We start from the raw sequence: 138,720 nt of genomic DNA, 5'->3' as shown, positions 1-138,720 counted from the left end.
AAAATAATTATTTGCCAAAGGGAGTACTTGGGAATTTAGGCATAAGTTATCTTTTCAAAATTTAATTTGTCATAGTCTCATCTGAGGTTATGGAGGGGTGTTTCAAGTAGAATTTTTTTTCTAATTCTTGCCAAATGATTCCTTTTTGTAGCTCGATGAACTTCGGGATCAAGGGAAGGCTTCATCTGCCAAACAGAGATTGAAGTGTGCCAGTCTCCAGAAATTCGGAGAAAGAGCTTTCAAAGCATGGTAAATATTTTTGAACATAATTTGCATCTTTACAATGATATAAATGATAATACTTCAGTGTCAAAATTGTACACTTTTATGCATTTTTAAAAGTGCTGTTAAATGCATTTCTTTGGTTGTCTAAAAGGTAGAACTCTAGTAGAGGTAAAAATCAGAATATCAATGACAATTTGACATTGTATTTAATCTTTTTTTTAAATAGTCAAAGAATTTAGAAGACACTGTCCTTTTTGTCCTAAAAAACAGGACAGATATTTAAGTTCTATTTATTTATCAAAACTTGGACTCTTATTCTAATGGTTCATTATTTTTATAGAGCTGTAGGCATTGTTCTTTATTTAATTTTTAAAGTTATTTTTAATTTTTGTGGATACATAGTAGTTATACATATTTACAGGGTATATGAAATATTTTCATAAAAGTATATAACATATAATCCTTTAATTTAATTTTATCTCCCCCCAATGATCTAAAACTGTATGTTTGTCCTTTTATGTCCTGATAGTTAAATTCAGTCACCAACTAAATTGAAGTTACTTCTTATTTTTGCATAGCTCCACCTCTGATCTTCATCTCAGGTTTTTGCCTGGGCCTCTGTTTATGTACTACTTAGTTGGTTCTGGGAGCATAATTTAATATCTGAGAAATATACTAGAAAAATACTAGCTGTCCCCTCAGTCTCATTTCTTACCTGCTAGTCAACAGCAAATCAACATAACAGGAGACAAAATGAAAATAATAGACATTAGGCATGCTCTCTAGAAACTGTCAATTGAACTGTATTTGCCCATCATTCCTATGACCTACACCACCAAAATCAACCAAATTTATAAACAAAACAGCCCCAACATAAAAGTATACACATATAAACAGGCTATGATTGGTTCTGGGAAAGAAGTCTCCTTCATCAGATTTAGGCAACTGTGAAATGACTACAGAAAGAAGAAAATTAGACTTTTACATCTTGTCATAGAGTTTAAAGATGGTGCTGGATCTTTCTTTTTATACGTATGATCAATAAAAACTCCCTCATTCTGTAGAAGTTATAAGATTTCTATTCTAAAAGACCTTTAGAAGTTAGAAAGAATATGTTGCAATTGAGAAAAAAGACAACTGGTGTTGGTGTAGTACTCCTTAGATTATAAAATATTTTTGAATGTATCATATAATTTGATCCTCAAAACAATTTTTCACTTTAGCACATTGTTGTGATACTGCAGAGGCTGAAGCTGAGAGAGGCTAAGTAAACTGTTTAGAGACCTACTGCTAATCTGATAAAGCCAGATCTGGATGTCACATCTATACTCAAACCTGATGCCTCTCAGCCTGTTGCCCCATTCAGAGTTCCTTTCTGATTTCTGCTTTTATGATGTGCTAGATTTCTATCTGTTGCCACACTCATAAATGGATAATTCTGCCCTAAAGAAAAATGATGAACATTTGGTTGAGTACTAGAACTAATGAATTTTAAAAATTATTTCTGTACCTATGCAACAATCCTGCATGATCTGCACATGTACCCCAGAACCTAAAGTACAATTAAAAAATTATTTCTGTGTGTTAGTTTTGAATTTTCTTATCAGAAATAGTATTTGCCTAGTGCTTTCATAAAAAATAGTGCATGGTAATACTATTTTCATGGTTGATTTTCTTTTTAGGTCAGTAGCTCGCGTGAGCCAGAGATTTCCCAAAGCTGACTTTACAGAAGTTACCAAGGTAGTGACAGATCTTACCAAAGTCCATACAGAATGCTGCCATGGAGATCTGCTTGAATGTGCAGACGACAGGGTAAGGAGTCATCAATATGCTCTTTGTTAGCTTGCATGCTCCAGTTTGTAGAATGGATGAGTTTGCTATCATTGGTAATAGCTGACAGTAGGTTGAGATTGTCTTCCATGCTTCCCTCTGCCCTATATTCAACCTTTTCCTGCCTGTGGTGGTGGTACTTTTCTTTTTCAGCCTGGCTATAAATTACATGATAAGCTCGTTCACGAATTTGTAATCCCTTTCAGTGATGCTCTAACTGTAAATAAAGGCTTAAACTGAAGTAGAACAGTTACAAGGTTCTACTTGATAGAACATCTGCAAGGTAGATGTCTAAGAAGCTTTTTGGAGGGAGGGAGGTGAACTTGGAGGCCACTACCTGAAGAGATATTTGGAAACAATATATTTTTCTTCTCTATGTTCCCGCCCTTAATTAGCTCTCTTTGTTAGATATGCAAATACTTGGAATGATTACTCTTTTCTCCAAACTTAAAAGATTTTCTCCCTTTCTTCAAAGATTAAACTTAGGGACAAATACTAGAATCCTAATCTCTCATGACACTTTCTGGAAGATTTAAGGCAGCTCGTTTGTGTATGTAAGCAGGGCCTGTGACTATGACTATGATCTTGACTCATTTTTCAAAAATCTTCCATATTATTTAGTTATTTGGTTTCAAATGCCTGCACTTAATTTCAGGGGATTATTTGGAAAAAGAGCATTGAGTTTTAATAAAAAAACTTAAATGCTTTAACAATAGAAATATAAATTTAATAAATAACTGATCTGAGCACCTGCTACTGATTAGTCTATTTTAATCTAGTGGGAATGTTTTGTAGTCCTATCTATATCTCCAGGTTTAGGAGCAAACAGAGTATGTTCATAGAAGGCACATGTGTATGGTCTTAGAATACAATGAATATCTTCTGCCAATTTAAGGTCTGAGGAGGAAGTGCAGTAATGTTAATTTGTGTTGGACAATTTCCACCAACTTACTTATAGGCGGAGCTTGCCAAGTATATGTGTGAAAATCAAGATTCACTCTCCAGTAAACTGAAGGAATGCTGTGAGAAACCTCTGTTGGAAAAATCCCACTGCCTTGCCCATGTGGAAAACGATGAGATGCCTGCTGACTTGCATGCATTAACTGATGACTATGTTGAGAGTAAGGATGTTTGCAAAAACTATGCAGAGGCAAAAGATGTCTTCATGGGCATGTAAGTAGATAAGAAGTTATTCTTTCATGGCTTTGGTATGACCTCACAACCTGGGAGGATAGTCTAGGCTTTTCTCTGGAGTTGCTACAATTTCCCTGTTGCCCAGCATGTTTCTTCATCCTTCCCTTTCCCAGCTTTTAACAGTTTTTGAAATAATTTGTCAAATACATTGTCATAAAATAATATAGGCTCATGGCAAAATCTCAACATTCCTTACTCCTTAGAGACATTTCTGAAAATACCTAGAAATATTTTGTGTATATATAAATTACATATACTTCATTCAAAGTGTGTTTTTTGAACATCTATAATACATGCATGTGACTATGTATTACCTATCTAACTAATCTAATCTACTCTAGCTAATGTATACAATGGTAGCAAAGAATTGTAGAAAGAAGCATAGAATCTGATACCACGTGCTTTATATTTGGTTAAAAGACCAGAAGTTCAGTATAATGGCAATATGGTACACAACTAAATTACAAAATAAATGTTTGCATATTGTCAGAAAGCGTGGTGACAAACTTTGCATTTTTATTGTTGGATTATGATAATATCCTATGCACTAAATAATATTTCATAAAATTGTGTGCCCTGCAAGATTTCACTCATACAGAGAAGAAAGAAAACATTTTAAGACCATATCTCTACCCATCTATTTATCAGAGTCTCTTTGAGATATAGTTTAAATCAAAATGTTAATATAAGTAATAGGTATTATTCATCAAACACTTCATATGTGCCAAGCACTGTGTGTTTTGTGTAGATTATGTCATATAGTTCTCATGATCCACCTCCTGAGACAGACAATATTATTATCTCCATTCCACCAAGAAGGAGACTAAGGCTCTGATCATCTAAATAAGTTGCCTAAGGTGACACAGTAAAATAAGTGTCAGAGGTAGGAATTTAGCCTTGATAACTTTAACTCTGGACCCCAAGTCCTTAGCTACTAAGTTTTACTGCCTGGGGTGTAGTCAAATTAAGACTTTTGGCATATGAGTTACTTTTGAGGTTAGCTTTGTGATTTTTGGTGCTAATTCGTCCAGTAAAGTCTATTTTATTTTCATCTTAATTAGGTTTTTGTATGAATATTCAAGAAGGCATCCTGATTACTCTGCCATGCTGCTGCTGAGACTTGCCAAGGCATATGAAGCCACTTTAGAGAAGTGCTGTGCCACTGCAGATCCTCATGGATGCTATGCCAAAGTGGTATGTTTATTGTTTGAAAAAAATGTAATTCTTTGACTGATGATTCCAATAATGAGAAAGAAAAATAATGCAAGAATGTAAAATGATGTACAGTGCAATTTAGATCTTTCCTTGAGATTATTTCAATTCTTCAATTCAATACTAAGGCTACTTTTCTAAGAAAAAGTAGCCTTAGAATGTTTAACAAAATGTAGAATAGTCTAGAAAAGAAAGATCTGAACAGAGCAATCTCTAAATAATTTTGATAATTTTTCTTTTATTCACAATCCTGAGAACAAAATAATTTAAATTTAAATGTTAATTAGAAGATATTTAACTTAGTTGTAAAGTCAGTTAACCTGATTCCAATATTTTTGCATTTTAATTGTTGGATCATGATAACATCCTTTTATCAAGTACTAGAATTAATTTCTTAAGGGAAATCGTAGAATATATACCTTTAGAATATTTTCAAATCTTTTTGAAAAAGTTTAGTAAATTAAGTTAGGAGCAGAAATCTGTTCTGGAAGATTTTTAGGGTCCCCACTATCATATGTAATGGTTTCAAAACTATTCAGAATAAAAGAAAACTCATTCTTTCCTCTATAAAGAAGCTACTGTATGCCAGGCACCATGCACAACCAATGACCAAGGTAAAATCTCTCATTTTGGAGAGCCCAGAATGTAACTGGAAAGAGGAACTAATAATAGTAATATGTATAATCATAGCCATTATTTATTAAACTTTTATTATAAGGAGGCAGTGTTTAATTTCATTAGCTTAATTCATTTACAGAGCAGCTCTGTGAGATGAGTACCATCTTTGCCCCTATTTTGGAGATAAGGATTCTGAAGTGTAGAGATGGTCGGTAAAATTGCACAGCTGAAGAATGAGTCAGGTAACTTGGCTCAAATACTGGTCATTGAACTCCAGAGCCTGAATATTCTTAGCCAGTTACAGGATGCAAGCTCTCCAAATAAACAGTTTGAATGTAATGTGACAGATGTGGCATTGATATTTATCTATTCATGTGGATTTCAGAAGCTAGGAGAAAATATATGGTTCTGACCAGAGGGGTGAAAAACAACCTGCATCTGATCCTCAGGTGTGGTACTATCAACACAATTCTTTTATGTTTCAGTTTGATGAATTCCAGCCTCTTGTGGAAGATCCTCAGAACTTAGTCAAACATAACTGTGAACTTTTTGAGCAGTTTGGAGAGTACAAATTCCAGAATGAGTAAGTAATTTTTATTGACTAATTCTTGATCAATTTGTACTTATTTAAGACTTAATATATGAGCCACCTAGCATAGAACTTTTAAGAATGAAAATACACTATATATTTCTAATCACTCTTTGTCACAAACGAAAGGAGAGGAGAGGTAAAATAGTTGATGGGTTGGAGAGGCTTATATTTCAATGTAGTCTAAAAATTGTTCTTAAGACTGGAAGTATGTCACCTGGGAGGGCAAATAACAAATCTTGGTATATCAGAACTGAGGATGTTCCTTGAAGATTAAGGAATAGTTAATGGACAAATAGAACATGGCAATATTTTGTAGAGCAGGAAGTAGTAGGCCTTGAATAGCAGTTGCTCAAAAAGTAATATATAAGCTGAAAAAAATATAGTAAAATGAATTAGATATTTGAATATTAAGTTCAAGTTCTTTGGGAGATGTGCCTAGTCTTTGCTGGTTAAACCTTATGTTTCTGTGGAATTTCTCTCCACAGAAGAGATAGAGACAGAATGGCTTGCTGGACTAATGTCCCAATTCAATAGAGCCTTACCTATGAAGGTAAAAACAAGAAGAGACATATTATACTGTAGATATTTATTGTGTGGCTCATACACATAGTGCTCTTCTGATTATGGGTTTTAGGGATAACAGTGAACAAGACATAGTTGCTTCCCTCAAGTAGATTACAGTCATATGTTGACTTTTAATGGTGATTGACATTCTTAATACATTATTATTATGTATTAGATACCATGTCAGATTAATTATGTTTTATTACTTTTAATTTAATCCTTTAACTACCCCTATTGAGTCAGATATATTTCCTCCCATTTCCTACTTGTATCTTTCAAATTTAGCATCTGAAGCTCTCTCCAGGTTTTATTGAAAAAAGAAAGAAAGAAATGTATGAATGTCACTGAATTAGGTAACTCACTTTCCCAAGATTATACAAGTGGTACAGCTGGAAGTCAAAGCCAGGTTTAACTAGTTGTTCAGAAGCAAGTTTTCCCCCCTACACTAACCTATTACTCTCAGATGGAGATAATATGACAAATGGAGCATAGGAACATTTTAGTTGATTCTGACCAAGTGTTCTCTGTTTTATTTTCTATGTTAGACAGTTTCTTGCCTGGCTGAAAACACATTGACTTCTTTTTTTTTTTCAGGCTATTAGTTCGTTACACCAAGAAAGTACCCCAAGTGTCAACTCCAACTCTTGTAGAGGTCTCAAGAAACCTAGGAAAAGTGGGCACCAAATGTTGTAAACAGCCTGAAGCAAAAAGAATGCCCTGTGTAGAAGACTATGTGAGTCTTTAAAAAACATAATAAATTAAAAACACAAAATTTTACCTTTAGATATTGATAATGCTGACTTTTAGGAGCATAAGGGAGTAATGTGTGTGTTCATGTTTTTGTGCGTGTGTGTGTGTGTGTGTGTGTGTGTGTGTGTGCATGTATGTGTGCTATTGGCAGCCAGGGCCCCAGAGATGATAAATTGTTTTTTAAAAATTTATGCATTTTCAGGGTTCAATCCTAATGTTCTCTAAATTTTTACTTTCTTTGGGGGATCTATTCTTTAATGTATCATTATAGGACTATTTCTTCTTCACTGTAACACATGTCTCAGCACATATTGCCTGAAATTATTTTCATCAATTGTTTTCTCAAGCAAATTATTCTTGAAATGTAGACATTTAATTAAAAGGAAGAGACTTTTGAAAGTCCTTATTTGTAGTTTAAACACAAGTCACTGCCTCAAATCAATTTTGGATTCAACATTGCTAGTTGAAACATAATACTTATTTTGGTGCACTGGAAAGTCAGAAGTTCATGGAAAATTTTCAGCTTTAACTCTTTTGAATTTTTGCTCTCCTGCCTGTTCTTTAGCTGTCCGTGGTCCTGAACCAGTTGTGTGTGCTGCATGAGAAAACACCAGTAAGTGACAGAGTCACCAAATGCTGCACGGAATCCCTGGTGAACAGGCGACCATGCTTTTCTGCTCTGGAAGTCGATGAAACATATCTTCCCAAAGCGTTTAATGCTGAAACATTCACCTTCCATGCAGATATGTGCACACTTTCTGAGAAGGAGCAACAAGTCAAGAAACAAACGTGAGAAGTATTTCATTACTGCACGTGTTTGTAGTCTTGATGGCAAGAACTGTCAATTCAAATTATTAACTTTTCCTGAAGTAGTGATTACATTTCTTAGAGGAAAGTATTGCCATTATTATGCTGATAAAAGTACCCAGAATAAGATGAATAACTTTTTAAAGACAAAATCCTATGTTATAATATTCCTAAAATTATTCAGAGTAATATTGAGGAGTAAAGCCACCATAGAATAACATCTTAGGCCATGATCAGTAGAAAAAGGTGAACAATTAACTGATAAATTTGCACACATGGCAACTTATTTAGTAGGAACCATAGGATAATTTATTTCTAGATGTAAATAATTATTTTAAGTTTGCCCTATGGTGACCCCACACATGAGACAAACACCCAAGATGTGATTTTTATGAAAAAGACTTGAATAAAAAACATCTAGAAATGCAAGCCCTGAAGCTTAACTCATTATTGCTATCACAGGGGTTAGAATTGCATGAAATTTAGCAATAGAAAGTTGCTGTCATCTCTGGTGGGCTGTAATCACGGTCTAGGCTTAAGAGTAATATTGCAAAACCTGTCATGCCCACACAAATCTCTCTCTGGCACTGTTGTCTTTGCAGATGTCAATGAAAGAGAACCAGAAGCTCCAATGAGTTTGGATAGCCTTATTTTCTATAGCCTTTCCATTAATGACTTTGAATGGAGCAAAGTTTAAAGACCAAATATAAAGACTCTCATCTTTATAGATGAGAAAAATTTTAAATAAATTCCAAGATAATTAAATTTTAAGGATAAGTTTTAGCTCTTAAATAGCTATAAAACCCAATATAACATAATATGGCACGTCCAAAATCTGAATAATATATAATTGCAATGACATACTCCTTTTCAGAGCTGTACTGAAAAGATATTTGTTGATACTACATAACATGATGAGTGGTTTATACTGATTATTTCATCTGATCTCCATGAAGGTGGATTTTATTATCCTCATCATGCAGATGAGAATATTAAGACTTATAGAGTTATGCCTGAGTGCCAAAGTACTCAGAGTTGGGGGTTCCAAGATTTATAATCTTAAATGATGGGACTACCATCCTTACTATCTCCATTTTTCTATGTGTGAGTAATGTTTTTCCTGTTTTTCTTTTTCTTTTTCCATTCTAACTCAGTGCACTTGCTGAGCTCGTGAAACACAAGCCCAAGGCAACAAACGAGCAACTGAAAACTGTTATGGAGGATTTCGCAGCTTTCGTAGAGAAGTGCTGCAAGGCTGACGATAAGGAGGCTTGCTTTGCTGAGGAGGTACTACAGTTATCTTCATTTTAATATGTCCAGTCTTCATTTTTGCATGTTTGGTTAGGCTAGGGTTTAGGGATTTCTATATCAAAGGAAACTCTGTACATGTGGGACAGGGATCTTATTTTATAAACAATTGTCTTACAAGATGAATAAAATAGCTGTTTGTTTTATCTCCTGCTCTATTGTGCCATCCTGTTAAATGTTTATAATGCCTGTTCTGTTTCCAAATTTGTGATGTTTATGAATATTGGTAGGAATATTTTTAAGGCCTGATCATTAAATCAAAACATTAATTTATTTAAACATTTTCTTGAAAAGTGGTGGTTTGTGATTTAGTTGATTTTATAGGTTACTGGGAGAATTTACATTCAAATGTCTAATCACTTAATATTGTCCCTTGTGGCCTGACAATACTTTTTTTTATTCCTTTGGGGACAACTATGTCTGTGAGCTTTCTTCTAGAGATTATAGTAGTGAATTGGAATTAAAGGATATGATGCATATGAAATCATTTTGCAATCATCAATAGCTTCATAAATGCTAGTTTTGTATTCTAATAGTAATGCTAATATTTTCCTGATATCTGTATTTCTTTTTATTCAGGGTCCAAAACTTGTTGCTGCAAGTGAAACTGCCTTAGCCTAAAGACATGGTAACTAAGAGCATCTCAGGTAACTACATTTTGAATTTTTTTAAAAAAGTAACTATAATAATAATAATTATTAAAAGAGCAAAGATTGACCATTTCCAAGAGCCATATAGACCAGTACCAACCACTATTCTAAACTATTTATATACGTATATATTAGCTTTAAAAATTCTCAAAATAGTTGCTGAGTTGGGAACTATTATTATTTCTATTTTGTAGATGAGAAAATGAAGGTAAACATCAAAGTATAGGTTAAGTAATTTTCCAAAGGTTCACCCAGCTAGTGAATGGTGGAGACAAAATACAAAATTCAAACCAAAGTCTAAGTGTTACCCATTATCCTATCCTAACTTATATGTCCTATTCTAACTTATATCATTAGTATTAGAGAATAGTAATTCCTAGAGTATTCCCTGAAGAGCCATCCAAGTAAGTTATGGCTCAGCAGGGAATACTCTAGGAATTAGGCCAAACCATACGAAAGAGGCCTTTATAGGGCAAATACAGTTGAATATCAGTTATTTCATATGGTTCAACTTAATAGTTCAACTAATTCTTTCCATTGGACAATATGATGGATCTGCCTTCTGTGAACTTTATAGTGAACAATCTGCTATTAAATTTCCAATTTGTCAACAAGCTGAGCTTTAATAGGACTTATCTTTTTATGACAAAAGGGCCCACTTTAAAATGTAGATGTTCGAGCATAAGCATGTTTTACCTATTTTGTGTGAATTATTTTGGAAGAATTAAAAAATAGAACCACAACAGAACATGTTGTTAAAAATAAGTTATTCAACTACTTTAAAAAAATAGAGATGGGAGATATCTCTTTGTTGCCCAGGCTGGTCTCAAACTCCTGGGCTCAAGCAATCCTCCCACCTCAGCTCCACCCAAAAAGTACCGGCATTACAGGTGTGAACCACCATGCTGGCTTCAACTACTTTTTAAACATGAGTTATTTTCATATTTTCCAAACTGACTGTGATGTCTACTCTACTATTATGATTTAACTTCCTCTTTGCCCATATGACAATACCTACATATGCATTCAGGCAAGAAAGAAACTTTGCATCTCTACAAATTTGGTAGTGTGAAGATGTGATTTGTTTTGGTCCTAAGTGGAAAGATTTTCTTCATAAAGTTCTAACTTTGAGAAGATATGTTTTTGCTTGTAATAACTTAGGTAAGATATAGAGGTTGAATAAATAACTCTGAGGAGTGATGATGAAAAGCCTCTGACTTTGAAGCTTGAGTCTGATGGCACCAATGGTGTTCCCTTTCACCAATGGTGAAAAAGGAGCTTCACAACTTTTATTGGTGTGTCCTTTTGCCTAGCTCAACAAAAGGAGAATTCAGCAGCCATAAGACTACGACAGGCTTAAATTATTTTCACTGGCGGAAATTGCAGAAAGATGGCCTAAGTAATTTGGCATTTATTTTAATAGATTTGAAAAACACAGCCATTTTGCAAATAGGGCTGATATTTGTCCTTTTGTTTTTCAGCCTATCACGAGAATAAGAGAAAGAAAATAAAGATCAAAAGCTTATTCATCTGTTTTTCTTTTTTGTTGGTGTCAAGCCAACACCCTGTCTAAGAAACATAAATTTCTTTGATCATTTTGCCTCTTTTCTCTGTGCTTCAATTAATAAAAAATGAAAAGAATCTAAAAAAGTGGTCCAGCACTGTTATTTTTCAAAGGTGTGTTGCTATCCTGAAAATTCTGTAGGTTCTGTGGAAGTTCCAATGCTCTATCTTATTCCACTTCAGTAGAGGATTTCTAGTTTCTCGTGGGCTAATTAAATAAAACATTAATACTCTTCCAAGTTATGGATTACAAATATTAAAAATAATATTTTGATATAATAACTATGAATAAAAGAACAAAAACTATGGTATAGGTAAGGAATGTAAAACATGGCTTTTCTCTCAGAAAAAAACAGTTCTAAAATTCATATGGAATCAAAAACAAGAGCCTGCAGAGCCAAAGCAACACTAAGCAAAAACAACAAATCTGGAAGGATTGAATTACCTGATTTCAACCTATACAAGGGCATAGTCACCAAAACAGCATGGTACTGGTATAAAAATAAGCATATAGACCAGTAGGAACAGAATAGAGAACCCAGAAAGAAACCCATATACTTGTAGCCAACTGATCTTAGACAAAGCAAACAAAAACATTAAGTGGGGAAAAGACACCTTTTCAACAAATGGTGCTAGAATAATTGGCAACCATACGTAGGACAATGAGGCTAGATCCTTATCTCTCACCTTATACAAAAATCAACTCAAGATGGATTAGGAGCTTAAATTGAGATCTAAAACTATAATAATTCTAGACAGTAACATTGGAAAAACACTTCTATATATGAGCTTAGGCAAGGATTTCATGACCAAAAACACAAAAGCAACTGCAATAAAATCAAAGATAAATTGCTGGGACTTAATTAAACTAAAAAGTTTTGCATGGCAAGAGAAACAGTCAGCTGAGTAAACAGACAACCCACAGAGTGGGGAAAAAAATCTCACTATCTACACATCTGACAAAGGACTAATATCCAGACTACAATGAACTCAAACAAATCAACAAGAAAAAACAATTCCATCAAAAAGTGGGCTAAGGACATGAATAGACAATTCTCAAAAGACTTAAAAATGAACAACAAACATGAAGAAATGCTCAACATCACTAATGATCAGGGAAATGCAAATTAAAGCCACAGTATGATACACCTTACCTCTGCAAGAATGGCCATAATCAAAAAATTTAAAAATAGTAGATGTTGGCACAGATGCAGTGAACAGGGAACACTTCTACACTGCTGGTGGGCACGTAAACTGGTACAATGCTATGGAAAACAGTGTGAAGATTCCTGAAAGAACTGAAAAAGAAGTACCATTTGATTCAATAATCCCACTATGGGGTATCTACCCAGAGGATAATAAGTCATTATACAAAAAAGATACGTGCACATGCATGTTATAGCAGCACAATTCACAATTGCAAAAACATGGAACCAACCCAAATGCCCATCAGTCAATGAGTGAATGAAGAAGTTGTGGTATATATGTATATAAGACACACACACACACACACACACACACACACACAATGGAGTACCACTTAACTATAAAAAAGAACCAATTAATGATATTTGTAGTGATTTGGATGAGATTGGAGACTATGATTTTAAGTGAAGTAACTCAGGAATGGAAAACCAAACATTGTTTGTTCTCACTCATAAGTGGAAGCTAAATTATGAGGCTGCAAAGGCATAAGAATGACGCAATGCACTTTGGCGACCAAGGAGAAAAGGGTGGGAAGGGAGTAAGAGAGAAAAGACTACAAATATGGTGCAGTGTATACTGCTCGGGTGATGGATGCATCAAAATCTCACGAATCACCACTAAAGAACTTACTTGTGTAACTAAATGCCACCTGTTCCCCAATAACCTATGGAAAGAAAAAATTTTTTAAAATAATAAAATAGCTAATAATATTACAAAATACCCATATGATGCAATGTTATACCATCACTCAATAGCATTTTCAGGGCCATTTGTAATGTAGGTGTTAAATTTATTAAAGACTTATTATTTGCCAAAAAAATAAAACATGCTTTTCTTTTTGCTTTTTTAAATGGGGTCACCTGGAGATAAAACCCGCCCCTGAGGGACTAGGAATTTAATGCCCACTGAGCCAGGGGAGCAAACAACAGCAGCTCTGATCCAGAAGCCAGGGGTAGCAAAGCAAATGCAGCTCCAAAGATGAGGTGCCCCATCACTTGACAGGGTCTCCTTGGCTGTGAAGCCAGAGGGACCTCAGTTCAGATCCTACCTGAGTGACCTTGACTAATTTACTTGGCCCTTCCAAACCTCACCTTCTGCACCTGACATGGGGCTCCAGCCATTTCTTCATGTGTTAATTTGTTCAAAAAGTATTTACTTCGTGCCTACCCTGTGCCACCCACTGTGCACATAACAGTAATCAAACCATTGTTCCTATTGTGCCTGCTCAAAAGGACATTGCAGCTTAATGAAGACAAGTGAAAAGATCATTCTAAAACAGAATGAGAATTGCTACCCTAGTGATATACACTGAGCAGGATAGGAGTATAGACTAGTCTTGGGACCAAGAAAAATCTTTCCGTAAGAAGGAAAATCTAAGGTGAGACTTCCAAGATAAGTAGGAGTTCTCGAGAAAAGAGAGAAAAAGCAATCTGTGTGCAGAGCTGATGGTGAGAGAGAGCATGGCTTCATAGAAGAACAGGAATCGTTCAGCATAGCTGGAGCTAGAACATGTCTGGTGAAAAGGAGCTCACAGAGGTTGAGGCTGAAGAGGGAAGTGGAGGCCTGACTGTGGAGGCCTTGTATGCCAGGCTTGAGTTTGTTTGTTTTTGTTTAAAGAGAGAAAAAAAGAAAAAGAAAGAAAGAGTAAAAAAAAAAAAAAGAAAGAAAGAGAGAAAGAAAGAGGAAGAGAAAGAGGGAGAGTGACGAGAGTCTTGCTTTATTGCTCAGGCTAGAATGCTGCTAATAATTGTGCTTAACACTGGAGACAAGAAGGAATAAGGGAGGAAAATAACAAGCAGCCAACCAATATTTCATTTAAACCTGTGAAATGCTATGCAATTACTGAGGAGTGATTTACTTCCAATTATGTGGTCACTTTTAGAATAGATGTGATGTGGTACTGATAAGAATGTATGTTTTGTGTATTTGGGGTGGAGAGTTCTATAAATGTTTATTAAGTTTACTTGTTCTGGGTCTGAGTTCAAGTCCTGGATATCCTTGTTAATTTTCTGTCTCGTTGATCTGTCTATTATTGACAATGTGATGTTAAAGTCTCCCACTATCATTGTATGGGAGTCTAAGTCTCTTTATAAGTCATTAAGAACTTGTCTTATGTATCTGCGTGCTCCTGTATTGGGTCCATATATGTTTAGGATCGTTATCTCTTCTTGTTGCATTGATTCTTTTACCATTATGTAATGTCCTTCTTTGCCTCTTCTGATCTTTGTTGCTTTAAAGTCTATTTTATTAGAAACAAGAATTGCAACTCTTGCTTTTCATTTATTTATTTATTTTTGCTCTCCATTTCGTTGGTAAATCTTCCTCCACCCCTTTTTTTTGAGTCTTTGTGTATCCTTGCATATGAAATGGGTCTGGATGCAGCATACCAATGGGTTTTGGCTTTTTATCCAATTTGCCTATCTGTGTCTTTTGATTAGGGGATTTAGTCGATTTAAATTTAGGATTAATAATAATGTATGTGAGTTTAATACTGCCATTTGATGCTAGCTGGCTGTTTTGCCCATTAGTTGATGTAAATTCTTCATTGTGTTGATGCTCTTTACCTTTCAGTATAATTTTGGAAAGGCTGATACTGGTTGTTTCTTTCTATGTGTAGTGCTTCTTTCAGAAGCTGTTGTAAAGCAGGCCCGGTGGTGATGAAATCTCTAAGTACTTGCTTGTTCACAAAAGATTTTATTTTCCTTCACTTATAAAACTTAGTTTGGCTGGATATGAAATTCTGGGTTGAAAGTTCTTTTCTTTAAGGATGGTGAATATTATCCCCCATTCTCTTCTGACTTGTAGAGTTTCTGCTGAGAGATCTGCTGTGAGTCTGATAGGCTTCCCTTTGTGGGTAACCCGACCTTTCTCTCTGGCTGCCCTTAGCATTTTCTCCTTCATTTCAATCCTGGTAAATCTGACGATTATGTGCCTTTGGGTTGCTCTTCTTGAGGACTATCTTTGTGGTGTTCTCTGTATTACCTGGAGTTGAATATTGTCCTGCCTTGCTAGGTTGCGAAAGTTTTCCTGAATAATATGCTGAAGAATATTTTCCAGCTTGGATTCATTCTGTTTGTCACATTCAGGTACACCTATCAAACATAGATTAGGTCTTTTCACATAGTCCCATATTTCTTGGAGACTTTGCTCATTCCTTTTTATCCTTTTTTCTCTGATCTTGTCTTCTCATTTTATTTCATTGAGTTGGTCTTCGACCTCTGATATCCTTTCTTCTGCTTGATCATTTCGACCGTTAAAACTTGTGCATACTTCATGAAGTTCTAGTGTTGTGTTTTTAAGCTCCATTAATTCACTTATATTCCTCTCTAAATTGTCTATTCTCATTTGTTAGCATTTTGTCAAACCTTTTTTCAAAGTTCTTGGTTTCTTTGCATTGGGTTAGAACATGTTCTTTTAGCTCACAGAAGTTTCTTATTATCCACCTTCTGAAGCCTGATTCTGACAATTCATCACACTAATTCTCCATCAGGCCTTGTTCCCTTGCTGATGAGGAGCTACGATCCCCTGAAGGAGGAGAGTCATTCTGATTTTGGATGTTTTCAGCCTTTTTGCACTGATTTCTTCTCATCTTTGTGGATTTATCCACCTGTCGTCTTTGTAATTGCTGACTTTCAAATTGGGTCTCTGAGTGGACGTCCAGCTTACTGGTGGTGATGTTATTTCTGTTTCTTTGTTTTCCTTTGGTGGACGCCCCTCCCCCACAGTGCTGGACCTACCCAGGTTCTGCTGTGCTTGTTGTGAAACTCTCAACTGTCACTATTTCCAGTTGCTGTTTTTTTGTGTGGGTTGGACCAGCCGAGCCCAATCACCTGGTTCCCTGCCTTGGAGCCCCCTTTTTTTCTTTTCTAATTGAACAGTTGATTCCCTCCCAGGTGCCTCAGTCACCTGCCAAAAAGGCATGGGGATCTATGTAATCTCCTGTGTGGCAACCACTCCAGCTGAAACAGCAGAGCTGAGATTCATGGTGCTTTTCTGCCCTGGAATCTCCCAGTCTGGCTCCTGGCTTCAGTAGCCCTCTCAATCAGCTGAATGGGTGACTCTGCCTTCTCGGAGCTCCAAACGCCAACTAAAAGGGCACCCAGTCCTGCATACTCTGCACTGAGCACTGCCACACTGGGACACTGGCAAAACATCCGTGCCGGCCAAAAGAGTCGCGGTGGCAACCCGTGGGACTCCTCTGCTCAGAATCTTCTAGTCTGTAGGCAACAAAAATTCATCTGGAAGTCTGGCGTCCACTCACTCCCTGCACCTTCACTGGGAGCTGTAACCCTGAGCTGCTGCTAGAGGGCCATCTTGAATCTCTCTCCAAACATGGCTTTTCTTTACTATTCAGACACTATAAGAAATAATGAGGAACAAAGAAGATTGAGATGATAAGTGTGGATGATACAACTGGGGGAAAAGAGTGATCTTAGAAGTAATTTAAGACAGTTTATAGTAACAACACCCAAAGAGAGTAAGAAATTTGGAGAAACCTTATTAAGAGGGAGTTAGAAGATCTGGAGAAACAGTAAGGAGTGATGAAGGTCCACTGAAATAATGAACTGCAGGAGTTGTGGGGTGAATGTTTCTTATAAAACATTAAAATATTATTCTGGGCCACCCAGAGGTAACTCATATCATAACTTTGCCTATAAATTTACAAGTCTATCAGAACTTTGTTGATGAATTTACAAGCCTATTAGATCTTTGTCTATTAATTCACAAACTTAGTCATTTATAGCCTTATTAGTTTGTGTTTTTAGTTTTTATCAAATTGGTTTTATACTGTACATGCTATTCCACAACTTGTTCTTAATAAGAATGCTTAATAGTTTCATTTTAAGTGTGGTGCTTACAAAAGGTTCTAGTACCAAGTTACAAAAAATTTCCTTCTATTCCTGAAATGTTCTGTTCTGCACTCCCTACCATTCCACTTGCCTATCCTTAAGCAGCCCCCACTTTTGTCCATGTTGATTATATCAAACGTTTTTTTCACAATTGTTGCAATCATCAGAAAAGTCAGAGAGTGCTCAGACAAAGAGAAATGGAGATAGTGGGCCCTGGCTGGTCAAAGGCTTTAGAGATGGTCCTAGAAAATGTACAATAAGCACTGTCACCAAAATGGACCCACACAGGCCCGGCTCTGGGCACTCTGTATGAATGACAATGCCATCCTGGTCAGTCTCAGGCACCAAAGAGAAACTTAAAACTTTTGGAGAAAGATTCCTCCCCAAATATGGTAATCTCTGACCTACAGCTTCCCTGCTTCCCATAGAGTGGACCAGATTTCCAGAGGAACTCAGACAGTTAAGTCTACAGAGCCCAAACCCATTGCTCTAGTTTTAGAGCATGGCCTGGTGAACACATTACTCTGGCTAGCTGGCTTTTTTTTGTTTGTTTCCTGCACAGTGTGGAAGATTGGTACACTGGACTGTAACAGTGGTGCAGGCACATCGATCTGTGTGTGTGCACGTGTGTGTGTAAAATCATGTTTTCATATAATTTTGGGGGGCTCATGGTATAATATCAACATGATTTATCATGGGAATATTGAGATTGATCACTTGGTTAAGGTGTTTGTCAGGTTTCTCCACTGTAAAGTTATCACTCTTTCCTTTTCACACATTTTTTGGAAGCAAGTCATGAAATCCAGCCCACATTGAAAGAGAGGCAGAGGGATAAGCTCCTGAAAGGGGGAGTATCTATGTGTCTTATTTATAATATTTTTATAAGAAAGATTTGTTATTTAATTGTTCATTTATGTCAGTATGAACTCATGTATGTTTTATACTTTGGGTTATAATTCAATGCCACATTATTCAGTTGCTCAAATTCTTCCAGCTTTGGCCTTTGGGGCTCCTTTTTTGTTGACTCCCCTATCCCTTTGACTATATTTTGTTTTCTTTCTAGCATGGCAAGCTGATTCTGGCTCGACTTATAACTCCCTTTCCCGGCCCTAGAAATGACCATTTCTTAAGGAAGGCCTGGTTCTCTTTGTAAGAGAATGTTTTACAAAGATCTGAGTGCTGGGTATTCTCATTGCTAATGGGGCAGCACTCCTAGACCATTTCAGGGAACAGATCAAAGATAGGTAGGTATGAATACTAATATTACTATCTTCATTTAAATACACACACACACACATCTGTAATTACTTCTGTGTCTATGCAGCTGTCTTTATGGTTAAAGATTAGTTCATACTGATGTCTCTGACTTCGGAACCACAGGGCTTATTCCAGCCTTCTCCCTCACCTCTGTGACAGTAAGAAACTTCTCTTCCACTATCTAGCCTCCACCTACTCATTTGTTCCACCTCAGGATGCATACAAAGGAGTTTCAGAGTTATAGACCATTCCTCCATGAAATTAAACTTTACTAACTAGAGTGTAGTGTTTGTTTATAGTTCCTTTTGTCTTTAGCCATACACTTTCCAGTCAAAACATTAGTCTCCCAAAGCATGTAGATAAGCTCCATTTTTGCCCTATCATCTTTTGTGAAGTTATGACAGGTGACTTTGGGTGACTTATCCATACTGAACACAAGAAAAGTTTAGGGCTGTGGCCTTTGACTCACCCTTGATCTTGAGCTGTATGTGTGGGGCCCCCAGGAGCTCTTTCCACCCAAGTAGCCTTTGCCTACAATACATAAAGGTAGCAGCAGTGGTGATGGGTATTCTTTACCCAGTGCATTCTCTGCCACAGGCACCCAGGGTGGGACTCCATTTCTCTACAGACTCCACATCAATTGTCATGCAGTCTTTGAGGGTGGCCATGCCTACCTCTTTCAAGGGCTTTGAGGATCATGGCTGTGCAATACCAGTGGACCCTTCTAGCTAATGTCCTCGCCCACCTCCATCAATGTGGTTTCATTATACTTCCCTGAGTTGGTTTTAAAGTCCTGCCAAACATTTCTTGCAGGAATGTGAACACTTTGCTTTACCTCAGGCGCCTCACCTATTCTTCCTGTTGGTCCCTGTGCATGGAAGACAGGGGTGTAAGTAACATTAAAATAGGTCACATTGTAGAAATGTAGTGATCATGTCCTAAGAGTTTAGAAGAAAACATGGTCAAAAGATGTATTGTTTCATTTATGTTAAAGTGTGAGTAGTAAATTTAACAGGACCAGAGATTTGCATTTGTGCTTATCATCAGTGAAACACAAGAGTCACTGGAAGCCAGAATTAAGGGTGACATGATAGATGATGTAGCAATGTAAGTAATGATGTAACCAGCTTTAAATTAAATAAAAGGTAATAGACAACTGTAGAGGCAAGAAGATTTATTTGTTTCAGTATAAACAACCTCCAAAATGCCATTGTATCTTGAGTAATAACAGCATTGCTACTTTTTTCTTGAGATGGGAGATATGAAATTAGCCAGGAATGAGAGCATTTGACAATAAAGAAGATAGTACCAACAGAGGATGGTACCTGAACCTGAGAAGGAAAAGATGGTGCCTGGACCTTAAGAAGAATCTTCATGTGCACCAATTGGACAGTAAGCAAGTATGTCAGTCTGGCTTCTATACTCATTATTCTAAATCCTAATAGACTAAGCTAATATACTTTACATTAGTGCATGCTATTGCTGCATAAATCAGGGGGCACTATTAATGTAAAATAAAATGTGAAGGGTGCCTCCTGGAATTTAGCAACATGGGCTCAGTTACTTTTATTACTATTATTAACATTTTAGGAATTAGATTTATGAGGGGCAGCTGAGATTGTCACAAGACAATTTTATGACAGATGTGCTGGATATACACTTGTCTATCCATGTCTTTCCACTACATGTGGAAGCCCATCATTCCTACCCTTCCCTTTTGATCTAACAACTCTCTTTGCTCTCTTAATTACTTTATAAATAATTGACTACCCTTCCAATCTCTTTTTACTTTCTGCCTTCAATACCCCAATCAGTTTGAACTTCATACTGTTCATTAGCATGCCCTGCTTTTTATGCCTCCCTACATGGGTTCCTTCTACCTGGAATATCTTTCTGTCTATTTTTTATCTGTTTAATCCAGCTGAGAGGTTACTATCTTTGAGGAAACTTTTCTAAATGGAGTTGGTTATTTCTTTCCTGATGGTCCTTGACTCTTTGAACCTGAATTATTATAGTGCTCACATTATTTTCAAAAATTCATATTAATATCCACATTTATATTTTATTATAATTATTGTAGATCTTATATTCATTTTAAATATATATGATCTGAGTCCTAGGGCTTGAATTTGAACACACAAAGTTCTGACCCCCAAAAGCTGACTCATTTAATGGTATTGGTTCATTATCTCTCTCTCTCTCTCTTCAACTAGGTAGTATTCCTCATCTGCAGGGATCATGGATGAGAAGTCCATGTATCTCCCCTGATACTTAGAGTAGCCTGGTACATAGTGAGTATGCAATTAAAATGAGATGAATAAATTGATTTATACCATGGGCTTTACATATTTTAAACTACAAAATCACAGAATCCTGATTTACAATAATTTCCTGGACTTCTGAAATAACAAAGATATTAAATTGAATTTTATAAAAATTTGAGTCATGAAAATTTGTGCTTTAAGAAAATAACCATGATTCATTTTATTTTAAAAAGTGAATAATAAAAATTTCTCCAAATTAAGGTGCATCAAAAGCTGCACATCCAAAGCTGGCAAACCTAGTAATGTCTCATATGGTGGTGTCACTTTTGTATCACTTTAATTGGTCTAGAATTCTCTAAATCATCTCTCTTGTGTGAGTAACTGATGAATAAATGCATGTATACATGGATGGCACCAGAAAAAGAACTTTGGCATTTTGAGAATTATCTTTTGGGAAATGGAGAATCTTCTGACCAATGGAAGATGTTATGTTTATAAAATGTTATCTGTGATGGTTGATGTCCAGGGGGAGTAACAGTCATTTTGCCCATTTTACTTAATTCATGTGCATGCTGTGTAATTTCTTCAACACTAGAGTGTGAAGCAGTTACTTGGATCTGAAAAATACTGTGTATGAATGAACAAATTACTTTTCTGTATTTACTCTCTGTCTCCACTATGTCTCACTCAGTTCTTTTTGTTGCAAAAACCTTTTTTTTTTTTTTTTAAATTTTTATGGGATTTTAGGTTTTGGGGTACATGAGCAGAGCATGCAAGACAGTTGCGTAGGTACACACATGGCAGTGTGCTTTGCTTTTCTTCTCCCCTTCACCCACATTTGGCATTTCTCCCCAGGCTATCCCTCCCCACCTCCCCCTCCCACTGGCCCTCCCCTTTTCCCCCCAATAAACCCCAGTGTTTAGTACTCCCCTTTCTGTGTCCATGTGTTCTCATTTTTCATCACCCACCTATGAGTGAGAATATGCGGTGTTTCATTTTCTGTTCTTGTGTCAGTTTGCTGAGGATGATGTTCTCCAGATTCATCCATGTCCCTACAAACGACACGAACTCATCATTTCTGATTGCTGCATAATATTCCATGGTGTATATGTGCCACATTTTTCCAATCCAGTCTATTATCAATGGGCATTTGGGTTGATTCCAGGTCTTTGCTATTGTAAACAGTGCTGCAATGAACATTCGTGTACATGTGTCCTTATAGTAGAACGATTTATAGTCTTTTGGATATATACCCAGTAATGGGATTGCTGGGTCAAATGGAATTTCTATTTCTAAGGCCTTGAGGAATCGCCACACTGTCTTCCACAATGGTTGAATTAATTTACACTCCCACCAACAGTGTAGAAGTGTTCCTTTTTCTTCACATCCTCTCCAGCATCTGTTGTCTCCAGATTTTTTAATGATCGCCATTCTAACTGGCGTGAGATGGTATCTCAATGTGGTTTTGATTTGCATCTCTCTGACGACCAGTGACGATGAGCATTTTTTTTTCATATGATTGTTGGCCTCATATATGTCTTCTTTCGTAAAGTGTCTGTTCATATCCTTTGCCCACTTTTGAATGGGCTTGTTTGTTTTTTTTCTGTAAATCTGTTTGAGTTCTTTGTAAATTCTGGATATCAGCCCTTTGTCAGATGGGTAGACTGCGAAAATTATTTCCCATTCTGTTGGTTGCCGATCAACTCTAGTGACTGTTTCTTTTGCTGTGCAGAATCTATGGAGTTTGATTAGGTCCCATTTGTCTATTTTGGCTTTTGTTGCCAATGCTTTTGGTGTTTTGTTCATGAAGTCCTTGCCTACTCCTATGTCCTGCATAGTTTTGCCTAGATTTCCTTCTAGGGTTTTTATGGTGCCAGGTCTTATGTTTAAGTCTTTAGTCCATCTGGAGTTAATTTTAGTGTAAGGTGTCAGGAAGGGTCCAGTTTCTGCTTTCTGCACATGGCTAGCCAGTTTTCCCAACACCATTTGTTAAACATGGAATCCTTTCCCCATTGCTTGTTTTTGTCAGGTTTATCAAAGATTGTATAGTTGTATATATGTTGTGTTGCCTCCGGTGCCTCTGTTTTGTTCCATTGGTCTATATCTCTGTTTTGGTACCAGTACCATGCTGTTTTGATTACTGTAGCCTTGTAGTATAGTTTGAAATCCGGTAGTGTGATGCCCCCGCTGTGTTCTTTTTGCTTAGAATTGACTTGGCTATGCGGGCTCTCTTTTGGTTCCATATGAAGTTCATGGCTTTTTTTTCCAGTTCTGTGAAGAAAGTCAATGGTAGCTTGATGGGGATAGCGTTGATTCTATAAATTACTTTGGGCAGTATAGCCATTTTCACGATATTAATTCTTCCTAACCATGAACATGGAATGTTTCTCCATCTGTTTGTGTCCTCTCTGATTTCGTTGAGCAGTGGTTTGTAGTTCTCCTTGAAGAGGTCTCTTACGTTCCTTGTGAGTTGTATTCCAAGGTATTTTATTCTTTTTGTAGCAATTGCGAATGGCAGTTCGCTCTTGATTTGGCTTTCTTTAAGTCTGTTATTGGTGCAGACGAATGCTTGTGATTTTTGCACATTGATTTTATATCCTGAGACTTTGCTGAAGTTGCTTATCAGTTTCAGGAGTTTTTGGGCTGAGGCAATGGGGTCTTCTAGATATACTATCATGTCATCTGCAAATAGAGACAATTTGGCTTCCACCTTTCCTATTTGAATACCCTTTATTTCTTTTTCTTGCCTGATTGCTATGGCTAGAACTTCCAGTATTATATTGAATAGGAGTGGTGAGAGAGGGCATCCTTTTCTAGTACCAGATTTCAAAGGGAATGCTTCCAGTTTTTGCCCATTCAGTATGATATTGGCTGTTGGTCTGTTGTAAATAGCTTTTATTGCTTTGAGATACGTTCCATCGATACAGAGTTTATTGAGGGTTTTTAGCATAAAGGGCTGTTGAATTTTGTCAAATGCCTTCTCTGCGTCAATTGAGATAATCATGTGGTTTTTGTTTTTGGTTCTGTTTATGTGGTGAATTACGTTGATAGACTTGCATATGTTGAACCAGCCTTGCATCCCTGGGATGAATCCTACTTGATCATGATGAATAAGTTTTTTGATTTGCTGTTGCAATTGGCTTGCCAATATTTTATTGAAGAGTTTTGCATCTATGTTCATCATGGATATTGGCCTGAAGTTTTCTTTTCTCATTGGGTCTCTGCCAGGTTTTGGTATCAGGATGATGTTGGTCTCATAAAATGATTTGGAAAGGATTCCCTCTTTTTGGATTGTTTGAAATAGTTTTAGAAGGAATGGTACCAGCTCCTCCTTGTGTGTCTGGTAGAATTCGGCTGTGAACCCGTCTGGACCTGGGCTTTTTTTGTGTGGTAGGCTCTTAATTGCTGCCTCAACTTCAGACCTTGTTATTGGTCTATTCATAGTTTCAGCTTCCTCCTGGTTTAGGCTTGGGAGGACACAGGAGTCCAGGAATTTATCCATTTCTTCCAGGTTTACTAGTTTATGCGCATAGAGTTGTTTGTAATATTCTCTGATGATGGTTTGAATTTCTGTGGAATCTGTGGTGATTTCCCCTCTATCATTTTTTATTGCATCTATTTGGTTGTTCTCTCTTTTCTTTTTAATCAATCTGGCTAGTGGTCTGTCTATTTTGTTGATCTTTTCAAAAAACCAGCTCTTGGATTTATTGATTTTTTGAAGGGTTTTTCGTGTCTCAATCTCCTTCAGCTCAGCTCTGATCTTAGTTATTTCTTGTCTTCTGCTGGGTTTTGAGTTTTTTTGATCTTACTCCTCTAGCTCTTTCAATTTTGACGATAGGGTGTCAATTTTGGATCTCTCCATTCTTCTCATATGGGCACTTATTGCTATATACTTTCCTCTAGAGACTGCTTTAAATGTGTCCCAGAGATTCTGGCACGTTGTGTCTTCGTTCTCATTGGTTTCGAAGAACTTCTTTATTTCTGCCTTCATTTTATTGTTTACCCAGTCAACATTCAAGAGCCAGTTGTTCAGTTTCCATGAAGCTGTGCGGTTCTGGGTCAGTTTCTGAATTCTGAGTCTAACTTGATTGCACTATGGTCTGAGAGGCTGTTTGTTATGATTTCAGTTGTTTTGCATTTGTTGAGCAGTGCTTTACTTCCAATTATGTGGTCAATTTTTGAGTAGGTGTGATGTGGTGCTGAGAAGAATGTGTATTCTGTGGATTTGGGGTGGAGAGTTCTGTAAATGTCTATCAGGTTTGCTTGCTCCAGGTCTGAGTTCAAGCCCTGGATATCCTTGTTGATTTTCTGTCTGGTTGATCTGTCTAGTATTGACAGTGGAGTGTTAAAGTCTCCCACTATTATTGTGTGGGAGTGTAAGTCCTTTTGTAAGTCATTAAGAACTTGCCTTATGTATCTGGGTGCTGCTGCATTGGGTCCATGTATGTTTAGGATCGTTAGCTCTTCTTGTTGTATCGATCCTTTTACCATTATGTAATGGCCTTCTTTGTCTCTTTTGATCTTTGTTGCTTTAAAGTCTATTTTATCAGAGATGAGAATTGCAACTCCTGCTTTTTTTTGTTTTCCATTAGCTTGGTAAATCTTCCTCCATCCCTTTATTTTGAGCCTTTGTGTATCCTTGCATGTGAGATGGGTTTCCTGGATACAGCACACTGATGGGTTTTGGATTTTTATCCAGTTTGCCAGTCTGTGTCTTCTGATTGGTGCGTTTAGTCCATTTACATTTAGGGTTAATATTGTTATGTGTGAATTTGATACTGCCATTTTGATGCTAAGTGGCTGTTTTGTCTAGTTGTTGTAGATTCTTCATTATGTTGATGCTCTTTAGTATTCAGTGTGATTTTGGAATGGCTGGTACTGGTTGATCCTTTCTATGTGTAGTGCCTCTTTCAGGAGCTCTTGTAAAGCAGACCTGGTGGTGACAAAATCTCTGAGTACTTGCTTGTTCGCAAAGGATTTTATTTTTCCTTCACTTCTGAAGCTCAGTTTGGCTGGATATGAAATTCTGGGTTGAAAGTTCTTTTCTTTAAGAATGTTGAATATTGGCCCCCACTCTCTTCTGGCTTGTAGTGTTTCTGCCGAGAGATCTGCTGTGAGTCTGATGGGCTTCCCTTTGTGGGTGACCCGACCTTTCTCTCTGGCTGCCCTTAGTATTCTCTCCTTTATTTCAACCCTGTTGAATCTGACGATTATGTGCCTTGGGGTTGCTTTTCTTGCGGAATATCTTTGTGGTGTTCTCTGTATTTCCTGCAATTGAGTGTTGGCCTGTCTTGCTAGGTGGGGGAAATTTTCCTGGGTGATGTCCTGAAGAGTATTTTCCAGCTTGGATTCATTGTCTTCGTCCCCTTCTGGTACACCTATCAAACGTAGGTCTTTTCACATAGTCCCACATTTCTTGGAGACTTTGTTCATTCCTTTTTGCGCTTTTTTCTCTAATCTTGGTTTCTCGTTTTATTTCATTGATTTGGTCTTCGACTTCAGGTATTCTTTCTTCTGCTTGGTCAATTCGGCTATTGAAACTTGTGTTTGCTTCGCGAAGTTCTCGTATTGTGTTTTTCAGCTCCTTTAATTCATTCATATTCCTCTCTAAGGTATCCATTCTTGTTATCATTTCCTCGAATCTTTTTTCAAATCTTTTTTCAAGGTTCTTAGTTTCTTTGCATTGATTTAATACGTGATCTTTTAGCTCACAAAAGTTTCTCATTATCCATCTTCTGAAGTCTAATTCCGTCATTTCGTCACAGTCATTCTCCGTCCAGCTTTGTTCCCTTGCTGGTGAGGAGTTTTGGTCCTTTCTAGGAGGTGAGGTGTTCTGGTTTCGGGTGTTTTCCTCCTTTTTGCGCTGGTTTCTTCCCATCTTTGTGGATTTGTCCTCTGGTCGTCTGTGTAGTTGCTGACTTTTCGATTGGGTCTCTGAGTGGACACCCAGAATGTTCATGATAAAGTATTTCTGTTGCTTGGTTTTCCTTCTACCAGTCTAGCCCCTTCACTGTATGACTGCTGAGGTCCGCTCCAGACCCTGCTTTTCTGGGGTGCACCTGTAGCAGCTGTGGAACAGCGAGGGATGCTACCAGTTTCTTTTTCTGCTATCTTTGTCCCAGGATGATGCCTGCCTAATGTCAGTCTTTTGGATATAGAGGGGTCAGGGAGCTGCTTGAGGAGACAGTTTGTACTTTATAGGGGCTTAATTGCTGAGCTGTGAGCTCTGTTGTTCATTCAGGGCTGTTAGGCTGCTATGTTTGATTCTGCAGCAACAGAGCTCATTGAAAAACCCTTTTTTTTTCTCAAATGCTCTGTGTTGAGGGGTTTGGGCTTTATTTTTGGATGTCCATTGAGGTCCTGCCCAGCTAGGACGCAGACTAGCCACTGTTTGCCTGCCGAGGCTCCGCCCTGCTGTTGTGTGATTCGCCCTGTTCCTGCAGGCTCTGCTGTGGTCTCCGCCACGCCCTGCGGCAGAGTCTCTCTGTTGTAGCGGGTTGCCTCGGCAACGGCAGGCTGCGTCAGCAGTGGGCGTGTATCTCAGTAGGGACGGGTTGCCTCGGCAACGGCAGGCTGCGTCAGCAGTGGGCGTGTATCTCAGTAGGGACGGGTTGCCTCGGCAACGGCTGGCTGCGTCAGCAATGGGCGTGTATCTCAGTTGGGGCGGGTTGCCTCGGTAATGGTGGCCGCCCCTCCCCCTCAGAGCGTCTCGGGCCGTCTGCCCGGGGCTTGTTTGAAATCGCGGTTTTGTTCGTCCCACTGGGCCAACCCTAACGCTCTGTCCCTGCGATCCCCTGGCTGGCCCACTGTCCAAGTCTAGCTCAGTCTCAAGTCCAGCCCTCTCACGTCTCTGGTTGCCGGTTCAACGGGACACCCGGACAAGCGCGCCCTGTGGGGAGCGCTGGGTATGGCCGGCCGCCGCCACCCCGGCTGCCGGCTTCGCCAGGCGGAGTTTCTGCCTGGCGTCTTGCATCTCCTCTTCACTTGGGAATTTCCCCGTTTTGTGGACAACAAAGATCAGTCTGGAAATGCAGCCAGACTCACCTTTCCGTGGACACAACGAGATCTCCAATCCTTGGTTGTTCTCGCAGCGCCATCTTGAGTCCTCCCCTCGCAAAAATCTTTATTCATTTGGTCAATTGACATCTGCTCCCTGGAGACTGTTTCCTTAAAAACCCAGCTAAGAGTCTCAAGGGAAGAATTGAAATAAGGAGCTATTTGAAATAAGAATTGAAATAAGTGGTGTTGTAATATTAAATATAGGGAGTCCATTTTGTTTGTGTGGGGAGAGGCTCTCATCTACTCAAGGTGGAGTCATTTGGTTGGTGACTTGCAGAGCCATCCAGTTGAGTATTAGGAGTCACAGATATTTTCAAGTGATGGAAGAGGACACCTTCAAGGCAGATATATGCTCCAAAGCTTCCAGTGAGGCTGGCCTGTATCTTTGGGCTTGGCACTGGGACATTAGAGCAGAGGCTACAAAGGAGCAGAGTGCAGAGTTTAGCTCCAATGGTTGCCAAGAAGTATATGTGCTAAAATTAGGATACTTCTTCAGTGTAGGAAAGATGATGTCTTGGTTTTAAAAACTGTGATAGAAAAAATATAAGTGAAACACCATAAACAGCACCCAAATATTAGCTCTACTTATTCCTTCCACTGTCTGAATGATTGGCTCTTCTATACCAGAACAGTCTTGGATGATACAGCTGGCCCCCCTAACTTTGTGATGGGGCAGACAACAGATGCCTTTTTTGGTCAATACTGCCTCAGTGCAAAGATGATCAGGAGGCATTGAGAATGGCAGTGGAGATTTGTTCTGACCTAGCAAGTGACTTTTTTCATGACAGAAATTGTGAGGCCACAGAAAAATCCACTCACAAATTTCTTACATCCTGCAGAATACAAGACAGCACATATGTTCTTATTCTTTTTTAGGAACATCAAAAATAAGAGCATTTCTTTAAATAAAACAGAGCTTGTTTAGAAATAGATAATCTATCTTCTGGGAAGTGGCATGACTTGTGTAAGAATAATAAATAATCATTCAAGTTTTTTATTCTATATATTTTCTATGTATTTTGACAGCTCTCTCTCTCTCTCTTTTCCCATCCCTTCCACCGCTGCCGTGTGTGTGTGTGTGTGTGTGTTTGTGTGTGTGTTTGTGTATCTGTGTGCCTGTGTCTTAATCTTCTCAGGCTGCCAAAACAAAATACCATAGCTGGGGTGACTTAAACAACATAATTAATTTTCTCATAGTTCTGGAGGCTGGAAAGTTTATGATCAAGATTCTGGCAAAGTTTAGTTTCTGGTGAAGGCTCCATTCTAGGCTTACAGTTGGCCACCTTCTTGCTATGTCCTCATATGGTAGAGAGAGCAAGCAAGCTCTTTGACATTATAGGGTTAGCAATCTCATTATGAGGCTCCCGCTCTCCTGATCTCATCTAACCCTAATTACCTCCTAAAGACTCCGTCTCCAAGAATCATCACTTTGAGGGTTAGGGCTTCAACATACGAATTTGGTAGGGGGAAGTGAGAGATGCAAATATCTAGTCCATAACAGACAGTGAAATCTTTTGACCAAGTAAGGGATTTTTCCTGAAACTTCTACAACAGTGAACCATCACTCAAATGTGAACCTTGTGAAATGCTATAGTTTAAACGTATGTGTCACTCCAAAATTCACAAGTTGGAACATAATATCCAGTGTGATAGTAATAAGAGGTGGGGTCTTTTGGGATGTGATTAGTCCACACTCATGGTTGAATTAATTCTCTTATAAAAGAAGCTGAGGGGAGTGCTCTAGTGCCCTTTTGGCATTCCCTTCCTTCTGCCTTGTGAGGACACCTGGATAGAAACAGTCCTCATCAGACATAGAACCTGCTGGTGCCTTAATCTTGGACTTCCTAGTCTCTGGAACTGTGAGAAATAAATTTCTGTTGTTTTCAACTTACCCAGTTTCAAATGTTTTTTTATAGCAGCACAAATGAACTAATGGACTAAGACATTAAGAAAAGGGAGTATTCATATTCAGCAATGATGCTGATGATGGCAGATGGCCGTGGACCCCCTTTGTTATTTCTCATACCCTGTCATTGCTATAGAAGCTGGAAAGAGAAGGACTCCATATGAAAAAGTCATTATAAAAAAGATTCAGGAAGTGTTTTTTCTGTGCAAGTTATTATTCTAGGAGATGCTTTCAAAGTGTGTTTCTCTCAAGTAGTTGACAGTCTATTTGAGCATGTGGACCAGTTCTGCTGTTTTAAGGAGCTATGCCCAGCCTAGCATAGGCAGTCAACTCACAGAAAAGAAATACTGTTAATGGAACAAAGATTTTTGTAAGATTTATTTCCAGTTGGCTCTTGACTTACGTTGCTCTGTCTTGTCATGGCCCATATTGATGTGTTAGTTCACCTTGCTGACCTTGAGGCACTTCTATCCTTTTAAGTTTGGCAGGCAAAATTGGTTGCTTAATCTGACTGATTCCTTTCAGTTTGTTCCTGTGTAGGAGGGAGAAAAAAATATTTATTTTCCTCTACAAACCAGGGACAAGATCTGTTTGATAAAGAGAAATAGTCTTTTTTAAGCAAATAAATATTTCTTTATTTTTAAGTAAAATAGCTTTTTGGGGGTAGCAAATGGGAAAGGTGAAATCTCATACTCTAGAGCATGATTCAGATAGATAGGCTCAAATTAAACAAAGGGAGGGATAGTTTGTTCTGCCTAAAAACAGGAATAGGAAGGGAACATAGAAGCTGGGCTGGATAGGAAGACATTAAGAAAGGACAGAGATCACGAGGTCAAGAGATCGAGACCATCCTGGTCAGCATGGTGAAACCCCGTCTCTACTAAAAATACAAAAAATTAGCTGGGCACGGTGGTGCGTGCCTGTAATCCCAGCTACTCAGGAGGCTGAGGCAGGAGAATTGCCTGAACCCAGGAGGCGGAGGTTGCGGTGAGCCGAGATCGCGCCATTGCACTCCAGCCTGGGTAACGAGAGCGAAACTCCGTCTCAAAAAAAAAAAAAAAAAAAAAAAAGAAAGAAAGGACAGAGAGAGACAGCAAGAAGCAAGAAGTGGGGGTCGATCAGGGCTCAAGATGAAGAGTCACGTGGTGTTGATATGAGTGGAAAAAATCTTTTCATGCTTTATGTCTAGTTCCTTGATACAAACTTACGGTAGATGTTATTTGAAAAAGTGATTGGGGACTATCTGATCTGAGGTTTAGGGTAGGGAAGAAACAGCATGTAAAGGAGAAAAGACAGAGCAATGGTAAAGAGAATTTAACAGCAATAGGAGATAAGAACCAGTAATCCTAAGGATAAATGCAATCCTTACTCCCTTATCACTGAATTCTTAGAAATATGGGGGTAGGGGTGGTAGTAGTAATTCTGTTTTCTCCCCATAGGTGGGATGAGCACTGGGCTAAACTTGCTTTCTCTCTCTCCCTCCCCTTTCTTAAGTATTAAGGAACAGGGGACGCTATGGGCTGAAGGACTTTGAGGATGTCCATCTCATGACATTTGGGTTATATCTGTTCTATGGAGCTTATTTTAAACTCTGCAACTTGCAACAGGGTTCACTGACTTTCTCCCAAGGCTCTAGGTACTGTCCTCTTTTCAGATCTGTTCTGGGCCTCTGGATCTTGAATATCTGAGAAAATATAAATATAAACATTTCAATAATGTCCTGTGGTGAGCCAAGTATGAGAGATATGTCATTCATTTGTATCAATGAATGAATGAGGACAATTAGTGCATAAATCCTGAGTACAACAATCTGGGGTTAGGGGTGGTACCATTCAATTTCTAGTTATAAAGATTATTATTTCTATTTATTTATGCTTGTGACAGATGTTCTGTTAGGGACCACAAGAATCACAATGATGAGTCTTTGATTTCATGAAATTAATGGTCCAGTAATAATTACATAACTTACAAATGACTGTGATATACCATCAAGCAAGAAGTTCCATGAGAAAATAATCTAAAAGGTTTTATAAGTTGTCAAAGGTGAGAGGGCTTTTCTCTAGGTAGGGACTAATCAGAAATACATTCATGGGTAATTATTTGAATAGACCTTGAGGGTTGGGTAGAGTTTTTCTCAAGCATTGATGGAGAAGGAGAATGAAGATCTGAAAACAGTTTCAAACAACCAGCCACCCAATCCAGCAAACAAAAAGTGAAAAGGATCTCAGAAGCAGTTAGGAAAAAAAAAGAAATGTTCTCACAACCCACATGTATAGCTCAACCGGTCTGAAGAAGAATATGTCTAACATTTAACAATAATACCATGCTAACAATGATAAGAATTACTGTCAGATTTTAATGTCTGTAGGTACAAGGCATTTAGAAGATATTATTCCATTTATATATCAAAATAAACTTCAGGTGAAAGATCATTTTCATGATATGTGAAAAAATTAAGAATCAGATTAGATTATTTGCCTAATGTCATATAGCTAATAGTTGACCATAAGACAATTAGATTAGAATTAGATTTGAATCTTTCTGATACCAAAGGTCAGTTTACTGTTCCATGTTGCATCTGAGCAGTTTCACAGACTTATGAAAAGTAAACGGAATCAGAATTACATCAATGGAAAAGCATTGCTGTGACCTCTGTACCTAGGGCTAAACTTTGAGCAATAACACATATAGAGGATTGTTTGCTGTTAGTATGCAAACTCTGGCTCAAAGCTCCTCTTTATTGCTTGTCTTGGAAAATTTGGTGTTCTTCACAGTTCTCTTTTCACTACCATCTATTTTTCTCAATCACTCACATGGCTACAATAACTATTTACAGGCTTATGATTCCCAAATACCTATCTCTAGCCTCCATCTTGTTCCAGAAGGTAAAAAGTAGTATTCAAATGCACGTCAACCATTTCACTTGGAGGGATTAAAGACATTTCAACATGCAAACCAGGGAGTTTTGCCTTGGATGTTCCTAGAATGTGCCCTGTAGCCACACAGTCCTCTTGTACCTTAAGATTTAATTACATTTAGCCCATGGGATGAGCATAGTTACTCATCCCACCTATGGGGAGATGAGAGTGAAAAGACAGCCTGATTAATAATTACACTATGTCAATAGGCATAGAGCCAGGACTGTTTGGGTAAACTGGTCACTTTATCTTAAACTCAATATATCCAAAACTGAAAATGTACTTAGTCACTAAGTCTTTGACTATCTCATTCATACTACTCAACTTTACCCAGAGCTGTCATCCAGGCCATTTATTTGACAGTATTATTGTAAAAACTTCCTAACTTGTCTCCTTTTCATAGTCTTATCCCCTTTTGAAACAAAAAAGACAGTTTCAAAATACAAATAGGATTTTTATTGGCTCCCTTTTGTTGTTTGTTACAGCCCTAGAAGTCTTTGAGATGTGGCCTTTGCTAACTTTGCCAGAATTTCCCTGTATCTAGTACATTCTACTATTAAACTTTGTGCCTCTTTGAAAATGTATATTCTCTCATTCCTTAAGCGTGCCTTGTTCTCCCTTACCAGTTGGCCTTTCCACTGCCTTTTACATTTTCCTGGAACACTATGCCCTCCCTCTTTATTTGATCCACCTCTAATTTTCTTTCAGATCTACACTAAGATGTTACTTTCTCTAGGAAGCCTTAGCCGATCCCTTCAAGGATGTCAGGAGGTCCTCTTTTCATTCTACTTAACACAGTATCCATTACACCATGTTGTGATTACTGATATAATTGCCTGTTTCTCTGATTAGGCAGTAAGATCAACAAGAGCTGGATGGTGCCTATTTCTTATTACTGATTATCCCCATCCAAGAACAGTGCCTGGAATGCAGATGTAACATTTGTTGAATGAATAAATAAAATGACATCTATGGAGTGCCACTTTGTGCCAGACCTTGTTCTGAGGCATTTATATTTATTAATTTATTGAATCCTCATTTAACCAGGAAGGAGGTACTATCACTATCCTCATTTTATAGATGATTAAGATAAAGCACAGAAAAATTAATTAACTCACCCAAAGTCATGTATCTAAGTGACAGGGCAAAAATTAAGAGCGGGGCAAAAATTCAAATCTGTTCCCCAACTTTACATGCTTAATACTATACTACACTCCCTCTCTGATCATATGGCATGAAATAGCAGACATCTGCTCAGGAAGGCAGAATATGAAAAGAGATTGGAGGATGACACAAAACCAGCATTAATATCACAGGAAAGGTCCAAATGGGACCTGGACTGATAGAAAGGTTATTACTCTAGTGTAGTCTCATAGGCATCTTGATGAAGTGGTGGCCGACACAACACACATTGGCTTGATGCATACATATTATTTGTAGTTATGTGTCTATATATATGTATATTTGTAATATTGAAAGTCATTTAGTAAAGGCCTGCTGTTTGCCAGGCATTTTTACATTTGTCCCCTCCAATCTTTTGATGGAATGATCAGATTGGATTACTTGTCCCCTTGCAGATTACACACACACACACACACACACACACACACACACACATCAGAAAACCTGAAACATGTTTTGTGAAGTTATAAAGATTTCAGTCATTATAGAATCTGGGATTTGCCAAAAGTAACCCCTTTCTCTACCTTAAACCCTTGTTTTTAACAAGTACATTTATTATTCATTCAGCAAATGTTTCTGAGTCCTGACTATGAACCAGGCACTGTGAAAGGCTTTGGGATATTTTGCTCATGCTTGGGCAAGCTTATGTAGTTTGCTTCATAAAACTCTATTTCAGTTCTTCTTAACTAATGCTTTATGACTACTGCTTTTCAGTAACAAATACTTTGGCTTTCACATATTTGAGTAAAGTCCCCTTGAGTGTTAGGTGAACTGAACTTTACAAATACCATCCTGGAATCCAAATGGATAGACAAGGCTGGTGCTAACTCTTCTGGAGAGTGCCTGAGCAAAGTCTGTTTTGTTAATGTGTTACTTAGGATACAAAACCTAGGATAGCCACATGTAGCAGAAAATGAACAAAAACTAACAAATGAATGGGAATTTTACTTGATTAGCAGTGAAGACCTTGTTTATACCATGATAAATGGTTGTATTTGCTGGAAGTGCTACAGATGGCAACCCTGTTTTGTTTAAATGTGTGCCCCAGTAGCTTGCAGTATATATTTTTAAGTACTGTACTTAGCTGATTTAAAAATTCTTTGTTTAAAATTGCATATTGTACTTTCATTGAAGAAGTTTTGAGAGAGAGATAGAATTAAATTCACTTATCTTACTATCTAGAGAAACCCAATATTAAAACTTTGTAGTCCATTATTTCTGTTTTTTATTCTACATTTTTTTAGAGGGTAAGAGGAGTACAGAGGAGGTAGAAAGATACAAAAATGAGACCACTCTCTATATATTGTTTCATCCTGTTTTTCAGTTAGCAATATATTATGAGCATATTTCTATTTTATTAAATATTCTTCCATGAAATTATTTTGATGGCTGTCTATCATCTTACTTTATGAATGTACCATATGAATTTATTTCCTGGTGTGGGTCATTTGGTTTTACAATCTTCCCTTTAGAATAATAAAACACCTGTGAAGCTTTAGAAAATATGGGTGCCTGGGTCCCAACTCCACAGATTCTGATTTAACCGGTCTGGGTTACAGACTAGGCATTTGGAATTTAAAAAGATGTCCCAGTGATTCTGCGTAGTCAAGATTGGGAACCCTCATAGACAGGGAGGATAGGAGGTGAACCACTCTCAGAACTAGGTGGAGTTTATAAGCATCTGTCAGGTAGTATTACCATCATCATCTTGAGTTGCTAAATGAATGGTGCAGCTGACCCACTTCACAATGACACATGTGCAAATAAAATTTTTATGGGACCTGGTTCATTAGGTTTGAGCTCCATGTTTTCTATGTTAAGCAATACATTGTATACTAAATAATTAAAAATGTACTTTACAACATACATATTAAGTGAAAAGTGTTTTTGAGCTAAACAATAACAACATAATTATCAGGCAATGATAATTTGAGATGAATTAATTATTCTGCAACTTAGGGAAAAGTCATCTCTTTGAATATTCTGTAGTTTGAGAATATCAGTTATATTTGCAAAATGAAAAGTCTGAATTGGTCAGACACTGTGTTGTGTGCCTGGCATATAACAGGCATTTAATAGTTTTAAAGAATTAATGTATTTAAATGAATTGCATACCAAATCCTGTGTCTTTATGGCTTCATTATCTTCTTAATTTGAGAGGAATTAATTATTTTGCAACTTAGAGACAAGTCATCCCTTTGAATATTCTGTAGTTTGTGGAGAATATTTGTTATATTTGCAAAATGAAATACATTTGCAGTACTTTTTCACCCCAGAGAGGTCTGTGTCCTTGAACATAAAATACAAATAACTGCTACATTGTTAATTATTGGCAAATGCTCCATTCTCAACCTAAGGACATATCATACAGTAACAGATATACCAACAAAAGGTTACTAGTTAACAGGCATTGCCTGAAAAGAGTATAAAAGAATTTCAGCATGATTTTCCGTATTCTGCTCCCACCACTGCCAATAACAAAATAGCCACCATGAAGTGGGTGGGATCCATTTTTTTAATTTTCCTACTAAATTTTACTGAATCCAGAACACCACATAGAAATGAATATGGAATAGGTGAGATATTTTGTGTTTTTCTTTTTAGTCTTTTCTCTATATCAAAATTTTAAAATTATAAAATTTGCACTTATTCATTTGTCTTGATTTATTTATCATATTTATTATTCCATATGGAGAAAAAATATTTAACTGGTGAATATATTTAAATGAAAGATAAACTTGTAACTTTATCAGAGTTTACAAAATTATAGTCATGCTTAACATGACAAATGAATGGTTTGTATGTTTCATGTTGAATTAATTTTTACACATTTATTTAATTGATATGCATATTAACTTTGAAAAATTAGTTATATGCACATACATGTGAATAAATAAAATTTTGTATGTGAAGAAGCCAGAATTATGCTTCTTCACATAGAAAACTCCCTCAGACTAGTAAAATAAGTAACATCTTTATTTTTAATACAGAAAAATGGATCATTATGTGACAGTCTGAAGAAGAAACACTATGACTGGGATATGAATGAATGATAAACTGTAGTATAACTATGTTCAAAAGAAATCCTGAAATACATTTTTAACCATTTGATTTTCAGGACAATTACAGCACTACAGTACAGGGGCAAACCAAATAACTGGAAGACAAAATCTGGATTTTAGTGTTGGATCTACTATAAATTATGCTTGTTAACTTCATTCCTTAGCTTCCTAGTTTTCTCAGGTATAAAATTCAGATGCTTAGGTTATCCCTAATGTTCTTTTAGTTTTAAAACTATACAATTCTAACTGAAATACAAACATTCATATGTAACAATGATTACTGTCCTGGTTGCAGTTGAAAACACATTTCATGAAGTTCATTTTGCTTTCCAGCTTCCATATTGGATTCTTACCAATGTACTGCAGAGATAAATTTAACTGATCTGTAAGTTTTGCTTATATAAATGTACTTTAAATGTGCAAAGCAATGATAAGTAAATATCTAAATAAAATTGGGTAGCCCTATGAGTTCCTAAAAGCACAAAAGCAGTTTGGACAATTTCAAGAAAAGTTATTTTTACTGAATATCAACTTGATGTTGAAGAGGTTAAACTGTTGACTAATGCCTTAGACATTAACACCTAGATTCCTTGAAATCACATATGGCAAACCAAATCAGATTTTAGAAACTGAAGATTAGTGTCTGATCAGTGACAGTCATATACTAATTCAGGAATTTTTCTCATCAATACCAATAGGGTGATATTACAATGTTTTCTTTTTCTATGTCCTATTTAAATCATAGGTGATTAAATATTCTAGTTTTTGTTATTTGTGGAGAGTATATTGGTCCTATTTTCTATGTCCTATTTAAATCATAGGTGATTAAATATTCTAGCTTTTGTTATTTGTGGAGAGTATATTTGTCTCTTGGATGTCTTTTCATTCCAGATTTATTAAATTTCTAATAAATAACTTCAAGTAGTATGTTGCTGTTACATTTTGCACATTCAAACCTGCACAAGGACTGCTTTGAGTCAATCCATGAACACTGTGGTCTTGGATTTTAGACTTTGATTATACTTGGAGTAGACACCATCAAAGGTCTGTCTAATGACCTATTTTTTGCTTAAATTTAAAAGTAACTATAAATAATATAGATACCCTCAGTTATGGTAATCATAATAATAATATAGATACAATTTATTATTTATAGTTACCATAATTATAACTGAGGGTACAGTTACAGCTATGGTAACTACAAATAATAAAGATACCCTCAGTTATGAATGCATTGTAGCAGATAGGTGGTTACAAAAGGATGAACCACTGTTATGGGAAATCCACTTATTTTGACCTTTAACATCTATATGTATATTTAAGGGAAAAGAAAACAGGAAAAAAGAGTGAAGTTTCTTCTTGGATGACTAGAAGCTAATTTTACATAATTGTTAAAATCAAATATCTAAACAGGTTACAACATAAATAGAAAATGAAACAAAAAAAAACCCAAAAAATTATATTTGAGAAAAATAAGCTTGCCGCAGGTCTGTTCCTTAAGCATTAATGCGTATTTCTGTTTCAGGGCTACCATATTTTTTGCCCAGTTTATTCAAGAAGCCACTTACATGGAAGTAAGCAAAATGGTGAAAGATGTATTGACCGCAATTGAGAAACCCGCTGGAGAGGAACAGTCTGCAGGGTGTCTTGAAAACCAGGTGAGTTAATAATTTTAAAAAAGCATTGTGATATTTGATAAAAATTTAGCATGCAGAAGAGAAGATACAGAAATAGCATGAGAAATGTATTTAAATATTTTAAGAGCTATTGCATGAAAGAGGGATTAGATTAATTCTGAATTGCCAAAGAGGGCAGAAGAGAACAATAGATAGCTATTATAAAGAGGCCATTATATACATGGTGTCTAAGAGCTATGGTTCTGAAATAAGATTATCTTGATGATGGGCATATTAACTTTTTTGAGCTGCAGTCTTCTTATCTGTAAAGTAAGGGATAATAATAGCTTCCATTTCGGAGTTGGCATGAAAATTGGTATAGTAATAATAGTAGTAGCTAATTTTTACCACACATGCAATGTGACTGGCATTATTCTAGGGAGCATAATGTGTACATTGATAATGAAAATGTTTTACAACATAAGGATAGCACTGACAAATCAGAATGGTTGTCCAGTGAGTCAAGAGATGCTGGCTGAAGCTTATTAGCAGAATATCAGCTTTGCTTACATATATTTATTTATTAAACATGCAAAATAATTCTTGAAGATAGATGCTAATCTTCCAGTTGAGGAAGCGGAGGTGCAGAGAATTAAAGTAACTTTTTAAGGGAGCCAGCAGATGGCAGAGCTAGGATTTGAACTATACCATCTGATTTCAGATTTAACAGTCTTAGTAGCTTCATTACATTGTAACTATAGTGAATGTAAGATGCATAGCACATTGTTAGGGCTGCCAGGTTTAGCAAACAACAACAAAATATAATACCCAGTTCAATTTGAATTTTAGATAAACACTGACTACTGTAATCCCATTACTGAGTACATACCCAAAGGATTATAAATCATTCTACTATAAAGACACATGCACACGTATGTTCATAGTGGCACTGTTTACAATAGCAAAGACCTGGAACCAACCCAAATGCCCATCAGTGATAGACTGGACAAGGAAAATGTGGCACATATCCACCACGGAATACCATGCAGCCATAAAAAATGATGAGTTTGTGTCCTTTGTAGGGACATGGATGAATCTGGAAACCATCATTCTCAGCAAATTGACACAAGAACAGAAAATCAAACACCACATGTTCTCACCTACAGGTGGGTGTTGAACAATGAAAACACAGTGACACAGGGAGGGGAGCATCACACACTGGGGTCTGTTGCCAGGGGGCCAAGGGAGGGACAGCGGGGGGCGGGGTGGGGAGGTCGTGGAGGGATAACATGGGAGAAATGCCAGATGTAGGCGATGGGGGGATGGAGGCAGCAAACCACATTGCCATGTGTGTACCTATGCAACAATCCTGCATGATCTGCACATGTACCCTAGAACCTAAAGTACAATAAAAAAAAGGATATTCCAATGTAGATGCTCAACAAATAATATTTATTATTATTTATTATATCTCAACATAGAAACAGGCTTTATAATGATCAGAACTCTTCAATTATAAAAGAACATGTCCAGAGAATCCTCTGTTATGGTGGGGTTGATTAGGTGGCTGAAAGGCAATGTACCTAGAATATTATAGAAGAGATGCCCTTTTAAAGATATAAAGTATTTTCTAATTCTAAAATTCATGATTTGATAAAAATTTGTTTGCATTTCTATTTTTTGTCTTGTCCTAATAATCTTTTCAAAATATGTATAAAAACTACAAAGTATATTACCTATTGCAAATTTATATTCAATTAGAGTTTCAAGGTAATGTTACAGATTGCTGAGTTATTCTTGTAAATTTAAAGGCATGCCTTTTAAATGAGGATTGGGAATTAGAAATCTTATGTAAGCTTTCCAGAATTCTCTAAATACTACTGTAGCAGCTGTAAAAGCTACATAAAAGTTCCCTAACATGCATGAAACACTTGTACTCCTCAGAGGCTTTCTGTGTAATATTGGTGATGTCATCTGAGTTTGGTAAGTCACCAGAGAAGGAAGCACATATGTTTTAAAACATTTTAGCTAAAGCTGTAATTACAACCAATGAAAAGTGTTTAAATTTTTTTTTCCATTCAAAATCCAACCATTATTTCATTTCAAAATCATTTGTATTTCTAATTGAAAATAATATGCAGTTTTATAATGTCTTATCACAGGATGGCATGTAAAATGAGGACTTATGTCTGAAACATGGTATGTATATACATACACACACACATATATATGTACCATGATACACACATATATACATATATATATTTGGAATTATAAATATGTACATATGTACCATGATATATGCATATATATTTGCAATTCCAGAAGTTATATCTTTAATGAGAATCGTGAAAATATTATGTTGCTCAGTTTCTTGTTTTCTAAATTTTAATTTTAATTTTGAGTTCTGGAGTACACGTGCAGGATGTGCAGGTTTGTTGCAGAGGTCAACATGTGCCGTGGTGGTTTGCTGCACCTATCAACCTATCACCTAGGTATTAAGCCTACCATGCATGAGCTATATTTCCTAATGCTCTCCCTCTCTGCATCCCAACCCCTGACAGGCCCCAGTGTGTGTTGTTTTCCTCTCTGTGTCGATGAAACCTGGTTTATATATTTATAAAAGCTTATATATCCTAGTCCAAATTTTTGATAACATAAAAAGGAAAAAGTAAAATAATTCAAAATTGAGAAAGAGAAACAAAATATTGCATGACTTTTTTTCTTTTATAGTTTGGAGATTAAAGTTTCATTTCCCAAAAGGCAGCAGAGAAATCTATTTCATCAGGCTAAAACAAAATACATTGGAATGTGTACAGAAAATTTTTCGAAATCCATAGTTCTGATTTTGGACATTAGAAAATGTTTCATGTGTTTTATAGATTTTTAAGGCAAAGTTAGTTATCTTTCACCAAAAATAAAATATTTCTTATAGCTACCTGCCTTTCTGGAAGAAATGTGCCATGAGAAGGAAATTTTGGAAAAGTATGGACTTTCAGACTGCTGCAGCCAAAGTGAAGAGGAAAGACATAGCTGTTTTCTTGCACACAAAAAGCCCACTCCAACATCTATGCAACTTTTCCAAGTTCCAGAACCTGTCGTGAGTTGTGAAGCATACGAAGAAGACAGGGAGACATTCATGAACAAGTAAGGATCCAGTTTAAAGGTAGATGCAAGCCTCAGAAAGAGAGCAGTAGAAAGCCTAATTTAATATTTTTGCAGTACACTCAGGTACTCCCAGTAGGTGGTATAATGTTTGCTTGGTGTTGTGTCTACTAAGGTCCCAGGCAAGGTAATTAGGAGAGCAACATTCAGTGTAACTTTGTTTCCGCAGCATGCTAGATGTAGCACAGACCACAGGACAGACCTACCAGAGGTTCCATTAGTGCCTTGAGATATATACACCTGCTTTTTCCCATTCTACTTTCAGTTTTACCTTGTTCAAGAATATATTAGTATTGCACAAAATTGATGCTTTCCAGAGCCATATATTGGTGTTTTGTGCTCTCCAAATTGCCTAGAAATGAAAGTGAAGAGTTCCAAGCATGGTCAAGATGCAGAGACATGGCAAAGATTTACTGAACTCTTAGGATGTGTGGAAACGTGTCTCTTTGCACATAGGATCCGATTAATGCTCACAAACAATATTTGAAGCTTCCTTTTCCTCTTCCTCTTCATTATTCTTCCCCTTGCTTTGTTGATGAGGAAATCGAAAGCTGGAAGATTAAAACAACTGGCTGAGGGCATACAGCGAGTACATTTGAACCCAGATTCTCTGTTGGAGAAGCCCGTATCTAACCCTTCATCACTTCTGCCTCCCATGTTACTTCCTAAACCGGAGAAATAGAGAGACTGCTCTTAGAACATGTCTGCTATGTTGACTCTCCAGGTGGATAACTCCATTCTGCACAGAGAAGGGAAAACGTCTGTCTTTCTGCTGTACTTAGGAGCGGTCTGGCTTTGCTGATTCCTGAAACATAACTGAATAGGCTTATTGAAAAGGACATTTTAATAAGAATCACGGTTATCATGTCTGCCTATTTTGTTCTCAGAATAGAATCTGGTATCATCTGTCAGATATTTTATTCCCCCAGGATCTTTAGTGAGGAAAATGTTGACAGCATGTGGAAAAATATGACCATTTTCCCTTTAGGAACACGGAAAGACAAAGTCAAATGCATTTTTTTATTGTTGTTGTTGTTATTTGAATCTTTAAATAAATCCCAGAGTCCAGCTCCAAGCAGTAGTAGTAGTCCTATTTTTATGTGTTTATAAATCTTCAGGTTCTATTTTATTCTACAGATACATTTATGAGATAGCAAGAAGGCATCCCTTCCTGTATGCACCTACAATTCTTCTTTTGGCTGCTCGCTACGACAAAATAATTCCATCTTGCTGCAAAGTTGAAAATGCAGTTGAATGCTTCCAAACAAAGGTATCATATTTGTGTGGATATCTGAACCAATACTGTAGTCTGACTGTGACTCATTAAAATGAAATAAAGTTAAAGATGAAAATGTGCTTAATGTTTGAGTATCATCTTCGGAATAGAGAAATATTTCAGCAGTCTGATATTCTTTGTGTGAACAAAATTGTATTTGCTAGTTTTTAAAAATTATCTATTCATTCAGTCAACAATAATTTTATTATTAAGGAAGTAAATTTGATGGGATAAAGAAGGAAAGACAAAGAGGGAAAGAGAAAGAGAGGGTGCTGTAAATGGGAGAGGAGTAAGTAACGCAAATGGAGAGAAGGAGCAGAGGAGAGATAAAACATGAAGGAAAACTGATGAATGCTTTATACTCATTATTTTTTAATCCTTAGAAAAATTTGAGGTGTATTTTTGTCCTTTAACAAGCTAGGAAAGAGGGTTAGAGAAGAATTTTTTTTTTTTACGTTTAGAGAGGTAAAATGATATCTACCATTAACTACTTGTCACCAACAGTCCTATAATGAAAATTTCCTAAGAATTGTGACTACTCTCAATGTCAGGCTGTGCTACAATAGTATTTTTTGCGACTGAAAGGACATTTAAGAAATTAGCAGTCTTCAATTTGTCTTTAAGCTGTTTAAAAGTACAGTTACTCATTTATGATCCCCAATATAAAAGTTATGTTTTTGTTTCAAGATATATTGAATAAATTTGTCTGTCACAGATGCATATAAACTAACCCAAAAGAATAAATGAGTCAATAATATTCTGTAATAATGTATGGCATTCATAATTTTAGTAAAAAATGTGTTTTATGAAATTTCATTTTACCTATAACTTGTTTTTCTAAATATTAGAGCTTGTAAAAAATTAATATATGCTTTCATGACATCTTCTTCTACATCTAGGGAGCATCAATTACAAAAGAATTAAGAGAAAACAGCTTGTTTAATCAACATGCATGTGCAGTAATGAAAAATTTTGGACTCCAAACCTTCCAAGCCATGTAAGTTTAAGCTCTATTGAGGGAAGAGGGTGAGAGCTACAGAACTACCATTTTGCAATTTGGGTTCTTTTTTCTAGTTGTTGCTGTTTTGGAGAATGAAGGCCCCTTTTGACGAGGGCTAGCGGGATCAGAATCATGAACTCTTACGATCAGAATGAAGCTAATGGATAAGTCAGTTTAACACTTACTCAAGCCTAGCTGAGAAAATAGATAGAGAAGACTTTTAAGGTTGATGTTCTTTACCTGTTCTTTAAAAGACACTTAAGTTCTGATCTGCAGTGAAGTTGTACCTCATCACTAGACCATAATTTTCTAGCTCCTCTACAGAGTAAGTCAGCCTTCACTGAGTACCGTTTAAAACTTTTGCCTTAACAAGAAATTCCTTACATTAATTGTATCTCTTAATCTGTTATGAAGCCCTTTTCAGCATTTATTGCTTCCCATGGAAATATTTCCTTGAGACAGTAATACTAGAACCCAGTATCAGGAGAAAAGAACATTTTAAATTACATAACTGATTTAAAGTACTTGTCAATTCTTTTATAATGAAACATTTCTCAAATATGAAAATATCTGAGCTGCTAATCAAGGAGTAGTAAGTATATGTATTCGGAGTTTATTTATTTGATTACTGTTTGATTAAATGACACATTAAAACATATTGCACACAGGGGAGATCTAAAATGAATTTTTAGTAATGGAATTAGTTCTAAAGACTGAAATTTCTTTTTGGAAAAAGTCCGATTTATGCCCTAACTATCCTGCAACTCAATTAGAAACTGAAAGATTAATTTATGACCTACTTTATTTAAATTTATCTTTGTAACAAGATAGAAATTAGGATAGTACTGTAATGGCTTTATCATTTGCTATCCATAAGTGACTAAAGCTAAATGGTCTAAATTTATAGAGAAGATCCATCTTTATCAGAAGCAGCAATGATAACTTTTTTCTAGGAGCAGTGGTTTCACAAAGACAACGTTTAAAACTTAATGAAATATGCAGAGGAAACCAGAATTTTTATTTCTTACTTCCTTTTTTGGCTACATTACTGTCTTGGCACAATGATATGCCTGAAATGTTTAATCTGCTCCACTTTCTTGTCCCATTTCATTGATTTGCACATACGCCTCCTTTCCAGGATTCTCAAAAGTATTTTTTACCCCAGTGAAAAATGGTTCTCATTTCCATGGAATTTTCCCTTTTTTTTTTTTTTTTTTTTGAGACGGAGTTTCGCTCTCGTTACCCAGGCTGGAGTGCAATGGCGCGATCTCGGCTCACCGCAACCTCCGCCTCCTGGGTTCAGGCAATTCTCCTGCCTCAGCCTCCAGAGTAGCTGGGACTATAGGCCCGCGCCGCCGTGCCCAGCTAATTTTTTGTATTTTTAGTAGAGACGGGGTTTCACCATGTTGACCAGGATGGTGGAATTTTCCATATTTTAAGTGTTGATCCTTTCCAAGTTTTCGGTCCACTCAATACAAATGTTCAGCATCAGGGTCGAATGGCAAAAGGAATTTCTCTTAATTCTTAAGACATGTTTTAGGAAAAGATAAATTACTTCTAAACATTTATTGCGGGCCAGTTCACAGTTTACAGATCTACTGCTTTGAAAGAGAAGGCTGGAAGCGACAAGATTTAAAACAGATTTCTTCTTTTTAAACAAAGGAATTTCAGTTGTTTCCTCTTTGAAACTTCTACTTTAGTAATATTCTATAAATTCTATTTCATTTTGACTGTTAACCAAGAAATTAATTTCTAATTTATTTTTTTCCCTAGAACTATTACTAAACTGAGTCAGAAGTTTACCAAAGTTAATTTTACTGAAATCCGGAAGCTAGTCCTGGATGTGGCGCACGTACATGAGCACTGTTGCAGAGGAGACGTGGTGGACTGTCTGCAGGATGGGGTGAAGAGTCTTGCTTCTTAAAAAAAGATATATTTCCACTCCCTCTTCTTTTTGTCTCATTCTAAAAGGGAAGGGGCTGTTTGACTTGAATTAGTTACATGGAATGGAAACTAGGTGACTCCGTAAATTTACAGACTTCTTGGTAGTAAAACTTAAACAATCTTTTGTTGATCCTGGCTTTTGCTTTAGATATGCACCCTTTTGTGAAGCCAAGGCCAATCTATTCCTTATTTCTAAAAAAACCATGAGAACTTCTCAGAAGGCTTTTACATAGTGACTTGGAGGACAGGAGGAGACTAGGTTTTAATGTATTTGTTTTTTCATTTATTTATTATTTCTTGACAAATAAATATATATTAAGTACTTTCTATCTGCTAGCCACTGTGAAAGAAAAGTTGTTATAAAAGCTCAGGCTGACTTTGAGGAATTCATAGTCTGATAGGAGAGATAAGACAGTGACCTCCTTGGAGTTAGGGACTGCCTTGGTTTACTGTTATCTCCGTAGCACAATGCCTGGCACATGGAAGGCATTCTGTAATAGTTTTTTAAATAAACAAATACAATAAAAATAGTACAAGAGACTATTCTACAAGGTAAGAGGCTAGCCATGCCAAAGAGAAGTGGGTCAAGGAGAATTAGAAAACAAAATTTTAAAAACCCACCAACAGTTTCCTAAGTGTGCTCTAGCTAGTGGTGACTTAAGCAGTGTGGCATTGCCTTATTTTGGCTAACTTTAGACTTCCTAGATATTGCTAGAGAGGTCTGTTGACCCCCAGATTACTCTCTTTCTGGTCCCCATGACACACCAAAGAGATTAAAATCCAAGAGCTTAAAAATTCCTGCTCTTAGGTACTCAAATGGCTTGATAACCAGCAATGATCTATAGTTTCCAGAAGGCTGAAAATGAAGATAAAATGCTCCTTTCAGCCCACTCCCCTGGCAATTCAGCTGAGATGCTTGAAGTCAGCAAGACACCAAGGCTGCAGGGGAGTCCTGAGAGTGACAGTCCCTGAGGAGCTGGGGAAGATGTGGGAGGAGGCAGCCTGACAGGCGACTATATTACTTTATTTGTTTTTCTTCTAGAAGTATCAACCTGGAAACTAGGGAAACCAACCAGAAATATTTTGTTTTCCTTTGAGCTCAGTTTTCTCATTTTTAACTGAAAATTTTGCTGCTTTTCATTGTAATTTTAAAAAAGATTTTTCAATTTTTGGAGTTTATAACCACCCTTTTCCTTTAAAATGGAAACATTAATTTCAGTATATCAGTTGGATTTTGATAGCTGAATAATGGCTTCTAATTGTCTTTGGTGAGAATGTACAGAATTTTCAGTCCCTTGAGAGGTGTACGTAAGCTCTGCCTCTCTCTGGACGCCTAGATGCCCTGCATTTTTATTATCTATAGACTGCCCTCTGACGGTCATAGTCTGTCACTGCAGTATGTTCTGATAAAGATGATTGCCATCAATTTCTCATGGAGCAGAGAGTTTGCTCTCCATGTTATGACATCATTTGCAAATGTTGTTTGGTGGGAAATTTGAATGCTAATAGAAATATATATACCAAGATGCATCTCATTCTATTTGAGTACATCTCCCTCTTATTTGTTAAGGTTTTTAAATTAAAATAACAGTGTTTAGCTTACAACTATGAAAAGAAGAATTGAACAAACAGGTAAGTAGAAAGGAATGAGAAAAGGCAAAAGTGGCGAGAAAGCTGTAAAATGTGAGACACGTTAAAATGTCTTCTTTCTTCTTCTTTCCTGCCTCCTTCCCCTACCCCTCACTTCTCTTTTTCCTTCCTTCTTTCCTGGCCTTTTTTCCTTCTTTTCTTGCTTCCTTCCCGCTGCCTCTCTTCCCTTTCTTCCTTTTCTAAAGCTAGCTTTGAGATTTTTTTAAATTAAAGAATAAACTTTTAAAACTTATATTTTATTTTCCTTGTTACAGGAAAAAATTATATCGTATATATGTTCTCAACAAGACACTCTGTCAAACAAAATAGCAGAATGCTGCAAACTGACCACACTAGAACGTGGCCATTGTGTAATTAATGCAGAAAATGATGAAAAACCTGAAGGTCTATCTCCAAATCTAAACAGGTTTTTAGGAGATAAAGATTTTAACCAATTTTCTTCAGAAGAAAAAAATATCTTCTTGGCAAGGTAACACACTCTGTAAATGTATGTTCATACAAGTACAAATAATTATGTGGCTGACAGATTTGCATTGCTGAAATGAAGAGTGATGGCTATGGTTTTTGAGTTCAGTATGTGAGGGTATTTGGTTAGAATGTTCTGAGCCAAAATAAATTTAAGAATAAAGCTTTAAAACTTTGATTTTGTCATATAATGATGAAGCTTTCACCATTGGTACTCTTTAACTGTTTTGCTTATGAAGCTGAATTTTATTTTGCATCAATTTCTCTGGAATCAGAAGCATTGTCATCCTGTAAAGATTACTCACATCAAGGCTACCATTGAACTTTCAAATAGGATATGGCTATTTTTGTAATAAAAAGTGTTCATGATTAAGAATGTACTCTTTTGCTACGCATGTTAAAAAAACTTTTCTCTAAAGGATAACTCAATAGATAACGCTAGATAGAAGAGCTTTTATGGGGACAGCTTATTTGCTATGTATTAAATACATGTTTTATATTTTTTAACAAAATCAAAACATGTTTAGAGACATTTGTAGTACAATAGCTTGTTGTAATATACTTGATAGGTCACATTCTCTCTCTATTTGTCTTTAAGGGAAGCAAGCAATCAAGTTAATACATTTTCCTTTTTTGTATAGTATGTAACTATGGACGCTATTAGAGGAGGTATTTGTGCAGCACTTAGGACTTTATACCTGGTAATTTCCAAGGGTCTTTCTAGTTTTAAGAGTCTGATTTTAATGTAGTAATGAAAATAATGGCCCAATTTTCTTTTTAATATTCCCTGAGGATATTGCTCTGTTGTTGCATTAAAATTAAACATTCACACATAGTTTGCACTGCTAAATAAAATTATGTAAACTAGAATAAAGTTCTACTTAATAGACACATAGTAACAACTTACTGGTGACCAAACTAATCATATAACCTGGGAATACCAGTAATAAAGTCAAGAATTACCTTTAAGTTTACACATCCATGCACATCTAAAGCTAATTGTTTGTTTAACAGAAGCAGTTCTTCAGTTGCAAAGGTTTTTTGCAGTAGAATTTTCTCAGCCAGAAATGATCTTCCCCCAGATACTTTCATGGCTTCCTTTACTTAGCTGATCTCCGTTTTGATATCAGCTGCCTAGAGAGACTTTTCTTGATGATACACTAAGTGGCCTCTCCACCTCGGGTATCACCCCTTTTCCATCTTCATTTATTTTCATTGATTTATCACTAACTGAAATAAGATGGCCTATTTTTTGTTTATTTGTTCTGTCTCTGCCTATAATGTGTGCTTTTCAGAGGGCAGGTATTTATCTTACACATCATTGAGTCTGTTCTGCTTAAAGTAATGCTAGCAAAGAGTAAACACTGGAAAAATATTTGTTGAATAAATGAATATAAAGTCCATAATTGAAAACTCAAATTGAGAGATGCAAAAGAAGGCAAAAAGTCATTTTACAGGACAATTTGAAGTATCACAGTCTGTCTTAATAGCTTTGCTATTCGTATAATTCAAATCCTATTTGATTTGCAGGTTTATTTGAATTTAACTTCCACATGCCATATTATATGGGAATAACTAGAGAAGTGATGACTCCTTTTGTCTCTTAGTTCCAATAACTTGCAACATTTTTCCCCACATACTTCAGTTATGTTCATGAATATTCAAGAAGACACCCTCAGCTTGCTGTCTCAATAATTCTAAGAGTTGCTGAAGGATACCAGGAGTTATTGGAGAAGTGTTTCCAGACTGAAAACCCTCTTGAATGCCAAGATAAACGGGTAAGCTGCTCTAGAATTTTAGGGAAATCTGAAAAACTGGGTTGATATCATCTGTTAAAAATGCTGTTTGTTTGACAGCCTAGTTATTAGCTAGTAATTAGCCAGCTATATCTATTAACTAGTTGTCTAGATATTAAGCTGTTATTAATTAGCAGTCAGCAACTAGTGGCTTGCTTTAGAAATAAAAATGTTAACCAAAAGTTCTTTGATGCACAAATAAAGGTAGTATTCATTATTCAATTCTGGATAGCTTCAGAAAGGCAAGAATTTGTACAGAAAGAACTTTAATCATTTATCCAAAGATTGAATTTTTCCATTAAATGATTTTGTGATTCACAAAGTTTAAACTTAATCTCCCCAAAATCCATTTGCTTTAATATCAAAATTCATACTTTAATGTCTTTAATATTAGAAAATCCCTAAGAATGGTTTTATAATAGTGTAAAATATTGATCAACTTTTATATACAAAGTTACACATCCAACAAGAGAAAGACGTATAGGTAATGATTCTTCTGTTTTCAGGAAGAAGAATTACAGAAATACATCCAGGAAAGCCAAGCATTGGCAAAGCAAAGCTGTGGCCTCTTCCGGAAACTAGGAGAATATTACTTACAAAATGTGTATGTTTTTGTAAACAGTATTTTTAGTGATTTAAAATTATTAAGAAGCAAGAGAAATATACGTTCAAATTAGCAACTCCATAGCTACTCTAATTTCAGTTCCTATTTCAGATTGGAAGTCCGTGTAATTTGACTATCCAATATCCTGGAAGAGAATGTAGCATTCCCCTCCTATGGAAGCCACAAGCTTGGCCTGTCTGATCCATGGTATTGACTTTACGTTCCCCATACTGTGCAAATTTGTGCAGTAAAGATATCCATTCTGTCATTGTCCATCCTAGTTAAAGCACCAAAAGATCGGAGTTAAAAACAATAAAGCTCTGAGTCAGCCTTTTGCCTGAAGTTTGCTTTTTCATTGTGATATGCTGCTATAATAGGAGTACAGGGAGTGAACACATCTCAAAGGTCGGTTCAGATACCATGTGGATGAAACAAATGAGCTGACCTCATGTCTTCTGACATGAGAGAAGAGTCTGTGAAAGGCAAGGAGGCTAAACACTCATGAATGACTCAGCAGGACTTAGTAAAAACATGCTTCTTTCAGGTTTCTCATTGCTTACACAAAGAAAGCCCCTCAGCTGACCTCGTCAGAGCTGGTGGCCATCACCAGAAAAATGGCAGCCACAGCAGCCACTTGCTGCCAACTCAGTGAGGACGAACTATTGGCCTGTGGTGAGGGAGCGGTGAGTGACTGCTTGGTTTAGTCCCATCTCACTCCTGCCCTGTTTGACTTGAAATAGCATCATAATTCCCCTCTAGTAGAGATGGCTTTAGGAGGCTTGTTTGATTAGTAGCAGTTGGAGGGGTGTGGGAACTCAGCTCTGAATGGCTGGTATGTGGTCAGGCTTCCTGCTCTTCTAGAATGGCTGGGGAAAGTGCAGCCAGTTTAGTCAACAATGTCTGAGCCACCTTTATATATTGGAAAGACAGAATGACCAACATGTAACTTATAATTCATAACTTAATTCATAACTTATTACTTCAACTCATAATTTCTGTTTTTTGTTCATACACTTATTTGAAGTTTAAAAAAAAGCTTTATCTTTGATAGATTGAAATTAGTCATGCTATTTTAACCATATACTTATATTTTTACCTTTTGGAGTATAATATTATTATGACATTAGGAATAATTTGTTCCCTTTAACAGGGTATAGGGTACAGCACAAGATGAATACCACGTTCTGAATAGTGAAATGACTTTCGAGTCAGTAATGCCAAGTTTCTTTGCTTCCTAATGTCACTAGGGTCATACATATGATTACAAGATAAATGAAATTTTTTTTCCCATAAAATCATAATTGCAAACCAAATTGTATAACTATTTTATCCCTTTTCATCTTTTTTTCGTAATGGGGAGTTATTTGCTAGTTAGTCTTCATGCCATAAAAATTTTCCCCAAAGATTAAGAGTAAAAGCAAAGTTCTTGTGATTAATATCACCTCAATTGTTTGTTCAATCCCCCATGTTGAGAGGCTGCAGGGATGCAGAATGGTGTAATGGTTCAGCAGTGTATGTTCCAGAGGCTGCCAGCCTGCAACCACATTCTGCTTTCACTACTCATTAGTTATGTCACAGTGGAAAAGCTACTTATGTCATTAAGCTTAAGCTTTTTCATCTGACATTTGAGAATAAAAATTATACCACCCTCATATGACAGCTGTTTTAAACAAGATAATCTGCATAACTCATACAGCAGTAGTCTGATAGATAAAAGTGTACACAAAACATATCAGTTCTTATTACAAGTTATTAATATGTGATTAAGAAATATCTTTGGGGAGGCCGAGGCGGATGGATCACGAGGTCAAAAGATGGAGACCATCTTGGTCAACCCCGTCTCTACTAAAAATACAAAAAATTAGCTGGGCATGGTGGCGCATGCCTGTAATCCCAGCTACTCAGGAGGCTGAGGCAGGAGAATTGCCTGAACCCAGGAGGCGGAGGTTGCAGTGAGCCGAGATCGCGCCATTGCACTCCAGCCTGGGTAACAAGAACAAAACTCCATCTCAAAAAAAAAAATAAATAAATAAAAGAAATATCTTTGAAGTGTGTAAAGTAGAAGGATTCTACATTAGGAAAGCCTTAAAAACCCACATAAATTGGCCCTATTTCTTTTCAATTAGGGTGATATTGTAGCTGCAAGTGTATACATGTGTGTGTGTGTATATATATATTATATATATATACATATATACGACTCAAAGGGCTAAGTTTGTGCTCTTCCTACCTTCAGCTAGTGATTCTCAAAAGAAAAATGGAAAGTTTAACTAAATACACATGGAAAACATAAAGGCAGATACATTTTGTCCTTTAGAAGCGTGTATGTAACTGGAAGCGTGTTTCAAATTGCTGACACAAATAGCTAAAGGACTAGCATCAACATCACATGTGGACCATCTGCTGCTACATGCTAAGGCTTAGCCCAAGCAAATGGGTAAATGCTGGAATTTATAATATACTGCCACATGATCCTACATAGCAAATTTTCCTCTGATATTAATTATAAATTGTTGGACATTAGAAGTCATTGCAGTAGTTTTTTGAAAACCTGGGCCAACTTTGTGACTAATGCCCAAACTCCTTGCTTTTTTTTTTTTTTTTCATTCTCCTAACCAGGCTGACATTATTATTGGACACTTATGTATCAGACATGACACAACTCCAGTAAACCCTGGTGTTGGCCAGTGCTGCACTTCTTCATATGCCAACAGGAGGCCATGTTTCGGCAGCTTGGTGGTGGATGAGACATATGTCCCTCCCGCATTCTCTGGTGACAAGTTCATCTTCCATAAGGATCTGTGCCAAACTGAGGGTTTAGCACTGCATACGATGATTCAAGAGTAAGAAACTGTTACTTGCTAGCATGGAGAAGACTGACAATCCCAAAGAGCAACTGAGACTTCTACCTCGCACACCTAACACTGTTGGGCTCACTAACAGAGCATTACTCCCAGAGCACTTAAAATGGCTTTGAAAATAGTTTTGTCTCAGTGTCTTCACAGCCTTATTGGAGAAGCAGGTCTGGAAAAATTCATGAGGGTGGACAATTTCCTGTTTGTAAAGATAATCTCTGTTGCAACTATTATTGTGATATGTATTTGGGGGTTAAGGAAAAGTGGGCAATCTATCCTCAGGAATTAGAGTGTATCTTTGCAGCAAATCCAGGTACTTCCATTGCAAGCATGGGAAACACATTATTGAATTTCTTTTTTACACTTTTTACACTTTGAAGGGAATAATCATCTTATTTAATTCAACCATGCAGTTTGGGTGTTAAGGAATGACATGTACGTTTCAATTCATTATGGGAGCTCTTTTGTAATGGTGATAGTAATGCAAGTCAATGGGGCTTATGTTCTTCAAACTCCCAAGCATTTTGATACTTACTTGTTTTGTTAATAGTCTTCCTTCACTGAAAAACCCATTCTTTTTTTTTCTCTATCACAGTCCGAGGTATGTTTCAAGGTATGATAAGAATGCTGCCTCTTCTGGCAAGCTTTTCCTATTGCTCTTGTCTAATTTCTATTGCTCTGGCCTAAGTCCAATATGAAAGCCTTGCTAAATGAGTAGTGCAGCCAATTAGTGCTGCCAATGCCCAGATAAAGGTGTGATAACCGGATGGGCAGGGTTCAGAGATTTAGGTCTTTGAGTGTGGATAAGACACACTTAAGAAGAGAGGACAGGAAAGGATATTCTGGGTGGGGCAGGGGGAGATTGCCTTTTACTACATGTATGTATGGTCAAGGATGAAATAGTGTTCCATCCATAACCTGCACAACTCCAGGCTGATGGAACACTTGGTATGTTTTCAGCCTCAGTCTTTCTACTGAAAGTATTAGACAAAGTGTGTGTGGTCAGTCTAGTGATAGGTTGATAGAGTGAGGGTTTAGGCTCTGAAAATTCTCTACTAGGAGGGCTGTAGAAAAATAGCATTGCATAACAGACTTCTCTTGTATTTTGTTTTGCTTTAAATCACAGGTTTCTCATTAACCTTGTGAAGCAAAAGCCACAAATAACAGAGGAACAACTTGGGGCTGTCACTGCAGATTTTGCAGGCATGTTGGAGAAATGCTGCCAAGGCCAGGAACAGGAAGTCTGCCTTGCTGAAGAGGTACATGTAGCTCCTTTTATACTTCAAATACTTGCTATGGAATTTTCTGTAATGGATAATGAAAAGAAGACCCTACAAATCTATAACTTTAAAATATTTTCAGAGAGATTTAAATTTCATTGAGAAATGATTGAAGGAATTTATAAGATTTACAAAATAATCATGCAACTGGGGGAGAAAAACTTCAGCCAGATTGCCTGGTTCTGACACCAGGAGTCAAACCCGGGCTGCCTGGGTGAGAGTGCCAAGTCCTAACCACTAGACCACTTAGGTTCTTAGCCTCACTAACCCTGAAGAATAAGGAAAGGGGCCCCGGAGGTGTGGTGAGCTTACTGTTCAAATGAATATCATGGACCCAAAGAGTTTTGTGGAAAAGAGATTTATTAGACAGAGAGAGAGAGAGAGAGAGAGAGAGAGAGAGAGAGAGAGAGAGAGAGAGAGAGAGAGAGAGAGAGAGAGAGAGAGAGACAGTTCCCACACTGTCCCAGAGAAGGAATTTGTATAGGTAGGAGCAGATGGAGTTTTAACCCTTGAGTTATTCCCTCCCCATTCATGTTTTTGTCCAATGAGAGGGGTACTTCCAAACTTCCTCTGGAGTGATTGATCTTTGACTCTGATGCTGGATTGGCTGCTTGGTCCACAACTCTGAGTTACAGAGTCCTGTCCTCCCAGAGCTTTTGGTGGGTTTTTGGGACAAAGGAGCCTCACCTGGTTTTCTCTACCTAGCCCGAGCCCGGGAAACCTAGACAAAGAATTTTACATTTGAAAGCCCCCTGGTTCCTAGATGGAGGCATGGAGCCGGGAAACTCCTGCCTTTGAAACCACACCCCTAGTGGACCCAGAAAGAGAAGCTTCTATAACACAGTTCCTCAGTCCCCACTCTGAACAGGAAAGTCCAACTTCTGTTGGGACACGGGCATAGATCTCTCTTTAACTACTTCGTGCTGAATTGGTAATGGGCAGTAGAGAGGGATTTCCTCTCAATGTTCATATAGATAATGGCTCCTGCTCTGGCTAACAGGTCCTGCCCTAGTAAGGAAGTGGGACTTTCTGGCATGATGAGGAAAGCATGGGAGAAGAGCACATCTCCCTAGTTACAGCTTAGGGGCTGGGGAAATATCAGGAGACTGCTTGTCCTTGGACTCCACGGACAGTTACAGACTTGGAGGACAATCATCCAGGACAGGAGAGCAAAACTGAGAAGGCTGCACCAGTGTCCAGGAGAAGATCAACCTCCTGGGCCTCTATGGTTAGCCTTCCGTGGGGCTCAGTGAGGATGATGGCTTGTGCTGGTGCTTGCCCTGGGCACCCTCAGCCCTCCTGCTGGGTCATCTGGTTAGTCACCTCAGGCCCTGGGAACCTTTGTCCACTGGGACAGTGTGCCTTCCAGTGATCCCTTTGGCACAGTGGGCAAGGACAAGGAGGTGATCTGTTCCTCTGGGGACAGTCTTTCTTAAAGTGTCCGGGTAGGCCACAGTGGTAGCAAGCTCTGCCAGACTGGTGGCTAACCCAAGCTCTTCTCTCTTCTGAGCCCATCGGGTCAGCTTGCCATGAACAGGGCTACAGACTTTCTCTTGTCCCTCCTGCCCCTTTCAGCCTGTTCCTCCTGGTCTCTACTGCAGAATATGGAGTTTGCTATATTTAGTGATAATTCTAGACTCTTTTCTGGCCCCAGGACCAGCTTCTGGAGCTTCCTCTTAATGTTTGCTCCTGATTACATAATAAATTTGTTTTTTAGTATTAGCTGACCCTTGATGGAGTCTGGTGACAGAAGAGTATACTTTCTTAAGGCCTCCCTAACCGCTCAAGGAAGGCTATTGGGTTTTCTTCCTTTCCCTGACTTATGGTGGATAACACCGCATAGTTCATGGGCTTTTTCCTAGTTCATTTTAATCCCTCAAGTATGCAGGTTAATAGATGCCTATGACTCCAGTCTCCATGTTCTGAGTCAGGATCCCTGTGAGGGTCCATGCTGGGGACTGCCTGTCTACCTGTTGGGAATCTATCCTTCTCCTCTGGTGTCATTTGGTCATGTACTTGACTAAGGTACCAGGTGTCCCCAAACTCTGGAGCTGCTGTTAGAGCAGCTTCTCTCTCACTGCTGGTTAGAGTCTGAATAAGCAATAACATGGTATCTTTCCAATTCAATTCAAAGGACTGACCCAGGCCCTGCAGAACATCTATGTACTTGTCTGGGTCATCTGACAATTTTCCTAAGTCTGCCTTGATTTGTTTTAAGTCAGAAAGTGAAAAGGGGGTCTGCACTTTGGTTGCGCCAAATTCTCCTCCTACTACCTGTAGGGAGCAGAGTTGAGGCATCCTAGTAGCCTGAGGTGCCTTGACCATGTTGGCCTTCCCTGACTCCTCTTGTGTTACAGGAGCTGAGACCTGGTCAGCATCAGTGGAGGGAAGAGCCACAGGGAGTCCTAAATATGGGGGTAGTCCTGAGGAGGGGCCAGTAGGGCGTAGGTTATAAGCCTTATAGAGCTGAGGATTTTTCCTTAAAGAAAAGAAAACTTGCACATAGGGGACCTCAATTCATTTATTTTCCATCTTACAGACAGATCTAATTGTAGAAGGATGTTATAATTTATACTTCCCTTAGGAGGCCAGGTTTCTTCACTTAGCAGAGAGTATCGCAGCCACTGTTTGGCAGAGAAAAATGAGCCACTTCTTCTTTAAAGATTATGGATGAAATTGGTCCCAGTTATCCAGGATACACTTTAAGGGTGATTTTGCCTTGGGAAGAGTAGCATCCATCTGAAATTGAACACAGGGATACCCACATCCCTGGTTATTCCTTGCAACTGGTAGCCCTGGGGCAACCCCCAGTTATAGCACTTTGTAGTTTCCTTGCACCCTAGGTGAGTGATCATCTTCTGGGTTCCCCCCATGTGCCGGGTTTAATCATGCTTACTGGTGTCATGGGCACACCTTCACTGACTAGTGTCCTTATGGCCACCTTAAGAACATGGGGACTGCTGGGCTTAGTGGCCCTGTACTGGTGCATCCTTGAAGAACTAGGCCAATGAGGCTTGGGCATAGGGAATATGCATCCATATTCCCTAGCAAGAGTTTAATTATCAGGCCTGACCATAAAACTGCCCTAGGAGGATAAACTACTTGGGAGGGGCCTCTAAGCACAACAATCTTAAAGAAGGTAATGGCTGGCTGCATGGCTGAGGCCGGAACAATGTCCTTGGGGTCTGGACCTTCTCCCCCACCCAATTCTCCATTATAGGAATATACCCTAGGGTTGTGGGGTCTGTAATTAACTATTTGAGGGTCAGACCAGTTCTGACTATGGCATTCTAGATGGAGAAGTTCTGCCATACAGAGAGCCAATCCTAGGCAAGACAAATTGTACGTCATTGGATTTTGGCACACTCCGTTGGATTGGGAAATTGTGGGGTGACAAAAAACACAATGTCCTATAGCCTCTGATAGACTCTGGCTCTATTAGGCCATAATCTATCACAGTGGACTAAGGGAACTGGCCCTGTGTATACTGTAGGAGGTCCTCATAGGCATAAGCCTGAGGGCACCATGGGCAAGGGTCCCTGAACTGCCACCCTAAGAGCCTCAAAGTCCTAGCAAGAAGGGTAATAGCCTCACCTGTAGAAACTACCTTACAGGAAAGAGCAGGGAAGAAATTTGCCTTATGGAAATCTGGACCCAGGAGGCTGGTGTCTGAACAGCTGGGCATGGCTCGCATAGCTGGCTTTTCCTTAGATGGTCTAAGCAGGGCCACAACCTTAACCAGATTGAACCAGGAGTTTGGGACTCTGCCCTTTCCTCTGGCTGGCCCTCAGCTTGGCCTGACCGTAAAACTGCTCTAGGAGGATAAACTACTTGGGAGGGGCCCGTAAGCACAACATTCTTAAAGAAGGTAATGGCTGGCTGTTACCTTCTTTAAGATTGTAAGAGAAAGAAAGAACAGCAAGGAAAGGAAGCTGGTTCAGAGCTGACCAATGCTCACAGTTCTAAAGAACCAGGGTTTGTTAGAGAATCGGTTCCCAGAAAGCCCATATCTTTAGACAGCCAATGGGTGCCCAGTTTTTACCTCCTTAACAAATTTAAAAGAAGGGAAAGTACACATTAGCAAGTGAAAGGGGTTCAATATCACTCACCACTCTGAAGCCCGACATTCTCCTGGCTGGCTTACCAAAGGATATAACGGGGGGAGCAAAACTTCCAGTGGATTGCCTGGTTCCCACACCAGGTGTAAAAACTGGACCCCCTGGGTGACAGCCTCGAATCCTAACCACTAGACAACATATGTTCTTGGCCTCACTAACCCTGAAGAATGGGGAAATGGGCTCCAGAGGCATGGTGAGCTTCCCATTCAAAGGAAAGTTATTTATTAGACAGAGGGATAGAGAGAGAAAGGAAGACAGCGCCCATGGAAACTGTTTAAGTATGAGCAGCTGGAGTTTTAACCCTCTCCATTCATGTTTTCGTCCAATGAGAGGAGTTCTTCCAAACTTCCTCTGGAGTGATTGATCTTTGACTCTGATACCAGATTGGCTGCTTGGTCCACAACTCTGAGTTACAGAGCTTCCTCCTCCCAGAGCTTTCAGTGGATTTTTTTGGGACAAAGGAGCCTTACCTGGCTTTCTCTACCTACCCTAAGCATGGGAAACCCAGACAAAAAATTTTACATTTGAAACCCCTCTGGATGGAGGTGTGGAGCTGAGAAACTCCTGCCTTTGAAACCACGCCCCTTACAGACACAGGAAGAGAAGCTTCTATAACACAGTCCCTCAATCACAGTTTCTTACTTAATATTAGGAAGAATTATACTTTTTAAATATATTGATAGAATTAGGAAGTTTGATTTATTTCCTAGTAGAAACCTATGAAGTCAATGTATAAACAATTGATGATAATTTAGATTGTTTCTGGCCTAGAACCTTATCGATTCAGCTGAATGAATTAAAGGATTTAATAGCAAATTATGCAAACAGAATATTAGGATAATATTTGTAGAAAATGTTTTTGAACTCATTTAGAAGTTTGCTTTTGTACATCAACAGAGTGGTACTTAGGAGTTATTTTAATTGCATAGTAATTTTGGCAGAATAATTAGCTATTTTTTAAACTGGAGAATTCTACCTTCTTTTAAAAAATTACCTTTTTCAGCTTTATTGAGGCATGATCAAAAATTAAAAATTATGTTTAGGGTGTACATGTGATGTTTCTATGTATTTATGCATTGTAAAATGATTATCACAACAAGCTAATTGGCTAAATTTTGCAAATGTTTAGTTTGTATTGCTACATATATTTGAATATAACAACATTATACTTTAAAAAGATATTCTATAACTTAGGTTTTTTTTTGTCAAATTTACCTATCTCACCATGTAAAATCCAAAGACAGATAATATTTAGAAACGTAGAGTTTTTCTATAAATAATATAATTAGATGCATTTGAGTGTGTGTACTTATTAGTATATGTGTATGTTTTTGGTGGGATCAGGTGAGGGTGGGAAATAGATAACCAAATTAGGTAAAACTGGTAAAATAGATTTGATGTAAAGCATTTCTGAAAACGTGACACAAGAAGATTAATGTTCTGTAATCTGAGAAGACATTTAGATATAGAGCACTTTAACAAATACTAGCAGAGCTTTATCTGCAAACCTTTTAATTTTGAATAATTTGTAACTTGTAGAGGAAGGGGAAAGATTAAATGAGAATAGAAATAGATTTGGAGATTGTTATAGAAAAAATCTTTTGATATTAATGAATATTGTTTTCTCTCTAACTTCTACTGTCCCACATTGTTGACATCAGAGATGTATTTCTTTATTTTCAACTTAATCTACAAACCTGTGATTTCACCCCAGATTGTAAAGTGTTAACAGCATGATTGACATAATAATCCATATTTTTATCTTATTATTTTTATTCTTAATTTTCAGGGACAACAACTAATTTCAAAAAGTCGTGCTGCTTTGGGAGTTTAAATGACAGGTAACAAAACATTCACACAAGCCTGAATATAATGCTGATTTTCCAGAAATATAAATCCATAATGAGATAGATCCTAAGGAGTGCCATTAATTTTCTTAAAAATAAATAGAATTCAATTTTTAAAAGTTTATTTTAAAAACACTAGGAACAAAATTATACACACAATGTTAGATTAGTGACTCAACAATGCAAAATTCTTTTAGGTTATTTAAAAGGCTTCAACAAATGCTATCAGAAGACTTCCCTATGTATCCAATGTTTCTCTGATATAAAATAATAGAACCAGTTACCTACTGCACCTATTACTTTAATTAGCATTTAATATATTTTTGCTCATATTGCAGGGGGAAGAGAAGACAAAATGAGTCATTTAGTGTAAACTTTTTAATTTTAACTGATTTAACATTTTTTGTAAATGAATGACATCATGAAGACTTTTATGTGAGATTACCTTATCATAGAAATAAAATATCTCCAAATACTTTCTTTTTCCAGTCTGTTTATTTATGAAAAATTATAATCTCTTTAATTTTGTATACCATTGTCTGAAACAGATTCTGTTAAAATAGCATTCAGTATTGGTTATTATAGGGGATTAAAGCCATCCAAAGATGGATTTATGGTACTAGATCACTTGGTAACCTGAAAACACACTCCCAAGTTAAACACTATTTGATGCTGCCAGGGCATTTTGTTCATTAAATGACCATCACTGAAATATTCTAACAGATACTTTGGAGATGAGAATAGAATTCTTCTTCTTTGGGATTCATGAAAATTTAACATCTACTTTTTTCTCAATCTTGTTCTGTTCTCTATTCACAGACCTTTTAAGACATAACTATATTGTAGTTGTTTTGATTGAACGGAATTACTATTTTCATCAATTACATTTTTATTCCACAAATATTTACTGAGCTCTCACTGAGTACCAGGACTTGTGCTGGGTACAGTTACTGTTCCCCAGTCACTTCAGTAGAGAAGGAAAGCAACACAGTAACAATGCCTCAGATTATGACCACAAGGAGTTGGCAACAAATTGTTAAGGGAATGAAAGGGTGGGTGACATCAGTTCTGACTGAAGAAGGTGCCATAAACATTTAAGAAGAGTCTTAGAAAACGAATAGACATTCATCAGTTCAAGTAAAGGAGAAGGCCATTTTGTGAAGGAGGAAAAAATGGACAGAGGTACTAGATATAACACAGCATAATGAATAGTTTTAGGGGAGTACAGGGTAGGTAGGAAGAGTATAGATATAGAATGTCGGGCAGGATGTGGAAGCTATGAAGCGTGATGCCAGACTCTCATGGCTCTATTCTAAACAGGTTGGACAACATCTTATGAGTAACAGAGGGCCAAAGTGATATCTAAGCAGAGGTGTACTATTAGTAACTAGCTTTTAGGAAGATAATCCATGAGATATGGAGGATAGGCAATGGGGCAGAGAAAAGAGCAGATAGAGGCAAAGTCAGCAAGTGATGACAAAAAGACCAGTCCACCAGTAGGGAAGCTGTTTAGTTTATAAGCTTTGAATAGAAATCTAAAAATTACATGCATGCTTTTGCCTGTGCTCTGGGAGAAAACAATGGCTTCAGAGCAATAAAATGTACTTTATTATTATTTTTTGAGTTAGAGTCTCACAATGTTGCCTAGCTGGTCTCAAAATGCTGGGCTCAAAAGATCCTTCTGCATAGCTGGGACTATAGCATTGAACCACTCACTATGCCTAGCCCTTTCAGCTCTAACTAGATTACTTTCTACTTGACATTTTCTTTCAATTGTACTGAAACATCTATGAACTTTGTCTGATTTTGGTTTAATTCTAAAAGATTAAATATCACAATAAAATAAAGTCACATTCAATTTAAAAGCATTAAACAAAAAATATTTTAATATTTTTAGGGGAAAAGCACAATCAGGGTAAAACTGTTAGGGAAATTTATGGGTCAAATGATATTTTGTGGAAATGCATAAAGAAAAAAATGATTGGAGGCAAAAGGGTAAATTGACACCAGTATAACTGTAAATTAAAACATCTGTACATTGTTAACAGAACAAGTTAGGCAAATAACAAAGACTCAGGGCATTAACCTGCTGTAGTTAAGATTACCAATGACTTCCATACTGCAAAATCCAATAGTGGATTCTTAGACTTTAGCTTTATCTGAGTTCTCTCAGTAGCATTTGATGTGATCTGTCTCTTTTCCTTGAAGCATTTTCCTCAGTTGGTATCCAGACTCTGTTCTAACTTCATCGGCTGTTTCACCTCCATCTTCTTTGCTGTGTCCTAACTCTTTGACCTCTAAATGTTGGAGTGTCCCGGAACTGTTCTTCCTTGACCTAAATTCACTCTCTAGGTAATCTCTTCCAGACTCAGTGCATTAAATGCCATCTAAATGTTGACAACACAGGTTTATAGCTTAAGCCTGGATTTCTTCTTCAACTTCCAGGCTCTTATGTCAGCTTCCTCTGTCACATCTCCATGCTGATCACATGTAGACAACACAAGCTTAGCACATTACAAATTGAATTAATTTACTCCTTGTCCCAAACTTGCACCTCTGTCTTATCCATCTGTGTGTTTTTATGAGCCAGGCATTTTGGATTTATTGATGACCCCTCTCTCTTTCTTGCATATCACCCACATGTTCAAGCTATGAGCAAAGCTTGTCAGCTCGACCTTTAAAGAGTACCCAGAATTTGACTGTTTCTCAATACTTCTTGTACCAGTCACAATCATATACCCCACCAGGATTATTGCCATAGATTCCTAATTGGTCTTTTTACAGGTGCCCTTGCTCCACCCTCAATCCTATTCTTAAAAGTGAACATGTCACTTTTCCACTCAAAAGCCTCTAGTGACTTCCCATATCTCTCAAAGTTAAATGCAAAGTCTGTCCAGTGACCCTACGTGAAAATGTAGCAGGAGTGGTGTGGAACAAACCTCTTGAACATCGAACTAAGGAAGGCAGCAGCTTTTTATTTGGCTAGGAGCTGTGGGGGGCTACAGCCTCATTCACCAAGCTCTGCAAGCTGCAGCTTCTCTCCACTTTTATAGGCTTACAACACTAAAGGGGAAACTGAAGTGGAACTATGTCATTGTTCTTTTGCTCGATGTCCGACCTTACAATCTTTTGGCTCTATTGATTTGCTAATTCATATGCAGGGAGGGGGACTTACGGAGACAAGACAAAAACAACAAGCTGTTTGTTGGCAGAGGTGTTTCCAGGAGGGAGCCTGATCTGTGGAGACATGGGGGCATGAACCAGTGCTGGGATTCTGCTGGCAGAGATAGCATTCATTTGCAGCTCTTTTTCAAGGTTAACAGATAGCAGCGATGCTGGGAACTAAAGAAAGAGTCATTTTCCCAGCTCTTGGTATTTTCTTTTATCTTTCCTTCTTCACCCTCCTTCCTATCTGGAAGGGGTGGAGAGAGGTGAAACTGAAGGAGGTGAGGGGGTCTCCCCTCTTACTTCCTCTTTGAGAATTTTACTTACCCCTCCTTTTTGTGAGAATTCTCACTCTTACCTTCAGCCTCACTGTTGGGAATTTCTGGTGAGACAGATTGTTAGTGGTTCATGTAATAGGACTGCACTGACATTTTTTCTTGAACCACAGTGGTAATCCTTTTATTACTTGAAGGAGCAAGGGCATTAAGCAGGGGAGCAATATGCATGCCCCTATTATTAATAACACCCTTATGATAATGGTCTTGAGCCCTCCTATAGCAGGAAACCAATTTCCAAACATTGATTCAGGGTCGAACCCATGCCAGACCCATATGGGTAGTTGTGCCAATTTTGTTATGTCCCTTAAGATATTTTTAACCACCTGACCCTGGTCATCTATTTGCAGGTAACAGTTAGTTAAGTTAAATTTTCCACATACCCCTCCTTCAACAGCCAGTAAGTAATTTAAAGCCAGTTTATTCTGGTAGATGACATTCCTCATTTTGGTCTCCTGCTGTGCCAGGGCGATTAGAGCCTGGCCATTTTTTTGGTTAGGATTTTTAGGATAGCTTGCAATTGAATAATGCAATTAAGCATGTAGATTGGAGTGCAACTGCCCCACAAACCATTCTTTGCGCATGTGGCTGGTCCATAGTATTGTATTATTCTTTAAGGGGGCCATTCATTATCTTTCCAGTCACCTGTAACTAGGCTTTGCTTGTCTTGTGAAGAACAGACAGGAAAACCTAACAACTCCCCAGTCTTTATGGGTAATAGAAAGAGGGCTTGATGGTGCCAAGGACACAACTGCCCATCCACTGGTCTGGCAGTTTGGTGTAGTCCCTGTGCCTGCATATCCAGTACAAGCCAGGAGGCGCTACCCAGTCCCAGTGGAGTTATGGATGGGTCCAGGCTGCCTGTAGGTGGGAACTCTTGGAAAGGGTTGGTCTTGGTTTTATTTAAATTGCACCAAGTGACTGTTTTACTTGTCCCAAACAATCCAGCTTTTCCACCGGGACTGCTATACCCCTTCCTATTCTGGCCAGACAATATTGTCCCATGATGGAGGTTTTTAAGATCCAGAAGCTGTTACTGAGGTCCTTTTGCACATAGGTTGTATTAGGGACAGGGTCAGCAGGCATAAGCTCGTGTGTTTCTCATGGCAACTAGTCCCCCATGGTACTTCCTCCACACACATAACAAGAATGCACTTTAAAGTTTTGGCCACATTCTCAGCTAACTGAAAGGACATGTTTCTTTCTTTCTGGAGGAGTTCTGGAACTGGTTTATTTGATATATTATAAAAAGTCTGAAACACCAGGTAGGGTGATTATCTCTGGATATTTCCCCAAATTAGAATGTTAACCATGGGGTCTGGTCCTGTTCCATCAATTCCCATTATTACAGATTCCCCTTTCCTCCAACAGGGATCCAGAGGATTGGTGATTGTTAATTTTAATGGATTACAATGGCCAGAGGTGCAGGAGGAATTACTCCTCCCCTTTTGGAGACGGATTGGGTTATTTTTATTTTTCCAAGTGGCCCAGATGACACATGACCAGTAGTTACAACTCCCACTGCATGGCCATCAGCTATGACAGATGTATTTATGCCCTGCCATATAGCTTCTTTACCAACCAAGAGAGCCACACCCTAGACCTTTTTTGTTACTATTGACAGCGGCACAAGCATTGAATTTTATGGTGACCTGCTTAGGTATTTTTTTTTCTCAACTTTGTGATTACTTTACTTATATCCCCTAAGAAGGGACCAGTTCTTAGCCTTATTTCAAATATGGTGGACATGGTCAGTTCAGATGGGTTATAACATACATTAGGTTGGTTGTTTCCTAGGCTGAACACTCGGTACTGGGTTGCATTATATATTCAAGTTCCTTTGAGAGTTCCAGTACATTTATGATAACTGTAAAACAAGAGAATTGTGGTAACCTTTTGTCCTACCTTAGGAACCTTATGTATGCACTGGGAGCAACCATTAGATGGGGGATTTACATTTACCAGGGTAGCAAAGATACAAGTCCATAGGCCAAAGAGAAGGAGTACCTGTCCCATGAAGGCAGTCCTTATGTTTTGGCTGTGCATAGACCAGTCAGCTTCCGGGGTGTGACTGGAGCAGAGCTTATTGTCTTGGTTTTCCTTAAGGTGATTTTACATGGGTTCTGGGGATTTGGCTTTGCTTCCCAGGTGTCTGGTGCTTCAGGTTTCACATGGCTGTGATGGATCCACATAGGAACTCCCTTGACTTTCACAGTAGTTGGAGTTGTTAGAATGACCGTTTGGGGTCCTTTTTACCTTAGTCATAGGGGGGCCACGTTCCAGTCCTTGACTCAAACTTGGTCACCTGGTGAGAAGGGGTGAACTGGGGAGAATAAGCTGACAGATCATCTTTCATTAAGCCATTCATACACCTTCTCTGCCACCTTTTCCAAAGCCTGCAATTGCTGACATAATTCAGTTTCCCCTAATACCCGGTGAGTCCCTGGGAGTCCCTGGTGAATGGGGGGAGGCCTATGATACAGGATCTCATAGGGGAATATCCAGTTTTTTTAGAAGGTGTACATCTAATCTTAAACAAAACCATAGGAAGGACCTGTATCCACTTTAACCTCACCTCCAGCCACACTTTCCCTAAGCTATTCTTTATAATTTAGTTTATTTGCTCCACTTTGCCTGAATTCTGAAGGTGGTAGGTGGCATGTAGTTTCCAGTTTATTCCTAGCATTCTCGCTGTACTTTGCACCAGGTTAGCTACAAATGCAAGCCTGTTGTCTGAGCCTCCTCACACACAGAGGCAGTCCAAATCTAGGGATGAATTCTTTCAAAAGAGCATGAGTCCCTTTATTGGTCTTCTCAGTCCATGATGGGCAGGCTTCTAACCACCTGGAGAAAGTACATACCAGAACCAGTAGATATTGGTTACCTCTGCACTTAGGCATCTTGGTGAAATCTGCTTGCAAGTCTTCAAAAGGAGCACTCCCATAAGCCTGGATTCCTGGTGGGACCGTAGGTCCTTGTTTGGCATTGTGCTGTCTGCATGTTACACACCATTGTGTCACTGTTTTTGCTGGTGCAGATAAATCGGAGATGCAAAAATACCAGCCTAACAATTTTTTAAGGGTTTCTTGACCAAGGTGGGAGGTTTGATGGACAGCTAAGGTCCTAATAGCTGTGGCACTGCTACCCATCGGTCTGGCAGGCATATTCATCCTCCCTTTATTTCCTTTCACCTTCAGTTTGGAGAAAAACGTTTTTTCCCTCTGAGTAAACTGGCACCAAGCCTGGGACCTGGGGCAGTAGTGGGGCCATGACTGGTCAGGGAACCAAAAATGTAGCAGGAGCAGTGGGGAACAAACCTCTAGAACACTGAACTGAGGAAGGAAGTGGTTTTTTATTTGGCTGGGGGCTGCGGGGTTCACTGAGCTCTCCAAGCTGCAGCTTCTCTCCCCTTTTATAGGCTTACAAGTCTAAAGGGGAAACTGTGGTGGAACTATGTCATTGTCTATTTGCTGGATGTCTGACCTTACAATCTTTTGGCTTTATTGATTTGCCAATTCATATGCAGCATGGGTGGGGACCAGCAAGGAAGGGGGGCTTACAGAGACAAGACAAAAGCAACAAGCTGTTGGCAGAGGTGTTTACAGGAGGGAGCCTGGTCCATGGAGATGTGTGGGTGTGACCCAGTGCTGGGCTCCAGCCAGCAGAGATAGCATTCATTTGCAGCTCTTTCAAGGTTAACAAATAGCAGAGATGCTGGGAACTAAAGAGGAAGTCATTTTCCCAGCTCTGGTATTTTATTTCATTTTATTTTTCCTTCTTCACCCTCCTTCCCATCTGGGTGGGGGGAAGAGGTGAAATTGAAGGAGGCAAGGGAATCTCCCCTCTCAATAATATCTTTCTGACCTTTTGTTACTCCTCTGCTCAGGCACAGAGGTCTACTTTCTGTTCTTCAAATTACCAATCAATGTCCTGCTCAGGATTTTGCCCTCATGAACCTTCTGGCTTGGAAGACCATCAGATATGTGTGAGGCTCACTTCATCATTAACTTCAAGCTTCTACTCATAGTCACCTGCTAAATCATAGTGTTTTCCTAGACTACCTTATAATTCATAACCACCATTTCCAGTCCCCACATCATGTATCACCATCTGGCAAATACTGGATTTTACCTGTTTATTATATATCTACACTCATTATAGTGTAAGCTTCATGAGAAGAGTGACTTTTGTCTGCTTTGTTCACTTCTGCTATCCTCAGCATATAGAACAGTGCCCGAAACATAGTAGGCATTCTAGAAATATTTGTTTGAATATGTGGAGGAATACTACATGCCAAGGGCTATATCTTCTTAAAGGTGATGAAACTAGAAGGGGTTGCTAACTCCCTCTAATAAAATCTATACTAGAGAGAGAAAAAAAACACAAGCCCAAGAAATTAACCTAAAAAAAACATAAGATACCACTGAGGATGTTAAAGACTCGTGTGTGTGTGTGTGTGTGTGTGTGTGTGTGTGGAGTGAAAATTAGGGAGTGGTGGCACTCTCAGATAGCTGGCTTGAAAGAGGGTGTATAGGTTTGGGAGATAGAGTTTAACTTTTATTTTTGTCTATACACTAAATTACTGAGATGATTGCCACTGGCTTTACTGCCACCGTGAAGCATAAATCAGAAGCAGTAGTTCAAATTGCTTGGTGCCCATAGGATAATATTGGGGTAAGGCTAAACTCCAGCTGGAGCAAATGACTGGTGAGTACAAACCAGCTACTGTTCAAAATTAAGTATTACAATATCTTTCATGCCTACTTTCCCAGGACTTGTGGATTACTATGTAAGGAATTTGTCTCCTCCAGTGATGCTGCTTTCAAAGACTTATGGAAGAGTCCAGAGAATTGCTCCATAGTATGGAATTAAATTAATAATCAATAACAGTAAGATATCTAGAAAGTCCCCAAACATCCATCAACAAAGTAACATGCTTCTAAACATTCATCAATCAAAAAAGAAATCAATTGAATATTAAAAATTTTTTTGTCTGAATGAAAATGAAAAATGTATCAGAGTTTGCAGAATGTCACTAAAACAGATTGAAATTAAAGGAAATTTATAATGCTAAAGGTTTATGTGTTATAGAAAAGAAGGAAGATTTCAAATCAATGACATTAGCTTTTTTCCTATGAATCTAGAAATGAAAGAGCAAATTAAAAATAAACTAGTCAGGAGAAAGAAGATAACAAAGATCAAAGCAGAATTAATAAAATAGAAAACAGAAGACATCAATAGATAAAATCAATGCAACCAAATGCTGATTCTTTGCTATCTATACTATTAATAAACCTCTATACAGATTACTCAGGGAAATAATTACCAATGTTGGGTATGAAAGAGGTGATATTATTACAAGTATTAAAATAATAAGAAGAAAATATTGTGAAAAAACATGATGTCAATAAATTCAATGACATGAAAAAGATTCCTTTAAAGACACAACCTTCCAAAGTTCATGCAAGAAAAAAATAGTTAACATGGTTATTTATGTATTAAGAAAATTAAAATTTTAGTTAAAATTATTCCTACAAATAAAACTCTAGCCTTCATGGTGAATTCTATTAACATTTAAAACAAAATAATATTAATTCTATAACCAACTCTTCCAAAAACAGTGAAGAGTTGAAAATATTTTTTGATTTATTCTATGAGGCCAGCATTACCCTGATACTAAAATAAGACAAAGATAATGCATAAAAATAAAACAATGAACCAATATTCCTTATGAACAGTGGTCAGCAAACATTTTCTGTAACAACAAGTATTTTAGGTTTTGCAGGCCATGTACAGTCATCATCGTCTCTTTCCCCTTCCCATCCTCCTCCCCTCCCCATTCTCCTCTTCTTCCTCCTACTCTTCCCCCTCCTCTTCCCTCCTCCTCCTTCTTCTTCTTATTCCTGTTCCTCCTCTTCCTCCCCCTCCTACTCTTCCCCCTCCTCTTCCCTCTTCCCCTCCCTCCTCCTCCCCCATCTCCTCTTCTCCCTCCTCCTCCTCCCCATCTCCTCTTCTCCCTCCTTCTCCTCCCCCTTCTCCTCTTCCCCCCCTCCTCTTCCCTTCTCCTCCTATTCTCTCCTCCCCTTCCCTCCTTCTCCTCCTCCTTCCTCTTCTTCTCTTTCTCCCGCTCCCTCACCTTCTCCTTCTTTCTTCTTGTTCTTTCTTCCTCGTTCTCCTCCTCCTCCTTTTCTCCTTCTTCCCCTTCTCCTCTTCCTTTTGGTCTTTCTCCTTCTCTTTAATTCTCTTCTTTTTTAATACTGTAGTATGTCAAAACCTTTTTAAGGTCATAAACCGTACAAAAAGGAACCACAAACTGAATTTAGTGTGTGGGTCACAGTATCTTGACCCCTGCATGTGAACATAGATATAAAAATTCTAAACAAAATTTAACAAATTGAATCTGACAAAATGCCAGTAAGAAAATCAATTATTACTAAGTGAGGTTTATTTCATAAATACAGGGTTAACATTAGAAAAATCAATAAATATAATTCAACACGTATATTAATTAAAACAATTCATGATGCTCTCAATAGATACAGAAAACACATTTGACAAAATTCAACATATATTCCTGATAAAAACTGTCAGCAAACTAAACCTGATAAAGGGCATGAATGAAAACCTACAGCTAAGGTTATTTTTATTTGTAAAAGACTGAATGCTTTTCCCTAAGGAAAGGAAAAGAGATAAGTCATCTGCTTCCATCACTTCTATTGAACATTGTATTAGAGATTTTACCAATAAATCATGCAGGAAAAAGAAACCAAAGTCATCTAGAATGGCAACAAAGAACTAAAATTGTCTTCATTTGGAGACAGCATAATTTTCTGTGTAGAAAATCCAATGGAATCTACAAAAAAACTAATAGAACTAATTAGAAGTTTAGAAAGCTTGCAGAATAATATATGAAAGTCAATTATATATTCTATACTAGCAATAAACAGTTGAAAATTTAATTTTAAAAATATCATAGTGAGATAAAAATATGTCCTGCTTAGAGATAAGTGTTATAAAATATGTGAACAAACTTGTGTACTATAAAATATTGCTGAGGAAGCTTTAAAAAGACATTTAGAAAGGATGAGTTATCTCTTGTTCACAGGTTGAAAAACTTAATAATGCCAAAATGTAAATTCTTTCTAGGTTGATCTGTAGATTTAATGCAATCTCAATCAGAACCACCAAATTTCTTTCTAGAAATTAATAAACTGATTGTAAAAGTCATATGGAAATGTAAATGATCTAGGATAACCAAAACAGCCTTAAAAAAGAAAAAGAAAATTGAAGGGCTAACACTACCCTAAGACACATTTGTAGTCAAACTCTCAAAGGTCAAGGACAAAGGGAGCAGCCTAAAAAGCAGCAAGAGAAAATAAGCGAATAACATAAGAGAGATGCTATACACCTGGCAGCTGACACCTACATAAAAACCTTGCAGGCCAGGAGGGAGTGGGATGATATATTCAAAGTATTGAAGGGAAAAAACTTTTATCCATGGATGCCTTATACATAAAAACTATTATTTAGAAATAAGGGTGAGATAAAAACTTGCCCAAGCAAACAAAACTTGCACATTTCTGCAGAGCATAGGGGCTGGTCCTACCCAATCTGGAAGTCATAACAGGAACCTGACCCAGCCTCAAAGCTCATCTTAAGCTTCTGCCCAGGAAGTCAGGCAAATTTCAGTTATGCATTTCTATAGCTCATAGGTTTTATTTATGTCTGTCCTAAGTAGCAAATCTGTCTAAGCACAGGGCCCAGTGTCCTGTCCAGTGGAAGAATGCAAACAGCAGTACTGACTGGACAGGAAATACAGCCTACAAACCTGCCTGGTCATAGATGATAGCAATGCCTATTCCTCAGTTCTCTTTGACTGAAGTTCCTAGCAAGTCATCACACAGAAAATGGAGCCCAGTTAGCAGCCCCATCTGATGTCAGAACAAAAGTACAATCCAATTAGAGAACTAACAGCAAGCTCTCCCTGCCTGTGGTCATTACCAGTTGGCCCATTCAGAATCCCAGGCTAGACTAAAGAGCGAAATTCTTTCCATACCAAAGACCACCTATAATGTCCAAAGGAGCTGGCTGCTTTTTCAAATGTGTATAATACAAACACACAAGGGTTAGGAAGTATCAAGGAATTATGAACACCATGAAAAGAAACTAATTAAGCTCTGTGGAAATTTTCAGAATCAGAACACAGTCACATGTGTTAAATACTCTGAAAAATAGAGCTGAGAAGGCCATGAAGAGATGGTTCTCATGTATGAATGTGTAATAACAAGACTATCACAAAATATTCTGCAAAAATCACAACCTTGCACAAAGGCCATCACAATTTTACACAAAAAATACTTCTGTAAGGACATTTGCCCAGTATAAATTCACTGTAAAAGTAAGCACATAGTAAAATTTAGAATATTCTCATACTGTAATGATGGTGTGTAAATCAATAATATTTTTATTATGGAGGTTAAAAGTCAAAACTGTTAAGCAACTACAACTACAGTAATTTGTGAAGAGATATACATTATGAGAAGATGTAGACTATGACATCAAAAACACATATTATTTGTGTGGAAGTGAAACTGTAGAGTTTTTGCATGCAATAAAAATTAAGTTGCTATCAACTTCAAATAGTCTGTTTAAAGTATATGTTTATATAAGTCACATGGTAAACACAAAACAACAACCTATGGTAAACACACAAAAGAGGAAAAGAATGGAATCAAGGTCTATTATTACAGAAAGTCATCAAACCACAAAGGAAGACAGCAAGAGTGAAAGAAAAGAACAAAAGATCTACAAAAGAACCGGAAACCAATGAACAAAATTGTAATAGAAAGTCCTTGTCCATCGATAATTACTAGAATGTAAAAAGATTAAATTTGTAATAAAAAATGTAGTGTCTGAATGGACAAGAAAAAACAAGACTACATGCTGCCTACAAACAATTGACTTCACTTGTAAGGATATACATGGACAGAAAGGAATGGGGAAGAGAGGTATTTCATGCAAATGGAAAACAAAAAGGCGGGGGTAATTACACTTATATCAGACAAAATAGACCTTAAAACAAAAACTGTAAAAAGAGACAAAAATTATTATATAATGATAAAAATGTCAGTTCATCAAGAAGAAATAAAAAAATGATAAATATATACCCAACATAAGAGCACCTGAATAAATGAAGAAAAATTAATAGATCTGAAAGTAGAGCTAGGCTGCAATATAATACTAGTAGGGAACTTTACAACTTCACTTTCTGCAATGGACAGATTATCCAGACAGAAATAAGAAAACACTGGATTTGAACCACATGTTCAGAACATATGGGCCTAACATACATATGTAGAACATTCCATCCAGCAGCAACAGAATATATATTCTTCTCAAATGCACATGGAACATCTCCAGGATAGGTCATACCTTAGATCACGAAACAAGTCTTAACAAATTTAAGATTTGAATCAAAACTTTTTCTGTATCTTTTCTGACCACAATTATACAAATAATATCTAGTATCATTTCTGACAGTGGTATAAAACTAGAAATAAATAGCAGGAGAAATCTTGAAAAAGTAACAAATATGTGGAAATTAAACAACATGTTTCTGAACAAAGCCGATCATCCAGAATGGAAGAGAAATTAAAACATGTCTTGAGACAAAAATGAAAATATAATATACAGCACTTACAGGTCGCAGCAAAAGCAGTTCTAACAGGAAAATTTGCAGGACTAAATGCCTACATCAAGAAACAAAAGAAAGCTCTCAAATAAATAATATTACACATCAAGGAACTAGAAAAAGAAGGAAAAATTTGAGCCCAATGTTAGTAAAAGAAAGAAAATCAACATCAGAGCAGAAATAACAGAAATAGAGACTAGAAAAATGATTAAAAGAATAATAAAACTAAAAGCTAAGTTTTTAAAAAGATAAAATCAACAAATCTTTAGCTAGACTAAGAAAAAGAAGAGTCAAGCAAAATCAAAAAGTAAACAGGAGATATTAAAATTGATAACCACAGAAATACAAAGAATAAAATACTATGAATAATTTTATGCCAAACAATTCAATAACATAGAGAAATGTATACATACCTAAAATATATAACCTACCAAGACACAATCATGAAGAAACAGAATATCTGCAAAGACCAATTATGAATAAGGAGATTGAATCACTAATGTAAAAGTCTCCAATTAAAGAAAATTTTAGCACCGGATAGCTTCATAGTTGAATTCTACCAAACACTTAAGGAATAACTCATGTTAATCCTTCTCAAACTCTTCCAAAAAATAAAGGAGGAGGAAATACTTTCAATCTCATTTTATAAGGCCAAAATTACCCTGATTCTACAGCCAGATAAGGATACTACAAGAAAATAAAATTATAGTCCAATATCCTTGATAAATATAGATGCAAAAATCCTCAACAAAACACTAGTGAACCATATTCAATAGCACCATGAAACAATAATTCATTATGATCAAGTAAAATTTATCCCTGGAATGAAAGAATATTTCAACATATGCAAATTACTAAATGAGATACACCACACACTACAGAATAATGGACAAAACCCATATTATCATCTTAATAGACACAGAAAAAGCATCTGACAAAATTTAACATCCATACATGGTATAAGTTCTTAACCAACAAAGTAGGTATAGAAGTAATGTACCTCAAAACAATAAAGACCGTATGTGAAAAGTCCACAGATAATATTACCTCAACAGTGAAAACTGGAAAGCTTTGTTGCTAACATCAGGAACAAGACAAGAAAGCCCACTCTCACCATATCTATTGAACATACAAATCAGGCAAGAAAGAGAAGTAAAAGGTATTCAAATAAAAAATAAGTAAAATTGTTTTTCTATCCTACAACTTTACAAAATTCATTTATTATTTCTAACAAGTTTTCAGTGGAGGGTTTGGGGGATTTCTGTATGCAAGATTATCTTGTCACATATAATCATATATAACTAAGATTTACTGAAAACTACAAAATGCTTATGAAGAAAACACAGATAAATTAATAGATCTGAAGTAAAATTAATAGATCTGAAAGTAGAGCTAGGCTGCAATACAATACTAGTAGGGAACTTTACAACTCCACTTTCTGCAATGGACAGATTATCCAGACAGAAATAAGAAAACACTGGATTTGAACCACATGTTCAGAACATATGGGCCCAGCACACATATACAGAACATTCCATGAGAAGTTGTCAGTTTGAGAAAGATATCTCACATTCATGAATTGGAAGAATTAATATTGTTAAAATGTCCATACTACACAAAGTAATCTACAGATTAAATGTAATCTCTATTTAAATGGTCTTTTTCACAAAAAAGAAAAAAACCCCTAAAATTTGTATAAATCTATAAAAGAGTTTGAATAGCCTAAACAATGTTAAATATAAAGGACAAATCTTCAGGAACTGCACTATCTGACTACAAAATATATTTCAAAGCCATAGTAATCAAAAGATTTGCTACTGTCCAAAACAAAAACAAACAAAACAAAACAATGAAACAGACACATCAACCAGTTGAACAGAACAGAGAATTTAGAAATAAACCCATGCATTATGCTCTGTTGATTTTTGACGAAGATGTTAGGAATACACAATGGAAAACTGACAGTGTCTTCACTCGCACACAAAAGAATTAAATTAGACCCTTACTTTACACCACACACAAAAATAAACTTAAAATGGTTAAATGCTTTAATGTAAGATCTAAAACTATAAAGTTACTGTAAGAAAACATAGGGAAAAATCTTCATAACATTGTTCTGGGTAATGACTTTTCGGATTTGATCCTGAAAAACAGACAATAAAAGCAAAAATAGACAAATGGGGTTGTGTCAAACTATAAATCTGCACAACAAAGAAACAATGAACAGAGTGAAGAGACAACCTATGGCCTGGGAGGAAATATTTGTAAACCATATATCTGATAAGTTATATATCTTTAAATATACATATTTTGGATATCCTTACATATCTAAAATATATAAGGAACTCAACTCAATAGAAAAAAATCCCAAATAACCCAATTAAAAGGGGTAAAATGCCTAAATAGGAATTTCTCAAAAAAGCATATATATATGGTCAACAAGTATATAAAAAAGGATCAACGCCTCTAATCATTGGGCAAACAAAAATTACAACCACATGAGCTATTATCTCACAACTGTTATGATGTTTTGTTGTTATTGTTCTTGTGTCTCTGCCAGGTTTTGCTAGCAGGATAATGCTGACCTCATAGAATGAGTTAGATAGGAGTCCTCTTTGTACATCTGGTAGAAATTGGCTGTGAGTCTGTCTGGTACTGGGCTGTTTTGGTTTGTAGGCTATTTATTACTGATTGAATTTTGAAGCTCATTATTGTTCTGTTCAGGGATTCAATTTCTTCCTGTCTCAGTCTTTGGAGACTGTATGTTTACAGGAGTTTATCCTATTTTTCTAGATTTTTCTAGTTTATGTGCATAGAGGTGTTCATAATATTTTCTGAGATTTATTTGTATTTCTGTGGAGTCAGTGATAATATCACCTTTCTTGTTTCTAACTGTGCTTATTTGGACATTCTCTTTTTTTCCTTTATTAGTGTAGCTAGTTGTCTATTTTATTACATTTTTCAGAAAACAGACTCCCAGGATCATTGATATTTTAAACAGTTTTTCATGTTTCAATATTCTTCAGTTCAGCTTTAATTTGGTTATTTCTTGTCTTCTGCTAGCTTTGGGGTTGGCTTGCTCTCGACTCTTTAGTTCTTTTAGTTGTGCTGTTAGGTTGTTAAATTGAGATCTTTCTAACCTTTTAATGTAGGCATTTTTGTGCTATAAAATTTCTTCTTAATACTACCTTAGCTCTGCTCCAGAGATTCTGGTATGTTACATCTCTGTTTTCATAAGTTTCAAATAACTTATTGATTTCTGCCTCCATTTATCCAAAAGTCACACAGGAGCAGGTTATTCAATTTCTATGTAATTGTATGATTTTGATTGAATTTCTTAGTCCTGATCTCACGCCTGTGATCCCAGCACTTTGGGAGGCTGAGGCGGGTGGATCACGAGGTCAAGAGATCAAGACCATTCTGGTCAACAAGGTGAAACCCCGTCTCTACTAAAAATACAAAAATTAGCTGGGCATGGTGGTGCATGCCTGTAATCCCAGCTACTCAGGAGGCTGAGGCAGGAGAATTGCCTGAACCCAGGAGGCGGAGGTTGCGGTGAGCTGAGATTGCATCATTGCACTCCAGTATGGGTAACAAGAGTGAAACTCCATCTCAAAACAAAAAAAAAAAAAAAAAAAAGAAAGTGCTATGTCAGAGAGAGTGGTTGTTATGATTTCAGTTCTTTGCATTTTTTGAGCAGTATTTTGTATTAGATTACGTGGCTGATTTTAGAGTATGTGCCCCATGTGGTGATAATCCACGTTCTCATGGATGATAGCCAGTAATTTGTTTTCCAAGTTGCTTATAATCTCCCCATCTCTTTCAGGAACATGAATAAGTCATACATTTGATCTTTTTACATAACCACGTTTCTCCCCATCTCTTTCAGAAACACGGATGAGTCATAGATTTGGTCTTTTTATATAATCATGTTTCTCAGAGGTTTGTTCATTACCTTTCATTCTTCTTTCTCTATTATTGTTGGACTGTCTTATTTCAGAAAGCCAGTCTTTAAGCTCTGAGATTTTTTCCTCTGGTTGGTCTTTTCTGCTATTAATACTTGTGAACTCATTATGAAGTTCTTGTGGTTTTCAGCTTTATAACGGCAGTTACATTCTTTTCTATACTGGCTATTTTGTCTGTCAGCTTCAGTATCATCTTATTATGCTTCTTCATTTTCTTGGATCGAGTTTCATCATCTCTTGCATCTCAATGATCTTTCTTTCTATTCATATTCTGAATCCTATTTCTGTTATTTTTGCCATCTCTGCCCAGTTCAGAACACTTGGTGGAGAGGTAGTGCAGTCATTTGGAGGAAAGAAGGCCCTCTTGGTATTTTAATTGTTAGAGTTTGTGCGCAGGTTCTTTTTTATCTTTGTGGGGTGATGGTTCTTCAATCTTTGAAGTTCTGACCTTTGCTAGGGTTTCTTTTTTCTGTTTTCCTGTTTGATGACCTTGAGGGTTTGATTGTGGCATAAAGTAGGTTCAGCTGACTTGCTTCATTTATGGAAGATTTTAGGGGGGCAACACTCAGCTCCAAGCTCCTGGATTGTGTGCTCTAATTCTGGGGGATTTGTATCAGGCCCTGACTTCATTCTCTGGCTCTTCAAGGTAAGGAATCTATTGTGCTGTGAAAGGCTGAGGTGCTTCTGGATTGATGTTCACTGCATTCATAGGAGTGGTGTCTTACTCCATTCGCACACTGCTATGAAAAAATATCCAAGACTGGGTAATTTATAAAGGAAAGAGGTTTAATTGATTCAAAATTCTGCATGGCTGGGGAGGCCCCAGGAAACTCACAATCATGGTGGAAGGCAAAGAAGAAGCAAGCACCTTTTTCACAGGGTGGCAGGATGGAGTGAGTACAAGCAGGGAAAATGCCAGATGCCTGTATGAAACCATCAGATTTTGTGAGACTCACTTCTTAGCTCAAGAACAACATGGAGAAAACCACTGCCAAGATTCAATTACCTCTACCTAGTCTCACCCTTGACATATGGAGATTCTAGAGATTACAATTCAAGGTGAAATTTTGGTGGGGTCACAGAGCCAAACTATATCATTCTGTCCCTGGTTCCTCCAAAATCTCCAGTCCGTATATTTCAAAACCCAACCATATCCTTCCAGCAGTCTCCCAAAGTCTTAACTTATCCTAGCATTAATGCAAAAGTCCAAGCTCAAAGTCTTATCTGATACAATGTAAGTTCCTTCCACCTATAGCCTGTAAAATCAAAAGCAAGTTAATTGCTTTTTTGATACAAAGTGGATACAGGCATTGGGTAAATACAGCCATTCCAAATGTCCAAATCTGTTTGGACTTGTCCCTATGCAAGTCTAAAATCCAATAGGGCAGTCGTTAAACCCTAAAGTTCCAAAATGATCTCCTTTGACTCCATGTCTGACATCCCAGTCATGCTGATGCAAGAGGTGGGCTCCCATGGCCTTGAAAAGCTTTACAGTGGCTTTACAGGGTATAGCTCCCCTCCTGGCTGTTTTATGGGCTGGCATTGAGTGTCTGTGGCTTTTCCAGGTGCACAATGCAGGTTGTTGGTGGATCTACCATTCTGCAATCTGAAGGTTGGTGGCCCTATTCTCATAGCTCCACTAGGCAGTGCCCAGTGGGGACTTTTGTGTGGTAGCTCCAGCTCCACATTTTTTTTCAGCACTTCCCTGTAAGAGGTTCTCCATGTGGATTCCATCCCTGTAGCAAACTTTTGGTTGGACATCCAGGCATTTCATACTCCTCTGAAATTTAGATGGAGGTTCCCAAACCTCAAAGCTTGACTTCTGTGTACTCACAGGACCAACAACACATAGAAGGTGCCAAGGCTTGGGGCTTACCTCTCAAAGCAATGACATGAGATGTATACTGTCCTCTTTTAGCCATGGCAGGAGTAACTGGGAAGTAGGGCACCAAATCCTGAGGCTGCACGCAGCAGAGGGGCCCTGGACTCAGCCCATGAAACCATTTTTCCCTCCAAAGCCTCTGGGCCTGTGATAAGAATGACTGCCAGGAAGGTTTCTGACATGCCCTGGAGACATTTTCCCATTGTTTTGGCAATTAAGATTCAGCCCTTCATTATTTATGCAAATTTCTGCAGCTGGCTTAAATTTCATCTCAGAAAATGTTTTTTTTCCTACCATATCATCAGGTTGCAAATTTTCAAAACTTTTATTCTCTATCACCTCTTGAATGCTTTGCTGCTTAGAAATTTCTTCTGCCAGACAACCTAAATTATCTCTCTCAAGTTCAAAGTTCCACTGATCTCTAAGACAGGAGCAAAATGCCATCAGCCTCTTTGCTAAAGCATAACCAGAGTCACCATTTTTCCAGTTCTCAGGAAGTTTTTAATCTCCATCTGAGACTACCTCAGCCTAAACTTCATTTTCCATGTCATTATCAGCATTTTGGTTAAAGACATTCAACAGGTCTCTATGAAGTTCCAAACCTTCCCACATCTTCCTGTCTACTTCTGAGCCCTTCAGACTGTTCTACCTACTACCTGTTATCCAGCTCCAAAGTCACTTCCACATTTTCGGGTATTTTTATAGCAGCACCCCACTCTCTCCAGTACCAATTTACTGTATTAGTTCATTCACACACTGCTGTGAAGTAATACCTGAAAGTGGGTAATTTATTAAGGAAGGAGATTAAATTGCCTCACAGTTCCACATGGCTGGGGTGGCCTCAGGAATCTTACAATCTTGGTGGAAGGAAAAGGAATAGCAGGTACCTTCTTCACAGGGCAGCAGGAAAGAGTGAGTGCAAGCAGGATAAATGCCAGACACTTATAAAACCATCAGATCTCATGAAAGACTCACTCATTATCATGAGAACTGCATGGGGAAACCACTCCCATGATCCAATTACCTCCACCTGGTACCCCTCCACTTCACCCTGTTGACATGTAGGGATTATAGGGATTACAATTCAAGGTAAAGTTTGGGTGGGGACACAGAACCAAACCATATCAAGTGGTCAAGTGGTGTCAGCCAAAGTGTTTTGTAGTGTAGTGGCATTAGGATCTGTCTCAATTCACACATGCCAGCAGCATAAAGTGGTTTGTAGTGTGACGGCATCAGGATCTGTCTTTTTTTTTTTTTGAGACATAGTCTCACTCTGACACCCAGGCTAGAGTGCAGTGGCATGATCTTGGCTCACCACAACCTCCACCCCTCAAGTTCAAGTGATTCTCTGGCTTTCCTGAGTAGCTGGGATTACAGGCACAGGCCACCACACATGGCTATTTTCTTTGTTTTAGTAGAGATCAGGTTGGCTGATCTTGAACTCCTGACCTCAGGTGATCGGCCCTTGGCCTCTCAAAGTGCTGGGATTACAGGCTTGAGCCATTGTGTCTGGCCTACGATCTGTCTTAATTCATATATGCCAGCAGCAGTGGCAGCAGCAGCATGTCAGCACTGCGGGGTGCACACTTGTCAGCTGTAGTAGGGTGTGGGCATTCACCACAGTGACAAAAGCAGGATGGCTTGGGGAGGGTGGAGGACCCCTGATGCTTACTGTGCACACAGTCCCACTTGTAGTGGTATTGGTAGGAAGGCAGGGCACTGGTAGATGCAGTTCTGTTTGTGCTCTCTATGAGCAAAAGGCAGGGGTGGTTGCTCAGAGAAGAGGAGGGTCTGTTGTTCTCTGTGCCTAGTTTCACTCCTGTGGCTGTGTTTGTGCAAGGGAATGGTGATGGAGGGTGCAGTGCTGTCTGGCTCTGTGCCCATCAAGGTTCCAAATGCAATGCCCGTTTGGTGGGAGGAGGGGAGATGAAGTGCATTTCCCCACTGCAGCAGTGGCTAGATAGGGCACATGCACATGCACACTTGCAGAGCAGGGAAGTCAAAACCTACCTGTGTGCACATGTACCTGCAAAGTGGTGCAGGTGGGGGTTGGGAGGTTGCTGTGTGTCTGAGGGATGCCACAGTGTGGAGAGGGAACAGGCAGGCTGGTGCATGGCCATGGTGGCTGCCCTGCTGGAGCTTTCTGCCAGTTAGGCATGGTTTGTCAGTGCAGGAGCTATGATATGAGCCCCAGGGCACTGGAGCTTGCCCAGCAGACCAAGGAGTGCTCAGGTCAGACCAGCCCTGTCTGGTGGGCAAGACCACCCTGTATAGTTTAGGTTCTACAGTTCCCCTAGGGCTAAAGTTTCCTATGGGAGCAAGTGAAGCCTGAGGGGATGGGCATCTTTGGCTGTGTTCTATTACAGATGCCTCTGTACCAATCCCTTTGGCCTACACATAGGCTGTTGTGCTGGTATGTAGGCCAAAGGGATTGGTGTGCTATTCCTACCACTTCTCTAAGCAGCTCTTTCTGCCAACTCGAGTGTATATGGTGATTGAGGAGTCTCCTGTGTCAGGATTCCTGAGGCCTGTGGTAAAAGCAGGTTGTTCCTTGCCAGTTCAACTCACCCAGTCCCCTAGAGTTGTTGGGGAATGGGAGTGAACCCCAGTGCATGGCAACCCCATGCAGGTTCTCAGCTTCCTCTCACTTCAGCCCAGCTTCTGTGTCTTTCCTCTGTCCACTCTCAGTGCCTTCCTCCTGAAGATCTGTTACCGTTGTGCCAGTCATCTCAGTCCCTCAGTGGCAGCTGTTCCACCTGACTCTGTCTAGTAGGATGTCTTGACCAGCTAAGTCTTCATGCAAAGTCTTAAAAATCTTTTTTATGTAGTTGAATTTATTTTGCATTATAATTAGGAAAGTTTCCCCTATCACTTGTGTTTCATGTAATACTTTTATAATTTCTCTCTTTTTAAATTTTCTACATTGGGATTTCTGATTTTTTTAGAACTATATTACCGTACAGACAGGCTAAAATTTGGATCAAATTTTAAACTTTCATTTTATTGTAACTGCATATTGCCAATGTCATCACACTTTTAACTATTATGATGTTTTTAGAATGTGTTTTATATGATAGTGCTGCTTTGCACAGCCCCATGCCTCAATACCTTTCTTTTTTTCCCTGAATTATGGATAATCATGAATTATTATTTTTCTTGCTCATGTATACCTGATTAGCCTTGATTATTATTATTGTCTATGTAGTTTTTAGTCAATGGAATAATGGCCCAGCCTCTCAGTCCTCTGTCAGGATGATTCTAGGGCATCTTCCACTTCCCACATAGTTCTGAACAGGCTTATGCTCCAGTTGCCTACTCTATTACTGTTCTCATTAACACGTGAATTATTGGTTGCTTTTCTCCCTTTTTGGTCCTTCCTCCTCCAGTTGCCTTCCAAATAAAGTACAAGTCTTTCCCTAGAGGTCTGCTTTTGAGAAATCCAAACTAAGAAAGAGTCATTTTTGGATTTTGACCTAGATGTAAAAGATATCAAATATTGTAACCCAAGTATGTTATACATTTGTGTGTGGTGGTAGCCAGAGAGAATAGGAAGTAATGTCCTGTTCTAATTCAGCTGTTCAGAATGTAACATTTTAGCTTCTTCTCCTGATTATTTCCCCATGGCCCATATCTGCTCTTTATATTCTTTAGATTTGAAACAGTTCTGGAATGCTCTTGGGAAGAATTGATGTCATCTCCCAGGGTTTGAATTGAAGCTCCCTCTTATCTATTTTCTCCATTAATTTAATTCCATCTGTTTTATAGTTCCCAGGATTTTCTCAAGCTTGTCATATACTACTGGCTTGCTCTCTGTTTTTCTTTCTTCAGTATCTGAATACATATGTGTGCATTTATATTGTTGAAGCAAAATTTGTTTGGTGTATTTACTGGAGAAAATTTCAAAATACATTACTCATTAATGAAGAGGCCAGTAATTAGATCATTTGAGGAAAATATAAAATAACCAGGAAGAAAATTAGCTTAGATACTTTCAGTTTCTAAGTAGGCACAGACTGCTATTTCACTTCATATGGCCATAAAAATATCTCATGCCTATTAATGGTAGGGAGGACTAAATTTGTGGAATGGATGAATTAGAGCTATTTTCTAGTTGCCAGATGTGAACCAGTAATTGGAAATAAGAAGTAACATATCTGAGAAGAAAATGAAAAGTGAATGGATCTCTGACTAATATTGAATATACTTAGCAACAGTTTTGTCTTTTTAATCATCTGACAAAAAGCCAATTAGAACAGAAGCAACAATGAGAGGTCAGCACAATCAGGACTATTCCGGCTGCCACCAAAGATACTGACCATACAGTTTCATAATTCTGTTTGGAGACAAAGTCAATCTCTTAATCTCCCTTTCTGTTTCTCTCTTATCTCTCTCCCTCCCTTTCTTTGGTTTAGTGAATCTGTTCACTCTGCCATTTTCTACACATAACATATGAAATTTTGCATTCTACTATTTAACCAAAAGTCATTTAGTAAATATTTCCCAATATTACATATTTTTAATATTCATTAGTTTTAAAGGTAAATAGTAACCCATAGAGTGACTATATCATTGTTTATGTATTCACCTGCAAATGTGTCTTTTGCCCTTTGGAATTAATAAGTAACCTGTGAAGTGACATTTTGAAAGTATAAATATGCTATTGCTCAATAATTTTTCACCAATGACTTTATCATGCATTCATAAAACTGGCCTAAATAAGCTATAAGTATGGTGGTTACAAATGTTTATGCTTTGTTTCTTACTAGATTGATTCATTGGCATTCTGTAGAGAACAGCTTTCCTTTTCCCCATTTTTAATTTAAAATTTTTATTGGCATAGATTCATTAATAAAAAAATATAATATATTCCAGTAATTATTTGTTTTGTCAAGTTGTCTCATTGGCTTCCATTGCTTTTTAAAAAACTCTTTCCTTTAAAGGCTGGGCATGGTGGCTCACACCTGTAATCCCAGCACTTTGGGAGGCTGAAGCTGGCAGATTATGAGGTGAGGAGTTTGAGACCAGCCTGACCAATGTGGTGAATCTCTGTCTCTACTAAAACTACAAAAATTAGCTGAGTGGTGGTGTGTGTCTGTAATCCCAGATACTTGGGAGGCTGAGCGAGGAGTATTGCTTGAACTCCGGACGGGCAGGTTGCAGTGAACCAAGATTGCACCACTGCACTCCAGCCTGGGCCACAGAGAGAGACTCTGTCTAAAAAAAAAAAAAAATTAGTAAAAAATATATATTTAAAGTGTGCAACGTGATGTTCTGAATACACATACATAGTGACTTGAGTACTACAGTAAAGCTAATCAACAATCCATCTCTTGACATAGTTACTTTATTTGTTTATTTATTCTGAGACAGAGTCTTGCTCTGTTGCCCAGACTGGAGAGCGTGATCTTGGTTCCCTGCAACCTCTGTCTCCTGGGTTTAAGTGATTCTTGTGCCTCAGCCACCTAGGTAGCTGGGTGCACATCACCACACCTAGCTAATTTTTTTTCTAATTTTTGTAGAGAAAGATTTTTTTTTTTCTAATTTTATAGAGAAAGGGTTTTGCTGTGTTGGTCCAGGATGGTCTGGAACTCCTGGCCTCAAGAGATCCACCCACCTCAGCTTCCCAAAGTGCTAGCATTACAGGTGTGAGCCACCACACCCAGCCAGTAACCTATTTTTTTTTCTTTTAAGACAGTGTGAATACTTAAGAGATAGTCTTTTAGCATATTCTAAGTACACAATACAGTATTATTAGCTATAGTCCCTGTGCTGCATATTCGATCTTATTCATTCTACACAACTGAAACTTTGAACCCTTTGACCAGCATCTCCCTATTTCCTCTACCTCCTACCCTTGATAACCACCATTTCATGCTGTTTCTGGTTTGATATTTGGATTCCACATATAAGTAGGATTATACAGTGCTCTTCTTTCTGTGTCTGATTTATTTCACTTAACATGATGTCCTCCAGATTCATTCATGTTGTCTCATATGGCATAATTTCCTTCTTTTAAAAGATTAAATAGTGGCTGGGCGCAGTGGCTCAAGCCTATAATCCCAGTACTTTGGCCGAGGTGGGTGGATCACGAGGTCAACAGATCGAGACCATCCTGGTCAACATGGTAAAACCCTGTCTCTACTAAAAAATACAAAAAATTAGCTGGGCATGGTGGCGTGTGCCTGTGATCCCAGCTACTCAGGAGGCGGAGGCAGGAGAATTGCCTGAACCCAGGAGGCGGAGGTTGAGGTGAGCCGAGATCGCGCCATTGCACTCCAGCCTGGGTAACAAGAGCGAAACTCCGTCTCAAAAAAAAAAAAAAAAAAAAAAAAGATTAAATAGTATTTCATTTCATTGTGTGCATGTTTGTGTGGTTTATTTATTTATTTATACATTTACTGACAGGTTGTTTTCATATTTTGGCTATTGTGAATAATGCAGTAATAAACACGGGAGTGCAGTGTATCTTCTTAATTTTTTATTTTTAATTTTTATGGGTACACAGTAGGTGTATATATTTATACCTTTGAGATACTGATTTTACTTCCTTTGGATATATATGCATATGATAGCTTGCTGGATTATATCTGTTTTAGCCCTTTTTCTTTAACGTTTGCAATATCTTAAGATTTTTTTTTTGGTTGTTTATTTGATTAGGTATTGTGCCTACTTAGCCTGTGGACTTTTGTTCCAACTCAATAGATTTTTCCAGTTAAATACGAAGATAATTTTTTTCTGGGTAATAATTAGCAAGAAATTCTGCAGAGTGATCAAAAAATGTCAAATACTCAGTATTTCAGAAATAGATTAAATAGGTTACAATTTTACTGATAATGTGAAAGAATATAAAAACTTGATTTACTCAACAACATTACTTTCTTTTGTAAATGTGGTTTCTAAAAAAATGAAACAATTAAAACTTACAGGTTTTATTTATTTCTTGTTTTTTTTGACTGAATCCCTAATGCTGCCCACAGAACTTCAGGATCTAGGTAAGAAATTTATTTGGATATCAGCTAAAGCATGACCAGTTAGGATAATTTCTATTTTTGAAATTTTGTTTTCTTTCAAGTTAATTCTTGACTTGCTTTTTTTTAACCATCTCATTAATTTATATAGACTAACCAGTTGTCCCAAACTAACCTTTTCAGAATTTGTATTTTGATGGTCATGTTACCAAGTCTCTATGAAGAAACAGTTGTCACATCTGAAAAATAATCAGCAGTCTATGACAGGACAGAAAGTGTTGCAGGGAGACACAATTTGTATTCTAATATTGGTATTTCTTGCAATTATGATAACAGTGGAACAATAGGTGTAAACTGGGATTTTTCTGGAACCTTCAGTTGTCCAACATGTTTCCCAACTATATCTTTATGGAATGCAGAACCTAGTTCTGCTTCAACTGTACAGTTTTAACATTTATCCTGAGCCTGTCCAAGGCCATCTCAGTCTGGAGGAAGGGATGACTTTTTTTTATTTCTTCCATCCAAAGGGGAATATTTTGAATCTCATCTGTCTAGAGGAGCTGTTTTTTTCTAATCCTTTGGCCTAGAAGGAATTCCTTTCTTTGACTTAACAAACATGACCTAAGCATGGTAGTGGCCCTGAAGGCATGGATAGTGTCTTACTCAATTTGATATACCCCTACAACATCTTCTAGTGAGACAGGCTTGAAGAGTGGTCATTTTTGACTTTTCCTGCTCCTTTTCCTTTGTAACAATCTGTTTCAAAATCTTGATATTTGCCTCTTTAACATATTTTGTATCCAAGTTTTCCTTTTCATTTTCATTACTCTTACCAAAATTTAGAGCTTTCTGATTTCTCAGCGTGACTGTTGCAAAAGTCTCCTATGGCCTTCTTTTATTGTCCCATCCACCCTTCTTTTGCCCATTTATTTGACTATTTATTTCTTACCTTTTTCTATTTGTCAGGCACTGTGGAAAGTTCCATGACATTAGATAAACCACTACCTGACTCGTATTTCTTAGTGTATAGAAATGATCACAGTTCTATCCAATATAAACATTTTCCAGGGCTCTCCATGCCTTCCAAATGAAGCCCACTCTCCTCTTTATATGCAAGACCCCTATAATCTGGACCCAGGTCCTTTCTATTCTAGGTCCCATTATTCCTTTTTATGACCGACTTTCTCACAAAATAGACTGACTCTCCCTGCATACTTCTCAAGATGTCTCACCTTAATGCTTTACTCACATCATTCTCTCTCCATGCAGACAGACAGGGTTCTTCATTTTTCTGCTAGCCGAATCTCTTATATTTACTCATGCTCAACTCATATGTCACTCCTCCTATAATACTTTTTTCTTTCTCACCCAGGATTTATAAAGCATATCCAACTTAATCACATTCTAAATTAGATTATTGTCACATGCATGAGTAACTTCCACTAAAGACTGCTTAGGAACCTGAATTCAAGGGGAGATATTTTAGTCATTGTTGATTGCTTCATAGGGCCCAGCACAACACTTTGCAAAAAAAAATATAGTTTATATGAACAAACATAAATATGCTCCAATTAGTATATGTTCATTTGGGAGATATCCTTGATTTTAGGTGGACCTGGAGATGACTTAAATATCTATGACTGAGTTGTGCTATAAACTATGCTGACCACCAGCATGCTACAGCATCTCTCATCAGGCTCTGTAATGGGATTGCATCACCCACTAGTTACTTTTCATATCACTTCTCTAGTCACAAATGATAGACATTTAACATGGTAATGTATTTGACATTTCTATCTGGGGAGCCATCAATGGAAAATTGAAAGTCTGATCAGATTAAGATGTATTTAGGTCAATTCAATTTAGTAAATATTTCTTGAACACATAATCAACAGTGATTAGCTTTTCCTGTTTTGTTCATATGACTTACTTGTTTCTTGTTAAATATGCAAAATTATCTCCTGTCATCAGTGGTCTATTTTGTATTTTATAGACTTAAATGCCATGCATTGCTACTTATTTGAAAAATGTTAGAAAACCATGCTATGTAATAACCTAAATATTCTCGCCTTTCAGATAACTTCAACATCACTCAGAAATTTATAGAAGAGAATGTTGAATACATGTGAGTTGTGCTAAATATTTTTTGATGATTTAAAAAAAAATTAGATACATTCTATAAATGTTAATGCTTCTCAAAAGCAATTTAACTAAATATAAACCATATCCAAGAAGTAAAGACAACATTAATTATAAAATTCAGGCAAAGCCTCAAGTTGTAAAATGTATAGCCATCACAATAGACAATTTCCCGAGGCTATTCAGGATTTTCCTGTGACTTTTCTTGGCCTTGAATAGAAACTCTGCAACTGATCTTTGTATGCCTCATGTGAACTGTTGCAGCACCATCATCACCTTTGCTCAGTATGTTCAGGAAGCAACCTTTGAAGAAATGGAAAAGCTGGTTAAAGACATGGTAGAATACAAAGACAGCTGTATGGCTAACAGCATGCTCCCAAAGTGTTCAAAATTACCTGTAAGTAAATTGCTTGTGTTTCTTTCTTTTTGCTTTTCTTTATGTATTTTTTTTGAGCCAGAGTCTTGCTCTGTCACCTAGGCTGGAGTGCAGTGGCAATCTTGGCTCACTCCACCTCCAGGATGCAAGCAATTCTCATGCCTCAGCCTCCCAAGTAGCTGGGATTACAGGCATGCACCACCATGCCCAGCTAATTTTTTGTATATTTAGTAGAGAAGGGGTTTTGCCATGTTGGCCAGGCTGGTCTTGAACTCCCAACCTCAAGCGATCCTCCCACATTGGCCCCCCAAAGTGTTGGGATTGAAGGCATGAGTCACTGTGCAAAGCCAATTGCTTGTGTTTCTTAAACACAGATTATCTGCCCAACACTGAGTCAATTTCTGGCTTGAAAATAGGAAATAAAAGATATTCTGTGCACAGCATTTTTGTTTTGCCTAATATTGGTATTTAGAACAAGGTACTTTCCTCAGGAAAGATAATAATTCTGTATTATGATGCACAGAAGGAGCTTGCTGTATATTTGCAGTATGTATACCGTATGCCCTGTATATACAGGCAGAGGAGGAAGCTATAGCCTGAAAATGCATGTGAAAGTAGAGACACCGTCCTTAGCTGCTTCTCTCAATATGTATTCTATTGTCATATCCCTTTTCTGGATCTCCTCCAAGTAGAATCACCATCTGCATCTCCAAAAAAACTACAACTAAACACCACTTCTAAACACTCTACCAATACATTAACATGCCAGCATATCCACCTTGGGAGACGGGTAGAAAAGCCTGGTAGAAGGGAAATGTTGGCAGCAAGGGAAGAGTAAGAGGTTAAAGTGTCTTGTTGAAAGATACATGGACAAAGATTCTGAAAGTGTAGGATGGTTGTCAAGGGTCTGGGTAAAGATGATTTAATGGGGTATACCTGCAGTCCCAGCTATTTAGGAGGCTTTGGCTGGAGGATCACTTGAGCCAAGGAATTCAAATCTAGCTTGCACAACATATCAAGACCCCATTTCAAAGAAGAAGGAGAAGGAGAAGAACAGAAGGAGAAGGAGAAGGAGAAGCAGATCTGCTGGTAGTGGTGGGAAAATTGTTTATTGCATTTTCTCAAAGAGTACAGAGGCTTTACTTTACCATGACTAAAAAGTGTCCTTTTCTTCTCTGTTGCATAGAATGATGTTTTACAGGAAGCAATATGTGCTATGGAGGGGCTGCCACAAAAGCATAATTTTTCACACTGCTGCAGTAAGGCTGATGCTGAAAGAAGAATCTGTTTCTTCTATAACAAGAAAGCTAATGTAGGATTTCTGCCTCCTTTCCCTACCCTGGATCCTGAAGAGAAATGCCAGGCTTTTAAAAATAACAAAGAATCCTTTCTAAATCAGTAAGTTTAATATTAGTAAAAAATGACTCAATTGAAGAATTATTTTTAGGCTGAATCTAATACATATCTCAAAGAAATATGGCTGAGTTCATTAACTGATTAACTGTTTCATTCATTCAAAATATACGTGTGTCAGATTCTGTGCTCAGTGTTTGGGATATAACTATGATCAAGACACGGACCCTGCTTACAAGACCCTTATATTAATGAATTGTATCTTCTAATTGGTAAGTCCTAGAGCAGAGGTGTGTGCGTGGTGTTAAATTGCTAGGATGCACAATGGAGGAAATAATACACTCTTCCCAATGGGAAGTTGCAGCTTTCCCCTCAGGCAGACATTCAATTATGGGATGCTTAGCAAAACATCTGTTTTTCAATAGTGCAGTCATTGTAGAAGCAGAGACTTTTTCTGGAAGATTGGCATGCACCTTGAAATCTAAATAACAAGTTAATCTGAACAGAAGTAAACAGGACCCCTGAATCTCGGTTAGAGTGTATATTGATAGCTGTTCTTTGAACATGGAAGGGATAAATGCTGACCAGCTAGTAGCATGCGGCTGGAAGGAGAGTAGCCATAGCTCAGTGTTTAGGTTTAGAACTGTAATCATCACTCTTTCTTTGGAGTGAGCAATTTCAATGATAAGGACTTCAAAGGACTCTTATTAGGAACTGGATAACGCTGCTTTATATTGAAGTTTTCTATAAGGGGAAACCTTTCTTCCTTTTACCTTGTTTTACAACTTGCTTTTTTCTTGTCTCTTTCTATCTTTTCTTTTCCTTCCCATTTTACCTTCCCTTCCCTTGTCTACATTCATTGCTTTCCTGTTTCTCCCTTTCCCTTCTCTATCTTTTTCATTTTTATTTTTTATAGTTTTGTGTATGAAGTGGCCAGAAGGAACCCGTTTGTCTTCGCCCCTACACTTCTAACTGTTGCTGCTCATTTTGAGGATGTGGCTACATCATGTTGTGAAGAACAAAACAAAGTCAACTGCTTTCAAACAAGAGTGGGTATAGAATTTGTTTCATGAAAAGGAAAAGGAATCACTCAATACCACAGATTCAGACGCTGACTTACCTTATAGCAAAAGGCTTGCTTACCATATACGATGTTCTCTTGCCATATTCAATGATTTTCAAACCATTGGTCACCAGGTGCTGATGTAAATATTCTCTTTACCTGAGACTCTTGAAAGACAGGCAGGCATTTCCAGGGTCTCTCTTCTGGCTTGTTTTCTTTGTAAATTGGAAGGAAGCCCTGGTGATTGAATGCCCTGGGTGAAAGATAACATTTTACTTTTTATCTTTAACAATTTCTTGTCTTTTGACTACGAATGAAATGGAATAATCTCAGTAGAGATGGCCAAGCTCACAACATGCTGCCTCACCATGGAGCACTATGCACCTTTCTACGAAGTGCAATTCAATCATCAGGAAGACTGGGCCTGCCTTTGTGATGTGCCACAAGTGCATATTTCTTTAATATGTTTTAACGGAAATAAAAATCCTGTAGAATTTCTTTCTCTGAACAAACTTCGTAATAGTTTGAATGAAATGTGATCAAAAAATAAGAGAATAGTAAGATTTTGCTATTGTTTCAAAAGAATTTTCTCTTTCTTCTTCAGGCAGTACCTGTCATGCAATATTTAAAAGCATTTTCTTCTTATCAAAACAATGTCTGTGGGACACTTTTGAAATTTGGAACCAAAGTCATTAACTCTATGTGAGTTTTATACTATATATCTTATCTCTGCTTACATTTCCTTGTCTGTGTCCCGTTTTTGTTAAATGCTTGATGACTTTTAATTTATATTCTTCCTAGTATCCTGGGGCTTTGAGGTGGGTCTGAGCCTACTTGGATAGCTCAGAACCAGGACATTAGGTCAAGATGAGAGAAGTTTTGGGATGTGGAAAGACCCAAAGGAGAATGGTGGCTGTGTCTGAGATATATTTAGGTTAATTGGGAATCTGAACTGGTCTGGGAGTTTCAAACCAGGGTTTTAAAACCCATACATGCTTTAGAAATAATTCATCCATTGGCCTTTGACTTGAACAATGAGGAGACAGCCTGCAAAGATAAATTTTATCTCTAGTGCTCACTCTAATAGATTAGTAGTGGGTACTAAGGCAATGTCTTGAGAACAATTTTGAGATTTCAAGTTGAATTATCTGTGGCTGCCATGGGCTTACAGTAAGAAGTGGTGGCCTTACACAGCATGTCTTGATATAATAATTATGGAAGAAATCACACCTCTCAGATTTTTTTGTTTTTATTTTTTTTGCTCACATCCAGGACTTTGGGAGTCTTAAAATATCAGCCTAAGATTTTCAAAGTGATCATGTACGCTGTGCACCAACTGTTTGCTAAAGACTTCTATAAAAACAACAGCAGTGGCTATGCTCTTTGGAGCTTTTCATATGGTATTAGCAAATTACTTCCACTTGTTCTACTTGCTGTTCCTATTATTTTTGTGGATTATCAATTCTCTTTCCAGAAATATTGCAATACTCAGTCAAAAATTCCCCAAGATTGAATTTGAGGAGCTTATTTCTCTCATAGAAGATGTTTCTTCCAACTATGATGAATGCTGTGAAGGGGATGTTGTGCATTGCATCCGTCACATGGTAAATATTCTTTAAAACCAAGTTAAAATAGTGATTTTGGCAACCTTTTTTGTCCTCAAGTTGCCCTGACCTGTGATTACTTTGCCACAATGAAATCAGAATATGAAGTAACTTTTGAATGACAACCTAAAATAAAATATAAAATTTTTACAAATAAATCTTTGGGATTTTTTTATACTTGTAAGTTTTAAAGATTACTCAGCAGATTGTATATTATATGGCAAAATTTCTTGATGCAAAACTTCAAGAATTTCAAAATTTTCAAAGTTTATTCAGTCCAGACTGAAGTTTTCTCTTACATTATAAGTCCTCTTTCAGAGAGATTAGAAACCTATAGTGAAGCTCAGGGAATTACCTGTTATCATTATGTTTTTAAGAGTTGATTTCCTTGAGCTTCCTTATGCTATTCAGGTATAGTCTTTCCAAATAAGTGGATACATTAATTTAACTTTTCCTTTCCCTTTATCTTTTGTTTCCCTTTCCTTGACCTTCTGTCTTCCCTTTTCCCTTTCTTATTCTTCCACTTTCCCTTTCTTTTTCTGCCTTTAATGGACAATTAAATATTGTATATTCTCATGGTACACAACAACACAATATATATATGTATGTATGTATATCACATAGGCATATATATTAATATATACATACACATATTATGGAATATCTAAATCACACTAAGATATGCATTGCATCACATACTTTTTTTTTATGGTGAGAATACTCCAAATCTTAGCAATTTTAAAGTACTCAATATAGTGGTATGAACTCATCATTGAGTCACCATGATATACAATGGATCTCTTGAATATATTCCTTCTGTCTAAATAAAATTTTGTGTCCTTTAACCAACATCTCCTCAATCCCCAGCCTCTGGAAACCTTTAAAGTGATTCTCCAAGGAAATGTATCGGTACAAATATTTTTGGCATAGTTTTAGTTGTTCATGCTTTCTCTTGTCACTCATAAGTGGGAGTTGAATACTGAGAACATATGGATGCAGGGAGGGGAACAATACATGCCTGGGCCTTTTGGGTTGTTGGGGGTGAAGGGAGAGCATCAGGACAAATAACTAATGCATGGGGGCTTAAAACCTCGGTGACAGTTTGATAGGTGCAGCAAACCACTGTGGCACGTGTATATGTATGTAACAAACCTGCACTTTCTGCACATCTATCCCAGAACTTAAAGTTAAAAGAAATTGTTCATGCATTCAAAAGTAATAACATTTTATTAAAAAAGTAAGTGTATGATAGCTTGCACCTGTAATCACAGCTACTCAGAACTCAGGAAGCTAAGAAGGGAGGCTTGCTTGAGTCTGGGAATTAGAGGGCATGGTACAGTGACATATAATCCCAACAGCCTTGGCAACAGAACGAGACCTTGTTTAAAAGAAAGAAAGAGAGAGAGAGAGAGAGGAGAGAGAAAGAAAAAGAAAGAAAGAAGAAAGAAAGAAAAGAAAGAAAGAAAGAAAAAGAAAGAAAGAAAGAAAGAAAGAAAGAAAGAAAGAAAGAAAGAAAAAAGAAAGAAAGAAAGAAAAAGAAAAGAAAGAAAGAAAGATTTGACTTTTAGGCTCACAGTGAAGATAGCACGTCAGTTAAATAACTTAACTTTTAGGGTATTAAGAATTGGTTATTTCAAGCAATGGACAACAGATGCTCCTAATAATTATTTTTGCTCCTAACTGTACCAAAGTTAAAGTAATCTCTTTTGCGATTTATTTTTGTATTGCTAGATTGTTCATGGTGATATAGGTTCTAAAATGTAAAATCTAATGTACCGAATTAGGATATAATTATAGATTTTCTGTGGAATTTGAGGCTGAGATTAAAGGATTATGTCTCAAATTTCCTTCTTTTTAATGTCTTTCTGGAGAAACAAGAGGAAGAGCATTACAGTTAACTGAAAATAGAAGTAGCTTCTCAGAGAATAAGAGATGCTTTGCCTAGAACAATGATGGCATTAGATGAGATGCAAATGTCTTTTTGAGGATTGGCTTTGCAGTTCTATGTGGTTTGATGGAAACATGGTGCCAATCCCCATTTCATTTTTTTTTTTTACCTGAGTCATGAGCTTCATTTTACTACTTATCCTCTGGGTTCACCAGAAGATTCCAGTCAGTGGAAATAGCTTAAGTAAAGTAATGATGGCTTGAAATAGTGTGGTGTGTTGCTGGAACTCAACATAGTTCAAGTGGTGATGGAACAGAGAGTGGAGATAATGAGCAGTCTCATTCCAGAGTCTGCAAGGGCCCACATCAGTTTTTAGACATTATTCAACTAATGTATAAATAAGATAACTCCACTCTCTTTCTTTCTAATTCCCAACTCTTATGTAGAGGTTAGAACTGCAGTAAAGGGTAGGGATGGGGACAGAGTAAGCTTTTATACTTGAATAATATTTGCTAACCTGAACAGCTTCAAATGAATGGTATCCATTAGAGAATGATATACATTAGGAAGTGATACCATGAGTGGAATAGCTTCTTATATTTGATGAATCATCATCTGGTAGTTGCTATAGTTCACTTGTCATTCTTTCATTTACTTATCCAATATTTATTGAGTTTTTGCCATGTGCTTGGCCACAAGAGAAGACCAGGATTATAGGTTTTATAGTAACATGTCTTTTCAGTCGTCTCCACTGAAAGCACAGGTGGACTCTCATAAAAAAGAAATGGCATTTAGAATATAAGATGTCAATGTGTCAGTGTAGGAGGATTATTTAAAAGACTAATGCTTGATAATAGATGCAAATGTGTAGTAGAGGCTATTTTAAAATAATTACATCATCTTAAATCCTGAGAAATAAAGTTTTATTGTAAAACTTCATGTTAAGTAAATCTGAAATTTAAATGAATATTGTCTATCAAATTAGTTGCTAAAGTGATTCTAGATGCTGTGATCATGACTGGCTGTGCATGCCATCATTTTATTATGGAATAAAACCCCACCCTGAAGAAATTCTGAAAGTAAAATAATCTCTCATTCTTATTTGGTACAGAGCAAGATTATGAACCATATTTGTTCAAAGCAAGATGCTTTCTCCAGTAAAATCAAAGAATGCTGTGAAAAGAAAATACCAGAGCGTGACCAGTGCATAATCAACTCGAATAAAGATGATAGACCAAAGGATTTATCTCTAAGAGAAGCAAAATTTACTGACAGTGAAAATGTATGTCAAGAACGAGATGCTGACCCGGACACCTTCTTTGCTGAGTAATATAACTCTTTATCGAATTTATAAGGCAAACAGAAAGAAACTTGTAAGATTTGAGTTATGTTGGCTAATTTAGGTGGAAGGAAATGGTACCACTTATTTCACTAAGTATCATATAATTTTTAAAAATCATGACTATAGACTATAGTATTTTCACATAATTTTAAGAAAAAACAACTGTATTATTAAAATAATGGTTAACATTTACTGAGCACTTAATATGTGCCAGGCATGGGACTATATACTTTATACAGTTTATTTTAATTCTTACAGCAATCTTACAAAATAAGTACAATTTCTCGCAATTCTTCAGATGAGCAAGCTGAGATATAATGAAGTGAATTGTTCAGATTCACAGCTAAAAGTGACAGAGTAAGAATTTGAGTCCAGGAAGCCTGGCTTAAGTTGCAGGCTTAACTGCTATGCTGTGCCACCTATAGCAGTTAAGGAGAAGACTAGTGAACTTGGAGCCACAGGGCCTATATTTGAGTTCTGTTACGTCACTGGGACAAGTTAACCTTTCTGTGCTTTCTTTGTCATATATAAAATGTGTATAAGAATACTTATTCTTCTGGAATCCCAGCTGCTTGGGAGGCTGAGGCAGAGGATTGTTTGAGCTGGGGAGGCAAAGGTTGCTGTGAGTCGAGATCGCGCCAATGCACTCCAGCCTGGGTGACAAAACAAGACTCCGTCTCAAACAAACAAACAATCAAAGAAAAAAACTTATTAATTTAAAGTTATGGCAATATAATGGTAATATAATTCAGGAACTTAACTGGGTTTTTATCTTCAGGAAGCTTTCATCTACAGAGAGTACGAAATAAGAAGAGTCAGACATATATAAATAAGTGCGAAAAATGTTATTTTATTTTTGATAGCACCCTGTTCTAGGTAATGTGGGGAAACAGAAGAATAGTCAGTTGTATATGGGGATCCTGAAAAGGCTTGATAGGGAAGTGGTGCTTGAAGAAATTTTGGCAATCTAGATAAAGAAGGTAGAGCATGAAGTGAACTATATAATTGTTTGGTGTGTATATGGCTGTGAGCAGAGTATCTGCAGTGAGAGACCAGGATGGTGAGAGACAGGTAGGACCAGATCATGCAGACATGCTAAGTAATGGGATGCCACTGAATGGTTTTCATGGAAGAATAAGGAAGGAGAAAATCACTTTTGGTTTTTAGAAACTTCATCTGGAGAAAATTCCAGTTGGGGCTTGGATAAATGGATAGGTAGTTTTCCCATTCAAGGTGAAAAAACAGCAGGTTTTGTGAGACAGATAATATGTTTAAGTATGAGCACATTGACTTTGAGGTGCGAGTAGAATAAGTAATTGGAGATAATTTTATATGTGAACATGGAGCTCTGGAAGGGAATTTGGCTTGAAATCCAGGACATAATAACAGCTAATGTTTATTGAATACTTTGCTAAATTTTAAGTGCCTCTCATCTACTAACCAACCAAATTTTCAAAACAAGCCTCTGGTAGTATGTTTTTATAATCTTTATTTTCCAGGTAATAAAACAGGCATAGAGAGGTTAAGCAATTTGTCCAAAATCACACATGTGGTACAGCCAGGATTTAAATGCAAGCAGTGTGACTCCAAACTCCTGGTCTTATAACTACTGTCCTCTCTGGCTTCTCACGGTTGTGGATATTAAATCAAGTTCAACTAAACAAAATGATAGATGATACCTGACATATGTGTTTGATAGATGAAAGCCATTTTTATCATTGTCACTATTACAACATAAAAAGTGTTTGAAGCATGGGGAGAAATGAGAGAGTAACTGAGCAAGCCGAGTCAGAGTTTTAAGGTAGAGTCTTTCTGAATGTGAACATTTCAGGCATTTAATCATATCACTAGTGAATTCTTTCTTTTTACGCAGATACAATTTACTTCACAGTAGCCATCTACTTGTGTTTAGTTCTCTCTCTGGTGGCCACTCAGTAGACGCCCAATTTTATGCCACATGAGAGATAGTCCTTCAAATATTTGAAGAAAACTGTTGGAGGTTTTCTTCAGTCACTTCTCCAGCCTTGAGTAAGCTTCCAGGGATCTTTCTTCACAGCATTTGAGACATGTTTTTAGGTGTGTGTGTGTGTGTGTGTGTGTGTGTGTGTGTGTGTTTTCCTCCCTGAGAAGAAGTCCATGGCTTACATCAGATATTAAAAGGAGACTTGATTCTTTGAAGGTTAAGCACCACTGCCATGGGATATGGGAATATATCTCACAAATTGAACTGAAAAGCAAATGGGAAGCTGTGTAGATGGTATTAGAAAAAACAAGACTAATCAAGAAGGTCAAATCTTGAAAAAAAAGGGGCAGGATGGGGATGAAAAGAGTTACTTGGTCATGAAAAACTTGTGAGGTGTTTCCCTACCAAACCATGGAAGATCTTAACTTATTGTAAATGAATAGATGAGATTCTTTTTTTAAATGAAGACTGCAAATAGCTCAGCTGAGATACTTAGAGATGACATCTCTCTCTTGAGAAAAGAGTTTGCTTGGTTAGAAAAAAGAATGGAGTAAACATCCCAGGGGACTTAGGATCAAATTTTATATCTTCCATTAATAGGAAGGTGCTTAACTCATCTGTGGCTTAGTTTCCTCAGCTGTAAAATAGTACTCATCTTGAAGACTAAGTGAAGTGAAATGAGAAAGTGTATATAGAATCCAGGAAGCACATCTATATCTGTTATGCTTAAAGTTTGATCCAGTGCCTAGCACCTGCTAAGGGCTTAATAACTGTTAGCCTTGTTCCTCTCTCTTTCTTCCCAAATCATACTCACCTACATTCTTGAAGCCTTTGACAGAGGATTTGGAAGCCACTGCCAGTAGTTTGGAGCTGAAGGGTAAACACTCCAATATTTGGTAAGCGACAGGATGTAGTAATGAGCAAAGCTTTCTCCCTGTCTCTCACCAAGACCCCATTGTGGGTGAAAGGAAGCCATATTCCCAGTATCCCAACCTGGGAGTCTGAATGTATTTTTAAACATAATTATTTCACAATATATTATTTCCCATGTTTTATGAAGCAAATCATTCCAATAATTAGTTTTAAATAACTCTAGTAATTCTCTCTTCCCAATTAAAAACCACTGGTAGTTTAAAATATACCATGGAAGAGAACTTTTATAAAATAATCTTCTGTAGCCAAAATGTCCTCTTAAATTGCTCTGTGACCAAACCAGAGGAAAAAATTAGCTTTTGAAAGCAGAGTCAGTATTAGATCTGACTGGATTATAAAATAGTGGAATTGGGCTTTTTGCTCTTTCTCTAATTTCTAATATGCAAATATATTTTACACATTGCAGGTTTAATTTTGAATACTCAAGGAGACATCCAGACTTGTCTATACCACAGCTTTTAAGAGTTGTTCAAATGTATAAAGATCTCCTGAGAAATTGCTGCAACACAGAAAACCCTCCAGATTGTTACCGTTATGCGGTAGGTTCCATCATTGTAAGTTCAGAAAATTAAAAAAGAACAACTATAAAACACTTAAAAATTGATATCAGAGTTGTGCTCCAGTCTGGGAGTAGAAAATGTGATTGACTAACCTGAGTCTACTGTAGATTCAGCCTAAAAAGATCAACTGGGAAGGCCAGTGTCATCAGTTTGGCTGGTGTATAACGTTTTGGACTACTAATCCAGTGTGTTAGCTCAAACATTTCTTGGCATTAAACAGTTTAAATTTACATTTTTATTTGTGTATTCTGTATTTTATTAAGCCATATTGGATATTACATGATTTCAAAGGTAATAATTGATTGTTGTAGATGACTAGGAAAGTATTCTGCATTTTATTAAACCATACTGGATTTTTGATGATTTCAAAGGTAATGATTAACTTTTGTAGATTATTAGGAAAGTACCAAAGGTTACAAAAAGCCCTTTTCTGATTCTCCCACCACGAAATAGCTATAATTAACATTTTCATTCAACCTTTCAGTATATGTGTGTGTGTGTGTGTGTGTGTGTGTGTGTGTTCTAAAAAATAAGATTAGCATAATTCCTAGAAAATGTTTGGGTCTGTTTTTTATTTGGTATCATACAAAACCTTTTTTTTGTTATAAATTGTGCTTCCTTGGTTTCCTGCTATTGCCACAAAGTAAGTGGCTTAAAACAACAAAAATTTATTCTCTCATAAGATGCCAGAAGCCTGAAATGAGTCTCTTGGGGCTAACATCAGGTGTCAGAAGGGCTGTGTTCCCTCAAGGGTAACTGCCTGGACTCTTCCGGTTTCTAGCATAGAAAATTTTTTATGTCATTAAACAGACTTCAAGTGGTATCCACTTATTATATAATTTATTAAACTGATTTCCTACTGTGTGTTGGACATTTTGGATGATTACTTAGGGTGTTTTTCATTTTGTAAGTGACCCTGAGATGAAATCTTCTTCCATTTATTTTTATTAATTTTTATGAGTTTTTTCTTAGGATAGATTATTAGGGAAAAATTATTGGATTAAAATATCTGAACTTTAAAAAAAAAATTTGATACAGATTTTTGAGGTACTGTCTAGAAAGTTTTTGCTGGTGTCTAGACCCAAAACAGTGCTTGGAAATGTTCATTTCAGTGTCACTTTACCAACATTGCACATGGAAATTAACTTTGTTGGATTTGGATTTATATGTAAATAATAGTGGTTGTGTGTGTGTGTGTGTGTGTGTGTGTGTGTGTGTGTTTTAAGATGGAGTCTTGCTCTGTTGCCAGGCTGGAGTGCAGAGGCGTGATCTAGGCTCACTGCAACATCCGACTCCCTGGTTCAAACGATTCTCTTGCCTCAGCCTCCCAAGTAGTTGGGATTACAGGCACGCACTACCATGCCCTAATTTTTGTATTTTCATTAGACGTGGTTTTACCGTATTGGCCAGCATGGTCTCAATCTCCTAACCTCATGATCTGCCTGCCTTGGCCTCCCAAAACGCTTGGATTACAGGGATGAGCCACTGCACTCAGTCCACTATTTACACATTTTCTATGAAAAATCTGTTCATGTGTGCTACCCATTTTCTTACTAAAATTAGTGTTTTTCATATAAAGTCATATGTATTTCTTATATATTATAGAAATCAATAATTTAACATTTTTTATTTATTTCTCATTACTTTGATATGTGCCACTTTTGCTTTATTAAACCATTGTTTTTCACTTGCCACAAACATCAGTTTATACCCATTCAAATTTGAACAATGGAATAAGTCTTAGCTCCCAGCTTTGTAACTGTCCCTAATGAGGTGGTCTGTTTCTGATCCTTAAATTAATCATAGCACTAGTAAATTTTCTCTTTCCATGGAGATACAATTTGCTCCACAGCAGCCATCCAGTGGTGTTTAGTTCTCTCTCTGGTGGCCACTCAATAGATCTCCAATTTTATGCCACACAAGAGAGAGTCCATCAAATATTTGAAGAAAACTGTTGGAGATTTTAAGTTTCAAATCTAAACAATGAAAAAAATCATAAAGAGCAACATGATTTAAAATATTCTGTAGCAACACTTACAAGCTGGGGCATTCTGAGCAAGTCACTTAATTTCACAAGGCCAGTTGCTTTTATTTAAAAGTGGAGATAACAACTGCTCTGGCCACTTTAAAGTGAGAATTGAATGTCATTAGTGTCAAATGCAATTTAAATTCTATTTTGTAAATTGGAAGGCTCTGAAATATGTACCAGATGATAAAAAATTAGGACTTTTAAATTTAGCAAAAATGTATTTATATATATATATATATATACACACACACATATAATTAAAAAACTAAATTCTGACACACACATATAAAAAGTGCCCTGAATTTAGTATGATAATGAGAGTTTGAAAATACTATAGAAATAAGAAATGCTATTCTACACACTGATGTAAAGCTTATGATTAAATTTTAGATAAAATGTTCGTAACTATGATTATTCTTATTTTCAGGAAGACAAATTCAATGAGGCAACTGAGAAAAGCCTCAAGAAGATACAACAAGAATGTAAACATTCCCAGAATTTGGGGAAGGATGGTTTGAAATACCAGTAGGTTGCTTGAGCAATTGGGCTAACACATGTTACCAGAATTAAATAATGCTTCAAAGTAAAAAAAAGTTAGCTCTCGAGTCTTTCAGTCATAGCCAATTCATAAACTCTTGGAAGAATTTTTTTTTGAAGTCAGAGAAGAATTAATGAACGGTCACATTAATCTTTTATTAACAACGAAGCTAAAAATAAAAGAAATACAGGATTCTGGAGACATTGATTCTCCAATTCTTTGGTTTCTGTTTGCCATTGGCTTTCTCACTGACAATCTAGAATCCCTGGATCCTCACCCATTTGAAAATGGGACATTGCATATTTCAGGTTGTTACAGTTTCTTTGGGGAAGAGATGGTTTGCCTTGCTCTGCCTTAAGGCTATCTTAACTGAGTTTATAGAAATAATTCTGGATTTGCCCAACACTTTAATACTCAGTTTTTTAGTGCTGTTGTGAGCTTTTGTGAATAATATTGCAGTTTGTTTTAATTATTATGCCAATGTGTTTTATTATTATCATTATTATTGTTATTATTATTATTACTCTATATTTTTGAGACAAGGTCTCTCTGTCACCCAGGCTGGAGTGCAGTGGTGGGATTTCAGCTCACTGCCACCTCTGCCTAACAGGCTCAAGTGATCCTCCCATCACAGCCTCCCAAGTAGCTAGGGCTATAGATGTGAGCCACCATGTTTGCTAATGTTTGTGTTTTTTGGTAGAGACAAGGTTTTGCCATGTTGCTCAGGCTGGTCTTGAACTCCTGAGCTCAAGCAGTCCATCCCCCCCTTGGCCTTCCAAATTGCTGGGATTACAGTAGTGAGCCACTGTGCCTGGCCTCATGCTAATGTATTATTTATTGAAACTAAGCATCTTCAAATCAAAGTAAAACACAGTTAAAAAATCTGAAACTATTATTGAAACTAAACATCTTCAAATCTAAATTATTGAAACTAAACATCTTCAAATCAAAGTAAAACACAATTAAAAAATCTTTACTATTTCTGCAATTTGGCTGTTAGCTGATAATTTGAACTTAGCTCATTAAAAATCTTAGTTTCCTTCATCTCAGATTATTCTTTTCTAACACATATTGATTAAATTCTTTCTTTAAAATATTTTCTAATGATGCAAAGGATTTTAAGCAGGATTTTAGATACTAGCCAATGTATTTGCTGTCAAGGAGCTCCTATACTCAAAGAAAACACAGGGAGGCAAATCTAAGAGCTTCTGAGACATCCATGAAATTAGAAAGGAAGCTAAAATAGATATAGGAAGCAAGGTGCAGAAAACAGGAAGTAAAGACATATTTCTCTGTTTTATAAGAGAGCTAAGGTTCATGTTGCACTTATATTGGTTGTCCCTAGCCTTGAAGAGTCTGGACTTCAGCAGTAATTCAAGGGAAAATGGGTATTTGCTTTCTTTCAAAACCAAACAGACAAATGTTCTTTCAGTTACCTTATTAGATTCACAAAGATAGCTCCTCAACTCTCCACTGAAGAACTGGTCTCTCTTGGAAAGAAAATGGTGACAGTTTTCAGTACTTGCTGCACACTAAGTGAAGAGTTTGCCTGTGTTGAAAATTTGGTGAGTGTGACCTGTGTACCATATTCTTCTTTAAAAGAAAAAATATTTGTACTCATTGATTTACAGTGATTATCCGTATTTCTTTCTGTATTGTTTTTAATATTGTTAAGCAAAAATTGTCAAGTTTTCCTTTTGGTTCACTTTCTGAAAACCCCAAGAAGTAAAAGAGAATGTCTTAATTATTTTTGGAGAGTTCTTCAAATTATCTTTCTGATTTTTTTCATTATATTAGAAGGGATTTGTCAGGATAAATGATTTAGGAATCATAATATTGTTTCAAAATGATACAGGAAACTTTATAATTTTAAGTAAGGTTACATATTCTTCCTCTTGCCCCAATTGCTTCATCTGGCAGTCAGGAATTGAATATATCTCTTAGGGCTGGGGTGGAGAGTACCTTGAGGGAGATTCCAGGAGGGGGAGAAACTCAAGGACCACAGTGCTTGATTGCCCTTTCAGTTGGCTGTTTGCAGCTGTCTGTTTGCAAATGAAAGCTTGTTTATATATAACCTAGAAATTAATTTGTAAGCATCTAAGTTGCTCTGACTTAGATTTTGGTCACAATGCCATTTAGGACCCCAGTTTCTACTTTTTTTATACATAGTGATATTTTATGAGTGCATGTGTTTTTTGAGTGAGGTTAACAGTGATCTTAGAATGATCTAACTATTCATCTAACCATATTTTAAAGAATTCCGTTCCTTTAAGATCATATCTGAGTTGCAACTCTTGTTGCTACAGGTAGATTTAGTTCTTGGAGAGTTATGTGGAGTAAATGAAAATCGAACTATCAACCCTGCTGTGGACCACTGTTGTAAATCAAACTTTGCCTTCAGAGGGCCCTGCTTTGAGAGTTTGACAACTCATAAAACATATGTACCTCCACCTTTCTCTCAAGATTTATTTACCTTTCACCCAGACATGTGTCAATCTCAGAATGAGGAGCTTCAGAAGAAGACAGACAGGTACAAACAATCTCTTCTGTTCCTCTTTTTCTTCAGTTTGAAGATATACCATGTACTAGCGAGAAGGTTTATCTAGTGGATATGTGTTTTTGGTATCACAATCCTGTTCCTTCCACCCAATTGTCCAGGCTCTTCTACTTGGAAAAATATCAGTGCATTTTTTTTTGACATCGTTTATATCTAGCTTGTCTTTTCATTTGAAAGAGACTTGGAGTGTCCAAGTCTAACATCACCTTTAGAAATGTTATAGCAGCCAGCAGAAAGACTCATAGGCAGGCTGATAATGAATTTCATTTTCTTGATAGAATGCCTGGAGAATATTACTTAATGTTTGAAAAGGAGAGGCCCAAAGGGACAGAAAGTTTACTTGTATTTTCTCAACAAATGTCTTAAAATGCCAAGGAATTAGACCTTTTTTTTTTTTTTGGATTTAGACAGAGTCTGCCTAAAATGTAGTGGAGACAACATTCAGCTACTGAATATGAGGGACTGGAGGTTGTTTTGGACGTGAATTTTCTGGAAAGATCAGAGGTAGTCAAGCATACCATAATAGTTCACATAATAAATGCCTAATGTTTGTTTTCATTTTTAAATAGAATACTCTGATTATATGCAATATTCGTAGATTCACAGTGCAATACACACTTGTATTTTCCAGCCCATGCTAGTCTAGTCTGGTCTATTTTATTTTATTTTTTTAACTACCCTGTTTTCAATTTAAAAATGAAAGTGAAAAAATGCAAACTTTTGTTAATTTTTAGATCTGAGGATGGGCACACAGGACTTATTACATTATCCTTTTTAATCTTGTGCATAAAAAAAATTTATTGCTTAAATAATTACTCTAAAAATGTACTCTAAAATGTGCTTTTAAGACACCAATAGGTTGCCACCTGAAGTTTGGAATTCTAGAGGTTACTTGAATATTGGAATTCTAGAAGTTATTAGAAATTAAGGAAATCACTATTGTCTGTGAATGTTGTCACACTTAGTTGCCATAGTTTATTTTTTTCAATTGCTTCTTTGGCATCATTTTTTAGCTGACATATAATAATTGTACATATTTTGGGGGTGCATATGATATTTCAAAAACTGCATATAATGTGTAATGATCAAATCAGGGTAATTGGAATATCAATCACCCCAAACATTTATCTTTTCTTTGTTTTGGGAATGTTGCAATTCTTCTCTTCCAGCTATTTGGAAATATACAATACATTGCTTTTAACTGTGATTTTCCCACTATACTATTGAATACTAGAAACTATTACTTCTATCTAACTGTATTTTTGTACTCCTTCACCAACTTCTCTTTGTCCCTCTCTTCCTCCTTGTTAATATTTTTTATATAATTTTGTGTGTGACAAAACCCTTTAAAGAATGTTACTGTGGAAACCATTCTCTAAATTTAATGGGAAAGTTTCAGGAGACCCATTCAAAGTGGGATATTTCAACACTTTACTCTCAATCAAGCTGAGACCCAAGACATGTGATTCTGTAACAAACATTCTGGGGTAGAGATGCTTCAGAAAGAGATTGTTAGTTAATTCTATTTGACATCTTTCGGCTACAGGTTTCTTGTCAACATAGTGAAACTCAAGTATGAAGTCGCAAATGAGGAGCTGCAGTCTTTGTTAACAAATTTCGGAAATGCAGTGGAGAAATGCTGCAAAGCAGAGAAGGATGAAGAGAAGTTGGTCTGCTTTAATGTAGAGGTTGTTTTCTTTCTTTTCAACTGGTATACTTGGTTAAATAAAATAAAACAGAACCCTGCAGGACCCTGCTTCCTCTCTGCAGTGTCTACCAGGACTATATTTGAGAGCACGATTGCTACACAACTTAGATGCAGACATCACTGAAATACACTTTGAGCAGTATCTCCATAGTACAGAAAAAGCTATCAGGAAGATTTGTATTCTAACCCCAGCAGTTTTGTAAGACATGCAACTTAAACTGAATGACAGTTCACCATCCGTAAATGAGGATGGTAATAATTATCCCTGAATTACATCTTTGGTTCTTATTTTTTGGTTTTGAACCACTCATTATCTTAATAAGACAGAGTCAAAGCAACTTGCAAAGGAAATCATAAGCAGCTCCAAATGAAGTGGAGCAGGAAGGGTATAAAAAAGTGAAGCTTTTCAGGAGTGGCTGCCTCACTTTTCCAGGCCTTGTGCTAACATCCCACAGTGGAGAATAATGAGGGAGTGGAGGGTAAGGGTAGTAGGGGAGAAAAGGGAGAAATGTCCCCTGCTTACTCTCACTCCAGTGAAGGTAGTCTGTAGCCATTTGGTGTGGTGTGGATCTCAGCGACCTGTGAATGTTAGCCCCAGTGGATGGCTCCAGGGAAATGTCTCTTAACTGTTTTCCAACTTCATTTCTCACTGTTTCTTTTCTAGGAACATTCATGCCACTCCAAACTCATAATTCATGTAAACTCACAGGCACAGGCACACAAACTCACACACAGGCACACAAACTCACACATAGCTTTCATTTTGCTTGTGAGCCCTCTACTTTTCTTAGTGACACTTAGTATGTGGAAATTTTTTGGGGGTGTACATTATTAATTTTAAAATATATACTTAATTTTAATTAGAGGATATTAATAAATATCTAGCATTTATCTGAGTGATTGTGTACATCAGGGCCATGTGAAGAAAAGGATGAATTTATTGGCAGGTTGTAAAGGGGCTTTGGGTGTCTATTTCAAGTTCACTAGAAGAAAGAATGTTTACCGTTTCCCTATACAATGTGGGAAGCATTTAATTTTCTTCAAAATTCAGGGAAGCTTGCCTATAGAAATTTAAATTAGTGTCTTAAATTTTTCTTGTATTTTTATTTTCATCCCCCACCTCAGAGTCCGAAAATTGTCACCTGAAGCCAGATGCATGAAATATCTAAAGTAAAAAGCACCAAAGGTAATACCCCCTGCCTCAATCAAATGTCAAATGTATTTGTGACTTATTTTGTTACCATGCCTTTTCTCCTTCCTGCTTCATTGTGTATTTCTGGTTCATCCTACATGAACCAGACATGTAGCTAAGAGACCCCAATATTGTTTCTATGTTTTTCTGGGTATCAACCACTCCTTATGGGGTGGCAGTGCTGCATTTGTGCTAGCCCTTCTCTTGCTGTTCAAGCAGTTTTCTAGATAGCCAAAAGGTACTTAAGTCCTCTGCCTTCCTACTAATATATTCAGCTGTCTGGACCACAAAGGAGAGTTGATGGAATCTCTGAATGCTGACAGGAAGAAGAGGGGTAACTCCCCGGGGACTGAGCTGGGCAGACAGGTGTCAGCGACAATTTCCAGTCGTTTTTTAAGAATATTGCTCTACTGAGATATGATTGACATACAAACCAAGAATATTGCTATAGTATTTACATAAACAAAAAGCAATATATTTGTGATTTTAGAAAGACATATAAAGATGTCCTCTCCTTTGTGGCTTATATAAGACTTGAAATACAAACTTTAGCAACAAAATATTGTATAGATATAGGAATTATATACAGTGTCAGTAAAGAGAGACCTGGACCTCAAGAGAAGATAGGTTTGAATCTACAAGAAGCAAAGCACAATTACCCCTAATAGTTTTTTCAAATATATGACTTTCTATCATCCAAGTTATAACATTTCCTACTTTTTTGATGCATGAAATACTATTTTTTTCTTTCCAGCGATAACCAACTTACAGGCTTCCTACCTGTGTGGTAATGAATCTCATTTCCTGAGAACAAAGTAAAAGGATTTTTCTGTTAACTGTCTCCTGAAATCATATATTGCAGCACGCAATAAACACACAATTGTAAAGTTATTTCTCAGACCGATGTTATAAAGCAATGTGATCACAAAATTAAGCAATCATGATTCATTCATTCCATCAGCATCTTTTGCTCACAAGCCTGCACCATTCCCGACTCCACGAAAAGTTGGAAGTCTGAATAGCAACTGGGTAGGCACAGTGCTCTAAGATGTCCTTGCCACTACCGGAAAGAAAACCGAGAATTTTGGGCATGTACTTTTACTGCTACAAATACTGCCACTACTAGTAGATGACATTGAATGTTTTCAATGAACCAAACATTGTTATAGCTACTTTTCATACATTATTTCATTTAATCTAATAACTCTATGAATAGGTATTGTTTTCATTTTTATTTTACAAACATGAAACCTAAGATTTGGGGAGATAAACTAATGTGTTCAGTGTGATATAACTAGTAATTGACAGGACCAGAGTTTGAATTTAGGTTCACGAATTCTGGAACTATATATATTATATATATATATATATGTATTATATACATATAAAAACATGTACATTATAATGTATAATAATTTATATATTATATTATAATATATTATAAAATATATAATATATAGTTCCAGAATTATATAAATATTATATATTTTATCGTTTCAACTTATATTTTAGAGATGGGGGTACGTGTACAGGTTTGTTACATGTATATATTGCATGATGCTGAGGTTTGGAGTACGGATCCCATCACTCAAGTAGTGAGCATAGTGCCCAATAGGAAGTTTTTCAACCCACACCACTCTCTCTTCTTCCCCTCTGTAGTAGTCCCCAGTGTCTATTGTTCCTGTCTTTATGTCCATGTGTACTCAACGTTTAGATCCCATGGTACTTAGTTTAAAGTTTGAAGTTAGGTAGTGTGATGCTTCCAGCTTCATAGAACAATATTCTTAACCACTGCATGCACTACCTCTTAGGTATGGCCTCCCAAATAGCTGGGATTACAGGCATGCACCACCACATCTGGCTAATTTTTGTATTTTTAGTAGAGATGGGTTTTTGCTATGTTTTTCAGGCTGGTCTTGAACTTAAAAATGCATGCCTTACAAAATCTGTTATTCAGAGAGGTGGAAGATTGTACAAGGCAACAATGACAATGGTGTTTGTCTCTCTGCATTCCAAGCCAAAATTCCTGCTATGTTAGTGGTATAAATGCTTGACATTGATATCAAAGGAGCAGTAACTCAAGAAATGAAGACTGGTCATGGACTCATGGCTTGTCTCTCTTGATGGTTCTCTAAACTTTGAAGACGTTTTGCATACCAATGTCTAAATTTGAAGACGATGGACACTTAATAGATAATATATGAAGATATTCATAGAGTTCTTTTGGTATATTGTTTAGAGCATAGTCTTTGGGATTCTCATTGATTTATTTGACAAATATTTATTAGAATACCATTGTGTGTCAGATATTGTGCATACACAATAGACTTGATTCCTTTTTCTTGCTGAGCAAGGGAGAGAGACAGGAAACATGCAATTGCATTCCAATGTCATATGTGCAGGGCCTGTGCTATGGGTGCACATTGCACAGTCACTCATGCTAAGCTGAAGGTGCAGAGTGAGAAGGGGATGGGGATGGGTGCTTCAAATCCCTACTGCCATTAATTTACTGTTCAGTCCCAGGTAAGTTCCTTATACTCTATGACACTTATTTCTTTGTGTAGAATGGGCTAATATCAAGTCATAAAGGCTGTAGAGAGATGAATTAAATTACTATATAAAGTACTTAACACATTGGCCTGCAGATAACAGATGTTTAGCTCATAAAGCTATTTTGTCCTCTAACCATTTTCTCCAAACACTCTCATTTACCAATAAGGATAACAAGTAAGTATTGTTTTCCTTAAACAATAGATGGTAGATTTAGAAAATGGAAGTGAAACAAAACATAATTAGTAAATTTAATTGTATACCCAATATTGGATTCTGCTATGTATTCAATACTGTGCTCAGAGAAGCAGATACGAAATAGGGGACCCAGGAACTTGCCACCATCATAAAGTTTCTATCATGGCAGTGGAAACTGCCTTACGACTCTTTCTCTACTGCTATGACAGAAAACACTTTAATCAAAGCAGGAACTGAGGCAGAAGAATGGCTTCTTCCAAAAACATAGTTGCCAGAAGAGGAGGAGATTTGGAGTGGGCATGAATTAGTCTTACTCTGCATTACTTGGTCAGAACTATACCAATGAATAGAATCTACCTGGACTTGATGCAGAAAAAACTTTTCTAACACTAGAGATGCTTATACATATGATAAGCCTCCTGGTACAATACCGAATGCCAAGAATGCATGCTCATGAGCAGCTACCATCTGGGTTTTTGGTGAGATCTAGTCACAGTCTTTCTAAGGCCTCTTTGAACTCTATTTCTATGACTTGGTAAGAATTCAGTTTTCTATGAAAATAGTATTTATTAAAAATCATCACTGCATCTTGTACTTGCATACCTTCTGTATTTTATCTTAAAGGCCAGACTGAAGAGCTTACTTTCTTATAGAGCCAATTCTGTGGCGGTGTCTATTGAGTAGTATCACAACCCTATCTCATTGCCTTTACTTAAATAATCCTTGCTACTTGTCTTTCCTGTGGTCTGGAATTCTACCACTAGTTACAAATAAAGGACTTAACATTTTAAATATTGTCAAGAATCTCTTACTAATGGCAAATGTGCAGATGTCTCTGAAGAAGGGTTCCCATGGAAAGCTAATTTTGGTCAGTTATTTTTTTAAGGAAAAATTAGTTTAGCACACATAACAGTTGTTAAAAAATTTTTTTAGCATTAACTCCAATCAACTGGTAGTGGCTGTCCTGCAGCATTGTGCTGTGTTTCTAAGACTGAGCCTAAGCTCAGAGAGAAAGAGTGCAGTGATCAGACAGTGTTGTCTGCAGTGGGTGACAATCTTGGAACATTCATTTAAAGGATTTGGCAAAAGATTGTACTTAGTTTAATATGTACATTTCTGATAGTTCTAGGAAGTTTAGAGTAAGATTTCAAGGGACCAGCTCTAAGGATACACAACAAAAGAGATAATGAATGTGAAGGCTGTTTAGAGAACCCCCAAATAGATGATGGAGACCTGTCAAAGACAGTCTTCCCTTTGCTGACCTTGGTGGGTTTTCTGTCACCCTGGGTCATTCATATTCTTTACACTAAGCAAATACATGTGTCCCAAACCTAAATAATAACAGATGTTTTGGAGTTGTTTTTCAGGCAAATATGTCTCTTTCACTTGTGATGTGTTTTTTTCTTAGAAAACTGGCATTGAGAATATTTGAGTAGCAGAATCAAGCAATATACTGTCAGCCTTAGGGATTATTTGGTCCAAACCTTCCATTTAAAAATGAAGAAATTGAAAAGAGAACGGTTAAAGTAATAACTCATGGTCTCCCATTTTCAAAACTTTAAACTTTACATGTATAGGCATCTTAAAATTGTCACTTAATAAGTAATTACCTGTTTCCTGCCTTAGACCCAAGAATTGGTTGATAGGCAAAGCAGATAATAGCTGAAGGATATTGGTATCTCAGCTTTAACACTAGCTCTTGGGTGGTGTGAGCTGTAAAGTTAGACAGACCAGTGAGTCCATGAACAAATTATGTGACTCTGAGTCTTAATTTCTCATTCAAGAAATAATACTATTGTTAACTATCTGAGAGCTAACTAACTATAGTAAGTGCTCAATAACTTAAGTCCCATCCTTTTGGGTTCACTCCCAATGCTTGAGCTCTTAACTGCCCTTCTCCCCAGGGACTTGAAAATGTACTCAGCATTAGAACCTGAGCCCTAACCATGTATTCAATCTGTGGTAGTATATGTTTATATTCTTTCCTTCTACTTTAGAACTTGGGGCACGTCAACAATCATTTCTAAGAAATGCGGTATTGCAGACTATCATTTGCCAGGAGTGTTTATGGATTACGTTATTACAAAGTCTGCATGTTGAAATCTTGAAGAAACAAGCAGATTGACATGACTTGTTTAAAAATGCAGTATTTATTAATGAATTCAATCCATCAACAATATTTCTTCATTGTCATAGATTTCCTCAATTTTGTCAGGGTCATAGTTGCTTGGAAAAAAATAATCACCAGAAAAAGTTTTCTTTGTAATAGTAATTCCTTGAAAAGAATATAAAGTTCTTCATTTCTCTCAAATGATAGAACCCTTTCCATAAAGGTCCTCCTGAAAAAATGAAGACTGCTGAACTCACATCTTTTCTCATTTTCTTCAGCCACATTAAATGTCAATCTCTTTAGAGAAGTTTACTAGAGGCGGGTGAGAAATTCTATTTACAATTAACATATTCTAGGTATAAGAATAAGATAAATAAGGCACAATGGATGCTAAAGTGTACATGGAAAGGTTTATCGTTTTTCAGAGGTCATTATTGTAAGTAGAATCATCAAAAATTGCAAGACATTAATTTGTGGAATGAATATACAGAGAGAGCTGATATATTAAAGTGACACACACAGGAATATTCCACTTTAGCCTCACCTCCACTCTAGGTAAGAGAATGTACCATTTTAAACTTATATTTAAAATTGGATAAGCAGTTTTAGATAAAGTTTAATTTAGAAGTGTTAACACAAGTACATGCAGCTTATTTGTAGAACAATGATTGATTTCACCTATATAATATATTTGAATATAAGTCATTCACAGAACACAGTTTAAATACAAGTGAAGATATATTCTGAGAATTTGTTCTAACTTATAGCAAATAAAAATACATCTAGAAATTTATGAGACAACAAATATAGATAGTAGAATTGTAAAGAGGAATTTCAATATGGAAAAATTTCTTAATGCAAATATTTCACTCCATTTGGGGTTCTATAACAAAATACCATAAACTGGGTAGCTTTTAAACAACAGAAATTTATTTCTGGAGGCTGGGAACTCCAAGATCAAGACACTAGCAGATTTGGTATCTGGTCAGCATCCTTATATGTGGAATCTGGGATGGCTCTGCATTCTGGTCCATGGAAGGTGCCCACTGTGGTGTTCTAATATGGGGAAAAAGGTAAACCAGTTCCCTTGGGCCTCTTTTATAAGGGCACTCATTCCAGCCATGGAGACTCCAACCTCATGACCTAATCACCTTCCCAAAGGCACCACCTACTAACACTACACTATCACCTTGGGGTTAGATTTTCAGTGTATGAATTTTAGGGGACACAAGTATTCAGATTACAGCAGCAAACAAAATTTCATTTACTCAGCCATAGAGTATATTAATAGCCAGAATTATCCAGAGAGAATATAAGACACACATGGGTTTTATTATCACTATTGTTTTGTCTGAAATTTGAAATAGCATTGTTTTTGGAGGGAATGGGCCTATGATATAACAAAAAACAATGAAGGAAAAGGATTTGAGCCTATCTTTGACACAAATGTCATATTTCAGCCTCAACATTGTGGTTGCTCAGTTTCTTCAGAAAGCAACTTATGAAGAAGTACAAACCACAGTTAGAAAGTTGAGAGATTTCAGTGAGAAGCACAGGAGCTTTAGGTCACATGGTTACCTTCAGAGTGCACTCACTAATTGGTGGATGAATTGTGTTCTCCCTTTTTCTCTTTTTAAATGAGATTGCAACCAAAAGATGTTTTTATGAAGGGGATGGTTGAATAATTAGGCAAGGGATTATAAGACAAAGATGTAGATGAGTCACATCCAAGATGTATTTGTTGTAGGTTTATCAACTTTTTTTTAAAAATTTTTTATTGCATTTTAGGTTTTGGGGTACATGAGCAGAACATGCAAGACCATTGCGTAGGTACACACATGGCAGTGTGTTTTCCTTCCTTTCTCCCCTTCACCCACATTTGGCGTTTCTCCCCAGGCTATCCCTCCCCACCTCCCAGTCCCACGGGCCCTCCCCTTTTCCCCCAATAGACCCCAGTGTTTAGTACTCCCCTCCCTATGTCCATGTGTTCTTATTTTTCATCACCCGCCTATGAGTGAGAATATGCGGTGTTTCATTTTCTGTTCTTGTGTCAGTTTGCTGAGAATGATGTTCTCCAGATTCATCCATGTCCCTACAAACGACACAAACTTATCATTTCTGATTGCTGCATAATATTCCATGGTGTATATGTGCCACATTTTTGCAATCCAGTCTATCATCAATGGGCATTTGGGTTGATTCCAGGTCTTTGCTATTGTAAACAGTGCTGCAATGAACATTCATGTGCATGTGTCCTTATAGTAGAACGATTTATAGTCCTTTGGATATATACCCAGTAATGGGATTGCTGGGTCAAATGGAATTTCTATTTCTAAGGCCTTGAGGAATTGCCACACTGTCTTCCACAATGGTTGAACTAACTTATACTCCCACCAACAGTGTTAAAGTGTTCCTTTTTCTCCACATCCTCTCCAGCATCTGTTGTCTCCAGATTTTTTAATGATCGCCATTCTAACTGGCGTGAGATGGTATCTCAATGTGGTTTTGATTTGTAACTCTCTGACGACCAGTGACGATGAGCATTTTTTCATATGATTGTTGGCCTCATATATGTCTTCTTTTGTAAAGTGTCTGTTCATATCCTTTGCCCAGTTTTGAATGGGCTTGTTTGTTTTTTTCCTGTAAATCTGTTTGAGTTCTTTGTAAATTCTGGATATCAGCCCTTTGTCAGATGGGTAAACTGCAAAAATTTTTTCCCATTCTGTTGGTTGCCGATTCCCTCTAGTGACTGTTTCTTTTGACATGCAGAAGCTGTGGAGTTTGATTAGGAATTTGTCTATTTTGATTGTGAAATTTGTCTATTTTGGCTTTTGTTGCCAATGCTTTTGGTGTTTTGTTCATGAAGTCCTTGCCTACTCCTATGTCCTGGATAGTTTTGCCTAGATTTCCTTCTAGGGTTTTTATGGTGCCAGTTCTTATGTTTAAGTCTTTAATCCATCTGGAGTTAATTTTAGTGTAAGGTGTCAGGAAGGGTTCCAGTTTCTGCTTTCTGCACATGGCTAGCCAGTTTTCCCAACACCATTTATTAAACGGGGAATCCTTTCCCCATTGCTTGTTTTTGTCAGGTTTATCAAAGATGGTATGGTTGTAGATATGTTGTGTTGCCTCCGATGCCTCTGTTTTGCTCCATTGGTCTATATCTCTGTTTTGGTACCAGTACCAAGCTGTTTTGATTACTGTAGCCTTGTAGTATAGTTTGAAATCCAGTAGGGTGATGCCCCCCGCTGTGTTCTTTTTGCTTAGAATTGACTTGGCTATGCGGCCTCTCTTTTGGTTCCATATGAAGTTCATGGTGGTTTTTTCCAGTTCTGTGAAGAAAGTCAATGGTAGCTTGATGGGGATAGCGTTGATTCTGTAAATTACTTTGGGCAGTATAACCATTTTTCACGATATTAATTCTTCCTAACCATGAACATGGAATGTTTCTCCATCTGTTTCTGTCCTCTTTTTCATTGAGCAGTGGTTTGTAGTTTTCCTTGAAGAGGTCCCTTATGTTCCTTGTGAGTTGTATTCCTAGGTATTTTATTCTTTTTGTAGCAATTGTGAATGGCAGTTCGTTCTTGATTTGGCTTTAAGTCTGTTATTGGTGTAGACGAATGCTTGTAATTTTTGCACATTGATTTTTTAACCTGAGACTTTGCTGAAGTTGCTTATCAGTTTCAGGAGTTTTTGGGCTGGGGCGATGGGGTCTTCTAGGTATACTATCATGTCGTCTGCAAATAGAGACAATTTGGCTTCCACCTTTCCTATTTGAATACCCTTTATTTCTTTTTCTTGCCTGATTGCTCTGGCTAGAACTTCCAGTACTATATTGAATAGGAGTGGTGAAAGAGGGCATCCTTGTCTAGTGCCGGATTTCAAAGGGAATGATTTCAGTTTTTGCCCTTTCAGTATGATATTGGCTGTTGGTTTGTCATAAATAGCTTTTATTACTTTGAGATACGTTCCATCGATACCGAGTTTATTGAGGGTTTTTAGCATAAAGGGCTGTTGAATTTTGTCAAATGCCTTCTCTGCGTCAATTGAGATAATCATGTGGTTTTTGTTTTTGGTTCTGTTTATGTGGTGAATTACATTTATAGACTTGCGTATGTTGAACCAGTCTTGCATCCCCGGGATGAATCCTACTTGATCATCTGTTGCTGCAGACTCTGCACTTCTGCTGCATTCTCTGCCCTGCTGCCACGGGCTACGCCCTGCGGCGGAGTCTCTCTGTTGTATTGGGGTGCCTTGGCAATGGCAGGCTGCGTCAGCAATGGGAGTGTATCTCAGTAGGCGTGGATTGCCTCGGTAATGGTGGACGCCCCTCTCCCACGGAACTGTGCTTTCAGGGACCGCCTCCACCGGGAGCATTTGGAATCGTCGTTTTGTCTGTCCCACTGCGCTACGCCAAATGCTGTGTTCCTGCAATCCCCTGGGCTGGCCCACTGTCCAAGTCCCGTTCAGTCTCAAGTTCAGCCCTCTCAAGTCACAGGTTGCTGGTTCAACAGGGCTCCTGGACAAGCACGCCCTGTGCGGAGCGCTGTGTAAGGCCGGCCGCCACCACCCCGGCTGCCAGCTGCACTAGCCAAAACCTCTGCCTGGCGTCCCGCGTCTCCTTTATGCCTGGGAATTTCCCCGTTCTTTGGGCAACAAAGATCAGTCTGGAAATGCGACCCTGACTCACCTCCCCGTGCATTCACCGAGAGATTCAATCCTGGGTTGTTCTCACAGCGCCATCTTGAGTCCAATTCTCACTTTTTTTGTTTTTTGAAATGTGATATTGCTAGTGATGCAATCATGGCTCACGGTAGCCTCCAATTCCTGGGCTCAAGCAATCCTCTTGTCTCAGCCTCCCAAGTAGCTAGGACTACAGTTGTCCACTGCCACACCTGACTAATTTTTAAATTTTTTTTAATAGATGGAGTCTTGCTATGTTGCCCAGGCTGGTCCCAAACTTTTGGCCTCAAGCAATTCTCCTGCCTCAGCCTCCAGAGTTGCTAGGATTATAGGTGTGAACCACCATACCTGAATCTAAATCTACATTCCTACATTTTATCAGTTCATTCCTAGGACATGAGGCTGTGAGAACCACTCAAGAAAATGAATTATAAGGTAGAATACCAATTGATTAATTTACATTGGTGACATCTGGTTACACAGAATTTACATTTTGTGCTTTTGTCATAGAATACTATTGTCTGACATTCTCACATAATGAATTCTGAGAAATTGAAGTACTAATTTAAAATTTTTCTGAGAAAATATGAAAAAACCCCAGTAAATATATGATGGGAATCTTTTCCCAGTAAGTAGAAAATCTTTGGAGTTATTATTGCCTCATTATAAATTATATCTATCTGGTGATTAGCAGATTCCATGAAAATAGTAATTCTCTTGGAAAATTCTTGAGAAATACTCATCCATTCTTATAATCCAATACATATTCTTGGCTCCATTATCTTCATGCTAAATAATTTAAAATGTAAATGAGTGATTTTATTCTTTGTTTATAGATTTTTAAACTTCATCTCCTTGGTGCAAAAACATACCTATCTTTTATTAGACTCTGAATAGACATAGAAAACTTACGTCTCATTTTAAATGTGCCTATGACTGGTCCTACTTATTTTATAGTAATTCTGACTTGCTTCTGCTTCAAAAGATGATGATTGATTGCCCTTTTCCCTCAAATCTGAAAATGCATTTCATTTGAGGTTTACAACATCTCATACATTTACTGCTACTGAGAGGTATTTAAAAACTAACTGAATTATTACATTTTCATTTGGATATTTGACACTAAATACACATTGTCTCGGAGTTTGATTCTTAAGGTAAGTTCTCATGGAAACCAAACAAAAAATAATTCAGAAATGAGAAAAGCAAGTATTAGATACTTCTTTTCAAAAATTTTTAATTCTTATGGGTCCATAGTAGGTGTATGTTTGTGAGTTACATGACGTATTTTGATATAGATCTTCAATGCACAATAATCACATCAGGACAAATGGGATAGCCATACCCCAAGCATTTATCCTTTGAGCTTCAAACAATCAGATTATACTCTTTTAGCAACTTTAAAATGTATAATAATTATCTTTTTTCTTAAATCATAGTTACCCTATTATGCTAGCAAACACTGGGTCTTATTAATTCTTTCCAAATGTTTATTGGTATCTATTAATCATCTCTACTTTCTGTCCCTACTCACCTTCACTATTTCTCCTAGCCTCTGGCATGGCAACCATCCCTCTACTTTCTACTCTCTATCTCCATGAGTTCAATTGTTTTAATTTTTAGCTCCCAACGACAAGTGAGAACATGCAATGTTTGTCTTCCCTTGCCTGACTTATTTCACTTCACATACTGATTTTCAGTTCCATCTGTGTTGTTGCAAATGACTGGATCTCACTCTTCTTTATGACTAATTACCTGACTTTTGTATATGTACCATATTTTTTTTAATTCATTCGTCTGTTAATGGACTTTAGGTTTCTTCCAAATCTTAGCTTTCGCCTTTCTCCATTTCATCACCAGCATTTTTTATTGCCTATCTTTTGGATAAAAGCCATTTAAACTGGGGTGAGATTATATCTCATCATAATTTTGATTTTCATTTCTCTGTTAATCAATGACATTGAGCATCTTTTCCTATACCTGTTTCCCATTTGTATGTCTTATCTTGAGAAATCTATTCAGATCTATACATAACATTTCTTTATCCACTTGTTGATTGCTGGGCATTTGGGCTGTTTCCGTATTTTTGCAATTGCAAATTGTGCTGATATAAACAAGAGTGTGCAAGTATTTTTTTCCTATAATGATTTATTTTCCTCTAGGTAGATATCTAGTAGTGGGATTGGTGGATCAAACAGTAGATCTACTTTTAGTTCTTTGAGAAATCTCCACAATGTTTTCTGTAGTGATTGTAGTTTACATTCTGATCAACAGTGTAGAAGTGTTCCCTTTTCTCTGCATCCCCAGCAACATCTATTATTTTTGATTTTCCAATTATGTCCATTCTTGCAGGAGTGAGGTGGTATCGCACTGTGGTATTGATTTACATTTCCCTGACAATTAGTAATGTTGAGGATTTTTCCATATACTTGTTGGCCATTTGTATATTATCTTTTGAGAATTGTCTATTCATGTCCTTAACCCACTTTTTGATGAGATTGTTTTTTTCTTGCTGATTTGTTTGAGTTCTTTCTAGATTCTGGATATTTGTCCTTTATCAGATCTATAGGTTGTAAGAATCTTCTCTCACTCTGTGGGTTGTCTGTGAATTCTGCTATTTTTTTTGTTGTGCAGAAGTTTTTTAGTTAAGTCTGATCTATTTATCTTTGGTTTTGTTGCATTTGCTTTTGGGTTCTTGATCATGAAGTCTTTGCCTAACCCAATGTCTAGAAAAGTTTTTTATTTTATCTTCTATATTCTTCATGGGTTCAGGTCTTAGATTTAAGTATTTGATTCATCTTGATTTGATTTTGTATAGTGTGAGGGATGAGGATCAGTTTCATTTTTATACATGAGGCATGTCAATTATCTCAACACCATTTGTTGCTTTGTCAAAAATCAGTTGGGTGTAAGTATTTGGCTTTATTTCTGGGTTCTCTATTTCTTTTTTTATATTGGTCTATGTCCCTATTTTTATACCAATACCATGTTGTTTTAGCGATTATGACCTTATAGTTTGAAGTCAGGTAATTTGACGCCTCCAGGTTTTTTTCCTTTTTTTTTTTTTGCTTAGTCTTTCTTTGGCTATGCAGATTGTTTTTTATTCCATATAAATTTAGGACCTTTTTTCCTAGTTATGTGAAGAATGATGGTGATATTTTGAAAGGAATTGCATTAAATTTGTGGATTGCTTTTGGCAGTATGTTCATTTTCACAATATTGATCCTACCCATCCATGAGTATGGAATGTGTTTTCATTTGTTGGTATTATCTCTGATTTCTCTCAGCAGTGTTTTGTAGCTTTCCTTGTAGAGGTCTTTCATGTCCTTGGTTAGGTGTATTCCTAAGTATTTTATTTTTATTTTGCAGTTACTGTGAAAGGGGTTGACTTCTTGATTTGATTCTCAGCTTGGCTGCTGTTGTATAGCAGAGCTTATTGATCTTTGTACATTAATTTTGTATCCTAAACGTACCTAAATTAAATTACCAGTTCTAGGAGCTTTTTGAATGAGTCTTAGGGTTTTCTAAGTATACAATCATATCATGAGCAAATAGTGACAGTTTGACTTTTTCTTTACCAAGTTGGATGCCCATTATTTCTCTTTCTCGTCTGATTGTCTAGCTAGGACTTCCAGTATTATGTTGAATAGAAGTGATGAAAGTAGGCATCCTTGTCTCGTTCTTGTTCTCAAGGGGAATGCTTTCAACTTTTCCTTATTTGGTAGTATGTTGGCAGTTGTTTTGTCATAGCTGTCTTTTATTGCTTTTATTACTTACTTCACTTCAAATACTGATTTCTAGTTCCATCTGTGTTGTTGCAAATGACTGGATCTAATTCTTTTTTATAAACTAATTAGTACAAAGTAGTACTCTATTGTGCATATGCAGTACATTTTCTTTATCCATTCATCTGTTGATGGACCTTAGGTTTCTTCCAAATGTTGGCTATTAATAGTGCTGCACTAAACATGAGAGTGCAAATATCTCTTCAATATTCTGATTTCCTTCTTTGGGTATATAACTAAGAATGAGATAGCTGGATCCTATAATAGCTCTATTTTTACTTTTTTGAGGAACCTCCAAACTGTTCCCCATAGTGGTTATACTAATTTAAATTTCCACCAACACGTACAAGTTTAATCTAGGAGTGTTGTATATCACCAGAAATTGATTCATCTCATCTAGGTTTTCTCGTTTATGCATATACAGGTGTTCATAGTAGCCTTGAATAATCTTTTTTTCATTTCTGTGGTATCAGTTGTAATATCTCCCATTTCATTTCTATCGAGTTTATTTGGATCTTCTCTCTTCTTTGCTTGGTTAATCTTGCTAATGGTCTATATATTTTATTTACCTTTTCAAAGAAACACTTTTTAATTCATCTTTTGTAATTTTTTGTTTCATTTTTAATTAGTTCTGTGCTGACTTCCAATTTCATACCACTGTGGTTTGTACTTGATATGATTTTTATATTCTCAAATTTACTCAGATTTGTTTTGTGGCCTGTCGTATGGTCTATTTTGGTGAATGTTCCATGTGCTGATGAACAGAACGTATATTCTATAGCTATTGCATGTAATGTTCTGTAAATATCTGTTAAGTTCATTTTTTGTAAGGTACAGTTTAAATCCATTGTTTCTTTGTTGACCTTCCGTCCTGATGACCTGTCTAGTGCTTTCAGTGGAGTATTAAAATCCCTCACTATTATTGTGTTGCTGTCTATCTCATTTCTTAGGTCTAGCGGTAACAGTTTTATATTGGAAGCTACAGAATTAGTTGGATACATATTTAGAATTGTGATATTTTTCTGTTGGACTAGTTCTTTTGTCATTATATAATGCCCCTCTTTGTTTTTTTGTTTTTTGTTATACTGTATTTTTATTTGTATTAGGTTTTATTTTTTTTTCCAATTCTTTTCTTTTTTTTTTAATTTCTTATTGGATTTTAGGTTTTGGGGTACATGAGCAGAGCATGCAAGACAGTTGCGTAGGTACACACATGGCAGTGTGCTTTGCTTTTCTTCTCCCCTTCACCCACATTTGGCATTTCTCCCCAGGCTATCCCTCCCCACCTCCCCCTCCCACTGGCCCTCCCCTTTTCCCCCCAATAGACCCCAGTGTTTAGTACTTTCCTTTCTGTGTCCATGTGTTCTCATTTTTCATCACCCGCCTATGAGTGAGAATATGCGGTGTTTCATTTTCTGTTCTTGTGTCAGTTTGCTGAGGATGATGTTCTCCAGATTCATCCATGTCCCTACAAATGACACAAACTCATCATTTCTGATTGCTGCATAATATTCCATGGTGTATATGTGCCACATTTTCCCAATCCAGTCTATTATCAATGGGCATTTGGGTTGATTCCAGGTGTTTGCTATTGTAAACAGTGCTGCAATGAACAATCGTGTGCATGTGTCCTTATAGTAGAACGATTTATAGTCTTTTGCTGTTGCTTTAAAGTTTGTCTGGTATAAGAAGGCTACTCCTGCTCACTTTTGGTGTCTGTTTGCATGGAGTATCTTTGTCTACCCCTTTACTTTAAGTTTTTTTGAGTCCCTTTGTGTTAGGTGAGGTTCCTGAGGACAGCAGAAACATGGTTGGCAAATTCTTATCCATTCTGCCATTCTTTACCTTTTAAGTGGAGCGTTTAGGCCATTTACGTTCAACGTTAGTATTGAGATATGAAGTAGTATTCTATTCATTGTGCTATTTGTTGCCTGAATACCTTGTTTTCTTTTCATTATGTTATGTTATATAGGTCCTGTGAGATTTCTGTTTTAAGAATATTCTATTTTGGTGTATTTTGAGGATTTATTTCAAGATTTAGATATCCTTTTAGCAGTTGTAGTACTGGCTTGTAGTGCTGAAGTCTCTCAGCATTTGTTTGTCTGGGAAAGACTGTATTTTTTCCTTCATTTATGAAGCTTAGTTTGGTTGGATACAAAATTTTTGGCTGATAATTGTTTTTTTTAAGGAGGCCAAAAATAGGACCCTAATTCCTTCTAGCTTGTGGGGTTTCTGCTGAAAAATCTGTTGTCAATCTGACAGATTTCCTTTATAGGTTTGCTTTTGCCTCACAACTCTTAAGATTCTTTCCTTTGTCACAACTTTAGATAACCTATTGACTATGTACCTAGGCCATGGTCTTTTTGTGATGAGTTTCCTAGATCTTCTTTGAGCTTCCTGTATTTGGATCTCTAGCAAGGCTGGGGAACTTTTCCTCAATTATTCCCTCAAATATGTTTTCCAAACTTTTAGATTTCTCTTCTTTCTTGAGAACACCAATTATTGTTAGGTTTGAACTTTTAAAATAATCCCAAACTTCTTGGAGGCTTTTCTCATTTTTTAAAAGGTCTTTCTTCTTTGTCTTTGATGGATTGAGTTAATTCCAAAGCCTCGTGTTTGAGCTCTGAAGCTCTTTCTTCTGCTTGTTCAATTCTATTGCTGAGACTTTCCAGTGCATTTTGCATTTCTGTGTGTCCTTAATTTCCAGAAGATGTGATTGTTTTTTATTTATGCTGTCTATTTTGCTGAAGAATTTTCCTTTCATATCCTATATTATGCTTTTTATTTCTTTAAGTTGGACTTTACCCTTCTCTGGTACCTCCTTGATTAGCTTAAAAATCAACCTTCTGAATTTTTTTATAGCAATTCAGAGATTTTGTCTTGGTTTGGATCCATTGCTGATGAGCTGGTATAATCTTTTGGTGGTGTTAAATAATCTTGTTTTGTCATATTCCCAGAATTGTTTTTCTGATTTCTTGTCATTTGGATACACTATGTCAGAGGGAAGATCTGAGATTCAAGGGCTGCTGTTCAGATTCTTTTGTTCCACAGGGTGCTTCCTTGACGTGGTGTTCTCTCTCTTCCTGTAGGAATGGAGCTTTTTGAGAGCTAAACAGTAGTGATTGCTTTTGCTCTTCTCAGTCTAGCCACCCAGCGGAGCTACCAGGCTCTGGGCTGGTACTGGGGAGTGTCTGCAAAGAGTCCTGCAGTGTGATCTATCTTGAGATCTTGCAGACATGGATATCACACCTGCTCTGGCAAAGATAGCAGGAGAGTGAAGTAGGCTCTCTGAGGGTCCTTGTTTGTGTTTTTGTTTAGTGTGCTGGTTTTGTGTTGGTTGGCCTCCAGCCAGGAGATGGTGTTTTCATGAGTGCATTCAGCTGCAGTCCTATAGGAAGGATACAAACTTGCCCAAACGACACCTGGCTAAGTAATCAGGTTTCTTAGGTGGTGGGCAGGGCCATAGAGCTCCAAAGAGATTATGACATTTGTATTTGAATACCAGGGTGAGCAGGGGGCAGGGATAGGTGTGTCTGAGTTCAGTCTGTAATTGGGCTGGGCTTGCTGAGGCTGCTGTGGGGGATGGGAGTGTGGTTCTTAGTCCAGTGGAGTTATATTCCCAGGGGGATTATGGTTGCTTCTGCTGAGTCATACAGGGTCCCAGGGAAGTGAGGGAAAGCCAGGAGTCACAGGCCTCATCTCACTCCCTTGCAGCCTGCAATCTTAAAGGCTGGTTTTCCTCCCACCATACTCTCCCAACAGCACCAAGTAATATTTCCAGGCAGCCAGTAATAAGGGCTGAGAACTTGCCCAAGAATATGAACCTCCCTGTTAAGAAAGCAAGCAGACTTGTAGGAGATTAGTTAGGGTGGTGGAAAAAAATTATAAGAAAGATGCAAACCTTCTTGGAAGGCTGGGAGGTTTTGCAAAAGCTTTGGGAAAGGGTTATGGTTGTAGGCAGCCTAATATTCTTACCTTGAGCTAATGGCAGAAGGCAGAGAACAAGGAAGTGCAAAGGAATTTACCTAGATAAGTTTGTTTACTTATTTATCTAGTGTCCAACCTTTTCTAATCTGCAGGCAGAACCATTCTCTACTGGAGGGGGGCGGGGTGCCAAAATGATGTTTACTCTATGCCCTTGTCATTAAATTCTATACTAAATAAATGTGATTGGCTCCACCGTGTCCGGGCTGCACTTTCTTGTTGGAGGTGCTAAGCCATGTGGTTCCCTAGCCTCACTCACAAGCGAAATACCTGTGTCTGCAAATTCTGTTCATCAGTTGCTCAGCCAGATTCTGCGGGCCAGACTCGGCAGCCGGTGCCCCCAGTGAGGAACACTGCAATGAGTTGCGATGGAACCCTTGAAAATGAAGGTGAAGAGACTGCTCGGTCAGTAAGTCCATAGGTCATTGTTGTCCACTTGGAATTTCCAAGTTTGAGGAAATTGTTCAGGCTAGGGTTTCGGCATGTGACAACAGTTAGCGGCACAACAGAAATAGTACATAAAAGTATTGAAATAACTGCTTAAAGCTAGCAGAGCTTTGGTCTCAGAGGCTTAATTAAGGGACTTAATGCAAACTGTTGTTTTCCATAACCCATGGTTCCTGGAAGAAGGTATGCTGGACATAGAGCTCTGGGAGTGAGTGGGGAAAAATCTTAAATAAGATCATGCACACGGGCAAAAGGTCCCAGTAACATCTTTAACATTATGGGCCTGAGAGCTGCTTTGGCCCCGCTCTACACAGAAGAACCTAAAAAGGGAAGGGAAGAGGGAGTGTCATCTACTTTACTGCCTCCTCCTTCTCCCTCAGCCCTGGCATTACCAGGTAAAAATACCAAAGAGGAAACAGAGGCTTTGCCTGAGTCCCCTTTCCCAATAAATTGGTAAAAAGATGAGGGATACGCTCCAGCTATGGGACCTTATCTTAGGCAAGTGGAATTAGAAGGGGAGGTATTGGCTTGCCCAGTAATGGAAGATTGACAAGGCAATCAGGTATATGAACCCATTTCTTTTGATGCTTATAAAGAGATAAGAAAAGCATTAGAGAAAATGGAGCTGCTAACCCATTTACAAAAAGGATTAATTGAAGCCATAGTAGACAACTTCCATATAACTCCAGGGGACTAGCTAAAACAACTTGAGAACCCAGTCAATACCTCCTTTGGAAGACAGAATATGAGTTGTGTGAACTACAAACCAACCAGAATCAATTGGCCAGGCAAGACATAATAGCTGCTAACCACCTGGGGAGGGGTCCCTATGCCAATGTACAACAATTAAATTTTTTTCCCCAAGCTTATGCACAAGCATCTCTATGTGCTCTTGGGGCTTTGGATTGAATTCCCAAAAGTGGAGTTCAACAGGGATCTTTTATAAATGTTTGACAAGGGCCTCAGTAGCCATTTGTTGAAATTATCAAACAGCTAACCCAGGCAATTAAGAGACAAATTAGTCATGCCCAGGCCACTGATATCTTATTGTTGCAGTTGGCTTATGAAAATGTTAATGTCGACTGCCAGCAAACAATGCTGGCGATCAGAGGAAAGGCAGTTACAATTGGGGAACTTATATGAGCATGTCAGCTGGTGGGGACTGAAACACAAAAGCCAAAATATTAACTAAGGCATTAAAGCCTCCTAAAGTGAAAAGGGAGAAAAACCCAAATTGTTTATTTATTTCAGAACCTTAAGACATCCCTCATTATGTCCACTCTTGAGCCCACCCTGTGTGCCCTTTTTCTTCAACTTCAGCAATTGCTAGATCTATAACCACATCCTATTTTTATCACACATATTTGAGCCCACAGCTCACTGCCTGGCCCACTGGCTTATGGCAATGATGAAGCAAACCTGCAGGTTATGATGTCACTGCTTGACCAGGCCACCCAAATCACATCATTTTTTCCCACCAAAATTGGAGAAACTGAACAATTTCAGCTTACCCAAAGACTAGCTAAATAAATCATCCTGCAATGCCCAGATTGCCAGCTCATGTCCCTTCCTTCTACAGGTGTTAACACTGGAGGACTAGAACCTAATCAGTTATGGCAAACAGATGTTACACACATCCCTGAATTTGGAAAAGTAAGATATGTACATGTATTCATTGATACCAATTCTTACCTAATTAGCACACATACTCCTCTAGGAGAGTCCATCCAATGTGTTATTGAAGATCTTCTTTTAACTTTTGGGTTTATGGGGTAGCCCACAAAAATTAAAACTGAAAATGGTCCAGCTTATGCCAGCTTGCAATTTCAACAATTTTGTCATACATGGTACATCCAAAATTCCACAGGCATCCTGTATAACCCCCAAGGACAGGCCACAGCAAAATGTGCCCACTCCACCCTTAAAAATAAGTTCAGAAAACTAAAGGGGAATTGAGTGAGGACTCTGAAACACTACAAGCACAAGCCTTATTACCCTTAATTTCTTAAATTTAAATGACAACTTTCAATCAGGTATAGAAAACCACTTTGCTAAAACCTCTCAAGATATAAAACCCACAGTTTTATGGAAAGATGTGAATAGTAATGTGTGGCCTAAACAATTTGCTGACATGGGGAAGAGGATATACTTGTGTTCAAACCCCCTCAGGCCCTCTTCAGATTCAGCATGATCCGTCAAACCTTACCCAATCCAGTACCAGAAATGAAGGAAATGACCCTGCAGGACCTGCAGACCTGGACAATGTGGCCTCCTCAAATGACACAACCCCCAAACATTACCTAGGGGATGCTAAAGAAGACAACTCAGAAAGCTGAGCAAATCCCGCTCCGGACACAGACACCATTCACTTCAGATAATTTGTTCCTTTTACATTCTCTCACTTTGCCTGCTACCTGTACCTGCTACACTCTACTGATCCCATCTTCTAAATCTGCCATTTTCCCACCTGTTACTTAGGCAGACACTCCCTTCCCAGCCTTTAACAATGTGACTGCTAGGAGGAATTGACATACCCCTGGTGGGATCTCTCAATAATGGCACACATTGGACTAAGGTTCTGGGTAACACTACATATCATTCTACTATCCTCCCATGGCGTGTAAGTTATAAAAGTTCTAATCCTTACCGTATACCCACACAAACACAATTATGGCTATATTAAGGCAAATGAAATGCCTTAACATATTTGGTAGCAGGTAACCTCAAACTGGGCAACACAACCAGTGCCACTTTCCCCAACATTCCTCCCTGTGCTAAAGAATGAAGCTGGGAAAGTAATGGATTCCACTTTGGCTTGGAGGTCTGTCATGAGGGACAAGCCTGTAGCCTCCAGTTAGGCAATGATAACATCTTAGACTGGAGCCTGCACAGCCATTTTTAGGGCAACCATGCTGATGTCCATGTCCATCGTGACATCAATCACAGTTTTGTAGCCATGACCCATTCCCCTATGATTTGGGTCCATGGTGCGATGGGGTATCCCAGAAACCAAGTAGAGCCCATGCCACCCCAAGGCACTTTATGGCATGTGTGACATCTTAGCACCTGACATGGGACATATCATAATTCCAGTAACAATTATACTATGACCTTTATTCATAATCACACAGATCAGTGACTTATTTGCACTACCCATTCATATGTTTTCCTTATGGGAACCAATATTTCCGTTACACCCCAAAACTCCATGTTTGTGACCCAAGTGCAGGGACAGGCTTGGTTCACCACATGTGAACTAATAATCACTAATTACAATATATCTGATTTAAATATTACTAGTGTCATGGTACTAAGGAGACACTCTGAGGCATTCCTACCAGTCAATTTGACACATGATTGGCAAGCTTCCTCTGATCTTGCCATCTTAGAATGTGTCTCAGGTCAGACACGAAAGATTCATAAGTACACTTGTAGCCTTTATAGTCTCAGCCATAGTCATTGCTAGTGTTGCTGTGGCCTCTATGTTTGTAAATAACTTGGCCAGAAACGTGTGACCTAGTTCTCCTAATGAACACACAGAAATGTGTGGCCAAGTTCTCCTAATGAACTTCTCCTATAGCAGGGTACAAATCAAAAGATTCTTGCATGTCTGCAAGTCCTCAAGGCTGCCTTGGAATATGTAGGGAAGCTACAAGATGCACTGTCATTCTGACAGCAATTGAACTGCAAGTGGGAGCATAAACATATCTGTGTCACCTCTCTACCTTGGAATCAATCAGTACATAGTTGGGATGAAGTAAAACAACACCTCTAGGGAACATTACATAATTTAATAGCAGACATGAAGCAACTTAAAACTAAAATTCTTGAATCCCTAAACACCATAGCTCTAAACACCAAATCCCTAAATACCAAACATCATACACACCTAACAAACAGCCACATGGAAAGATGTGCGAGAACATCTCTCCTGGATAGGCCCCCACTCTTTGGGGTCCCTCCTTGATTGGAGAAGAATGTTACTGATTATATTCATGGTTGTCTCATGTTATTTACTAATTAATTGTAGGATGCAAAGCTGGAGCACAACTTATAATCACTGTGCATGACGAACCTGTTGCTGCACACGTCTATATTCTTCAATCAACAAAACCTGATGCAAAAAACGGAAAAGGGGGAGACGTAGGAGATCAGTCAGGGTGATGGAAAAAATTATAGAAAAGAACGTAAACCTTCTTGGAAGGCCAGGAGGTTTTGCAAAAGCTTCAGGAAAGGGTTATGGTTGAAGGCAGCCTAATCCTCTTACCTTGAGCTAATGGCAGCAGGCAGATAACAAGGGAATGCAAAGGAATTTATCTAGATAAGTTTTTACCTATTTTTCTGGAAAGGAACCTTTGATCATTCACACAAGACTGCCCCCTACTTGGGAGGTTGACGGTGGTAATTACCCACAAATGGCGTTTGCTCTAGTCCTTTGTCATTAAATCTGTACTAAATAAATGTGAGCCTCTCCAGTTTATCTGGTCGCACTTTCTCCTGACTGTGTTAAGCTGTGTGGTCCTCTACTCCTGCTCACAGGCAAAATTATCTGTGTCTGTGAACTCTGTTCATCCATTGCTTGCCAGAGTCTGCAGGACAGACTCAGCACAGACTCACAGTTTTCCAGTGTCTCAGGGAGACTTCAGGGTAATCCAGTTCCTTTAAATGGATTTTAAATTCTCTCAGCTTTCCTGGTATGTTCCTGCAATAGTTCTTGGAGCATAAGTTTACAATGTGATTGAACTCCACATGCTACTCTGTCTGTCTGAGTGGGAGCTGCAAGCTAGTCCTGCCTCCTTTCTACCATCTTAATCTGTTATAGTCATTTTTGATTTGTTTATCATTTAATCTTTCTACTTAACAATTATTTATGCATCACAGTGTTATAATATTCTGTTTTCTTCTGCGTACTTACTGTTACCACTGAGGTTTGTACCTTTAGATGATTTCTTATTGCTCATTAATGCCCTTTTCCTTCTGGTTGAAATATTCCCTTTAGCATTTATGTAGTACAGGTCGGGTGTTGATAAAGTCTTTCAGCTTTTGTTTGTATGAAAAAGTCTTTACTCCTCCTTTATGTTTGAAGGATATTTTTACTGAATTTACTATTCTAGGGTAAAACTTTTTTTTTTCCTTCAGCATTTTAAATCTGTGGTACCACTTTCTCCTGGCCTATAAGGTTTCCACTGAAAAGTCTGCTGTCAGATGTATTAGAGTTCCATTGTATGGCATTTTTTTTTTCTTTTGCTGTTTTAAGGATTCTTTTTTTATCCTTGGCCTTTGGGGGTTTGATTATTAAATGACTTGACATAGACTTCTTTAGGTTAAAGCTGCTTGGTGTTCTATAACTATCTTATGCATGGATATTGATGTCTTTCTCTAGGTTTGGCAAGTTCTCTGTTATTACCCCATTGAATAAATGTTCTACTTTTATCTCTTTCTCTACCTTCTCTTTAAGGCCAATAATTCTTAAACTTGCCCTTTTGATGCTATTTTTTTAAGTGCTTGTAGATAGGCTTCTTTCCTCCTAATTCTTTTTCCTTTTGTTTCCTCTGACTATATATTTTCAAATAGCCTCTCTTCAAGCTCACTAAGTCTTTCTTCTGCTTGATCAATTCTGCTATTAAAAGGCTCTGATGTCATTTGCATTTTTCAACTCCAGAATTTCTGCTTGATTCTATGTTTGTTAGTTTTAGACAGGATCTATCTCTGTCACCCAGGATGGAGTGCAGTGGTGTGATCTCTGCTCTCTGCAATCTCCACTCCCAAGCTCAAGTCATCCTCCCGCCTCAGTCTCCTGAGTAGTTGGGACTACAGGCTCATGCCACCATGCTTAGATAATTTTTACCTTGTATATATATATATTGGTAGAGATGGGGTTTTGCCATGTTGCTCAGGCTGGTTTTGAACTCCTGGGCTCAAGCAATCTGCCTGTCTCAGCCTCCCAAAGTGTTTGGACTACAGGCATGAGTCACTGTGCTGGGCCTTGCTTGATTGTTTTTAATCTTTTATCTTTATTTTTTGAGACAGGGTCTCATTCTGTTGCCCAGGCTGGAGTGCAGTGGCATGATCTTGGCTCACTGCAACCTCTGCCTCCTGGGTTAAAGCAATTCTCTGACCTCAGCCTTCTGAATAGCTGGGATTACAGGTGTTTACCACCATATGTGAATAATTTATGTATTTTTTGGTAGAGATGTGTTTCCCCATTTTGACCACACTGGTCTTGAACTACTGACCTCAAGTGGTCTGCCTGCCTTGATTGCTCAAAATCCTGGGATTATAGGCATAAGCCACCATGCCTGGCCTCTTATTTTTCACACTGTCTTAGGGTGCTGAAGCTAGATTCTTTTTAATTATTTAAATATCTTAAATTTATCTGATAGAATTTGGAATCCTTCCTCTGTTTTATCTTGAATTTCTTTGAATTTCCTCAAAACAACTATTTTAAATTCTTTGTTTGAATGATCACACATGGTTCTTTCCGCAGGACTTTTCCCTGGTGACTTATTTAGTTTATTTGATGAGGTCGTGTTTTCCCAGATAGTGTTGACACTTGTAGATGTTCGTCTGCATCTGAACATTGAGGAGTTAGATATTTATTGTATTCTTTGCAGTCTGGGCTTCTTTGTACCCATCCTTCTTGGAAACACTTTCCAGGTATTTGGAAGGACTTGGGTACTGTGATCTAAGCCCTGTTTTCATTGGGGGCACTCCAAGCCCAGTGATGCTGTGGTTCTTACTGACTTTTAGAGGTACCACCTTGGTGGTTTTGGATAAGATCCAGGAGAATTCTCTGGATTATCAAGCAGAGACTCTTGTCCTTTTCCTTTACTTTCTCCCAAGCAAATGGAGTCTCTCTCTCTCTGTGCTGAGACACCTGGAACTTGAGGTTGAGTGACACAAACACGCCTTTGGCCACCATAGCTGGAACTGCACTGGTTTAGATCTTAAGGGAGCATAGCACTGGGTTTTGCCTTAGGCTCACTGTAACTACCACTTTGCTACCATTTTTGCTCACTGAAGGCCCTGGGGCTGTACAGTCAACAGGTGGTGAAGCCAGACAACCTTGTTTTTTTTCCCTTCAGGGTGGTGAGCTCCCCAGACCCCAGATGGGTCCAGAAATGCCCTTTAGGAGCCAAAGAGTAGAGTAAAAAAACCTTTAAAATCTACTTGGTTTTCTACAGTACTTCTGTCAAGCTGGCTATCAAATCATGTAGCACAGTCCTTCTCACTATTTCCTCCCCTTTTCATGGTCAGGAGAGCCTCACTCTGTGGCCACCACCACCACAGGCTCATGGAGAGTACCGTCAGGATTCCACCAATGTTCACTTAAAGCCCAAGGATTCTTCAGTCAGCTTGTGGTGAATGTTGCCAAGCCTGGGAATCACTCTTCCAGGCTCCCCTCTGGCCCAGGGAAGGTCGAGAAATGCTGTTTAAGATCAAGGGCTTGCAATCAGGAACCTCAAGAGCCTGCCTGGTTCACTACCCTACTGTGGCCAACCTGATACCTAAGGTACAAGATGAAGTCCTTTTTACTTTTCCCTCTGCTTTTCTCAAGCAGATATGGCATCTCTCTATAGCCACCACAGCTGGAGGTGTGCTGTGCCTCACCTGAAACTAGCAAGTTTCAGTCTCACCCAAGGCTAGTGGAATACTACCTAAGTACTATTGCTGGTTATTCAGGGCCCAAGGGCTCTTTAGTCAGCAGGTGATGAGTCCTGCCATGACTGGGTCCTTCTCTTCAGGGCAGCATATTAACTATGGCCCAGAGTGTGTCTAGAAATATCCAGGAGCCAAGGTATGGAATGGGGCTTAATGACTCTGATCAGTGCTCTATCCTATTGTAGCTGAATTGGTATCCAAGATACAAGGCAAAGTCCACTTTACCCTTCCCTCTCCTCAAGTGGAAGGAAGAGGTCTCTTTTGGAGCTGTGAGCTGTGAAGCCTGGGATTGGAGGATAGAAAACACTCTGTTAGCTGCCCTGGCTGGTGTCTCAGCAGTTTGTGGGCCTCAGTAGCTTTTTTGGTTAGTGCTTCAAGTTTCTTACAAAGCATGTCATCTTTTATGACAGTGCCATTATTCTGTATTTGGCTCTAGTCTCATGAGAGCTGACTTTGTGTCCAGCTCAACACTAGGACTCACCTAGGAATTGTAGTCTTTGTGGCCTAGACTTTATGTGGGGCCCCAGAGCACTTCAGCCCTCACTGGCAAGGCTTCCTGAAACTCAAGTTCCAACTGCTAAGATGGACAATTTCCCTGTATCTAGCTGGTCCAAATGCTCCCTCCATGGGCAAGCATTAGCTAAGAACATCCTGGTTCTGTTTTCCACTGTGACAGAGCATCATCGAGTTCAATGCAAAGTCTCATAATCTTTACACCCACTCTTCCCAGCATACAGTGCCATGCAGCCACTGCTGGTGGGTAGGAAAGGAATGGCTATGGCAATTCAACACTTTTTCCTGGCCTTTCAGTACCTATTTCATTATACGGCGTTGAATAGAGGTACTGTGATTGCTCATCTGATTTTTGGTTCTTATAAAGGTATTTTTTTTGTATAGATGGTTGTAAAATTTGGTGTTGCTGTAGGGGATAGGGGCTCTTCCCCAACCCTGAGAATAACCTACCCTATCTTTCTTGGTGGACAGTTCTCCTTAAAAAATACCTTGTCCTGAACATTTTATGTTTATTTTAGTAGTTGTCAACCATATGACAATGAACAATTGTATAAAAAAGTGAACAATAGGGAATGATAAATCTATCTGGTCATTGTATAATGTGTGGGAATTTAGACTTACAAACCCAAAAGGCTTTCTGCTCAAAAGAGCTATGCCCAGGATTACTGGATCCAAAGTTTAACAATATGCACTCTGTTGATACAAACATTTTGACTGAACCTTCAGAGACAAAATTTGGGGTGCCTTAGTGAGAGTGAAGAGGAGGTTTCATGCAAAGCATATGCGTACTTTTCTAAGTGTTGCCCAGCTGCTAATGAATAAGGTTCACTCCTGGTGTCTGACCTATTTTCTCCTTCCATAACTTGCAGATGATTTTTTCCTTTATGGGTTTATTAAAAGCAAAAATAATAATCCCAGGATAGACAAAGTTATAGCATGGTAACAAATTATCTGAATTCGCTTATGTAACAAAAGCTTTATTTTTCACTCATGCCAACTGTCTAATGTAGATTGGTAGGAGGTCTACAGTCATAGTCATTAAGGGACTCAGGCCAATAAAGACCTGCCCTATGCTTGCTGTGGCAGAGGGAGAGGATGATAGTAAATCATGCATTGTCTCTTAAGCTTCTACTCAGCAGTAAACCTATCATTTCTATTCACATACCATTAATGACAGAAGTCATATTGTCATACTTTACTTCAGAGGAGATGTGAACATGCAGTCCTACCATTTGTCTTGAAAAAGAGGAGCTGAATATTTTTGGTAAATAACTCTTATGGCCACTACCTCATTTATTCACCAAGAAGAAAAGATTTCTTATTTTTAAACAAAAAGAAACTTTACAAGATTTCTATACACATTAGTTGTTACATGATGTCTCTACTGATTTTTTGGTTAGTGCTTCAGGTTTCTTACAAAATCTGTCGTCTTTCCTGACAGCATCGTTATTCTGTATCTGGCTCTAGTCTCCAGAGAGCCGCAGAAAATATTCTTCTGATAAGGTTGCATATACAGATAGAGTCCCTGACTCCAGAAACTCTAGCCACATTCTTTAGTGTAATTTAGTTTTCCAGTTTCTGTGTGACTGGGGAAACACATATCAAGTATGTTTAACATATCCTTGGCCTATGTCATAAGATATTCCATTTCTTTTTCAATTGTTACAGTAGCAAATTTGTCATTTGGTTGGACTTCAATGGCTGCTGCAGTGTTATCCTCATTGGCATCCCAAGAAGCGTGGAAGATTGTTAAGCTGCAGGAGTCAAGATTTATATGTTATCTAAGAAACTGGGATGAAAGGAAGTTACAAAAACATGAACCATTTCTCTGTTCTTTATCTATCATGCTAAATCTCCTGGCTAAAAATCTACATGTGATTGTTTTTCGTGCCAAACAATAGGTAGTCACAAAGCTGCCCTCCTCACACCAGTGTTGGTGCAGCAAATGCAATCTTTGAAGGGGGTTGCAGTGGAGGACTCAGGCTTTCTGGGCTGACTTTGCTCCTATGCATATCATCATTCCTAGATCAGATGCCTCCATTTGGAGGCTTCTTTATAGGAGGCCTTCCTCAGGTGCCTCTGCTGAGACCTAGTTATTAAAGAGCTGAAGAATGAAACTTGAAGAGACTTTTCTCCACCCTAACTCAATATTCAGGACTTTTCCACCCCCAGGCCTTTCCCCTCTCCCTTTCCCTTGCCCAAGGTCCATACAACCCCAAGATCCTTTTCTTGGAATATCCTTCAAGAGTGAGTCAGATACCATGTCTATGCTAGTCCTGCTAATCCTTGACTGGTGCTGGTCCATGGGAAAAAATTGATCAGGAGGAGTCAGCATTTTCTTCAGGTTAGCCTCTTGCTTATGCTATCCCTATAAGTGATAAAAAGGGTTCACTGTTACTATCATAGTTGCTTCTTGCCTAATTGCCTACTCTGACACATGGCAGCTTAGGTCTGTCTAGGTCAGCTCAGCTCCTTACAATTCTACAAGGAGTAACTCAGGAATCCAAGATGTTACCATCTTGAAGCTACATTATCTGGAGCATGTGTTTCCAGTGTCCCTGAAACAGAAAGACTGAGAGTAGGGAACTGTGAAAATAAATTAATGGTTAAGCCTAGAAGTGGTGTGTAGCACATTCATTCATATTTCGCTAGTCAGAACTCAGTTACATGTTTCCAATCCAATAGAAGGCAGGTTGGAAAAATAGTCTTCTTGTGTCTATAGGAAGAGAAAACACATTTTTTTGTGAATATTGAGACAATTTCTGTCTGTAATGTCATCTTTTGTTGGGTATATATATATATGCTATGGAGGGTAAGATTTTCACAAATTTTTCAGACTTGTAGGAGATATGATTACAGGGTCTGATGCGCAGGCATTATATGGAACACAAGGAATGAATTAGGTGAAATAAAGACTGAAGATTTAGTGGCATTGAATGACACATCTTAGGGGATAATGGTATTAACTTTCCTAGTCAAGAAAGAACTTCTGGATATTTTTGAAAACTCCTCCACCCGCCAATACTTCTAAATTTAATTCCTCTGTATCAGCTGCACAACTCCATGTTTACGATTCAGCTTAGACTATTAAACTTTCTACCTACCACCCCTTCTATAAAAACAAAAGGCTTAAATCAGTGATTTTCTTCCCCTTCAATTGGTCATTTCATGGGCACTCAAGGAATGTCTGGCCTACCTCACAGTGATCTGTCTGTAGTGAACATTTAATGCATACAAGTATAGTCCTAATTCATCTTCATCATCATGAAATTCTAGATGTTTCAGCATAGTTTTAAGGAACAGTGTCAGCATATGTTCTCCATTTCCAAATTATACAACTTTGTTTTTGTCAAATTACAGGTACAGTTATGAAATATCTAGAAGTCATCCATTCTTGTATAGACTCACTCTGCTGACATGTCTACTTGCTAGGAAAACAGCTGTTTAGTAATGTTGCTAAGAAGAAAAGAAGACAGAATGCCTCTAGATAAACGAATACTATTCCTATGTCAACTTGCTATGCAAAGTGTGGACTGTGGACCAGAAGCATGTGCATCATCTGGCAGTTTATTGGAAATGCAGAATCTGAAGCTTTCCTCTAGACCACTAAATAGACTTAATATTAACAATATATCTGGACAAGTTATATGGTCATTAAAATTTGAGAAGTGTGATCTAGCATAGATATTACTTCATAATAAATGTTCAGTGTTTCAGTTACTTTTGCTGCATAGCAAAACACCCCAAAATTTAGTGACTTAAAATGACAAGTACCATTTTATTGTGAGGAATTCAGGAAAGGCTCCTTTGGGTGTTTGGCTTATGATTTTTCATATGGCTGCAGTCAGACAATGTCTGGATCTGGGACTCTGGAAGATTGAAGCACCCGGGCACTAGTCCGATATCTTTTTTCCTTCTTGTGTAATTCAGGGCCTCTCTATGTAATCTTTCTGTTAGGCTAGTTTGGTGTTTCTTACAGCCTGGTAGCCTGAGGTCAGTCAGACTGTTTACACATGGCCAATGGCTTCAGAAAGGAGTACTCTAGTGGATGGAGCACAATTTGCTTGGTTTTTCTGATGTAGCCTCAGAAGTCACTTCTGCCATGCTCCGTTGGTTGAAACACAGTAAAACATCATCAATTTTAGGGAGACAGTATATACATCTTTCCTCTTCATGGGAGGACTGTGAAAGTCTCATTGTAAGAAGAGCATGGTATAGGAGATATTGTTGTAGTCACCTTTGGAAAATACAACTGACACACTTAATATTTATCACTATTGCCTTTACTCCTTTATTGTGTAGATGTAAATCAGTGATTAGTTCTAGGCTAAAAGTATATTTTGGCATGCTCAATAGCCATCTTTACTTTACAGGAGGAGGTAAGGTGCCAGGTAGGTTTCCCAAAAGGCATGCTTAAAATTATTAGGAGTTTGATAAAGATTCTGATGAATTACTCAAGTGCTAAATTTTTTCCTTGTCATCTTCTTTGGTCTTCTCAGAAATTATGTCATCTTCCTCCAAAGCCGATTAGAATATTGCCTATATAAAAAATTGAGTTCTTCTTATCATAAATTACATTTTGTGTCTAAAGAGTGTCTGGAATATGTTACATAATCGATGATTGTAGGTGTTTTCATTAAAGCTCTTTATATATATTTCTTACCTCCTTCTCCTTTCTTTTCTTGGCAAACTGCAATTCCTTTAGAAGTCAATTCTGAATTCCTAAGCAGAACAGTCATATTTTTTCTTTCAATTTCATACTAATTTAAACCCCCAAACCAGTGTTCATGCACAGACTTATAAACCATTACCTGGCATTTCTAAAGAATGAAGGCTTTTTTTGTTTTGTTTTTATGGAGGTGAACTATCTAGATAACTTACACTTACTATTTTAAGTTACAAGGTTT

The 138,720-nt window shown here is 37.6% G+C and overlaps 3 protein-coding genes across 5 annotated transcripts in view; all 3 read left to right on the top strand.

Moving 5' to 3' along the window:
• The window catches only part of ALB (albumin), a 17,158-nt gene extending 5,758 nt beyond the window's left edge, over window positions 1–11,400 (top strand). Inside the window, exons 6-15 of the mRNA XM_002745737.5 lie at window positions 152–249; window positions 1,908–2,037; window positions 3,014–3,228; window positions 4,311–4,443; window positions 5,565–5,662; window positions 6,830–6,968; window positions 7,551–7,774; window positions 8,947–9,079; window positions 9,680–9,747; window positions 11,232–11,400. Coding sequence (XP_002745783.2) covers window positions 152–249; window positions 1,908–2,037; window positions 3,014–3,228; window positions 4,311–4,443; window positions 5,565–5,662; window positions 6,830–6,968; window positions 7,551–7,774; window positions 8,947–9,079; window positions 9,680–9,721 — 1,212 coding nt within the window. The 3' untranslated portion in view covers window positions 9,722–9,747; window positions 11,232–11,400. The remainder of the gene's footprint in view (window positions 1–151; window positions 250–1,907; window positions 2,038–3,013; window positions 3,229–4,310; window positions 4,444–5,564; window positions 5,663–6,829; window positions 6,969–7,550; window positions 7,775–8,946; window positions 9,080–9,679; window positions 9,748–11,231) is intronic.
• A 24,966-nt stretch (window positions 11,401–36,366) lies between these two features.
• On the top strand, window positions 36,367–61,108 carry AFP (alpha fetoprotein). Its single transcript, XM_035293563.3, has 15 exons — window positions 36,367–36,531; window positions 37,351–37,402; window positions 38,543–38,675; window positions 41,569–41,780; window positions 42,936–43,068; window positions 43,974–44,071; window positions 45,848–45,977; window positions 47,923–48,137; window positions 49,779–49,911; window positions 50,436–50,533; window positions 51,078–51,216; window positions 53,153–53,376; window positions 54,515–54,647; window positions 60,576–60,627; window positions 60,972–61,108. Exons 1-14 carry the CDS (start codon window positions 36,447–36,449, stop codon window positions 60,618–60,620), a joined length of 1,830 nt encoding a protein of 609 aa, XP_035149454.1. The 5' UTR covers window positions 36,367–36,446; the 3' UTR covers window positions 60,621–60,627; window positions 60,972–61,108.
• Window positions 61,109–86,544: 25,436 nt separating this feature from the next.
• AFM (afamin) lies at window positions 86,545–138,466 on the top strand. Of its 3 annotated transcripts, none has more exons than XM_017970496.4 (15): window positions 86,545–86,663; window positions 88,716–88,764; window positions 89,043–89,175; window positions 90,341–90,552; window positions 91,424–91,556; window positions 92,175–92,272; window positions 93,045–93,174; window positions 96,174–96,388; window positions 99,707–99,839; window positions 102,317–102,414; window positions 103,860–103,992; window positions 104,734–104,957; window positions 106,531–106,672; window positions 107,818–107,878; window positions 137,174–138,466. In XM_017970496.4, exons 1-14 carry the CDS (start codon window positions 86,576–86,578, stop codon window positions 107,836–107,838), a joined length of 1,809 nt encoding a protein of 602 aa, XP_017825985.2. In that variant the 5' UTR covers window positions 86,545–86,575; the 3' UTR covers window positions 107,839–107,878; window positions 137,174–138,466. The 3 variants fall into 3 exon arrangements, with proteins under 3 accessions (XP_017825985.2, XP_002745806.3, XP_078223207.1); XM_002745760.5 differs by lacking the exon at window positions 137,174–138,466 and adding an exon at window positions 108,639–108,814; XM_078367081.1 differs by lacking the exons at window positions 107,818–107,878; window positions 137,174–138,466 and having other exon boundaries at window positions 106,531–106,831.
• Window positions 138,467–138,720: the final 254 nt, after the last annotated feature.

Source organism: Callithrix jacchus, chromosome 3 (genome assembly GCF_049354715.1).
Source record: "Callithrix jacchus isolate 240 chromosome 3, calJac240_pri, whole genome shotgun sequence".
NCBI classification, from domain to species: domain Eukaryota; kingdom Metazoa; phylum Chordata; class Mammalia; order Primates; family Cebidae; genus Callithrix; species Callithrix jacchus.
This window is presented reverse-complemented; position numbering and strand designations above follow the sequence as displayed.

Bases quoted from the DNA above. Each gene is read 5' to 3' on its own strand.
- AFP (XM_035293563.3), top strand. From the start codon at position 36,447: ATGAAGTGGGTGGGATCCATTTTTTTAATTTTCCTACTAAATTTTACT. The intron at 43,069-43,973 runs GTATCATATTTG...TTCTACATCTAG, and splicing joins TTGAATGCTTCCAAACAAAG to GGAGCATCAATTACAAAAGA. The intron at 44,072-45,847 runs GTAAGTTTAAGC...TTTTTTCCCTAG, and splicing joins CTCCAAACCTTCCAAGCCAT to AACTATTACTAAACTGAGTC.
- AFM (XM_078367081.1), top strand. From the start codon at position 86,576: ATGAAACAATTAAAACTTACAGGTTTTATTTATTTCTTGTTTTTTTTG. The intron at 92,273-93,044 runs GTGAGTTTTATA...TTCTCTTTCCAG, and splicing joins ACCAAAGTCATTAACTCTAT to AAATATTGCAATACTCAGTC. The intron at 104,958-106,530 runs GTACAAACAATC...TTTCGGCTACAG, and splicing joins CTTCAGAAGAAGACAGACAG to GTTTCTTGTCAACATAGTGA.